Source organism: Triturus cristatus, chromosome 2_2, assembly GCF_964204655.1.
Source record: "Triturus cristatus chromosome 2_2, aTriCri1.1, whole genome shotgun sequence".
In the NCBI taxonomy this organism is placed as follows: Eukaryota; Metazoa; Chordata; class Amphibia; order Caudata; family Salamandridae; genus Triturus; species Triturus cristatus.
This window is the reverse complement of record NC_140582.1, coordinates 327,572,148-327,716,326: the sequence shown is the minus strand read 5'-3', so window position 1 is coordinate 327,716,326 and position 144,179 is coordinate 327,572,148.

Below are 144,179 nucleotides of genomic sequence, written 5' to 3'. Positions count from 1 at the left end.
ATGAGCATGCTCCAAGTGCTGACCCCATGGAACCCTGCATAGCTGGCCACTCTGCAAGAGCTTTTTGGCTGGCTGCATTACAAGGAATTATTGAAGCCGCTGTATGAGCTGCCTTCTAAGCATGAGAAGGTTCTCCTGTTAAGACCCCTAGGATGGATACAACTAATGAGCCAGTGGGTGGCCCTGACAACAAAGAGGTCAGAGATCGGTTAGTTTCAGGGCCCTGAATTAACAGAGCTTCGACAACATTTAAGAGGTAATCTGGGGTTTGCTCCTCTGGCTTCTCATGTGGGGGGAATGAGGATTTTTTCTGCCAGTACCAACATGTGGAGTCAGAGTCAGTACCACTTCTTGGTGTGATATGTTATAACATCATGGACGAATGGAAAGAGGAATATAAGCAAGTCTTTCTTAGATTCCTGATAAAACATTAGCCATTGGAAAATTTCTCCAAGGAGTTTACATAATTTGTAAAAGTGGACAATTTGAAAACGGGATTGTCTACTCAGGATGGAGTCATTTTAGAAGGTGCTCTACCAGCGCATTCTGCAGACAGGGGGCTGTAAAGAAAGCCCCCAGAGCAACAAACTTTGCAATACATGCAAATGCATACACTACGTATGCCATTCAGTGCCTTCTGAATGACTTTCAGACCCTGCCTAGCCTATGCAAGACAGGACTGATGTTTCAGCGCCCTTGGCTAACATAGAGCAGCTTCTTGTCGTCTGTCTTCTTTGATGTCCTCTGTGCTTAGGAAGTGGCATCAAGGGCCTCACTTGCTTCATACAGACATATGGATGTGTTTGTAGAAAGCTGAAATCAGTTTTAATGTAACAACCTTTTACTGGTTATAAAGTATTCAGTCAACAGCTTTAAGACATGGCTAAGAAATCAGTAAAGAATAAAAAGCTAATAGCCCCAGTTTGCACATTCACCAGAGGAAGAGGTTTTGTCTATAAGCAAGCTTTTGGTTCTGGAACAGCGAATACCAATAGCCAGCCCTTCGAGGCAGGGGGTCTCGGCTGAGAGGATCCCTGTTGCATTGAAGTACCAGTTTCAGCCCTCCTCCTCTCCCCCTCCTCCTTCACCCCCAAAGCATAGCTATGCTATAGATCTTCCAGTTGGAGAACATCCCCTGCATTTCCAGCAAGAGTAGTGTTAGCCTGTTTTGGATTCCTGGCCTCTAGAGGTAGTCTCTCAAGGCTACAGAGTATGTTTCAAGGACTTCTCTCAACAACATTTTTGTCGGACTCCTCCACCACTGAATTCTGTTCGTCTAAAAACCCTTCTTGAAGGTATTCAGCTTTTGCTAGCTAGGGCAGCAGTAATCCCTGTACCCCAGCAGGAGAGGTTACAGCGGTTATATTTCATACTATTCTTGGTACAGAAGGCATCCAAAGAGTTCTGCCTTTGCTTGGATCTCAAAGGGGGGCATCTCTTCATACCAAACATAACATTCTCTAAAAGTCATTCTTCCACTAATCAGAATGGGGGACTATTTGACTTCCTTAGACATGATGGATGAATACTTCCACACCCTAATGCATCCCTCTTACCACAAGTATCTTCACAATTCCCCATTTTCCCTTTGGACTTCTTTCCTCCCCAAGAGTTTTCCCAAAAGTCTTGCCACCTTGCATGCTAGAGGTTTTCAGGTGTATTCCTACCTGGACAATTGGCTAATAACATCCTCTTTGTTTTTTAAGGAAGAGCAAGATGTCCTTCAAGTATGCAGTCTACTTCAAAACCACCAATTTCTTCTAAACCTTCCCAACACCTTTGTGCAGACCTTGGCCAAGTTTCTCTATTAGAAGAGAGGAGAGTAAAGTTGCAGTCTCATCCATCATTGTTCCCACAAATAACTCAAGCCTCTGTTGGAATATGGCTCATAAGTCAAGGAGAGATGGCATCAACTCTGGCTGCTCTTCCATGGGGTTGTCTTCATCTTTACCCTTTGGTTTAACACCTCCTGAATTACTACAGTCCAACATCTCAGTATTATGAAGCTCATATTCCTGTGACATCGGAGGTGTGCCAGTATCTACAATTGTGACTATTTCCAGCTCATTTAGACGGGGGGTTTTCTTTGACCTCCCTATCTCTGCAAATCTTCCCAACAGATACAAGTAAGTTGGGGAGGGGAGCAACACTCCCCCCCTTCAGCTCAGAGCAGGTGAAACAGGCATGAGAATCTCAATTTTTCAAACTGGAAAGAATTACCTGCAGTCCTTTTCTTTTGCCCTGTACAACAAAATCAGGCGGTTTGTGTCCAGACCAACAAATAGATAGTCAGGTCTTACATTAACCACCAGCGGAGGAATGCACTCCTTCTCATTTCTCCGTTCTCAGAAGATATGCCTTTGAGCGAAGGAGAGTTTCCTTTCTCTTTTGGCACTGTATCTTCCAGGGAAGGAGAATGGGCCTGCAGAGCTACTGAGCTGGAAGTTTCTCCCCTCACTAGCCCTGTGTCTCGGTCCTCTGCTCTTCAAAGAGATCAGAAGGAGGTTCAGTTTTTTTTGGCTTCACCTGCTTGCCACATGGAGCACTCTTCTTCCCCAGGTTTACAGCCTGGACTCTTGGAGTGAGGCATAAGCAATAGATGCCCTATCATTCAGCATTAATCCAGGGCTTCTCTATTTTTTCCCACCATTCCAGCTAAATCCCAAAGTCTTGCAGAAGATCCAGCAGGATCAAGAAGAGGCTCTTCTAATAGCCCTGGGGTAGTCAAGGAGACCTTGGTATGGTGAGGATGTGTTCAAGGTGGCTGCAGAGCCAGTCTCACACTAACTGTGCTCTGCACTGCCCGCCAAACCTGACAAATATCTGGCACATTCATATAGCCTAGATGATCCCTCAGGTCCCCCTTCATCTCTAGATCGCGACTGGAGGCTATACACAACTTCTCTCCAGATGGAGCTGCTCAGCCTGTCACCACATGGTAAGGAGCGGTTTGGAGTCTGCTTGTGTGACCCAAGCAGGAACGATAGGGAGAGCAACTGAGCCGCTCCAAACACTCACGGAGCTGCCAGAATTGATACGATTGCACATATCAGGGGCCCATGGGAGTGAGGAAAGAAGTAAACCCTCTTGAGAGCCCATCAAGGATTGGGGAGAGGCTGCCGCTTGACAACACGATGTTCCACCATGCACAGTGAGAGGCCTGAGAGAAAGCCAGGGCTGACCCAACAAAGAGATAGAAGCTGGACACAGGGTGGCCCCGGGCCACAACAGGGGGAACCCAGAGAGTGCACACTGAGACCTGGGATTTGACTAGACATTAAGAGCAGGTCATTATTAAGAGACCTAGTGCTACACTTTTGATCACAATATTTTCATACTACGCAATGAAGGGACAACATCTTCATAGCTCCTATGACGCAGTCAAGAAGCAATTAAGGCAAAAATCGACAAAGATGGACCCAGGGTGGACCTACAAAAGAAAAACCCGCAGCTGGAAGGGCGCAACCTGTGGCACAGTCTGTGGCCCTGAACTAGCACTCACTCGAGACTGAAGAGTCAGAGCAGGGCAGCACAGCTCAGACTGACACGGCCAACACTGACAAGTAGGGCACTTAAGGGGACGGCCAACTGGCCTGGACTGCCAGATCAGCAGACATGATAATATGACACCTTCTTTGAAGGTGTAAGACGCCCCTTTCTTGACGACAGCTCCTTTTGCACGCACAAACTGGGGCGGAGGCCTCCTACAACAGGTAAACGGGTTCCTAGAGGGGCACAGCAGACCTTGAGACGATGCATATTGGTGCATTGGACAACACCTCCCCCCCTTCCTCTGAACTTATGCAGTTTCACTGGCTGGTAGCCAGTTGCTATCGAGCCTGGGAGGAGAGTTTTGGGAGTATTATGGTTCCACATGTGGTTCCCTGGTATGGATGTTTTCCTTTCTCTTCCTGCTTTATTTTGTTTTGAATATTGTGCAGGCCAGTGGGCCAGTCACACAAAATCATGCTTATTGTTACCTCTCTCCCTCCCAACCAAGCCTCCCCACAACCCCTCAAGGGGTTCCAAATGTGAGAAGGGTGTCTTTTCAAGTTCCCTTTATGCTTAGACTATCACTGGATGCTACTTTCAGATGGGAATGAGACAAACATGGCAGTAGACAGCTGATAATGTCTTAACATGGAATGTCTGGGCCATGGCTATCCCCTCCAAGCAACAAAAAATGTATAGCTATCTGTGACGCGCCACACATATATACCATGTATTCAAGAGACACTAATGAACGCTAATGAACTAGCAAAGTTGCGCAGGAGATGGAAGGGGCATGTAGTGGGCACCTCATACGCTAAAAGAGTATTACTATGGATATCTACAGATGTCCCATTTCTTATCCACACACACACCATGTGAACCCAGAAAGCAGGTACACTGTAGTGGAGGGCCTACTGGATAGGGAGTTGCTGGCCCTAGTGGCTGTTTATGCCCTTAATAGTATTCAGACCTTTGACGCTCACACCTGCCCTGCTTAACAAATTAGATGCTCCATGTCTCCAGGGTGGGGACTTTGACTGCATGCTGGACACAGACAAGGACAGATCTTTCGCCCCCCACTGCCCAGTGCACAGGGCTCCGGAACATTTTTGGAGTTGGGTGGCAAACTAGGGTCTCTATGAGGCCTTGAGGGACAGGCACCTGCAAGACGGGGGTATTCCTATTACATGTCACCACACCAATTGCCCACACATTTAGATTACTTTTTTCACATCACCATCATGGGTGGCAGGATACTAGATACTGACTTTTTAGCACAGATGTGGTCGAATCATGACACCCTCAAACTGTTCCTGGGTTGGGGCAGGCCTAGATATCCCACACCCAGTTGGAAGCTTGGCACCAATGTTCTGATGGGCCTGCCATTTTGGGATACACTGAGAAATACCATAGCAGTATACTTTAAAGTCAATGAAGGTACTGCTAGCAATTCCATAACTGAATGTGAGGCATTCAAGGTGGTTATGAGGCAGGTATGTCTCAAAACCACATATGGTGTTAAGACCGAACCTTCCTATAATATTTTAATAACCAAAAACACAATACAAGATGAAGAAAGTGGCTCTAACAAGGGATGAAGGATAGACCCCTACATCCTACATAAACTCAGCCGAAAACATAGGGAGCTGGTATCAAGACTGGGCATCATAGACTACTGAACATGAGTACCGCAGCAACACGCAGAAGGCAACAGATCTGGGCGACTACCTTTCTGGTTACTGAAAGCGGACCATGACAGATGACCAATAGGAGCCATTAGGCTACCAGAGAGCATGACTGTTAATACGCAAATCGAAATAAACTTGACAATTGCAAATTACTACTATGAGTTATACATGCCACCAATGAATTCAGACCCAGATATAATCACGAGGTATGTGGGCACCATATCTAACTAGATGGAACTCACTCCAGAGATCGCCACTAGAAAAGTCCCTGACCCTAGACGAGATACAGATGGTGATTGATCAAAGGGCTGGGAACAAGACTCCGGGCTTGACATACGATCTTATTGTCCACAAGCTATGCTGAATCTAGACTACAAGATTCTGGGGAAAGTATTGTCAAATAGACTCCTAACCATAATTAACATGTTGGTGCATCCCAACCAAAATGGATTTATACCTGGTAGGAACACTTTCCTAAACCGCTGCCGCCTGTTCAGCCTAATAAGCAATACCTGAGACTCCAACAATCAATAGACATAGAAAAAGACTTTGACACCCTTGGGTGGCCTTACATGATGGTGGTACTCAGAGAACTCTGTATGGGTGCTGACTTCTGCCAGTAGTTCCGACTGCTACAGGTCAGGTGATATCAGTGCAATACCCTATAGGAAAAGGCACTAGACAGGGTTGCCCCTTGTCTCCCGTTATTTTTGCTTTATCCATGGAACCTCTGGTCTACTTCTTGCGTGATAGGTAGGGGTGGGCGGAATTTTCGAAATTCACTTTCGCAAATTATTGCGAAGATGTTAAAAATCTCCGCAAACACACGGAAATATCGTGAAGATGCGGAAGTTTTTTCCCGCCCGTTCGCGGTATTTTCTGCGTGGTCGCGGCTTGCCAACTTACCCATGCGGTTGCTCGCAGCCGCGGCCATCTTGTTTTCACTTGTCTCGCGGTGCATGATCGCGAGAAGAAAGACGTAATCGCGCGACGAATGACGTTACTGCGGCCGCGAACTGTCGCGAGACAGCGCAAATGGCTACCAACAATCCAACATCTCGTGGAGAACGCGACCGGATCGGGAAAACTTGTCGTGAACGCGGGGATTTAGGTAAGGCGATCGCGCGCGCGCGAGAATGTATTATTTTAAAGCGCGAGCAAGCAAACAATTTCCGGTAAAATGCGGATTGCGGAAATTTTGACATTTTCGCGCTCTCCGCGGAATGCGAAAATGTCAAATTATCGCAATTTCCGCGAGCGGAACGGAATTTTAGCCCAGGCCTAGTGATAAGGCGATTGACTGGGGAATTTCAATGGGAGACCAATGGCAGGTAATCTCACTATACGTTGACTGATTTATCTCAAGATTGGACTGTCAACTCAATTGGAACATGTCCTGGTTGTAAATTAACTGGGAGTCTTGTTTCTTCCCACTATAACCACTCTTAGATGAGAAGCGCACTGGACTTCCACAGACGTGTATACTGTTAAAGTTTCAGATGTTTAAATATTTAGGAATGAATGTCTGTCTCTCCTGATCTCCTAAACTGGTCTGTTTGGCAGTAATCTGGGTAGCCTATTAGCATCCTCATGCCAATAAGTAGATTTGTAGGTGCCTCTACCGCTGTCTCCAATGGGCAGGATAGCTATACCTTCCTTGGTTATTGTACTACTTCAACGCTACCTGTCCAGCGTTCCAAGAATGTATTCACTGACTTCCAATGGCTTTCTCGACGATCTCATTTTGGGGTTGGGCAAGAAATGAGCAGGAAATGGGTCCACCTTCACAAAATATAATGCCCACTGGTAGATGGGGGCTTGGGGACGCCCAATTATTAACTACATTATGCCTCAGCTCAACTGGAGTGGATCAATTGAGGACTGGCACCTGACCCAGACCTGCAATGGAAAGATGTGTTTGGTGATATGCACATCCCTGAAATATTGTACTGATAATGACACCAGGAACATGACAGCCACAGACACAGAAGCTAGGGAAGAGGGTGAAACACTATTGGAATAGATAAGTGACTCCTAAATGTATGGATGTTCATACATACCAAACCTCCTGCTGTGGTCCACTTCGCTTCTTCACTTCCTCGCAGCCACTCATGATTCAAAGGTATGGACAGAGGCTGGTACCACAAAACTGGGTGACCTTTACATATAGTGGACTCTGCGGACGTACCGGGAACTACAGGACAAATTCACTCTAGGACCAGGACATTTCATTACATATAATGCAATAGCTAACATCCTATGGCGAACGTGGGAGCAAGAAGGTCTGGAACCCCCATTACACATGCCCTCCAGATGCTGTTCACTCATGGGAGGGCCAGGAGAACGATAACAGTGTTATTTAATACCCTATTAACCCTACATGTTGCCCCACCAACACAATGTAAAAATAGCTAGGAGCAAAACATAGGGGAGTTCATAGCCAATAACCAATGGACCAAAACCTTGGTGTTTGTTCGTAGGGTATCCCGGAACACTCGATTAAAATATGCCCAGTTCACTTACCTGACCTCACCCCTGTGCAGTACGATAGAGAAGACTCCCGATGCCCTCATTTTCAATTCCAACAGGCAGGATTTTTTTCACATGGTATGGCAGTGCTCTTTTATTTTGTGGTATTGGGAGGGAGTACAGGAGATCGCCAGTATACTGGTCATTCGGACATTTCTACTGAGCCCCTTACTATGCCTGCTGACTGAAGAAATTCAAATGCCAGTTGAGATTTAAAGATCTGGACTTTGATTTAGTGACAAGGAACATAGTGATGGCCTGCATGTCCCACAGAGTGCTAGTACTAAAAGATTGGTTGGGAGGCCTACTGAGATGGGCAAGAGTGAAAGCCACTGTGCTAACAAGTTGCATTCTCAGCCAACCTACCCAAAGCCTTGATGCAGAAAAAGAAATTATAATACACTGCCATATGCAAGTGCTTGCGCACGTTCACACACTGGCAGAGGGGCTGAGATATGAGCAAGTGTAGGCAGGCTAGTAGCCACTGACCTGAGTGAACAAGGGGGACAAGGAACAGAGACCCATTGACAACCAAACTGGTTTGAGTTATTGATTGTTTGGTTGGTTACACGCTTGAATAGGAAACACCAGTGGCCAGATGAAGGACCCCCATTAGTGGTAACCAAGCATATTGTTTTTTTCAGTTGCATAATCTTTGACTGTGTCACTGCCATTACGGCACGTATATTGTGATGGTCCTCTGTGATAATCTATAGTTTGGAGCCAGACACTATAGGGGCATTCCATCCCTGCTGGTTGAGTTATGTATCCGTGTCAAAGTGTATTCTCTTTCATATGTATAGGTTTCACATTGTTTGTTCTTTTTTGAAAACTGATTAAAGAGTAAATTCAATCTAAAGAAAAGGAGCCATTGGGATCCCCATTGGCTGTTTCTGATCAATCCTTTCCCCTCTAAGGCTGCCTCCTTTCCCTGTAGGCTCTATCTGGAGGTCGAACCTGGGAGCTTGGTACTTAAAAGGAGCAGCCTGATTCCTCAGGCTTGTTCTCTTGAGGTTTTGAGGTTACAGATTGTATTCAACAATCAAGAAGGCCTTCTACCTTTAAAATGTTTTGTCACCATTGGCTCAATGTCAATTCTTTGTGTGAGGGAAAAGGGGCTTTCTCCAGCTTCCTGTGACCCCATGAGAGTCCTTTATTTATTCAGGCATGGTTTCCTTCTGGGCCTTACAGTGTGAACTATTAGATATAAATGGGCAGCTATTCAAGCTTTTAGGGGTCCAGTCAGTTTGTTCTTTAGCCCCCTGCTAGCAAAGAAGTTATTTCCTTAGGAGACCTGTCATTCTCCTATTTCAACCTGGGATCTTCCTTTGGTCCTTCAGGCTTTACTAACTACTCCATTCGAACGTTTGAAGTCAGTTGACCTTACATATCTTTTAGCCAAGGTTGTTTTATTGGTGATAATTAGTCCTTGGGAGAGAGGTTGGTGAGATTTTACTTTTTCCCACCCCTCCATTTTTGTAATTCTTTCCAGACAAGGTGGTGCTTAGATAGGACCATCGTTTCTACCCCAGGTCCCATCTGTTTTCCATTGCTCAGATTATATTGTGCTACCTGTCTTTTTTCCTAATTTCCTTTATGATGAAGAGGACAAATTGTGCCGTGCTCTAACAATCAACCTGCAGAGGATGGCATCCTTTTGCCAGGTGGATCCCCTCTTTGTAACTCACAGTCTTTTGGGTAAATGCCTCTGTTTTTCTTCCTTGATTGTCAAGGTGAATCAAATGTACTATTTCCAAGGACTATGAGATCTCAGGGTTGGAGCATCCATCTCAGACTTTGAGAAGATCTACTAAAGGTATCGCTGCTTCTTGGACAGCTTTCAAGGGAGGCATCCATTGGATATTTGTTGTGCTGTGACTTGCGCGTTCAACACACATTTATGTTACACTATCATCTGCAGCTGAGGGGACATGTGTCTGCAGAGTTTGGTTCAAATATTTCGGCTTCTGTTTAGCTTTCTTTGTTTTTGTTGAACCTAAATAACTTCACTGGTGTAGTATCAAGATGGCGGTAATCCTTTTTTCTGTGTAAGTGTCAAGCCTATCAATTGCTGGGTGAGTATTTCATCACATGTAAGGAATGTGCGAGGGGCACTGATGACAAGGTAATGATCCGGGTCTTTACCTGTAATCTCCATCACTCTGAGCCCATGTCTTACTCGTCGCAGTCCTGAATCCCTCCGACCCTCACAATTTGATTGATTAATTTGTTTTCCCATAGTTTAATTTGTACAGGAAGTGCCCAGGAGGAAAGAGCATATATTTAAATAATTCTGGGTAATCGGCAGCCAGGTTGGAATAGAAATATTGAATAGTGGGTTTAGTAAAGTGTCTGCGGGGTAGAAAGAGTAACATGTGCGGACTGTGATGAGGAAGATATGTACTCTCAGTAACGAAGATTACTGGTAATTAACTGATAGTAACCTTGGCACCAAAGCAGTCTCAATTGCCGTTCCAGGCGCCAGGGGCGAACCGCTGCAGATTTCAATGGAGTGGTCCTGATGCAAGGGATGCAGAATGCTTCAGATGCTGTAACATGCTAAAGGTGCGGTGCTGTTGATCGGGGTCTTTCGAGGACTACTGTGTAGTTCACAGTGGACTGATGTCCCTCAAAATCCTCTTTGGTCCAACAAAAGTCCAGTAGCCACAGGACTACTGGTCTCTGGTCACAGTGAAAACAGCTGTTCCCTAGTGTTGGTCTTGGGTAACTAAACTGCACTCCAATTACTTTCCCAGACTCTGGTGCACCTTTTGAGCTTTGGGACTTGATCCTTGGGACAGTGGTGATTACGTGATTGTGGCTACTGACTGGGCTACTTTTGTGGCTGTTATGTTGTAACAGAAAGTCAGCCAACTCTCTCTTAGAGTTTAACTATTCTGTCTGGGGCTCAGAAGCAGCTTTTCCAGGAGCCAGGCACCAAAGCTACACTCCTTTCTTTGCTAGCCCATGGATAGGCAGATGCAGTCCAGCAGGTGGTGCAGCCTCTATGGCCAAATCCAGGAAACATCAGGACAGTCCTTCGTCGGTTCTCTATCCAGTTTAGATGTGATCTGAGGTCTAGGTGTGCCACACATATGTCCTGAAAATGCCCTCAGGCAATGGTATAGCAATGTTAAAACGTAGTGATGAAATCTGATTATAAGATCCATATGCATATTATGGATTAAAAGAAACAAGTGATTAATTATTTTCTTTTTGGCAAGATACTAAATGCTTAACTGTTAAAGCAATAAATGAAACAAAAGTGTAGTCTAATCTTTTGAGAATCTTTGCAGAAAAATTATTAATTCCTTGCTGTTGCAGCAGAAGCCATTTACAATTACATCCTAGGATGTATTTCTGTGGCCATTTGTATTTCACTCCAGTGGATGAAGTAGAAGGATGCACTGAAAAAACTGAGCATAAAAGATCTTATCAGTCAAGAAATCACCCAAAACTGGGTCCTGTACCTTTCAAACAGATTAAGCTGTCTCATATCACTGACTCTTTAGATGTCAACTCCATTTTAACTGGTTCTGGGATGCTACAAGGCTGCATATCCTCTCTGCTCCATTTAACATCTACCTTAGACCACTTCCAATACTTACTAAGTCATTCAATTAAAAGTGCTTTCACATGCAGAAAGCATGCAAATCATAACGAGGATGGAGAACACTTGACACCTCAGCTCATCTGACAAGCTGTGTACAGTCTATTAGGATCTGGTCCCTTGACCGTGTCCTGCCCCAATGACATCAACTGAAGTAACAAACTTAGGAATGATGATAGACTTAGACATTTTACTTCTCTATGTGGCCAAACAAGATACCAGAAGCACCTTGTTTACCTTGTGAAATCTCTATTGTATTTTACCGCCCTTGGGTTTTCTTTAGGACTCCAGGTCTCCTTTGCCCTTCTGTTGTGTCTGGACTATGCTAGCTTGGAGCACCACTCTACCTACTTGAAAGTAACCAGAATACAGACCGAATTTGGCAGTCAGGCAATGACTGCACCCACACGACTCTGGCACTTCAGTCACCTTATTGCCTAATGTGACTTGGTGCGCCTCCCTCAAGTCCCATCACATTGTGGACAGGGCCATTCATGCTAGATACATCTTTCATTGAGGCAACACTTGGGTCATATACACAGAATCAAATGCTGTGCTCAGGACTGGAAATCATACTGATGCTACCACCCTTCAAAAAGACACACATCAAATGAATTTCCTTCTCCCGGGAGGAAATCTCTGGAACTAAAAAGATGAGAAACTTCTGTGAACACCTGGAATTCAGGGAGGCAATGGACAACTGGTGTACCAATGACACTCTTACTACAAAGTAGCACCAGTGGTACATAGTAGTATCAGGCACCCTCAGAAATGGGTTATGTTTGAACATATGCAAATGTACGTCCCACATATGTGCAGTATCAAGTTTGCTGCAGTACGTTGAGCGCAACCCTGTCTTTGGTTTTGCCATTGTTATTAACTAAGGCTCTGCCCACTTTGTCCACACTTTAAACCACCACTCTTCCATCCAAACACCGGGGTATATTATCAAGAAACGGCGTTAAAATTATCGCCGCTTTAGCGGCAGAAAACTGCCGCTAAAGCGGCGATAATGGGTTTGATAATATGCCCTTGAGAATTCCCATAGAAGCCCATGTTCTGGTGTCAACATGGGCTTCTATTGGAATTATCTGCGGCATATTATCAAGCCCATTATCGCCGCTTTAGCTGCAGTTTTCTGTCGCTAAAGCGGCGATAATTTTAACACCGTGCTTGATAATATGCCCCATCATTGGTAGTATGTATACGTAGTTAGGGGCATATCAGCAATTAGGCAATAGAAAATTATCGCCGCTTTTGCGGACGTTTTCGGCCGAAAAGCGGCGATAATTCTATCGCCTAATTAGCAAGGTCACGCTAATGCGTGAAACCTTGCTTTAGCACACGAAATCTTAGTTCCTGACCTAACATGACAGGAGAAATGTCGCTAAGCGACATTTCTCCTATCATCAAGCCCCACGCTATGAAGCATAGCGGCAAGAAAAGTAGCGATAACCCCTGTTATCGCTACTTTCCTTATGCCTGCTTCAGGACTGACTTAGCCATGATATTCTATGGAGGGTGGATATCATGGCTAAGTTTGTGAGGCCCTATCAACAAGCTAACGCCACATTTCGTGAGATTATCGCTGGGTTTCCAGCAATAATCTCACGTTAGGCAGTTAGCGCTAGGATTTTTATCGCTGTTGAGATAAGTGTTGCTAATAGCATGCTATCTCAGCGATAAAAATCCACGCTAGCCAGCGATAATTATCCTAGCGCTAAGTGCGCTTAGCGATAATTATCGCCGTTTGTTGTTGATATGCCCCTTATTTCTCTCACTCTGACATGTTAAGAGCACCGCTCTGGTTATCAAAACACATCCCACATAAACCACACAAAAAAACACTCACACTCTTCCAGCCATGCAGAAGCAATGGTGTGGTGACTATCTGCCCATCAGGGCCTTAGCAGGCGGTGGGGTGCAATAAAATTATGACTACCACACCGTACTAATATTGAATCAGTCACCCCCATTACCCTAGAGAGGTCGGGTTTAAAGCAAGTGCCTTGTTGTAGATCGCAATATGCTTGCAGACATAAGGTCAGCGATTCTAAATTTAAAGAGAAACTCTCTGCTGTTCTTTCCATTAATGCAGGCTGTTATTCTGTCCAGTTAACACCGAGTGACCTTTTCAGCTCACAAAAAAAAACAATCATGAAATTACTTTTTGTTTTTATAGTAATTGACCTGATTTGGTTTAGCTTTGCTAGAAAGGGAAGACTCTTTTAGTATCCGTTGTAGTACCTGTTGTTAACAAGAAGATTGCACTTCATATGTTTCTGGTCCAACATTTTGCTGATATAAAGGAAACGTGGCATGCTGACCTCACAACTACGAAAATGGAAGATCTGTCCAGTACAGGCCAACAAATGATTTTATTTAAATCCGTGAAGGGTTTCTCTATGCCTCAAGAGAGGATGTCGAAACTGAATCGGTTAAAGTATGCTGCATAGGGTTCCAGGTGCAAGTAGCAAAAAAACAGGCCACCATCCATCTATTTTGGACATTTCACGTGTTCTGCATATTTTGGAGACCAGTCATTCTTGCTGTAGAAGGGTTTAAAAGTTGTGATTGCTTCTATCGCCTGAATGAACAGGAAATAAATTACAAAACGCGAAAAGCTCTTCTAAGCTTCATGTAAACGGGCACTAAAATGGTATAAAGAACTTTAAAGACGCTCCCTAATCTTGCGTTAAGGACAAGTGCGATGGGTCACAGGAAATGGACAGAGGGGTGCCAATGTAGGTGCAGATTTTCAGGATATGAACATACGATGCATTTACATGCAATTTCAATGACACTCATAGACGTCAGCAGTGGTTGTCCTCAAAATCTGACATGGATGCGACTCTCCTGGATACGTGTGGAACATCCCATGTTTATTAGATTTAAATTAAGCAGAGACAAAGATTATGAAGGAAAAAAAGATTTTGTATATGAAAAAAACCAACTTTATTTATTAATACTTTGACCTCTCTTTCTCTAAAGCGCTCTGTTTGTGATTGGCAATGATGGCTTACATTGAAAAAGAGCACGTGAAATGCAGGAACCTAAAAGGGATGCATGAATGTTTCTTGTAGGGGTGTTTTTTTCTCTTGGTGAACCTGGTCATTCCCCAATATCACATCTATATATACCTGCTGTGTATGGTAGCTGAATACTTGTTTTGTGATATCAATTTCTAATATAGCTTTATCACTGCCCTATTTATGCATGGTAGACCCTGGCATGGAAAATAAACAATGGCCCTAACTCGCAGGGAGAAAGGTTCCTGCGCATTAGATACATTGTTCCTATGTTTCTTAGAAACAATCCTCTGCTTTGCTTTTTTCTCTTGAGAAACAAAACTTAGGACCCAACTGGACATAGATCCTCTGCATTCGTGGCGGAGTCTCGTGGTGGACTGTCCGCACTGCAGTTTCTCATTGCGGAGATTCCACCACAACTGCTGAGGCGCGTTGTGAATCTGCCCCATAATGCTGAGCAGGTCACCATCAGACAGCGCCCTGCGTGGCACTTATTTCTGGCAAAAGTGCCCCCTCCCAGTTGGCAGAAACACTTTCATCAGAACAAATGCCGCTGCAATGGTTCTTTTTAAACATGGCAGGCGGTGGGACACAGAGTTGGTGGAGATAGGGCCTCTAACACCCTGGCGGCCTTGGCGTACTGCCCGCCAGAGTCTAATTGACCACATTACCATCAAAAATACTAATCTATAGGTTCCTTGACCTTTCTAAAATTTGGGGAATGGAGAATTCCTGTTTTTTCCTAAGTAGACTAAAGTCATTGGTCCTGATTCATTGATTTCACTGTAGCTAGCAAGAGGCCACAATGAGTTAACACTCACTGCTGACATCTGCAGTAAAGCAGAGTATTATTTCGGATGCCTCATCCACTATAGCAAATTTAGCCTCTTCTTGGGTCCACACCCCTTGCTGGGGGTGCTAGTCCCGAGGGTTACCACAGTCAGCGTCTTATTCTGAGTCCACCACGCTGTGAGGAGTCCGCATCCATCACCAAGTATGCCATGTTGTGAAGGCTCATCAGTCATCATCCCTCACCTCATTTTCCTTTTTCTGGGGGAGCTTGCACTCACTGCCTGTTTATGGGAGTGTGCGCCATGGTCTACCAGTGCATCCTCCTATCATTAATGAGGGTTCTGCAAGACTGTATAGGTGAGGGGGACGTATAAACCTCCCATTCTTTTCTAGAGGCTCAGTGAAGTCAATATGATGCATGTGCTATGGGGGAGCACCAATAGTGCTTTCAGCTCTCCCCCATCATGCCTTTAGCCAAACAATGTAGGAGGACATAGCAGTTGATCTGGGGAAATTGATCCTCCCCACCATCCAGAACTTAGCCAGGCAACATATACGTCTTTGGGAAACTGAGGCACCCGTGGCATACTGTCTTACCCCACCAGCCATCACTTTGCCAGATAACGTAGGGTATTAGGATGAAACCTCTGACCCATAAAAGAAGTAATGAACTCGTTTTTTGGAGGGGTGTCCAGAGTTTTCCCAAGCCTAAGATTCAATGGTTGAATCTTGTCTCTTAAAAAGTAGTGTGATGTTCCTTTTCGAAAGTACCAGAACAAAGTGTGCCACAGAATTCTGTTCAGAGAGGCCTATTTCCTCAAGCAATTTTGAGTAGTTAGTAGATACGGCCAAATAAGTCTTCACACTGAAAGCACACCCCAATATGGTAGTTGAATATTTTTCTGATCTGAGAGAGCAGCTGTGTCAACAGAGCTAGTAGCCAAAGTTCAAAGGAACCTGCTGCAACGACCTGCAGCCATGAAACTCATCAGCTCCCGTTTGAACCGGGATGCACACCGTGCCAATTCCACTCAAGCTACTTCCACAGCAGTTTGGAAGGATCATACATTATGTGCTTTGTGTCTCAAAAAAGCAGACAAAGTTAAACTATTCAAACAATCCTCATCCTCAAACCGTTGAAAGCTGTGTTTTTCCTCAAGCTTATAAATGAAGTTTGGCCAAAAATGTGTTTTTCAAAAGGCACTTCCAGTTATGCCAGTAAAAACACAGGCTAATGGTCAAAGGTTGTTTAAACCCCTTCTGCACCTATGTTATGATTGGAAGGTTTTGGCTGAAAAATTCTGATTTGCGTGTTTATACAATAGCCTATATGCCACATTATTTTACGTTATTAGCATTTATGTAGGGCATGATATAACATCGGTATACCCTCACAGAACTAGCACTCCAGATACAATACAACTGGTCCCAATGTTACCATTGCATACTGGATGGAATGATGTGCTGCGGGTAATGTTATGAGGTCCTTTTCTGGTATTTGGTGACTACATTGCATTCATTAGGCAGTGAGTGAATGATTTGAGTTTTTAACATTAAACACTGGTTGGCTTTGCTACCCACTTCAGGCTCAATGGACGTGCCCATTGCCCGGCCGAGGCTTATGTGTGTGTTCGTTTGTGGATTTCCATTGATGTAAGTGATGTTGAGTATCACGATCACCGCCTATGAGACATTTCTAGAGTTGTTGGATGTATTTCAAGAATTCTATCTAATGTTTTCTTCTGGGGCGCATCGTTGCAATTGTGGGCACTGTGGTAGCCAATTAAATTATGAGAAGTGTGTACTTTGTTCTGTTGGAGTTTTTGTGTGTATGGTTTCTTAGCATTAAGTGCTGTTGTGAGCCATGTGGTAGGCTTCTCTATGGAATACCTCAGTGACATTGAGCAGAGAGTTCTCCTGTCAAATATTTGATATGATAATGTTGATGTCTTAATATACGGAATTTTAGCTCACACTCCACAACCTATCACAGTTACCCACGGAAATGGTATTAACATGTTCAAAATATTTTGCTAATTTGTGTTCTTATATAAAGGGATACTTCATTTTATTCTGTGTGCAGAACTGAGAAAGCATAATAATCACACTGGTGGTTGTGTTTGGTAGATGCATTACAGTCTCTTCTTTTAAAATGTATAGAATGGGGGCGTGTCCAAGATGGCGCCCGTGTAGGAGCCGTATCTCGGAGCTCTGCCGCACGAACTGGGCCACAGGCAGTTTGGGGGCTGCCATTGCTACTCTGGAGCTACAGGATGGCCTAGCGAAATCTGTGGGAGCTGGTATGCGGCTATTGTGCTCTGTGTGGGGCCTGAGTGACAGACGGAGAGCCCCGGACGGAGCCCCACCTTGCAACGGCGGCTGTTTCGTCCTGCCTGTTGGCAGGCGTGGACCCTGCTTACTCGGGGAGGGGGGGGGGGGCAGAGCGCATCGAACGAGGATGCCATGGACTTGAGTCTCGGTCGGCAGGAGTGTCGGCTAACTCCTCCCCCCCCCTATGCGAAAGAGATAACCTGCACAGCTATCCTGCGGATCTTGGTGGCAGCGCTGAGCGCACAAGGCCGGCCTTTTTGGATGCGGTGAGAACGGCTTAAACAGTGTAGCGTTTTACTTTATGCTAATTAGCATATCTGCGCGCTCGCGCTAAATAACCACAGGAGCCGGTGACTTGGATTACACACGCGGCTCCGACTGCCCGCCGAGGCCACGCCTCTTTATTTTATATCCGCTAGCGTCTGACGTCACGCGTCAGCGCTAGCGCACTCCGGCGGCGCGGAAGGCTAGAACGCCTCGTCGTGCGCCGGACATTACATTCCTTCTAAACTTTATCAAAACAACAAACAATTAACACAATGTGCACATGAACGATGGGTCTGTTACCAGTCTGCCAGTCCTTGCGGGTTACACCAGGTAGTCAGCCAGCTGGGACGATGGTGCGGGATTCCTCCGCAGGCCATAGCGGGATTGGCCGCCTCTGGACAGGGCCACCTCTGGGGTCCTGCGCTTAGGGGTGTTGCGCTCCTCCCAGGACGGGGAGCAGCTGGGCAGGTTACCCCCAGGAGTGGCTGGCAGGGACTGGGAGTCATGATCTCTGGGACCACAATCTTCATCCGGACCTTCCTCCCCCCCCGGGTCTCCGCTCAGTTGGCTTGGGCTTCGTCCCTCTGGCTCGAGCCCGGGACATGAAGGATGGACTTTCTTGAAAAAGGACACATCCCGGGTGACAGTTTCAGCTCCTCTCTGGGCGGTCACCATGGTGCCTGTCCAGCGGGCGACAGTCCATGGTCGTGGTTCGAAAGGGAGTCTGAACTTGCTTCCAGGGTATCGGTCCTTGACATACACTTGATCTTGCATTTGGATCGTTGACTCCTTGGCTCCCCTCCGCCAGCTGGCTTGATCATTCGAGCGAGTCCGATTGGCCAGAGTCTTCTTGTTACTGGCCTGTACCGGAACCCAGGTCGGGTGGTGGGGAAGCGTGTCACTCACTATTCTTCCCATGGTGGCCGTTCCCGGCGCTGCCTCCGTTGTGACGTGGGGGGTCATCCGGTATTCCCTCAGAAAACTATAAATCGCCCTTTCCAAAGGAGATCCGTCTGCCACGGCTATGCGTATTGTCTTATTGAGGGTGCGCATAAATCTTTCCACCTCTCCTTTGGCTTGGGTCCAGCGTGGTGTCACCTTGCAATGATGGATCCCCCAACTCCTGAGGTACTCTGCAAACTCTTGCCCCTGGAAGGGAGGTCCGTTGTCAGTCATGACCACTTCAAATATGCCATGAGTGGCAATGGTTTTCTCAAACTTCGCAATCACCTCTGTGACTGTCTGGCTCCCCACTATTTCGACCTCTGGGTACTTGGTGAAATCATCGATGATGACTAGTGCGTAACGTCCATCTGGGAGGTGTCCGAAGTCGGCACTCACACACTCCCACGGCCTCTGGGGGTTTGCTTCTGTCACCACTGGGTGAGGGCGGTCCGCCTGTCCTGCCGCCTGACACCAGTTGTAGGTTCTCACGGTCTGCTCTACCATAGCGTCCATGCCAGGGAACCATACCTTGGCTCTGAGCCTGCCCTTGGTCTTCACCATTCCTTGGTGTCCTCTGTGGGCTAGGTCTGCTGCCTGCTGGGTGAGGCTGGCCGGCATGACCAGTTTGGGGCATCGTAAAAGACATCCTTGGCCGTCAATGGACAGTTCTCCCTTTATCCTCAGGATGGATTCCAGTGTCATTTTTGCTTGGGGTGTCCTCCTATTCAGCGATTCTTGGACGGCTTTCCACTCCCCTGACTTGACGGCATCCGCCACTGCTTGCAGACAGTCGTCTCTTCTTGACGCTTCGATGATTGCGGCTAGACTCATCGGAAGGGGTCGTGATCGCTCCGTCACTAACCGGACATATTCTTCTGGGTCTTCCGCCTCTTCCCTTTCTTCCCTGGTGGCTTTCCGCGGGTGCCTCGACAGGTAGTCCGCCGGGTTTGCGGCTCCCGGTTCGTACTCCACCCGGTAATCATATCCTTGTAGCTGGAGTATCCATTTTTCCATTCTGGGTGGTGGTTTCGATGCTGACCCTCGGAAGAGAGGTATGAGGGGCTTATGATCAGTCGCCACTGTGAAGTGGTGGCCATACACATATACGTGAAAATGTCTACAGGCCCAGTGGATGGGGATGGCCTCTCGCTCGTTGTTCTGTCTCGGTCAGAGACCGGCTTGTGTAGGCGATGGGGGCCCACTCTCCATTGCTCTGAAGTTGAGCCAACACCGCTCCCAGACCATAGGGGCTTGCGTCCACCGCCACATTGGTGGGCTTCGCAGGGTCGAAGTACGACAAGGTGGTGTCGGCTGAAAGGGCTGCTTTCGTTGCTTGAAAAGCGTGCTCTTGTTTGGGGCCCCATTGCCACGTGGTCGTAGATTTTGTCAATTCCCTGAGAGGTTTGGTGAGGTTGGAGAGGTCGGGGATGAAGCGTCCGCAGAAATTTACCATGCCCAGGAAACACCTTGCTTCCGAGATGTTTGTTGGGGCTGGGGCTTCCTGAACGTCCTTCACCTTGTCCGGGTCTGGGGCCACTCCTTGATCCGAGAACGTGTACCCGAAGAAACTGATCTTGTTCTGCAAAAATTGGCATTTCTCCTGGTGCAGAGTCAGGCCTGACTCCTTGATTCTCTTGAGGACTCCCCTCAATCTCTGGTGGTGTTCCTCTATGGTTGACGCATAGATCAGCAGGTCATCGCTTACATTCAGCACTCCAGGGAGCCCGCCGAGGACTTCTCTAATGGTATTTTGGAATACCTCGGCGGTACTCGAGATGCCGAAGTTTAGACGCCGATACCGTCTGAGTCCCACATGTGTGGAGAAGGTGGTTATGTACCTTGAGTCTGGATGGAGTGGCAGCTGGTGGTAGCCTGATCGGAGGTCCATTTTTGAGAACCACCTGGCCCCATTCAACTCCCCCAAGATGTCATCAATGGTGGGCGTCAGGTGTCGTTCCCTTTTTACGGCGGCGTTGGGGAGGCGCATATCCACGCAGAAGCGGACCTGTCCGGGCTGTTTTGGCTTTCTGGCGATGACGATCGGGGACACCCATGGGGTTGGTCCACTGACCTTCTCTATGATGCCTTGTTTTTCCAGAGCCTCCAGCTCCTCTTCGACCTTTTGCCTCAGATGGAATGCAATTCGCCTGTGCCTCAGCGCCACCGGTTGGACAGATGGATCAATATGTAAGGACACTTCCTTCTTTTTCAGGCACCCGATTCCTTTGAACACTTCCCCGAACTCCTCCATGATGGTATCCAGCTCCTCCTTTAGGACCGCCATGGCAAACGATATCAGTCTCAGCTCTTCGGCCGATTGCCCACTCAACAGCATACCACTGCCCTCTTCTGTGACATAGATGGTGGTACCTATTTTCCTCTCCCCGTGTTGCAGTTCCGTCTTGAAACACCCGATGAGAGGGATGGGCGTCTTCTGGCCGTATGCAAATACTCGGATCTTTGCTTCTCGCAGCGGGGGTTTGGTGCGTAGCTGGTGATAGACGTTGGCGGCCATCAGCTCTATGGACGCCCCTGTATCAATGGTCGCTTTTATTTCCTGTTGGTGGATCAAGATGCGGCATTTTGGAAGTCTGCGCTTCTTTCTTTGTGGCTGGTTAATCGCAAACACGTAGTGGACTGGGTACTCCTCGGTGTCATCGTCCATGTCTTTGCTATCCGCCTCTGCTCGCACCGCATGTGCAGCTTCTTTCTTGACTCTGGTGGACCTGCACACCGCTGGGAAGTGGTTCATCCATCCGCATGCGCTGCATTTTTTCCCTCTTGCCGGACAATCTTGTATGCGGTGGGGCTGGCCTCCGCAATACCCGCATTCTTTCTTTTTTGTGTCTGGTTGTCTTTTCCCTCCGGCAGGTCTCACCTTGGGCCGTACCACATTCACCTCTTCTGCCACCTGGACTTGTTCAGTCTTAACGGGACAATGCAGGGCTGCTTCCATGTGCGAGGCCCTCGCCTGCGACAGCTCCTTTGACCGGCCTAGTGTGAGGATGTCCGCCAGGGGCTTACCGTCTTCCTGGAGGATGGTGACTCGGAGCTTGGATGAGTAACACCCTTGTATGATCTGTCCTCGGATCTCCTCCTGCTCATCTCGGAACCCACACGTGCTGGCTAGCTCCTTCAGTCTGCCATGGAACGCATCTAGAGACTCTTCCGCCTCCTGCCGGGCTTGACGAAAGATAAATCTTTCATAGTCTCTGTTCGCCATGGGTTCGAAATGGGCATTTAGGGCGTTCAGCAGCGTGAGGTAAGTCTTCGGCGTTGCCTCCACGATGGTCTTGTAGATGCGGTGGATGTCCTTGCCTCCCAGGTGGAGTAGCAATGCTCTGCGTCTTTCCCTCGATATGCCTGCCCCCTCAAAATATATTTGTAGGCGGTCTGTCCAATCCCTCCAGCGCGGGGCAAGGGACGACGGGGCACCATCGACGACAAACGGCTCCAGGGCGGGAATTGACGCCATCTTGGCACGTGCTCAGCGTGCTGCGGAAACTGGCTGCTTCACTTCCCCTGGACGGACGCAAATGGGGTGACGCCCTACGCGCTTCTGGTGTGGCCCACCTTTACCCCTCCACCATGCGGGGACACGTCACTCGTGGATCCAGGTGCAGGGTCCTAGGAGCCTGGACGCATCAACAGGGCGTGGGCCTGCTCCAGGGTACTGGATAGGCATCCTCTGGCAAGCACCGAGCTCACTCTCAGCCACCAGGTGGTCGTGGGGTAAGGCTCCAGGGGGGCACATGGAAGGGGCTCTCACCTCCCAGCCTACGTGCAGCACCAGCAGCCTCTGCAGGGCCTCCAGGGGGAGATCATCACCTCAGATCACCAGCATGGAGCAGACACTCAGCCCTGTGGGGACATGGGCACTTTCAGCAGGGTCCACAACACTCCCTCGTCGCCAGTGTAGCGTTTTACTTTATGCTAATTAGCATATCGGCGCGCTAAATAACCACAGGAGCCGGTGACTTGGATTACACACGCGGCTCCGACTGCCCGCCGAGGCCACGCCTCTTTATTTTATATCCGCTAGCGTCTAACGTCACGCGTCAGCGCTAGCGCACTCCGGCAGCTCGGAAGGCTAGAACGTCTCGTCGCGCGCCGGACATTACAAACAGCAGCACGACTGGGTAGAGGTGGTGACACAGATCGTTTACCTGAGGTGCCTGGCAGATTCCATCATTGATGGTTGGTGGAGGCTGGGGGCCATGGGGTGGTTGCCGAATCACCTGATTTGCAGTTGATCGGGCACATTACTGAACTGGCGCAGGTTTGCAGATTACTATGGATCCCAATCCAGCAGAGGGCACCGACTTCCAGGACCTGCCCTGATCGGAACCCAGATGCAGTGACACGGTGAGCAGCGATGAGGTGATGGTCGAGTTATCTCTCCCAGTCCGTGGGCCTTGGGTGTAGAAGAACCATCTAGTGGTGGGCCCAGGCCTGTGGCGCACGCACCTCAGGAGCAGGAGCAGGAGACCTAGCTGGGAAGAAACCTATCTACAGGGTAATCTTGGCTCAAAGGACTGAGACCTATCATACAGATTGGGCCACGGAAGGGGTCGGGAGTGGCCTAAGCTACTGGAGGTCCCAGAGAAGTTTCCTGTTGTACTAACTCTTATTTGGAGGGCTCAGGTGGTGGCAGCCAGCATTCAATCATCGCTGACTCAGACTGGAGTGGGCATCGCTGGACACTGCAGCTGGAAGAGAGCCACGGGACGAGGTCTGAAACAGAGGGCCCCCCTAGTCTGCACGCCCCCAGAGTGGCCAAGTAGTGAGGGGTGCAATCCTGTAAAGGTGACGATGCCGTGTGGGAAGAGGAACACATTCATTAAGGACCTGCTTTCCAAGACTATAACAAAGCAGGGAGATCGGTGAAAATTCTGACCCCGACACACACTCTACACAAGATGATCCTCAAAAGAAGCCTGCAGAAGAAGATTCTCCAGTAACTCGAGGCTTTATGGAGTCCCTCTTCCTAACACTATGGGAAGACATAGTGACAGGAAGTGTCCGGCAACATCAAAGAAATTCGCCGGGAAGTGGGGGAACTGAGCCAGCGAATTGACACAATGGAGCAGGATAACGATGCCTGAATAAAAGAACAGGAAGCCTTCCGTCGCCAAATTATGGAGCTTCATGATCACAACTCCGATCTTAAATACCATCTTGAAGATTTAGAAAACAGGTCCTGAAGATCTAACATTTGTATAAAAGAGGTCCAGCTGCATACGGACACTGGCCTGGAGGGGTACGTCACGCGCCTCTTCTGCCATATCATCCCAAAACTGACGGAGAAAGACCTAATTTAAGACTGGACCCATAGAGCCAGCCACCCCTCTGGGTCCCCAGGGACCGCTCAAAATATACTTACTTGCCTTCACAATTACCACTATAAGAAAATGATAATGAATGCTGTATGAGACCTAGGAGCCATTATGTTCGAAGGGATGCAATTGTGGATTTGTCAGAATCTGTCCCTCATTATGCTCTAAAGAAGCAGGGCCATGACACCAGCGACCTCATTCCTTCGGTAAAAAGGAGTCTGTTTTAAGTCTGGCCATCTGTTCCACCTGATGTTTGTTTGGAATGGGGAAACGCATGCAGTTCACACCCTAAGGGAAGCCTGCATCATTCTGGGCTTGGATCAGGAGACGCCCGAAGTGCAGCAATAGCGTTCTCACTCACCAGCACCTCCGACCACAGGAAGATCCCCTCAACGCACCAGGAAGGCAACTGCTAAACCATTGGCTGTTGAGAGTCAGAGAGAACGTTCAGCCCTGCTTCAGCCCCTTATGCCCAGTCTGATCGACCCCGATCAGACTGGTTTTATCCTGGGGCGCAGTTGCAGTGATGATACTAAACGCATCCTCCATCTTATCGATCGAAAGCCCCGGCCCTGCTAATATCAATCAACGCTAAGAAGGTGTTTGATCGGGTCCACTGGCCCTTTTTAGGACTCGACCTTGAGAAGATACGCCTGGGTCATCTCTTTCGAAATTGGATTTGGGCTGGCTATGCGGGCCCCACATCATCCATTCAGGTTAACGGCTGCAATCTTGTTCCTTCCAAATTTCTCGAGGGACACGGCAGGGGTGCCCACTGTCTGTATATGGAGCCTCTCGCTGAGCGGATCCGGTGACACCCTGACATTGATGGCATAGCTATGGGGGGACAAGTTTACACCTTAGACCTCTATGCAGATGATGTCTTGCTGATGGTTTCCCGTCCCTATCAGTTGCTCCCGGCTCTACTAGTAGAGCTTCAGTTGTCTAGCAGAGCATCTGGGTTTAAAATGAATCCTAGTAAATCACAGATCCTCAACCTCACAATTCCACTACCTGACAGGGAACATCTTGAGGCTCTCTGCCAATTCTCATGGGCCACCCAAGGCATCTCATACCTGGGATTGTAGCTCCTTCCAACGCTTGATAAAAATTGCTTGAAACAATTATGCTTACTTGTTAGATACAGCCCGTACCACGAGCCATTTCATGGCTTGGAAGGATAGCGGTTATCAAGATTTCCCTTCTCCCCAAGATATTATTTATAATGCAGACACTTCCCCTCCAACCACCACCCCATGTTCTTCAGACGCTTTAGAGGCCGATTGAAAAATACATTTGGGATGGGAAGCGAACGCGAATAGCTAGTAAACGGACATATTTGCCACTGGCATAGGAAAGAATGGGCATACCCCATCTAGTCCACTATTATCATGCAGCACAATTGCGATACTTTAAAAAAAGAAATTAATTTATTTTTCTTGATTTTATCAACAAACATAAAAAAAAAATTACCTTTACCATAAAACATGTATACATCGTAGGAAGGTGCATCAGTACAATGAATCACATCAGTACATCAAGTCGGTGAGTCACAATCAGTGTAAAGTAGGCATTTAGGGAGTGTCAGCTATGTAAGTCTACCAATGAAGATTACGGTATCTCACATGATACTATTAAATCCATACTCAAACCACCAACCCATGGAATTGCATCGCCCTGTTCCGTCGATCATGCTAGAGTAGTTCCACCCCGGCTCATCGCTCCCTTGTCATACTAACTGCTGATAGGACCGGATTCTTGCCTACCTGGTTATCTCCAAGAATCCTCACAGGTCGCCAGGATCTTTTTATCTGCTAAATAGTGTGGAGGGGAGAAAATCCAAATCTCAATACATAATCAACCAAATTAAACTTCTATTTCAAAGGACCACTGACTCCGGATCTAAAATTTTAAGATTTTATTACAACCAGGAATAAATGCACATACAAACACCTCAATACAAAGTGAAGAAAATAAATGTGCACTAATACAAATGAAAGTCTGCGCAAGAGTCTCATATGACTCAGAATAAAAAGGATAATCAATTCTAAAAGCATCAATCGAACAATAGTTAGTCCAATCTCTATATCTGAAACCATTCGCCTAAAAGAAAACAGTTACAGGCACATGCATCATCATAGGGTTTTGCGATTCCTTAATTGCGATTATTAAGGAATCGCAATTAAGGAATAGCAAAACCCTATGCATGTAGGAATCGCTAAAGAAATAGCGATTCCCACAAATTCCTTAATTGCGACTAGCAAATTGTGAGTCGCAATTAAGGAATGTCTTCCCATTCATTCCTATGGGCCTCCAGGCCCATAGGAATGAATTAGAGATTGCGGGAGCAATTTGCGAGTACCAGTAGGTACTCGCAAATTGCTCCCGCAATTTCGATGGTGCAAGGGTGTCAAAATGACACCCTATTGCACCCATGTATGTTAACTCTGCACATATGTTGCATACACACATGCTCTAAGGGCATGTGTGTGCGCAACATGAAACTTAGAAAAATGCAAATAAGTGCATTTTTCCAAGTTTTCGCAAATTACCATGAAGTCCAGCTTCATGGTAATTTGCTCACGCTAATAGCGAAATCGCTATTTTTAAAACTGTAATGCATTGCATTTAAGGAATCTCAATTAAGGATTCCTTAAATGCTATCGCTATTTAAGGAATCGCTATTTTGAGATTCCTTGAATAGCGATTTGTGCATTTGGGATGATGCATCCCAAATGCAAAAATACCGGTCGCAAAGGGGCAGATTCTGAGAATCTGCCCGTTTGCGACCGGTTTTGTGCTTGATGCATGTGCCTGTAGGCCTTTCCCTACTCTATCTCTAAGGTGACATCCCTATTTAGCATTTCCTTTCCCAGGCAAGAGAATAAAAGGTTTCAGAAGTGAAGACTTCCTTAGAAGTACATTCACTTGGTCAGAGCTGGTTCTAAGATACTCCTTCTAGCTTCCCATCTAAACCTCAACTACTCAACCCTCAGGGCACTGTCCCTAATACAAAATCCCAAAATCATAGAACACGCCCTTCAGCACACCTCTTCAGCCAGGTCTTCTTCCAGTACTTTTCCAGTGAAACTTGTACTTCATCCAACGAAGGTTAGCTTGACCTTGGGTCACAGGCACCTTCTCCGCTGAAAGTATCATCCGAACATTCCAGAGTACTCCCCTGTTGGCTTCTCGTACCATCCTAACTCCTAAAACAAAGACCTACAGGCACATGCATCAAGCACAAAACCGGTCGCAAACGGGCAGATTCTCAGAATCTGCCCCTTTGCGACCGGTATTTTTGCATTTGGGATGCATCATCCCAAATGCACAAATCGCTATTCAAGGAATCTCAAAATAGCGATTCCTTAAATAGCGATAGCATTTAAGGAATCCTTAATTGAGATTACTTAAATGCAATGCATTACAGTTTTAAAAATAGCGATTTCGCTATTAGCGTGAGCAAATTACCATGAAGCTGGACTTCATGGTAATTTGCGAAAACTTGGAAAAATGCACTTATTTGCATTTTTCTAAGTTTCATGTTGCGCACACACATGCCCTTAGAGCATGTGTGTATGCAACATATGTGCAGAGTTAACATACATGGGTGCAATAGGGTGTCATTTTGACACCCTTGCACCATCGAAATTGCGGGAGCAATTTGCGAGTACCTACTGGTACTCGCAAATTGCTCCCGCAATCTCTAATTCATTCCTATGGGCCTGGAGGCCCATAGGAATGAATGGGAAGACATTCCTTAATTGCGACTCGCAATTTGCTAGTCGCAATTAAGGAATTTGTGGGAATCGCTATTTCTTTAGCGATTCCTACATGCATAGGGTTTTGCTATTCCTTAATTGCGATTCCTTAATAATCGCAATTAAGGAATCGCAAAACCCTATGATGATGCATGTGCCTGCTAGTCTCTCTAACGAGCTAAATGTCCTTGCACCTGCAACAGAAACATGGGAACGAAAAACTTTTCTCTTCTCTAAGATTTTCCATCCTCTTGAAACCCAAAGCCTTTACCAAGGGAAATCATTTTCGGCCTACAGCATTTAGCTAACATAAGAAAATGAACAGGCCTTTCTCTTTACGTATATGCGATCAGACCTTTACACTGTTAAACACACTCCTAAATCACACTTTAAGCATTAACTTCATCACTCTTATATACGTGAATAAGCAAACTGCACGTGCAACTTTCATATAACGTACATTTAAACTAACACATTGCATTACGTGAAAATCAAACATTATGCATCAACTAAAATTACAATTGCAATGAACTACGACATTATTTTTCATGGAAAGCATGGTTACATTTCTAATCACACCTATGTTAAACAATTCTAGTGATACACTTCTATGGCACACCTAAACTACTTCGATTAATATGTGGGTGCGGACTAACAGTGAATATGATGCACCCCTACAAATTTCAGAATAACGTGACGCTCTATCACTGCCTGTTCCCTGGGACGAGGTCCCATCAACCGCAGTGTGTGATTCTGCATTAGAATCCCCAGTTCTACTTAAAAAGGTACGTTTTATACGGTTCCCAAAGATTCCTGGGGTGGCTCCTAGGAGGGAGCAGCTCACTATATGTATCTGACTGTGTGTTACAGGACACCATGTCTGCATCCCAATCTTTGAGACATGGTGGAGGGCCTCTCATCCAATGGATTGCTACCCGGCGCTTAGCTAAAAGACCAATAGCCACCAGTGGACGTAATTGCTTTACTATGGGAAGATCCCATCCAATTAGTGCCATCTTGGGGTCCTGCTCCAAGTCTGCGCTTATGATAGTTCCCAACAACTGGAACACTTTACCCCAGTATTGACGAACCATCGGGCATTGCCAGGATTAATGCCAAAACCCTGCGTCTTCCTCCCCACATCTCGGGCAACGGGAATTTTCCACCAATCCATGACAAAATTGCCGCTCAGGGGTGCAGAATGCTCTGTGTAAAAACTTAAAATGGATCAGCCTGTGCCGTCCGTTAAGCGAAACTGAACGGGTGCGGGCGCACTAATACTGCCACTCCTTATCACTTAGTGGAGCACCCAGGTCTAGCTGCCACTCCAATCGGACTGGTAGGACTTCGGACTTGCGTGTGTCCTGAAGAGTAGTGTAAAATTTAGTAATCAGTTTAGAAGGCTCTTCAGTCTTGATAAGTGAAGTGAGCGCCCCCTACCGACTGCGGCTCCAGCAAGTCATTGCCCAGATGCGTGCGCCAGGCTTGCCTAGCTCTAAAAAATGGAACAACGCTGTACCCACTGGCTGTCTGTCTTGCCGTTGTAGATCTTCCCAAGTTGCCATCGCACCGTCTTTGAAGAAATCGCCCATCACCGTTATAACTATAGTTTGCAGTGCTTGTTGCGCCCCAGCCTCCTGAGCCATCGGGAACCATAGACACCACTGTAGGGGCATTTCTGGAGCATATAAAAAGGCTCCTGCCTGTGCGTAGACTAACTTCTGCCAAGCTTGTGTAGTAACGGCTATCGAATCAAAGACTTGCAATCTCAGAGGGGGCAGGCTGAGTGAGCTTTTGGGGTAATGACAGAGGCGCCGCTGCGTTCCTTTACAAATATAAAAAGGGTATGTCTTGTGGACCATGCACCCAGTAGGGACCAAACGTACTGCTAGCCGCCCTGTAATATTTCTCCAAGTCCGGCGCTCCCAGTCCACCTAACTCATGGGGCAGCGTCAGCAATTCCCATCTAACGTGGGGCAGCTTGCCAGCTCAGGCTAGTCGTATCAGCTGCGTACGCCAGCTTTTAAAGAGAAGTTTCGGTAGAGGGATAGGTATGTTTTGGATCAGGAATAGAAATCACGGCAATACCACCAATTTCGTAAGGGAGACTCTGCCCATCAGTGAAAGAGGGAGTTTAATCCATTTATCAATGTTGTCATTCAGCTGCTGGGTGGCTTTCCCATAGTTCTCCTGCATCACTACCTCTGGGTCTGTGTGAAATTCTATACCCAAGTATCGCACCGCGTCTGTGGTCGAGTGTAGTGGGAACTCCATGATTGGCTTCGTGGTGATAGGTGTGAGAGGAGAATGATGGACTTATCCCAATTTATCCACAGCCCAGAGTAACCTCCGAATTGTACCACCTCTCGCAATATAGGGGAAAGGTTCACCTCTGGATTGTAAACATAAAGTAGGGTTTCATCCGCGTACGCAGATATGTTTAACGTGTACTCTGGGAACCGCAGCCCCCTATAGGCGTGATATTCGCGAATGGCACAAGCCAGTGGTTTGGCAACCACAGCATATAATAAGGGAGATAATGGGCAACCCTGACGTGTTCCCCAGGTGATGGCAAATTATTTGGACACTACATCGCCTATCCTTACTCTAGCTGTAGGTAATGTGTATAGTGCTGCCACTAGGCGGAGAAATATATCCCGACTCCCAATTTTTGTAGCACCGCGAACATGAAACTCCACTCCACGGAGTCAAATGCCCTTTCGGCATCAAGAAAAACTGCAGCTGCCTGTACGTCAGGATTCAAATTTTGTATAGTACCAAACAACGTTCTGAGATTTTGAGACAGGTTACGGCTTGGGACGAATCCCGCCTGTTCTGGCCGAACGATGCCCGGCAGCAGGAGCGCTGACCTATTAGCTAGTATCTTTGCGTAATGCTTGGCGTCCACATTAAGTAAAGATAAGGGTCTATAGGAAGAACAAATATTAGGTGATTTGCCCGGTGTCAATAGAGTGACAATTATCGCTTCCCGCATAGAGGGCGGCATAACGCCAGATTTGGCCATTTCTTCGTATAACATTTTACGATGGGGGATCAGCAGATTTTGGAATTCTTTAAAAAATGCTACCGAAAGACCATTCGCCCCCGAGCTTTCCCATTTGCCATTCCCTGCAGCGAGCTGCGTATCTCTTCAGATGTCAGAGGAGCCATTAAGTGTTCCCTATGTTCCGTCATCATCCATGTCATTTTAATATATGAGAGGTACTCGTCTATTGCAGATTTGTCAGCAGGGATTCGGGAAGTGTATAATGTTTTGTAGTAGGAGGGAAAATGGGCCGCTATATCTTCAGGAGTGCTTATCAGATCTCCACTGTCGTTCGTCATGTCCACCATTTTATTGAGATCCCTCTGAGGTCGCAACAGGCCTGTCAAAGTGACGCCAGGACGATCACGTTTCCCATTGCTACGGGCCGTAGCATACTTCCCCATGTGCTTGATCTCGTCATTGACTTCAGTAGTGAACTCCACTAATTTATGTTTGTGGGCGATAGGGACTTGTGCGGATTCAGGTACCGTCATTCTCTGTTCTAAGTGGCCTATTTCCCTTTCCAGTGTTCATAGCCGTCTACGGATAGAGCGCAGTACACCCGCATGTGTGGAAATTGCCACTCCACGGATGCAGACTTTAAACGCTTCCCACACCGTGACAAATGTTGACAGTCCCTACACTGTCTAAGAAGAAATTTTCTATTGCTGTCGCCATTCCCTCTCTAAACACAGGGTCCAAGAGTGAATAAGGTGGGAAAAGCCACATGAACGGCGGGATGCATGGGGCCTTGTATTGTAGGAGCAGACGGACTGGGGAATGATCGGAGTAGGTGTGCGGAAGGTGTGTGCATTCCATTACTCTGGAGTTAAGCCCCCCTGATATGAGCCAGTAATCAATTTGAGTGTGAGTGTCATGAACAGATGAATAATGTGTGGCACCCCTCTGATCAGGTGAACTATGTCTCCAAATATCTAGAAGCCCGTCTGAGTGCATGATGTCTTGTATGGCCACTGCAGCAGCCGCTGGCCGCCGGGGTGGACCCCGAGATCTATCCACGGTAGGATCTAAAATGCAGTTAAAGTCACCCCCCCCAAATCTGTGAGAACCCTTTCCACTGAACAAGTCTGGCCGATAAAGAAGTATAAAACTGTGGGTCATCATAGTTGGGGCTGTATATACCCACTAGCAGGAACTTCAAATCTCCCTTCCTACAAAGGGCCCCCACAAATCTACCCTGTGGATCTTGTAATAGGCCTGTCATCTCCACTCCGGCTTTCCTTTCAACCCAAATCAAAACCCCTCTGGCGTGGGATGTGTAAGTCTCAGAATAACAGATCCCCTGTAACTTGCGATGCACTTCTACACTGCGCTCAGTAGTAAAATGTGTCTCCTGTAGAATTGCAAGATGCACAGAGTGACGCTTAAAATAGGTGCACACTCATCTGACTTTCCTGTTATCGTTCAATCCTCAAACATTCCAGGTCATGAGTTGAAGGACTTGTGTTGGTTCACCTACCATAGCCATTGATAATACTCGAACAGTTCAATGTATAAACTCCCATCACATGTGATATGTACTGTGTGTGACCACTGTTGTGTCGTTACCTCAATGTGCACCTTCCCTATTCTGCAGGTGTCGTTCCCTCCCACGCCACGAGAACTCCCAACTATCACAGCCATCAATTCTGCCCCTCCCTATCCCCTGAAACAAGACAGAACCCGAACAAAAACAATACAAATAGTGTGATACACTTGAGGGCAGATGTTGCCATCCTATCTTTTTCCCTCCAGCACCCTTACACTACTTGTCATCACATTTTAAATTTGACGAAATGTCCCTGTGCCAGGTTGCATCCCGTGTGACCTATGAAATATCCCGTGTGACCTATGAAACCCAGGAATGTCTCTAGCAGTCCAAACAATTGCTTAAGGCCATTTTACAGGGCATCCTCAGCTTGTGTGTACAAATTATAGTGGCATTCCCATGGGCTCCTTCTCATCGCAATGTTGTGTACCTGTGATGTCATCTCGGTCCCTTTCTAAGCAAACTGTATGCCATCAAGGATCTGTCCCGATAGTCACTCTTCGGAGTCATGGTCATCCACAGCCCTCGGGGAGCTCTCTGTATGGATTTGTGATCAGCCTGGTGAACCTTGACGATTCAGGCGCTGTTCCTTATCTTTAATGAACTTGATCTGTACAGTACTGCATCTTGCCATCGATTTTGACTCTCAGTTTAGCCGGGTATAGCATACTGAAGTCCAGATTTAGGTCCCAAAGCCTCTTTTTCGCGGGAATGAAGAGCTGTCGCGCTTCTTGTACCTGCATGGTGAAGTCAGGAAACGGGGACAAGTCCATACCCTCATAGCAAACTGTGCCCAGCTCATAGGCTTTAAGCAAGCTTGCATCTGGGTCTCTATAATTCAGCAGCCGTGCTATTATAGGTCGGGGGCAGCCCCTGGTATTGGTCTGGGTGCCAAAGAAAGATGCACTTGCTCCACCACCAGTATGTCCGAGAAAGTATTTCGGCCCAGCAGGTATACAAGCAGCTTTTCGACGAACTGCTCCATGTTTCCAACGTTGGAAGACTCCGCCACCCCAAGAATTCGTATGTTGTTACGTCGGGATCTCGCTTCAAGATCTTCTGCCTTAGACTGCAGAGCCCGCAAGATCTTGTCACTCTCTTTGTCAGTTCCTGCGTCTGCTCGAATGACATCTGCAACGTCAGAGATGCGTTGCTCCGCAGCATCTAGTCTGCCACCATGGTTATCCAGTCTCTCTGACATCCTATCCTTACGGAATGAGAGTGCGTCTATTTTGCTGTCGGTCTTGGATAGACTTTGCTGGATGGTATGGAACGCCTGCTTCATGTCAATGTCTGCGCCAGCTTCTGTGTCATCCGAGACAGGTTCTTGCTCGGCAGGCATGGACTCTGTAGTTCTAGGGGTTTTACGTAGATCAAACTGTAGCTTAGGTTGGAGTTTATCTGTTTTGCCCATGATGGTGTTGCAAGTATGGCACAGCAATATCTACCAGGGTGTGACGTGGGACCAGAGCGAAGTACGTTCAAATGACTAGCACTACCTGCGATTAAGGCGGAAAGTAAATATCAAGGATGGTCACCTGAGCACTTTTACGCTACCCTCTGGATTGTTTTGCATGAGTGATATCCGAGGTGGTGATAAGTAAGATCCGGCTAACGCTCCAGGTGCCTCGCACCCCGTTTAGGCTGACAGGCCAATTTGATCACTGATGCTTATGTAGGGCTCCCTCAATCATTCACCACTAGAATATGCCCTGAGTAGTCCAGAATAGAGAGGATCTCCTGCCTCAATGCGTACAATTAATGAAGCCCACTCACTTCACGCATCGTCTCTGCTCCGTATAGTTAATAGGGCCACAGTAGCTTCAAGAACAACAGTCCGTGCCGTGATCAGCCTCCCACAGGTTTTTGCTCAAATTCCTGCCCTCTGCAGCCATGCTCTGGTCGGTAGTGGGCTGCCGCTTACCGCGGCTTCCGGTGATTCAGCGGCAGTCCCCGGCCCAGGTCCACATACGGTAGCTGCACTCTGCGAGTGCGGTCGCAACCTCTGGGATCGCGTGGAGTCTGGCCCATCGTCTCCAGCCTTCAGAGTCACTCCACGCCACAGGTGATCAGTACCCAGCCGATGGGGCCACAGCGAGTCATCACGCAGCCGGGGGACCTCCCTCACTCAGTCGTCCGTAATGCGTCACGGGCTGTAACTTGGGATTGACTGCATTAAATCGATCAGCACTTAGTTCCCCAGATAGCACTACTCCTCCGCTTCAATATTCCGCTACACAACGACAGTTTGTAAAGGATTATTCAAAGGATAATGTCGGATATTTGATGGCGATCGGGAGAGCTCTCCTAGATTGCGGCCATTTTGACTCTAGGCAAGCTTCCCCCCCACACAATTGCAATACTTGTTGATAGACAATGCCCGAGCTTGGAAAAACACTGGTGCTTTATAGACTAGGCTATAGCAGGTATTCACATTTGGAAAATCCCTTGGCTTTACAACAAGCATCGCCCATCTGGGGTATACATCTCCCTAGTGACCTGCCCCACCATGACAGCATGGGACAAATTGTATCATATCAAGCAGCTATCTACACCAATTTCCCCACCCCCACCCATCATAGGGAACCCGACTTCCCATAGGCTCTACTTGGCCACACTTACACACTCTGGCAAGACACGGGCTGCAATGGAATAGGAGACTTATACGTCATACAAGGCTTAGTAGACTTTCCATGATTATTGGCAGGCTTTGGTTTGCCGAGCAATGAGCAATGGTGATATGTAGCTGTTAAGCACTGGGTAACCCACTGTACTGTACACCCGAGCACAAGAAGGCCCCTTACATCCTTTAAGAAGTGGCTCATCTCTAGGCTGATGATAAAGGCATCCTATCAGTCATCTACATATTCCTCAACACTAGCTCTGATGCAATTGTCTCCCCAGCGCGCGCCTGTTGGGAACAAGAATGCGGGAGGTCATTCACCGATAGGGAGTGGTTGGACATCCTCCGGAGGGCCCACACTTCAACCTGCAGTGCATCAGGACAGGAAACCATACTGAAGGTCGTACATTATTGGTATAACACACTGGCACGTATGGCTGGGTGGAAGGAATGTGAGATCATTGATGCTGGAGCCATTGTGGTAATACAGGGACCCTGACACATCTACTATGGCACTGCCCCAAATTACATCGATTCTGGGCAGATGTTCTTGTGGGTATTGACCTGATGTTTAACACCGATATTCCCCGTTTTCTGAGTTATATACTTTTATGTCTACCTAATGCACTGATATACCCGTTGATTTCCTCTAAGGGGAGGGCCATTATTCTGTTCCTACGTGCAGCTAAACAGGTGCTACTTACTAGATGGGATACGAATATGGTCACAACACATATCGATTGGCTTCACAAACTTTGGGATCTCCTGGCAATGGAGAAATTAACGGCTGATGTGACCCACACCCTCCCTCGTTTTGAAAATACCTGAGGACCATGTTTGAAGCTATTAGCACAAAGCTTTAGGGAACCTACATGTCCACTTTATTTGAGAGTGCTTTGTCTCATGGCTGATATCTTTAACACCCCATAATATTTAATTGAACGTGGGACAAATTTGTGTAACATGAAAGGCGACTATTTTAATCATGGGAGCACCTTTTGTATACGCTATCTTTTGTATTTTCCGTTTGTTGATCTAGCCTGAAGAGTGTATTTTGGCTTCACTCTAATGTGTATTTTGTGTTATTTACTTTCTCCTGTTCTCCCTTTATCTTTCTCGTAGTCCTTGCCGGAGCTTGGATGTAGCTGAGTAGTTATGGTCTGTTATATTCCTTTCTTTTATGGTTTACAGAGAATCAATAAAATCGATTTAATCCTAAAATGTATAGAATACACATTGGCAATTTTTTGTTTGCTAGACCCTCCAATACTGATTTATCAGTGTGAGGTCAACACCAAAGAAGAGTACAAGGAACTCAGAGAATTTCTCAGGAAAGGTAATTGTGAGGTTAAGCACATTTTAGCACAAAACACACAGGGGCATATTATCAAGAACGGCGTTAAAATTATTGCCGCTCTAGCGGCAGTTTCCTGCCGCTAAAGCGGCGATAATGGGCTTGATAATATGCCCTTGAGAATTCCAATAGAAGCCCATGTTCTGGTGTGAACCTGAGCTTCTATTGGAATTCTCTAGGGCATATTATCAAGCCCATTATCGCCGCTTTAGCGGCAGTTTCCTGCCGCTAAAACGGTGATAATTTTAACACCGTTCTTGATAATATGCCCAACAGAACTGCAAAGTTCCTCAGGGTGGTGTTTGTAAGGCCCATCAGGATTTGATTTATAAAAGGAGCAAAGGTGATTATTAAATTCACATGGAGAAAATTTGTAAGGTTCGCCCACATTCGATTTATAAAAGGAACATAGAACATTACGTTTACACAATGCACTTACAAAGACCATTTAATATACTCAGTTCCCAGAGAGGTTATTTGTGAGGTTTTCTTAGATGAGGCGTACACTAAAGGAAGATAATTGTTCATATGCCATAGCAATGTATTTGTTACGCACCCCCATCCCCAGAATAATTTGATTTAATGAGAAACATAGGGAGATATTCTATTCTCAATTTCTCATTGAATTTAAATGAGAAAACCAGGTTGGAAGTTTAGTTGCAGTTTGAGCATTATTTGGTGGCTAGAGACGACAGACTGCTAGTAATGTAGATAAAGTAGGCTCCCTCAAACTTGAGCTGGTTGTATGAAAATTGTTCTTTCTAATGTGTTTGTTTGGATAAGTGTAAGTGGCTTATAATGGGAAAAATTGCTGTTGTTGCCAGTCACATGATAGCTGGTATTATGTGGTACCTGGGCTGAATTAGGTGTATGAAAGGTGCTCTGTTTGAGTTTTATTAGTAATATGTTTGTGTGTTGAGTATTATTGGGAGTAGCATTAGACCCAGCAATGAGGGAATATATATGCTGTGTTTTATATAGGAACTCTTTGATGTAATGTGCTGAATGTTGGATGTTTGAACTGGCAATGAGATTGAAGGCGGAAATGCTACGTAGGTTGAGATTGGAACCACATTTACAGTGCATTTGGGGGGGGGGGGGTCTGCATTACTTTTGTAACACAAACCTGATGCAAAGTGTTATGTTGGGATTTGCTATCCAACACTTAACATCATTCACATTGGATAGTACCCCAAAGTGACACAAAGTTGCCCTTTGCTCTGCTTCAAATTACTTCTAAATCTGATCAATTTTCTCCCTATCTCCTCTATCTCTGCCAGCATAGAGGATACTCAAGAATTTTGTAATAGGCTGGCAAGCTTTTTTCAAACCAAAATTTTAAATATCTATAGAGAACTGAATTCACTTAATGCAGACTCCTGTATTTCAGTGAGTGAGAATGTACAGGGGGTTGTTACCTCTTTAGAGTCCGAAGGATCAGTTGTTAACCAGATGAGGGAACTTTCAAGTTTCTCTTTCCTGTCCCTGGAGCAAGTTGAGGCTTATCTCCTCGGTCTGAAGGCGGGCTCTTCCTTTTAACCATGCCCTCCTAAAGTCCTGCAGTTAGCTGCCAAGACAGTTGCTCCTTAGTTGGCAACTACTATCAATAAATCTATCAGCTCTGGTTTCTACACTGAATTGTGGAAAAGAGCAGCCATTAAAACTCTCTTAAAAAACCTAACCTGGATCCTACCGATCTGAAGAACTACAGGCCCATCTATCTTCTGCTTACGCCATCTAAAATCTTGGCAAATCACCACAGTTCTCAACTGATGTTTTATCTGGAAGAGTATGAACTGCTTGATTCCTCTCAATTTGGTTTCAGAACCAGTCATGGGACAGGAACTGCTCTGATCGCGACTATCGATAATATTTGCGTGTTGGTTGATGCAGGGCAGGCTGCCACATTGATCCTATTGGATCTATCCACAGCCTTTAATATGAATTCTCGTGTTTTGCTGGCAGACCGGCAGCAGAACCTGGGGGTCTCTGTGTCAGCACTAGATCTGTTTGCCTCTTTTCTGAAGGCGGTTTTCATGACCCAATTCAGTTCTGATCCCATCCTTATGCCATGCGGGGTACCTCATGGCTCTTCCCTGAGCCCGATTTTGTTTAATCTTTACGTATCACCACTGGGTACGTTGATACAGTCTTTTGGATTGCAGGCCCTAACCTACAGAGATGACATGCAAATTATTGTGTCCGTCACCAAGGACATTGAGGCCATGACTGCCAATTTTTTTTATTTTTTTTAAAACATTTTTATTGTTTTTGCAACAAAGACAAACAACAGAAATAGAATCAGGCCGCATTTACAGTACATTAGAAAATCACCGTGCACAGTCACAATTATTCCAAATAGGCCCAGATTGGATATCCGACAATCGCCCATACCGCCCACCCTCCCCTCCACCCCCACGGCCTCTCTAGCCATCCGAATCAGAGGAGTCCTCATCAGAAAGAGGTGGTGGATCACATATGTTACCTCTATACTTGTTCCATGCTCCCCACACTCTGGCCCACTTACGAGGACAACCCCGCCTGACAAAGACGGATCGCTCAGCAAACATAGCCCTATCCATCTCGCCCTTCCATGTTGATAGCAACGGTGTCTCCACCGCTCCCCATTTTTGGGCTATGTTACGTTTGGCCGTCATGTTCCCAAGCGTCACCCAGCCCTGCGCCTGACGGTTGAGATCTGTGGGCTCCCACACATTCAAGAGGCAGCGCCTGGGTTCTGGCAGCAATGACACCCCGCACACCTGTGACATCGTGCGAAGCACTCGCCTCCAGAATAACTGGAGAACGGGACAGTCCCAGATCAGGTGATAGAAGGTGCCCTCCTCCCCGCAACCCCGCTGGCAGAAGGAGTGCGGCGCTCTTCCCAGTTTGTGTAGCAAGCTCCTGGTGTAATATGAGCGATGCAAAATACGAAGTTGCACCAACCGCAGCCTCGAGGGTATACCTGCCTCACGCGGCGAGGCCAGCGCCTCCCGCCAGTCTGGGTCATCAAATTCGCCGACCTCGCCTGCCCACCTCTCCCTCAATAGTCCCATAGAGTCAGGCAAATTGTTGACCAATTTACGGTATGTAAAGGATGTGGCTTTCTTAGGCATGTAGTCGGTCAATAACCTGTCCTCCAGCGGGGAGGCCTCCGGAATGGGCACACCTGGGGTTAGTTGCGTCGTCAGGGCATGTTTCATCTGTAAATAGCGGAACCATTCCGAGGGAGCTAGCTCGTATTGCTGCTGTAGGCGAGTGAATGGAACCACCTCCCCATTCTGTACCACATCGCCTACCACCGAGATCCCGATGGCATCCCAGGCACCGAAGCCCTTGCTGTCCCTCAACCGCCCCAGTCGTTTTGTATCCCAGAGAGGCGTTAGTTTCGTCAGAACACCTCGCCACCCCAGCTTGGCTTGCGCCGCATGCCAGAGAGACACAGTCTGTCGCAGGGGACCGATCAGCTTCGGGGCCAACCGGGCGTCATATAGTGGAGTCAGCAGACCCTTTTCACCCAGTATGTCCCTATCTGCCTTAAACGCGGGATCCGACTGGGGCGCATGGAGCCAGTGGTTGATCACCTTGAGCTGCGCCGCCCAGTAATAGAGCTGGATATCTGGGAGCGCAATGCCCCCGTCGTACCACCCACAGACTAGTTTTGCCTGCGCGATGCGTGCCGGTTTGTTGCCCCAGAGAAGGTTGGAGACTTGTGCCGCCACCGCACGGAAATAGGCTGGGGGCACCGGGTATGGAGTATTTTCCAGCACATAGAGAAACCGCGGCAAGGCCATCATTTTAAAGAGCGCCGCTCTCCCCACCAGGGTCAAGGGCAACGTTCCCCAGTGCTGCACATCTTGCCTGAGGCGGTCCAATTGAGGGCCCAAGTTGAGCCTATAAAATTCCTGGTGCTCCCGTGTAATGTGTACCCCTAGGTATTTAAATGACCCCTCCGCCACCTGTATCCGGCAGCCCTCCGGCAGTCGAGGGGGGGGGCCCCGCAACACCAGGAGGACCGACTTCGACCAGTTTATCGTGTAGCCGGATGCCCGGCCAAACACCTCGCAGATGTTAAGCAACGTCAGGATAGAGTGCCGAGGGGAAGCTAAGTAGAGCAGTATGTCATCCGCGTATAGGGAGACACGGTCTTCCCAGCTCGGCGACCAGCGGAGGCCCCGTATCATAGGCTCCCACCGTATCCAAGTCGCGAGGGGCTCGAGTACGAGGGCGAAAAGCAGCGGCGAGAGTGGGCATCCCTGACGCGTACCCCGTCCCAGAGGGAAATCCTCCGACATATGCCCATTGGCCACGACATGAGCCAGCGGCTTGGTGTAGAGGAGTCGGATCCAGGCACAAAATTTCGGCCCAAACCCCAGATGTGCTAGTACCGCGAAGAGAAAGGGCCACTCCACCAAATCAAACGCCATGCGGGCATCAAGAGAGAGAATGACAGCCGGTTCCTGCAACCGGTCCACTCGGGCCAGCACACTGTGTAAGCGTCGTAGATTGTGTGAGGTACTTCTCCCTGGCATGAAGCCCGCCTGGTCCGGGTGCACTATGTCAGTCAAATGAGGCGTGAGTCGGAGGGCCAGCAGTTTCGCCAGAATCTTGGCCTCGGCATTGAGCAGCGATATGGGGCGATAGGAGGCACATTGGTCCGCCTGCTTACCCGGCTTCGGTATCACCACGATGGTGGCCGTTCGTTGATCTACGGGGAGCTCCCCCACCTCCAGGCTGTGGTTGTACATATTCAGTAGGTGTGGGGCCAACATCTCGGGCAGTCGTTGATATAGCTCAATCGGGACACCGTTGGGACCCAGTGCTTTACCGGTCTGCAGCGCGGCAATGGCCACCTGCAGCTCCTCAACCGTGAGGCCGGCCTCCAGGGACTCGCTGGCCTCCTGGGAGAGCCTGGGCATCCGTAAATCTTTGATATACGTCAGTGCCACCTCCATCGACATGGAAGAGGTGGAGGAATATATGTCGCGAAAATGCCCCGCCAGGGCGCGCACTATGTCTCGCGGGTCTGACGTTTTCGACCCCTCGGCCGTGACTAGCTGCGCGATCCATCGGGCGCCGCTGTCGCGCCTTTCCAGCCACGCTAATAGTCTGCCGGTTTTATCGCCCACATCATAGACCGTGTGTCGCGAGGCCTCAAGTCGTTGTCTAACCCGGTCTGTAAGGTGCTCCCTGTGCTGCATCTGAGCCAAGCGCAGGTCGTGTGAAGCTTCGCGGGAGGGGGTTTCGGCCTGGCGGGCCTCCGCAGTCCGGAGCGCATGCTCCAGCGATTGCAGCTCCGTCGTCTGCGTTCTCTTATAACCTGTGATGGCAGCCATTGCCTGGCCCCGTAGCACCGTCTTGTACGCCTCCCAAAGAGTCGTAGGGGAGTCGACCGACGCAGCGTTTTCGTGAAAGAAGAGTTTAGACGCCCGTGCGATGGTTTTACCAATCTTCGGGAGTCGCAGGTAGCTGGGCCGTATCGGGTATACGCGTCGGCGCATTAGGTGAGGACTATTGTAGTGCAAGAGGATCGGGGAGTGATCAGAGATGCCCCTGGGTCTAATGTCAATACTGGCAATGTTGTGAAGGCAACCGGGGGAGCCCAGAAAGTGGTCGATACGGGTGAGAGTGTCGTGGACCCCGGAGTGGAACGTGTACGAGCGCGTCTCCGGGTGGTACCATCGCCAGAGATCCGTGAACCCTAGCGCCGCCGTGAAGCCCGCAAGTCGTGTCGCGCCACTGCCGTGCGGTCGAGGCGGAGTCCGGTCAACATGGTCATTCATCACTGCATTAAAGTCACCCCCAAGTAATACCTCCCCCTTTGGCAGGGTGAGGAGAAATTCGCTAAGCGCCGGGAGCGCCGCAGCATGCAACCCGGGAGGGATATAAACCGACACTACGTTGTAGAGATGACCTTCCCATTGTATGTGGGCAGCGGCGAAGCGCCCGGCCCCATCCGCATGTGTACCCAGCACGATTAGGCGGGACTGTTTGCGCATCAGGATGCCAACCCCCCGGGACCCAGAGGGGAACTCAGAGTGCACCACCATCTTAAACCCCCAGCGGTCCAGTGCTTTAGTAGCAGTGCCTGTGAGATGGGTTTCCTGAAGTAAGACCAGTGCCGGGGCACATCGTTTGATACTATGCAAGACCAGGCCTCGCTTGATTTCATCTCCTAAACCCCGAACATTCCAGGTAAGCAATGAGAGGGGCTGCACCGGGATCCTGTCAGTGCCCGGGGCTATCCCACTAAACGAGTTCAGATTCACGGTGGGTGGGTGAAGCGACAAAGCAGGAGTCGGATAGTGTAAAAGGCAACCCGGGTCGTGTATAGAGCAGGTGCGTGGTGTAAGGTTGAAGGCCATGTCCTATAGAACCAGAACAAAAGAACAAAACTAAAGAAACGAACCCGAAAGAATACCCCCATTCCCCTCGCCCCCCTCCCTGCCCCCCTGCCATGCGGACTCCAAACTGCCCGCCACCCCAACTAAGCAGAATGCTTGCATCCCCTACCCCAATACCTAACTTTCGTGTAGGGAGCGGGAGGTCCGAGGAAGACCAGAGACATCCCCATGTTGGACGTGTAAGTGTTCCGAGCCACATCAGGAGTGTGCAGGCACCCTGCCACCCCGGAGACATCCCCCCTACCCCGCACCACCCATCAAAGAGTCAAAGTTTATCGCCAGTGGATTACGCCTCCTGCTGCAGACGGGCCGCAGCTTCCAGAGCATCATTTCGGCCAGTAGGGTCCGCCGCCTCTCCGGGCGGGCGGTGTCGCCTGTCTGAACGGCTTGATTGTTTCACCTGACGCCATCCCTCAAGCCAGTCATGCGCTTCCTCAGGTGATTCGAAAAACCAGGTCTTTCCATCCGCCACCACTCGCAGCCTGGCCGGGAATAGCATGGAATAAGGAAGTTCACGGGCCCTGAGCTGCTTTTTGACTTCCAGGAAGCTCCTCCGGCGCGCCGACACGGCCGCCGTATAGTCCGGAAAGAAGGACACTTGTGAGTTCTGGATACGCAAGGGGGGAGCCACTCGGGCCGTTTGCAAAATGACATCGCGATCGCGAAAATTGAAAATGCGAGCCAGGACCGGTCGGGGGGGGGCCCCAATCTTGGGCCTGCCCCCTGGCACCCTATGCGCTCGCTCCACCGAAAAGAAGGCAGAGAGTCCCCTGGGCTGCAGTTCATTTTTGATGAGATTCTCCACGTAGAGATCCATGGCTGGGCTCCCTTCGCTCTCCGGAATGCCCGTAATGCGTACATTGTTTCGGCGGGAGCGCCCTTCCTGGTCCTCAAGCCTCTCAACCATGCGTTTGTTTTCGGCCTCTAGTTGCGACACTCTGGAGAGCAGCAAGCTGGAGTCTCTTGACAGAGTAGCAGTCACCTGTTCAACCTCCGTGACTCTGGCGGACATTTTCTGGAAGTCAGCCCGGAGGAGCGTCACGTCCGTGGATATCGACCCCACCGTCGTTTGTACACTGGTCAGGGCGGCCATGATATCCTCCAATGTCACTTTAGGCTGGTCGGTGGTAACGGGGGCCATCTCTGCGCGAACTGCTGGGTCCGCCACCTTAGGAGAGTCTTTAGTGTAGGCATATTTATCCAGTTTCCCGTGCTGGTGCGCCCTACTCCCTTTACCACTCATGATGGGGCCGGGGACCAGGCCCTTCAGAGGGCTATCAGCACCACAGCTCAAGGGGTTACAATCAGACGTCTAAGCTCTGCACGTGGAGCCCGGGGCCACACCGCCACCTCTCAGGCACTGGTACGTCTCAGGGGCCAGACTGCCCCCGGAAGGCACAATAGCAGGCCACTCACCAGCAGTCCAGGGCTCCAACAGCCGTGCGCACCCTTAAGCCACCATCCGCCGGTCTCCTCCGGATCGCACGGGCTGGACACACGCTGAAGCCTGTTCAGACAGGGCGCGTCAGAGAGCCAGTCAGATCGTCGCTGCAGTCCCCGGAACCTCCAGGCGAGCAGTCCGGTCACTCCAGGCGCCGCAGATGCCCCGCGGCCATTGCTCCGTAGCGCCGATCCGCCCCCTTCTCAACTGTCTCACCAGTCCGGCGGTGCCTCCGGTGCGCTGTGAGTCCGCTCGGCAAGCCGAGCGATCGCCAGGGCAGTCAGGCTCAAAGCAGTTCAGCCCGGACGCCCGATGGCAGGGCGAGGGGGGGCCGCCGCACGGCGATCACGCGCAGCACTCGGGCCGCGTCCCACCACCCGAGGCCCCGGCTTCGGCCGAGGAGACAGGCCAGAACTTCCTTCCGATCGCCGGTAGCGCCAACGGCCACGGGGAGACTCCGGAGCGGTGTCGCTGGGTGCCGCTTCGTTGCCTCGTGATATGCGCCGACGGAGGGCTCGCAACAAGGCGCGGATCAGTAGGCGGATGGCGGGGAGAACGGTCTCACCCCCGGAGCTCCTTCAGGCAGCGGCCATTACAGTCGGCAGCTAGCCACGCCCCCATGACTGCCAATTTTAAGAATTACATGCAAGCAGTAGCGACTTGAATGGGTATCAATTACCTCAGGCTGAATGGGGACAAGATCGGGGTCTTGATTTTTGGCAACCAGTTTATGTTATGTTTATGTTAGTGAGATTTATAAAGCGCACAAATACCCATGGGTGTCTCGGCGCTAAGGACAACAGCATGCCACCTAATCCAAGGACTATTGTGCAAATAGCCACGTTTTGGTCATTTTTCTGAATGAAAGTAGTGACTGAGAGGTTCTGATATTAAGGGGAAGCGAGTTCCAAAGTCTGGCAGCTGCGACAATGAAACGTTTGTCTCCCCAGGCGGCCGTTTTGGTCCGAGGCACTGTGAACACGGATGACGTGGAGAAACGAAGCGCCCGGATCGGGGTATAGGCTGCCAGGTCTTTGATCAGGAAGTGAGGTCCAGTGTTGCGTGATGTTTTATACGCAATACACAAGGCCTTAAATTTGATCCGATTCCTCACTGGGAGCCAGTGGTATTTTCGGATCACCTGTGATATTGAATTATATTTTGGGGTTCCTGAAAGCAGCCTTGCGGCTGCGTTCTGGGTAGTTTGCAATTTGTGAATGACCTTATTTTGGGCATTTAAAAAAAGCCTGTTACAATAGTCAATGGTTGACATGATTAAGGTGCTGATGAGAGTTTTGCCTGATGTTAGGGGAAGAAAAGGAAGAATCTTCTTTATCATCCGTAACTTGTAAAAGGCGGCTGAGACTACTGAATTGGCATGAGGGAAAAAAGTTAGTCTGTCATCAAATATGACTCCTAAGTTTCATACCTTGGTGACTGGGAGAGGTGGGGGGCCTAGAGACGACGGCCACCAGGTGGAAGACCAGGCTGGGGCTAGTTTGCCAAAGATCATGATTTCTGTTTTATCAGAATTCAGTTTGAGGCAATTGTTGGTCATCCAGTCACTAATGGCCAATAGGCCACATTGACATTTTTTGGCAGCTTTATTGCCGTCTTTATGTATGGCCAGCACCAGCTGCGTATCATCGGCATATGTGGTGAGATTCAATCCATGGCTCCTGATGATTCTAGCTAGATCAGCGACGTATATATTAAACAGGGTCGGGCTCAGTGACGAGCCCTGCGGAACTCCACAGGGAAGACTCAGTTGGGAGGACTGAAAGGTACCAAGGTTAACCGTCTGAGTACGGTTGGCAAGGAAGGAGGCCAGCAGATCCCGGGCTTTGCCCCCAATGCCTAGATCTGCGACACGGTCAATGAGTATGGTATGATTGACCGTGTCGAAGGCTGCTGAGAGATCAAGCAATACAAGGACTGCTGTGCCCCCCTGGTCCAAAATAACTCTGATATCCTCGGTAGCCTTTATAAGTGCGGTTTCGGTCCCGTGACCCTTCCGAAATCCAAACTGAGTGGTATCTAAAAGTTGGTGAAGTTCAATATATTTTGAAATTTGGACATTCATAATTTTTTCAACAATCTTTGCCGGAAATGGCAGGCTGGCTATGGGTCTGTAATTTTTGGTGTCACTGGAATCAAGATTGGCTTTTTTTAGTAGAGGTTTTATTATGGTTTTTTTCCATATTGTGGGGTATATGCCAGACTTGAACATAGTATTGTAAATGGTGGATAGGACTGGAGCCACTTGCTCCAGTACAGGCATGAGTGCGGCCGGCGGACAGGGATCAGCAGCAGAACCTGATTTGATTGTTATCATAGTGTTCGCAATCTGCTCAGAGGTGGTATTTTCAAAAAACATAAGAGACTGCTCAAGGGGGTCTTTTTTAGCCAGTTGTACCGTAACATTAGAAGTTGGTGCAAACTTGGTGTAGATGTTATTCACTTTATCGACAAAAAAGTTGGCTAAGGAGTCACAAAGTGGCTGAGTGGGGGAGATACTATTGGTGGTAGCTTGTCCAGAGAGTTTTACAACTACTTGGAATAAGCGTTTAATCGAGTCTTGAGCACCTTCAATTTGAGAGGTATAGTATCTGCCTTTTTCCTGGATGATAAGTAATTTGTATTTAGTGAGCTCATTTTTGTAAACTAGTTTGTCCTGCATGTTGTGGGATCTACGCCATTTTCTTTCGTAGTTCCTGCATAGTTTTTTCTTTTCTCTGAGCGTTTCCGAGAACTAAGGGGCTGATGGGGCATTTCGATTTCGAGCCCTCCATCTGGAATAATTCCTGGTGGCCAGAAAGACTGGGGATTTTGGCTACCCTGGCAGGCTCCACCAAAAATCTTGTTGTACTAGTGGAAACCAAGTTATTATTCGACTTCCAGGTTAACCATACGATATCCAGTTGTATCTGGACTTTTAGGACCTTGAGGAAGGTGTTTTGAAAGCCGGCAAGCAGGTTCTTCTGGCCTTGATTTTTTCTAGGCTAGCCTACTGCAATGCACTTTATTTGGGGGATCAACAAATCAGTAACCGCTACACTTCAGTGAGTTCAAAATCTGTCCGCGAGACTGATACTTGAAATTCCCAAATACCAATCAGTCTCAGCAGGGATCACCAAATTGCACTTGGTACCACGCTAACAAGCATATTACCTTTAAGGCCTTATGCATTGTTCACAGGGCAGTGCTAAATATCGGTCCCAGAGGACTAAGAGGTTCGAGGGATACACTCCTACCAGACATCTTTGCTCAGCTCGCTACAATCTTTTAGTTTTGCTTAAATTTAGGAAGACCAGGTGGGGTGGTAGGGCTTTTTCCATGGCAGCAGCAAAACTCTGGAATTTGCTCCCACATGACATCAATGACCGGCAGTTTGGAAAGCATTGAAGACTTGGCTCTTCACTCTTTAATTCCTGGGCAGCAATCTTCATACGGTTCTGTGCCTTTTGGTCTTTCTTTCTCTCTTGAGCTCATCCTGCTTTAGCACCTTGATGCCTCTTTTAGTATTTGTGCGCTATATAAATTTCCATCATTTAATTTCACTTTGTGTCAAGGAGTGTTCTTGGAGTGGTACATGGGTGTTCCCATGCAACCACCCAATGTTTTTCACCCAAAAGTCCAATCTATTTACAGACACCAATTTGTGCCAAAAACGTACACCTCTTGAGGCAGTGTAATGAGGAGAAATGTTTTCATTTCTCCATGATTTTCCTACTACACATACATGCATGCTGCATTGTACATTACACATACAGAGCAGGAAATGTATTAAAGTAGTAGGATCCCCTTCCAGTACAAAAACGATTCCTTACAGAATGCACACAATCTTACACTATGGCGCAATAGTGTGCGCATTGACGCCTGGCAGCCCAAAGTGTGACAACTGAGGGCGAGAGAAAACAGTGCTATCTCTTAGTAGATATGGTGCTGTTGTGCTCTCTCCCTTTCACGCAATGCAGCAATTTTGTAGATGTGCTGCATTCTTTGACTTTTTCATAAATCTGGGCTATGCAGTTTTCAACTATGAGACAAAGAGATGGCACCATGGGGACCACATGGCATATAGAGGGGATGAGGATAGACAGGGGTATATTTGAGTATCCTTCAGAGAAAAAAAAGCAAGGGGAAGCACCAAAAGGCTGGTGGAAGTCTACAGGAGCACTTTCAAGTGCCTGCAAAATCCTAAGATAAAAACAAGGGGGCAAAGAATCACTTGGGTTAGGGTTGTTTTCGTCATCACCGATAAGGTTCTCGCATGGCAGCTAGGGACAGCCTCCCACTAGAAGCTGAAGAACCCGAATTGGGAAAAGTACTGGGCCTTCGAAGGGTTGATATGAGAGGGAAGGACAAAATATGGTTAGGAAAATACAAATTAGGAGTACGACGGGGGAAGGCCCCTAGACACAAGCAGTATCTCTTTTGTAAGGTAAGGCAAAGTGCATGACCACAATAGATAGCAACCCCCTCTCTTATCAATGTGCTAGCACCAAAGTATCATCTCTCAATGTGTGAAAAACATGCCTGTGAATTACAACCTGTAAGAAAGTGCCTCATTTTGAATGATCACCCCCAAATTTGTGGGCTGATGCTGCTGATTTTTCAACTCTGAAGTGCACTGGGCCTTGCTGACCAGGCCACAGTGCATGTGCTCTGACCCCTCAAAGTATATGTGTGTTGGGATGGAAAAGTCCCTTGCATGGCAATGGACGTGTACCTCTGCCTTTAGTGCTCAAACTGTAATTATGTCTGGATCTCTTGTGCTGAGTCTAGTTGTCATGGGCAACACGGATCATGTGTGTGTTCCTTGACATGGGCCAGTTTCATGAATTGCGGGCTTTTTGGACCTGGAGAATCACCCAAAGTGCTACTCACCTCAAGGATATGCCCATAGGTCTCCACATTTTGGATCTGGGAAGAGAAATGCATTGTGGGATTGTTTAGTGCCTACCCCACAGGAAATTATGCAAGAGTGGGTAGGTTTATCCCATGGGAATTGTATCCCCATTGGCTAGGGAGTACTTCCCACCCACACACTTGAAATGGGCATAAAAGTGGTACCCCTGGCGTTCAGCATCAGAACACTGAGGACTCAGAAAGAAGAGACCAAGGACTGCACCTGCTGTTGATCCCATGGTGAGAGACCCCAAGGGTTGGACCTGCTCCCACGTTTGCCAAGAACCAATGAGTGGACTCCAAGGCCTAGTTGACTAGCCTCATGTTAAGCTTTAGGGACACAAAAGCTAAAGAAGCCTGCACCTGCAAAGTACCCAGCTGACCAGTATCCACTGCTGTAGCTCGTGAGATTGAGTCCTAGCTTCCAAGAGGTGCATCCCAGGTCCCGGTTCCTTGGCTGCTACTACAGTGTACTCTTATTCCACCAGAACTGTAACTTGAAAGCCAATGGCCAAAGATAATGTTTTTTGGGCACAGATTTTCAGGCTCATAGACGATCTCTACATGCTGGTTCCTCGTTAGCCTCGAATGGTGTCAAAAACAAAGGCTCTTCACCGAATGTTGCCTCTCCATCGAGCCCAATGCTGGCCTCAAGCTGCAGATGACCCCATCAACCTCACAATCAATGAGAAAAATAACAAGAAAAGTTTTTAAGTGCGAAGGTAAAATCTTAACCAGGACACATCTGTCTCGCATCTGACCCAGACAGACTTCCATTTCGGTAGGCCTAACACTTTGCCCCAAACCCTCACATTCAAGTCACATAGACTACCACTAAGAGTGAAAAGCAGTGATTTACAAACCTTTTGGAGTGAAAAGCAATGATTTATGAAAACAATACAAAAATCATAACTCCAGTTCTCTGCATCTGATTTTGTCATTTTGTTCTTTATTTAAAGATAAAAAAAATGTGCTATTGTTATAATCTGGAGTGAGATTTCTATTGTATCGTGTTTCTTATTTATTTACTATTTTGGTACTGATAAATGGTTTACACTTGCTTCTCTTTAGGTTAAGCCTGACTGTTCTGTGCCACAACCACCCAGGACTGAGCTAAGGTTTGATTTAAAAAACCCTAACTGCACCTAACAAGGCATAGTTACATCATTACTTAGTGAGGTCTCAAGACCACCCAAACTAATAATCCACTTTTCTCACACAATCCATAAATGTTCTTTAGATGTTCTTTTCACATTTGTGTGTGAGGTGTTATCCAGTTTAATTTGTAGTACTCAGTCAAGAGATTGATAAACATCATTATTAGAACAGCAAAATATGATCAAACAAAACTTCGTTAAACCATGGTACATAATAAGAGTATGATACGATTGATATTATATTCATGAGGATTTGCCATCATTGCACATTGCCTTTGCTAATTAATCTTGAACATATTTGTTAGGTCATTTGACACTATATTTAATTAAGGAACAAGTGGTTTATGTATGGTTCAATGCCCTTAGGTTGTGCAGTCAATTCTGGGTCTTTGCCTAAGTGTTTGTGGGTCAGAACAATACGGTATAAAGATAGAATATCGACGGGAAAATATCGACTAGCATTAATATCGTGGTAAGAATATCGACTGTGAAAAATATCGTAATAGAAAATATCTTTTTAAAAAATATCGTTTCGTGAGAATGACAAAAATATCGTCATAAAAAAATATCGATGAACAGAATATCGTTGAACAAAATGTCGTTTCATATAATATCGACAGAAAAATATAAGTTGTTATAAAATTTATAAAAAAATATGTATTATGTTTTTAAAAAACTTACAAAACTCCTACTAGTAATAATATGTGTTAAAAAATATTTTCTACAAAAGAATTGTTAAAATTTTAGTAGCGGGTTATTGGTATTATAGGGGATAAGGGTGGGTAGTAATTTAAAATTTTGTTTTTAAAAATTTTATAAAATATAAACAAATTAGAAAATATTTAAGAAATCCAAATTTTAATTTGAAATTTCGAATTCTTCACGAAATTAAATTTGTAATTAAATTTTATAATTTCAAATAAAAATGTTAGGAGCGGGTTTTTGGTATTATAGGGGATTAGGGTGGGTAGTAATTTAAAAATGTAGTGTTTAAAAATTGTATAAAATATTAATAAATTAGAAATTTATAATGAAATCAAATTTTAACCTCGAAATTTAAAATTTTACACGAAATTTATTTTTTAATATTAATAAAAAATATTACATTAATATTGAAGAAGCGTTATTTTGGTATTATAGGGGAATAGGGTCTAAAAAATAATTTAGATAGAAAAATTTATATTGTTTACTACCTGCACATTTCCTGACTTATGTTGGATTGGAGTTAGAATAGTAAATTATTATAAAATATAAATAAATTAGAAAATAATTAAGAAATTTAAAATTTAATTTTAAATTTCTAATTGTTTATGAATTTAAATTTGTAATTAAATTTAAAAATTTCAAATAAAAATTTTAGGAGCGGGTTTTTGGTATTATAGGGGATTAGGGTGGGTAGTAATTTAAAAATGTAGTCTTTAAAAATTGTATAAAATATTAATAAATTAGAAATGTATCATGAAATCAAAATTTAACATCGAAATTAAAATTTTTACACGAAATGTATTTTTTAATATTAATAAAAAATATTAAATTAATATTGAAGAAGCGTTATTTTGGTATTATAGGGGAATAGGGTCTAAAAAATAATTTAGATAGAAAAATTTATTTTGTTTACTAACCTGCACATTTCCTGACTTATGTTGGATTGGAGTTAGAATAGTAATTTATTATAGTTTACTATCCAGCACTTTCCCTGAGTTATGTTATGTTTGGAGTTAGAATAGTAATTTATTATGGTTTACTATCCAGCACTTTCCCTGACTTATGTTGGATTGGAGTTAGAATAGTAATTTATTATGGTTTACTATCCAGCACTTTCCCTGACTTATGTTGGATTGGAGTTAGAATAGTAATTTGTTATGGTTTACTATCCAGCACTTTCCCTGAGTTATGTTATGTTTGGAGTTAGAATAGTAATTTATTATGGTTTACTATCCAGCAGTTTCCATGACTTATGTTGGATTGGAGTTAGAATAGTCATTTATTATGGTTTACTATCCAGCACTCTCCCTGACTTATGTTATGGTTTACTATCCAGCACTTTCCCTGACTTATGTTATGTTTGGAGTTAGAATAGTAATTTATTATGGTTTACTATCCAGCACTTTCCCTGACTTATGTTGGATTGGAGTTAGAATAGTAATTTGTTATGGTTTACTATCCAGCACTTTCCCTGAGTTATGTTATGTTTGGAGTTAGAATAGTAATTTATTATGGTTTACTATCCAGCACTTTCCCTGACTTATGTTGGATTGGAGTTAGAATAGTAATTTATTATGGTTTACTATCCAGCACTTTCCCTGACTTATGTTGGATTGTAGTTAGAATAGTAATTTGTTATGGTTTACTATCCAGCACTTTCCCTGAGTTATGTTATGTTTGGAGTTAGAATAGTAATTTATTATGGTTTACTATCCAGCACTTTCCCTGACTTATGTAAATGTAAATGTAAATGTAAAGATATTTATATAGCGCAAATCACCAACCGGTCTCTAAGCGCTTGCTTAGGGAACCCGTCCTGGTATTCCCCTGTGAGATAACCCAGCAGGGCATCCACAAGGTGAAAGCCAGGCATCCCGCCGCGAGGGGCCATTGTGGAGATTAAGCAAGCTATTGCCCAGAGTCACAGAGTGTGAACCCATGAATCAAGTATGCACTGGAGTGAGAATTATCGAGTCCATGGACAATTTATGGACTCAAGACCCAGCCGAGCCGGGAATTGAACCCTGGTCCTGGGCTGACCTCTGCTTCCAGGTCTGCCTACTCTAACCAGTGAGCCACACTTCTCCAACTTATGTTGGATTGGAGTTAGAATAGTAATTTATTATGGTTTACTATCCAGCACTTTCCCTGACTTATGTTGGATTGGAGTTAGAATAGTAATTTATTATGGTTTACTATCCAGCACTTTCCCTGACTTATGTTATGTTTGGAGTTAGAATAGTAATTTATTATGGTTTACTATCCAGCACTTTCCCTGACTTATGTTGGATTGGAGTTAGAATAGTAATTTATTATGGTTTACTATCCAGAACTTTCCCTGATTTATGTTGGATTGGAGTTAGATTAGTAATTTATTATGGTTTACTATCCAGCACTTTCCCTGAGTTATGTTATGTTTGGAGTTAGAATAGTAATTTATTATGGTTTACTATCCAGCACTTTCTCTGACTTATGTTGGATTGGAGTTAGAATAGTAATTTATTATGGTTTACTATCCAGAACTTTCCCTGAGTTTACAATTTATTTTTGATCAAAAGGGTATTTAGTCCTCTGGAACGCGTAGACCCTCGGTTTGAGTCGTCACATACTGTAACTACATATTCTGTGGGAAAGTTATGTCAATCCTGGCTGCGACATTCCACCTTAGCATCTGTCAAAGTTAATTTATCGAAGTTACATGACAAAATAGATTTGAATTATTTTGTTAAAGGTCCTGTGGGTGGCAGAACCAAAAGGTGGGCGTATGCTATTTACAACGAAGTGTGGAAATTTTCGCAAATTGAGGCGGCTTCAAGATTGAGAGCTATTGACCAAGCAAACATGGAAAAGGTTTTAGCCGTTATAGATAACAGCATTAGCACTCTCTCTTCCAGAATTTATACATTAGATAATATTGTTTCGTCAGTTGTTGATATTGTGCATGATGATATGTCTGTGTTATATAATGGTCAAAACCAGTTGCGTTCTGTTATGCAGTTTGCATGGACATTGCAGACGTTAAAGGCAGGGAGGGTCCCTTGGGACTATTTGAGCACTACATCGTTATTCATTCCTTTTAACATTTCTGATAAGCAGATATTTATGTCCATGAAAGATGCTACATATTCATTATTACATATTGAAAAATTAGAACCGTTACCTTTCTCTGTGGCAGAAATCAATTCAGTCACGTGGCTTATATACGGGTTGATAACTCTACCGTTCGCACTTCTTAAGTTTACGTCTTGTATGAAACATTATGCTCTGGGTAGATATGAACAGCTGGGCACCGCTTTCATACATGAGGTTTGGTCCCTCCCCTTTACGTATAGATGTACTAGGGACGGAACTGAGGTTTATCTGAAGGGTGAGGAATGTACCACGACACCAGATCATTCCTTGGTATGTAGGCACATTCAATTACACGGTGCGTGCAATGTACAAGCCCCGATTTTGGCCTGCGTCCTACGAGGTGTCCCAGTGCCTGTGATTACGCCTTCTTTGACGCTGCTTGCAAACAGTAGTTATTTAATTTTGAATAATGAAGCTTGCTGCGGGATGTTAGTGGGAATCCCATATATAGTAACTGTATCGGAGAGGGTTGTCTGCTGCAATAATGTTCTCTTTTCACCCCCGCACGGGCGGGTGGATGTTTCCATCTGGCCTTCGATTCCAACCTTGAAAGCAGAGTTCAACAAGTTGAGCAGAATAAGAGCTGTATTGTCCCAAAAAGAGGTGTCATTGACTTCCTCTCGTGAAACATTTGTCCTTCACGTTGCTAATACGCGCACTGAGGTACAGGTGGTTTTGAATACTGACCTCCCCCTACATTTCGGAGCTTTGATCCTATTTTCAATGCCTCGTCCACGACCGGCCTGGCTCATTTTTTTAAACTTGTAGGCTCAGGCCTCGTGACCTCTTTCCAAACTATTTTTGGTGTGATTCCGGCATTTTTTCATTCGATTTTCTCGAGCATCTTTGGAGGTGTTCCGCTGCTTCTGGCGCTGGTGGGAGGTGTGCTGCTTTTACTTTTCATACTACGGAATGGCTGCTGTTTCTGTGCCACACGAGCACCTGTCCCGTCTGCATCTTCTTCGTGATAGGATGCTTGACTTTTATGGTACTCTGCCATTGGCGACTTTAAGCCTGGCATATGGATTATCCTTCAGGTATTCTGTTGTAATCAATGAAAGGATGGTCCGATCTTCTTAAGTAGATTGGTTATGATCTTTATTCAAGTTGTTAAGTAATCAAGAGAAACCCCACCAGGAGCAGCTGTCCTGCTGCTCAGCCCATACCCAACTGACATTCACAGACATCCAACATTCCATCCATCCAACATTCCACACCACAGTCATTCTAGCTGAGCAGCAGGGAAACATAAGTTACAACATATCTCCCTTCTTTATGGGGAACAAGTGCATTGTAAAGTAAATTAGATGAAACAATAAAACAATGACAACCTCGCAAATAACATAAAGTCACGAAATTGAATACAATGCACTAATGCAATACAATATAAACTACTCACATCATACCCTACCACGTCTCATCAAACTCACATGAAAGAAACGTCATATCACATCATACTACATCTAAAAGAACATACATTCACACCATACTACATCTCAACTTACACGCAAACCATACTAAAGATTTCACACCACATCACATTCTGACCAAAGAATCACAACGCTTCCTGAATTAAACCACCATCCTACATCACACACCAAAACCCACATGCCGTAGATCACACCAGTTGGCCAGACCAGTACAACGAGCAACATACGGGGAACAAACCTTAAAACCATACATATGTCAGGATACAACGTGCGCACCGCAGGTCAGAAAACAATCACCCTCATAACACTTCAACACACACATCCAATAAATCTACCACTCACGCTTACCCAAAACCTAAACACCAATACAAAAGGTGTTACATTCCCACACATAATACAACCAACCATACCTAATAATGAGTGACTTAACAAAACACAGCCATCTCATGCACGACTCAAACCGATGAGTGGCCCAACCATTAACCACCACCCCATACACAACATCAACAGTGTTTCAAAATTCTGGGACCAATGTCCCTTCCCCATTCCTATCATGGGACATGGCTCTCCGTCGTGGTTCACATTCATTCACTAAATCCATAGGTGACTCATTCACATACAATAAATAAGTATTAATGAGTGACTCTACATAACACAGTCATCTCATACACGACTCAGACCAATGAGTGGCTTAACACTTAACAACCACTTCATACACTACATTAACAGTGTTTCAAAATTCTGGGACACTTGTCCCCTCCCAACTCCAATTATGGGACTTGGCACTCTGTCGTGGTTCAAATTCTGAGACCCTTTGTCCCCTTCTAATTTTGGTTCCATGACCAGCTACTGGAATCACTATCCCGGTCCTAAGCTCACTCTAAACACTAACTACTACTATGACTACCTTAGTTCTGGACTCACTCTGAATTCCATCTCTTATGATCATTGTCCCGGCTTTGTACTTGTGCCCCTTATCACACTCTTAGTAAGGGTTCCGTAACTACAGTAAATACCTTTGAATATTTGAAATTCCGATACAAAGAGTGCAGACTCTCGAAGTAGTGTTCGTTTGTTAACCTCCGAACATGCAATTAATTATAAAATGCACCTAACACGCACCAATAAAGATTTGCTGAAAATGGAAAAATAACTATTAACCAAAAAAAAAAACGGAGGACGCATACATATGCAGAACTTCCTACACTACGACGAATCACAAGATGGCAGCACGTTTTCTGACGTTAAGCCGGGTGGCTCTCGGCATATTCTCGAAGTACAGCGCATGAAGATCACAGGACAAGGCGTGGAAAGAATACAAGTCGCGTGCCAATTCAAAGTTCAGTAAGAACGAGCAAAAACCGTTGGGGTGAATGTTAAACTGTCATTAGTTTTTTCATTTTAAGATGGTGTAATTTTACCATCAAACAATACAATCTTGGTGTTAAATGATCTATTCCGCCGATCCTCCATTCCATTCTCACCAACTTCGTAATTTGACCATACTGCATAGTCGACCGTTATGAAGTAGAACCAATTAAAGGTATAAATCATTCTCCTCAAACACCATCAGCAAACACCGGAGCCCGATTCCTGCCCCCGAACAACACTCCCCGTGGTCACCTCACATTGGAACTTGAAACTGATCCAAGACGTGGTTAAACATCACCACACACTGCATTGCTAACTCTCGACGCCGAGGCCCGATCTTTGCCCCCGATCATCATATTACACAGTGTGTATTTCTACAGTGCCCTAGATTCACATCCGAGACTTTTTTCAAGCAGTAGATTTCAAAAATTAAACTGGAGCTCGATCACTGCCCCCGAACATCACTCCCTGTGGTCACCTCACACTGGAGAACATCACTACACACTGCATTGCTAACACTTGACTCCGGGGCCCGAACTTTGCCCCCGATCATCATACTACACAGTGTGTAATTCCACAGTGCCCTTGACCATTGCGTGGTCAGAACTTCACCTCCGAGACTTTTTCTTTTTTTTTTCCGAGCAGTAGATTTCAAAAATCACACTGGAGCTCGATTACCGCTCCCGAAACACACTTCAAAACTTTGTCTTTTAACACAATAAGGTCTGGCACACTTGGGTTTTCAGGACGACCGATGGCATGGTCACTGGTGGGGTTTCCAACATTCCACACCACAGTCATTCTAGCTGAGCAGCAGGGAAACATAAGTTACAACATACAAGTGCATTGTAAAGTAAATTAGATGAAACAATAAAACAATGACAACCTCGCAAATAACATAAAGTCACGAAATTGAATACAATGCACTAATGCAATACAATATAAACTACTCACATCATACCCTACCACGTCTCATCAAACTCACATGAAAGAAACATCATATCCCATGCAATACAATATAAACTACTCACATCATACCCTACCACGTCTCATCAAACTCACATGAAAGAAACGTCATATCACATCATACTACATCTAAAAGAACATACATTCACACCATACTACATCTCAACTTACACGCAAACCATACTAAAGATTTCACACCACATCACATTCTGACCAAAGAATCACAACGCTTCCTGAATTAAACCACCATCCTACATCACACACCAAAACCCACATGCCGTAGATCACACCAGTTGGCCAGACCAGTACAACGAGCAACATACGGGGAACAAACCTTAAAACCATACATATGTCAGGATACAACGTGCGCACCGCAGGTCAGAAAACAATCACCCTCATAACACTTCAACACACACATCCAATAAATCTACCACTCACGCTTACCCAAAACCTAAACACCAATACAAAAGGTGTTACATTCCCACACATAATACAACCAACCATACCTAATAATGAGTGACTTAACAAAACACAGCCATCTCATGCACGACTCAAACCGATGAGTGGCCCAACCATTAACCACCACCCCATACACAACATCAACAGTGTTTCAAAATTCTGGGACCAATGTCCCTTCCCCATTCCTATCATGGGACATGGCTCTCCGTCGTGGTTCACATTCATTCACTAAATCCATAGGTGACTCATTCACATACAATAAATAAGTATTAATGAGTGACTCTACATAACACAGTCATCTCATACACGACTCAGACCAATGAGTGGCTTAACACTTAACAACCACTTCATACACTACATTAACAGTGTTTCAAAATTCTGGGACACTTGTCCCCTCCCAACTCCAATTATGGGACTTGGCACTCTGTCGTGGTTCAAATTCTGAGACCCTTTGTCCCCTTCTAATTTTGGTTCCATGACCAGCTACTGGAATCACTATCCCGGTCCTAAGCTCACTCTAAACACTAACTACTACTATGACTACCTTAGTTCTGGACTCACTCTGAATTCCATCTCTTATGATCATTGTCCCGGCTTTGTACTTGTGCCCCTTATCACACTCTTAGTAAGGGTTCCGTAACTACAGTAAATACCTTTGAATATTTGAAATTCCGATACAAAGAGTGCAGACTCTCGAAGTAGTGTTCGTTTGTTAACCTCCGAACATGCAATTAATTATAAAATGCACCTAACACGCACCAATAAAGATTTGCTGAAAATGGAAAAATAACTATTAACCAAAAAAAAAAACGGAGGACGCATACATATGCAGAACTTCCTACACTACGACGAATCACAAGATGGCAGCACGTTTTCTGACGTTAAGCCGGGTGGCTCTCGGCATATTCTCGAAGTACAGCGCATGAAGATCACAGGACAAGGCGTGGAAAGAATACAAGTCGCGTGCCAATTCAAAGTTCAGTAAGAACGAGCAAAAACCGTTGGGGTGAATGTTAAACTGTCATTAGTTTTTTCATTTTAAGATGGTGTAATTTTACCATCAAACAATACAATCTTGGTGTTAAATGATCTATTCCGCCGATCCTCCATTCCATTCTCACCAACTTCGTAATTTGACCATACTGCATAGTCGACCGTTATGAAGTAGAACCAATTAAAGGTATAAATCATTCTCCTCAAACACCATCAGCAAACACCGGAGCCCGATTCCTGCCCCCGAACAACACTCCCCGTGGTCACCTCACATTGGAACTTGAAACTGATCCAAGACGTGGTTAAACATCACCACACACTGCATTGCTAACTCTCGACGCCGAGGCCCGATCTTTGCCCCCGATCATCATATTACACAGTGTGTATTTCTACAGTGCCCTAGATTCACATCCGAGACTTTTTTCAAGCAGTAGATTTCAAAAATTAAACTGGAGCTCGATCACTGCCCCCGAACATCACTCCCTGTGGTCACCTCACACTGGAGAACATCACTACACACTGCATTGCTAACACTTGACTCCGGGGCCCGAACTTTGCCCCCGATCATCATACTACACAGTGTGTAATTCCACAGTGCCCTTGACCATTGCGTGGTCAGAACTTCACCTCCGAGACTTTTTCTTTTTTTTTTCCGAGCAGTAGATTTCAAAAATCACACTGGAGCTCGATTACCGCTCCCGAAACACACTTCAAAACTTTGTCTTTTAACACAACAAGGTCTGGCACACTTGGGTTTTCAGGGCGACCGATGGCATGGTCACTGGTGGGGTTTGGGTGCCAGACAGTGTTACACGCATACTTATGATTTCCTTAAAAAGACATTTACCTTGTAGCTTCCATTTTTCGTGCCTGTCAGGTTTCAGTTTTCCAACAAGCATGGACATCTCACCTCTCTTTTCTGTTTTCTGTTCCAGTCAAATTCCATTTTTTTTTAAAGTTCCTTTAGGTGGCACACTTGGATTCTTCTTCTAAATCGTCGCCAAAATGTTGTAATCAATGAAATGATGGTCCGATCTTCTTAAGTAGATTGGTTATGATCTTTATTCAAGTTGTTAAGTAATCAAGAGAAACCCCACCAGGAGCAGCTGTCCTGCTGCTCAGCCCATACCCAACTGACATTCACAGACATCCAACATTCCATCCATCCAACATTCCACACCACAGTCATTCTAGCTGAGCAGCAGGGAAACATAAGTTAATGTCAGTTGGCTATCCTCCTTTGCGCCTGTGCTACTGGACAGCAACCTAGCGCAGCATTCATTTTTTTTTTCTAATCATTGTGTTACTTATAGTATTTGGATGATAGTAGTTGTTAATATATGAAGTAAATTGTACATTTACTTAGCAAGTTTAAATAATTTTTGTCAGCTATCTAAGTAGACATGGATAAGGTAGTTAATAAATGTTTTTACATGTAAGTTTCTGGTCGTTGTTGATAAGTTCAACATGTTCTTTTTTCACTCTAAAGAAGAACACTTTTTAATTTAGGGAGTTTATCTACTTTATGCTAAGTTCGAATCAAAAAAGCAATGGGATTTTACTTACTTCAAGTGTAGTATGACGTTTTGTAGTTGTAGTCGTAGGTTTGTATTTTCTTCTCTCAGCAAGGTAACCGTTTTTCTCCAAGTTTGGCCCAAAAATGGTAAATTACGTTAAGTGTATAATTGTTTTTATATTAGTGAGTTAATTAATGGTGGCTTTCGATTGGTTCAATTAGTGAAATTTCAAAATCATTGGTCGAGAACGTTATTTTGAATTAGAAAACCGTTAAATAATTATATGTGTGAATAGTTTTGTAAAGTAAAATAGTTAAAAAAAGTGTGTAAAATAAAAGAATAGTGCATATCGAGTTGGTAATAAAAAGACGATATTTTTTGTATATTTCTATAAGCAGATAGGTCGTCGATGTTAGTGTAGTCGATATATATGTCTAAGGTCATGTTATTTAAAATAAAGTCGATCATGTAGTAGTCGATATTTATGTTGTCGATATTATTGTGAACGATATTAGGGTTGTCGATAAAAAAAAATCGATATTTGTGTGAATCCTTGTTTAAGTATAGGATGACGATATTAATGTAAGCGATATTTTAGTGACGATATTTATTTCTGACGATATTTATGTTAACGATATTCCATCATGGAACCAACAATACATCAGCCAAATACAGCAGTTGATCCTTATGCGCTTTTCTTCCCCCAAAGCAAGTACCTCTCTGCATCCCAGTTACAGCAATGAGCCATCACAAATTAATGTAGCACTGTAATACAAACATTAGAGGAACCAGCTAATCTGCACGATCGCCCACAGCAACAACTCGACTGGCTGTGAACCAATAGCAGCAGGGCACCACACGTGTCAAAGAAAATGGAGAATTATGAGATTAGGGGAGACAAGCCATGTAGGGTAGCCAAATATCCTAAAATGGTACCACCAAGAAGGAAAGAGATAGGTAAAGAAAGAGAATCAAAATCCACAGATAAACCAGAATTGCTGGAAAGGGGAGCCTGCGCTGATAGATCCTGCCTGTAACTTCCCATATGCTACATGGGTCTCATCCGTGTCTTCTTTAACACCACAGTGGGTAGCTTGGGTATCCAGTGGCTCCAGTAGGTTCCATAGCACTGGACTCTTAATGCTGTTTGCACCAGACTCCTAGTAATTCGCTGCAAGGTCATACAGTAAGCACAAGACAGTGCTCTGATCCCAAGGCACCCACACAGAGCAGAGCGAGAGATCACATCCACAGGACCAAGTAGCCCAGCTCTTTCTTATCTAGCAGTGTGAGTGAGTAATGGCCACTGGATGCCCTGGCACAAAGTGGATGATGTCTGGGCATGGTAAGAGTTGGAAGTAGGGAACCACACTTTATACTCCCTCCATGAAGCAGCAATGGAAAGTGTGAGCAGGGAAGGAATTTTAGGAGAGAGAACTGGAGCACAGGAAGAGCACCAGGCAAGCGGCAACATACCCTGCAATGTTTCAGAATGCATGACGAATTAAAAGAAGGATCAAGAAGGATGGACAGAGTACAGAAGGCTGGGAAGAAAGGCTGGTAATATAATCACTAGTATCGAGGGAGTTCATACCACAAGCCACCATTCACAGGAACAGCACAAATCTGTACTTTGTAATAAATGACAATACATTTTTAAAATGTGCATTGATACCTGTAGGGTGCCCTGATGCTGAGGACTCTACTAATAAAAGAAAACAGCTTGGTAAAGGAAGTTGAAACAGTCAGGTTTTAAGGTTTTTCCTTAATACAGTATGTTCTGTAATTCCTGAGGAAGACTAGTTCAGGCATTTGGCTGCAAAGTAAGAGAAGGATCTGCCTCTCTGCTTGAAGTGTTTGAATTTAGGCTCGGCTAGTAAAAGACGTGAAGGAGTTCTAATAAGTTTGTAGAGGATGAATTTATTTTTGAGATATTCCATACCAGTGTTCAATACAGCTTTGTTAGTGAAAACTGGCACTTTAAAAATTATAAACTCTCGCACTACGAGAGCCACAACAAAGCGGTCAGATGAGATTTCCCAGATTCTGTTTCAGGTACCTTGAGAATAAGGTGGGTAGCTGCATTGTGCACCACTTGAAGAGGATGTAGGATATATGTTGAAGTGTGACCAAATATAAGGAGTTTCCATAATCCAATCTAGCCACTATAAGGATCTGGCTTACTGTTTTTTGCAAAGTGACAAGCAAGAGGAAGGGTTTGTATAGAGTGCAGACAATGTGAAAGCAAATAGCTGCCACCCACATAACCTGAGTGGCAAATATCATTTTGTTGTCAAACAAGATTCCTAAATTCCTTACGGTGTTAACTAGAGCTGAGGAGAGCCCAGTGTTTCGTGTCACCACTGCAAGGACCCAACTGAGATTAGATTTCCAAACAGTAGGATCTGTTTTCCTCCGTTGAGTCTTAAACAAGCTTTAAGTCATCCAATTAGCTATTGTAGGCATACACTGGAGAACACTTTCTATCATGAAGGAGTTGTTTTCATAATTAGACACTAGAATTGTCAAGTTTGTTCAAAGACCAATCTCTTTTTTAACTTATTGAACAGTGTGGGTTAAGGTAATGGATCCAAAGATGACAAAGCCTTACTGTAGTGTAAACAGGTTATGGGACAAATGCTTGCAAATAGTCTAACCACTATCAATTGCTCGGAGTAGCATTCCAACCAATTGTTTTTCACCTCTGATGCCGCTCTAGACAGAGGGCGTGATTGAGGACTTGGAGGACGGCGTAAAGGCGGACAGGTTGGCAGAGGTCTTTGTGTCTACCACCCCGTCTTTACCCTGCCTGGCACATTTAAAGATGTTTGCCGACCCCGCGGGTATCTGTACACATTGGCAGGAACTGCTGTCATGGTTGTTCTTGTTAATATAGGAAAAGTTTGATGGATGGCTTAAACAAAGATGAAGGCACACCGTCAAACTTTTGGTGAGTTTTTTATTTTTCAAAAGCAAACTCCTTAAGCGAGAGTTTGCTTTTGAAAAATGCTACTAATGACCCCCACACCATGGGGGGGGTCGCTCCCCCACCTCCGCAGCGCCACCAGTGCCGGTCTGCCTCCTCTCACCACCTCTCAGCTCCGCTCCAGCTGCCGTCTTGCCCGCTGGTGTCCTCCTTCGCCCGAGTGCTTGGCCCCGTGCGACTGGCTTGAGTGATTGATCTCTCCCCGTTTTCTTCCGTGTAACCCGAGTGCTTGGCCCCGTGTGACTGGCTCGAGTCATTGATCTCTCCCCGTTTTCTCCCGCGTAACCCGAGTGCCTGACACCCCGTGTGTGCCCGGTCCCCCTGCCACGTTTCTCTCTCCCCCGTTGTTTCTCTCCGGCCCCCTCGCCGTGCTCTGGCCCTTGCCTCGCTTTTTGCCTCTTTTCTCCACAGCTTCTGTCCACTTTTGGCCCCCTCGCCGTTCTCCGGCCTCGCCGATTTTTCCTGGCGTTTTTCGCTTTTCCCTGCCAAACCCTCCCGCCGCCCACCTCCCAGCTGACCCCTCCTCCCCCAGCTACCCCATATATGGCGGCCGCTGCGAGGCGGAGGTAGCGACCCTTGACCCCAGGGTAGGTCGCTCCCCCACCTCCGCAGCGCCACCAGTGCCGGTCTGCCTCCTCTCACCACCTCTCAGCTCCGCTCCAGCTGCCGTCTTGCCCGCTGGTGTCCTCCTTCGCCCGAGTGCTTGGCCCCGTGCTACTGGCTTGAGTGATTGATCTCTCCCCGTTTTCTTCCGTGTAACCCGAGTGCTTGGCCCCGTGTGACTGGCTCGAGTCATTGATCTCTCCCCGTTTTCTCCCGTGTAACCCGAGTGCCTGACCCCCCGTGTGTGCCCGGTCCCCCTGCCACGTTTCTCTCTCCCCCGTTGTTTCTCTCCGGCCCCCTCGCCGTTCTCTGGCCCTCGCCTCGCTTTTTGCCTCTTTTCTCCACAGCTTCTGTCCACTTTTGGCCCCCTCGCCGTTCTCCGGCCTCGCCGATTTTTCCCGCCGTTTTTCGCTTTTCCCCGCCAAACCCTCCCGCCGCCCACCTCCCAGCTGACCTCTCCTCCCCCAGCTACCCCATATATGGCGGCCGCTGCGAGGCCGCGCAGCGTGCGCGCCGCTGGCGCGCCGAAGGCGCGCCTAAGGCAAGCCCGTCTGCGCCCGTCCGCGCCCGGACCGCGCCCAGCGCCCGAACCCCTGGCCCCCGCAACCCCTGCCTGACCTACGACTCCGCCACCCTCGCCAACCTCAACCCCGGCCGCACGCTGGGCTGCCACCGCGCCACCCCAAAACGAACCCATGGACCCTTCACCTGCAGCAACTGCCGCTTCACCTGCCAACGGACTCACACCGCTCCCGTCAAGAACGACTCCCCCGGAAGCAATCTCCACTGCATCCTGGTCAACACCCGATCCGTCCACAGGCACGCCATCGAACTGTGGAACCTCATCAACTCAACGAACCCTGACATCGCCTTCCTCACCGAGACCTGGATGAACCCCTCCTCGGCACCCGACATCGCCATAGCCATCCCCGACGGCTACAAAATCATCCGGAAAGACCGCACCAACCGCACCGGAGGAGGGATCGCCATCGCACACAAAAGCTCCATCCGCATCTCGACCCACACCGACGACTCACTCCCCGACGCCGAACATCTCCACTTCACGATCCACAGCGACCCCAAGACCACCCTCAGAGGCACCCTCATGTACAGACCACCAGGACCTCGCACCAAGTTCAGCGAAGACATCGCAGACCTCGTCAACCCTCACGCACTCTCATCCACCGACTACATCCTCCTAGGAGACCTCAACTTTCACCTGGAGAAACTCACCGACAACAACTCCACCGCCCTACTGGACAACCTCGCCAACCTGGGACTGAAATAGCTAGTCAACACCCCCACCCACTACGCCGGACACACGCTCGACCCCATCTTCTCCTCCAGCAAACACATCACCTTCAGCCACACCACCGAACTCACCTGGTCGGACCACAGCTGTGTCCACTTCAGCTTCAAGAAGACCACCATGCACCACCACACCCAGCAACCACCAAGAAGACACTGGAATCGTATCACCACTGAACAGCTCGCATCAACCCTCTCCCAGAACCAACCCACCAACACCACCGACCCCAACGAAGCCGCCAACAACCTCACAAGCTGGATCTCCGACTGCGCCAACCTCCTGGCCCCCCTGAAGACTCAAGCCAACACCAACAACCACAAGAAAAACTCCTGGTTCACCCCCGACCTCAAGGACTCCAAGAAAGAATGCCGCACCCGCGAGAAGATGTGGCGCCTCAACCAGACCGAGGAGAACATGTCAGCTCTCAAGGACGCCACCCGCCAACACCACCAACTCCTCCGCGCCGCACGAAAAACAGCCTACCGGAACAGACTTGACAACAACGCCCACAACAGCAAGGAACTATTTGGCATCGTCAAAGAGCTCTCCAACCCGGACTCAGAAAACAACCCCATCCCTCCCTCACAAGACCTCTGCGACTCCCTCGCAACCTTCTTCCACCACAAGATCACCGATATATACAACAGCTTCACGACCACCAACGCGAACCTCCCCCCCGGAACCCGCCACCGACATCACCTCCATCCTCACCTGGAGCCCAACCACCACCGAGGAGACCACCCGCGTCATGAACTCGATCCACTCCGGATCCCCATCGGACCCCTGCCCGCACCACATCTACAACAAGGCCGACAACATCATCGCACCGCACCTCCGAGACGTCATCAACGCCTCCCTCACCACCGCCACCTTCCCGGAGAGCTGGAAACACGCAGAGCTCAACGCCCTCTTGAAGAAACCCACAGCAGACCCCACCGAACTCAAAAACTTCCGTCCCATCTCTCTCCTACCGTTCCCCACCAAAGTGATTGAGAAAATCGTCAACGCTCAACTCACCAGCGCCCTGGACACCAACGACTCCCTCGACCCCACACAGTTCGGTTTCAGGGCCAACCACAGCACCGAAACCGCCCTCATCGCAGCCACGGACGACATCAGAGCCCTGACCGACAAGGGAGAAACCGTGGCCCTCATACTCCTGGACCTCTCTGCAGCCTTCGACACGGTCTGCCACCGCACCCTGATACGCCGCCTCAGCAACGCCGGCATCAGAGGCAAGGCCCTGAAATGGATCGTCTCCTTCCTCTCCGGAAGGACTCAGAGAGTCCGCCTGCCCCCCTTCAGATCCACAGCCACGGAGATCATCTGCGGCGTACCTCAAGGATCCTCCCTCAGCCCCACTCTCTTCAACGTCTACATGACCCCCCTGGCGAACATCGCACGCAAACACGGACTCGACCTCATATCCTACGCCGACGACACCCAGCTCATCTTATCCCTCACCGACAACCCCACCTCAGCAAGGACCAGACTACATGACGGCATGAAGGAAGTAACGAACTGGATGACAGACAGCCGGCTGAAACTAAACACAGATAAGATGGAGGTCCTCATCCTCGGCCCTACTCCCATGGCATGGGACGGCTCCTGGTGGCCCCCCACCCTAGGCAGCACTCCCCAACCCACCGACCACGCACGCAACCTCGGCTTCATCCTGGACTCATCCCTCTCCATGACCAGACAGGTTAACTCGGTGACCTCGGCATGCTTCAACACCCTCCGCATGCTCCGCAAAATCTTCCGCTGGATCCCCACCGACACCAGGAAGACCGTCACCCACGCCCTCGTCACCAGCCGCTTGGACTACGGGAACACTCTGTACGCCGGCATCACCACCAAGCTGCAGAGGAAACTTCAGCGGATCCAGAACGCTGCCGCACGACTCATCCTGGACATACCCTGCCACCACCACATCTCCGGACACCTGAAGAGACTCCATTGGCTCCCAGTCAACAAGAGGATCACCTTCAGACTCCTCACCCACGCACACAAAGCCCTCCACAACCTCGGACCCAAACTCATCAACAACCGCGTCTCCTTCTACACTCCTCCGCGCACTCTACGCTCTACCGGACAGGCCCTGGCAGCCGTACCCCGCATCCGCAAAGCCACCGCCGGAGGAAGATCCTTCTCTTTCCTGGCAGCGAAGACCTGGAACTCTCTGCCCAGCCACCTTCGCGCCATACCTGATCACCTCTCCTTCAGAAGACAGCTCAAGACCTGGCTCTTCGAGCACTGACCCCCCCCCACCAGCGCCTTGAGACCCTTTATGGGTGAGTTGCGCGCTTTATAAATGCGAATGATTGATTGATTGATTGATTGGGTGATTTGTCCCATGGTGTGAAATATCAATTTATTTTTTTTGGTTTTTTTCTGGTCCCTCACCGACCAAATATACCTGGCAATGATGGACAGAAATAAAAGTAATCCAACCGTCCACTATAAATAGGGGGATGGTCAAATATTTTACCTCTGATGGACCCTACTTCGTTGGGCCATCAAAGGAAGTTTTACACTAACATAGTAAATTTGACTCTGTCGCTGTAAAACCTGTGTTCTTGCCCAACTCAAAATTAGGAAAGCAGAACAGAATTTTGACAACCTGGGTACTCAGTTCCTTTTGCCACAGAGTACCCTGTCCGCCATACTAAATCGGACACAGAGGCCCACCTAATGCAACTAATGAGTACCGACTCTACTTTTCATGGTAACAGTCCATCACAAACCTTGGTCATTTCACCCATTCACCTTGCACCTCACTGCTTTTTTAGTTGGGAAATTTGACATTGACTCCCCCAAATTTCATTGACTAAGCAATGTCTCAGAGAAGTGTCTGGACACCTTCACACAGCCTATTTCCATTTTTTTATAAAGTGATTACTGGTGAAATACCATTGAGAGCATATCAAGACAACATCACAGACGTGCTCACAGATGAACCCAGAAAAAAGAAGGCACAAGAAAGTTTGTTCTGCCCTAAAATACATTATTATCTTGTCTCTTATCATGATACTAATCAGGGTTCTGTATGAATGTTCACATGCTTAGGTATGGTACGCTTCCATTCTTGTCATTGTAAGTTTGATTCAGCATGACCTGTACATATCATTTGGTTTTCACCTTCCATGCATCAGACTTTTGATTTCACACATCATGTGTCTTTACATATGGCATGATATAACTGTTTACATTGGATTCTAGATTTCATTGTCTAATTATGTAGTCATTTACACATGTTCAAACTGTTATTTATTGTCAATAATATAGAATCCATCTTCAACAGTTTTGTCACAAATCTCAGCAGTTTATTGTATATATGTATTGGTGCTCTCTCATTTTTTTACTTTTGTTTTTCCATTTATGTATACTTTCCACATTTACTGGGTTCTTAACAGATTTAAATAGTGAATCATTTGTTAATTCAAGATCATAAGGTATGATTCGGACAGCTATATGATCTCATGAGCTTTATTGATTTATCAATGTTCAATGTACTTTCAAAACCCTTTCCTTTTTTTGTTTAAATATCTTTATTGCATTTTTGAATTTTATAACTGTATACAGTCATCCAGAGAAATGTACATACGTGCATGTATCAACATTGTTACAGAATATCTAAAGCAGAGGTGTGTAACATAAGCAGGAGTACAAAGTATATTTGTTTATATATGTCTCTGCTGACGTACTATGCCAGTAAACAATTGCGTGCTGCTCTCACCTCGTATTGTGTCATACCATTCTCTGAGTTGCAGCTGGTAACGTCCGTATGATATGTGGGCTCTCCTCACATGATATTGTTCAATTAACACATGTAATGCACAGTAGCAGGTCATGTGGGGATTGCAAAGATGTGGTCGCCTCAGTGTAATGCGTTATCTAATTTACTAAACTAATAACTGACTAAACAAATTACCATAAAAAAAAATAAAAAGGGGGGAGGGGAAATAAACCTTACGCGACTGGATATAGGTGCATATTCAACACCCTTTCCTTAGTCTATAATTTTAACTTATATTTTCTATTAGAGTTTTATTCTAATGCACTAATTATTCCAGTGCAACTATGAGGAAAATATTGGTCACAACACAATATACACACCTTTCTTTTTAACTTCTCATCTCTGCATTTATTTGTCCGATTTGGCTTTCATTAAAAACACTCAAATGCATAGTTTCTCTAGGTTTACACGCATGCATGTACACAAGCCAACTCTTTAATGATAAGACATTTTTTTGGCTTTCTACTCAATTTGACCGCCATTATCAACACTCAAGAATTTAAAGTTTCTTTAGATTTACACCACATGATTTCATTCAAGCCGACACTTCTATGATAGGCCTTTTTTAGAACTATTCCCATTTTTAAGGGAGATTGTTTGCATCAGCAATCGTATGAGTACTTTCCTAAATTCACTCCCCTTCCAATATCACTGCCAACTCCGCCGGTCTAGTATTTTTCAACATTTCTTTATGCGAACGGTAGGCTTATTTCTCAATTAACAATGCACTGTATCTCTCGACAAACACCCAGGTCTCTGACTACATGAGAGCCACTTTGTGATTCACTCCATACTGGTGTGTGCTCTCAACAACTGTTTCAGGCCTTTTCTTTTCTTTTCTTTAAGTGTATTATGGCGTATTCTTGTGATCGCTTCTTTATATATGTTTTATATTTTTTTTTTCCCAGTCAGGATTTTGTACTCATACTCTGGATTACTAAGACACTCACTATATATTGAATATTGAGAGGTAAGTGGTTTTCCCAAGCAAATATGGGTATTGTCCTGTTCCTGCGATCTAGTATTACAATTGCTTTTTTCTTCACAGTTTTCCCTGCATTAATTGATTGACATATTTATCCATGCAAGTCCTACCATACAGCTCGATATTTGTTCACCTCAGCGTGCCTATTTTAGATGTTTTATCTCTTGCCACTGATGTAAGGGATCCTGGTTGTGCCATCATAATCCATATAGGACCGATCACACTGCCTGATGGGAGATCACCTAGGCTTGATTCCTTTGCAATTTGTGTCTTTGGTGCAAGGTTTGGGCATACAACTCACTAATTTTTCTTTAAAAATCCTGAGGTATTTACCTATTTCTCCTCAATTAATCCTTCCTTTTACTGTCATCTATGGTCACCTTTCCGCACAATATGTGTGATTTTTATGAGTGCCACTATAAGGGTATTTGTTTAATATACAGGCGTAGAATTATTAAGCTTTTGACATATATGTTTTTGGTATTTGTATTAGTTCATGTGGGATCATTTGTTGCATTTCATCCCATATCATTTTGATCCTGAGGATGGTCTAGTGGATTTATAACATTTGAGACTGAAACGTCGACGTCAGGTCCACCCCTCTATTTCACAATAATATTTTCTTCACCTGTGGACTGTTCTTTCTTCAGTGAAGATGGAAATTACACAACTATGACAGTGGACTCTACTTACTTTGACAAATGTAATTGTGAAGTTCTTCGCTTTACTAGACTGCGAAGATACATTGTTTATGTATGTTTGGATATTGTGTGTTTTCTACCCCTTGCTTTCATGTATTTGAGAATAGATTTTATTCATACAACCCAATCATTATATATGCCTGCTTCTTCAGATTTGATTAATTTCTAAGGGCCTGATTATGATGTCGGGAATCGCTGGCGGTCTGTCCGACATCTGTGGCTGTTGTACGACCGCAGCATAATGATGCAGTCAGTCAAAGAGCAGCGGGCAGCAGGCGGCGAGACAGACCAATGCCTCCGACAGGGTCAAGGAACTGGTCAGAGTGTAATCCCTACAATGGGGGTGGTGCCTGCGGAGGCACTGCTGTAGGGATTACGATGACGCTTTTCCCTCTGCCTTTAAATGGTGGTCCGACCGCCATGTAAAGGCAGACAGGATGGGACTTTGGGGGCCCCTAGCAGGGCTATGGGCCCAGGGGGGGGGCACATGTGCTGCACCCTAAAAAATTCGTGCACCCATGTGCTAGGCACCACATTGTGCCAGGCACAAGGGGCATGGATGTTTTAGAACTGCCCTTTTCTACTGCAGCTTGTGCTGTGACCTTTTTCTAGAGCCGCAGCTCAAGCTGCAATGGAAAAGAGCTGTTGTCCCGACCGCCTGCACACCGGTCACATTGTAATCGGGCCGGTGGAACCACTAACATATAGTCGGTCAGACACCTGCCAGAGTCGATGGCTGTCGAACGCTTTTCTGACCGCCTGTTGGACTTGGCCCTTTTTCCCGAAATTTTTCGCTTTTCGGGGAAACTAAATGATATATGAATGCTGTATGAATGTGTGCAGACTGAGTTTCCCCATTTTAAAAATATAACTTAAAATGGATGCCAAAGCTGTGTGGTTGCGCCGGTTGACTGAGCTGGGTTGACAGTCTAGGCGTTATTTCCCAGCAGCCCCAGCTTTTGGAGGGAAGCCTGGCACCCAGGGTGCTCTACCCCTCCCCCTAGGCCAGTTAGAGCCAGTTTCCCCAGACGCTTCTAGAAGCTTCTGGCACTGTCTGGAAGGTGGGGTGAGGGGCGTCTAAAGGGAGGAGCTGGGTTGCCATGCAGTCAGTCAGAGGGTGGACCAGGGAGAGAGGGGACCTGCTGCCAGGGCTCACCGCCACATAGGCCTGTGTGCTGGGCCCGGAGCCTACCTACCCCCCCTACTGTCCACAGGGCGAGGGAAAGATATAGTGGTGGCAATTCAGACCTGGAAAAGCCTTCGCAGGAGTTTAGGCGGTAGGATTAGTCAGGGACCTATGCCTCTGAAAGTGACAGGGCTTAGGTGCTGCCTTTCAAGTGAGTGAGGGATCCTGAACTACCCACTGATCTGGCCCGGCGAGAGGAAAGCCCAGGGACGACAGGCAGAGACTACTTAGTCCGCCTTCAACCACCAACGCAATTTCCCCCCCTCAAGAAACCCCCAAACAAGGGGCAGGAACCAAAGAGCGCTATTTCCAAGCTGCCCCTGGAAGGAGAGCACTATTTACAAAGGAGAGCGCTATTTCCAAGCTGCCCCTGGAAGGAGAGCGCTATTTACAAAGGAGAGCGCTATTTCCAAGCTGCCCCTGGAAGGAGAGCGCTATTTACAAAGGAGAGCGCTATTTCCAAGCTGCCCCTGGAAGGAGAGCGCTATTTACAAAGGAGAGCGCTATTTCCAAGCTGCCCCTGGAAGGAGAGCGCTATTTACAAAGGAGAGCGCTATTTCCAAGCTGCCCCTGGAAGGAGAGCGCTATTTACAAAGGAGAGCGCTATTTCCAAGCTGCCCCTGGAAGGAGAGCGCTGGATTTGGTGAGCGCTATCTTTGAAGTGGCTGTGCCTGCAGCCGGAGAGAGTGACAGCCTGCTGCTGGGAGGCCGCCGAGATGCCTGCAGCCGAGAGCCCGGTGAGTGGGGCATTGGGGGAGCCAGTGGCGTGGAGGGGGCAACGGGGCACATTATCGGTGCCCGCCCCGGGGACCCTTCACATTTTTGGGACCTGGTGGGGGCGCACTTGGAGGGTGTGTCGGGGCACATTGTCGGTGCCCGCCCCCGGCGTCGTGTGGGACTGGTAGTGGAGGAGGGGGGGCAATGGGGTACATTGCCGGTGCCCGCCCCTGGTGCCAGGAGCCTGCACAGCTGCCCCACAGGACAGTGGGCAGCTGCATCGGCCTAGAGGGATGCTGGAGGGGGTGGACACCTCGGAGGGCCCACGGACCTGCCCGGACTAAATGCAATGCCTAGCGCTGCAGTGGCTGGCCATGGTTGATGCTCCCAGAGCTTGCCAAGTCTACTGCCCCAAGAGCTTGCTATGCTGAATGCTCCCAGTGAGGGCCCTATCTGAAGCGCCATTGATCTGCCAGGTGTAGCACTATGCTATAATGCCATATTTAAAGCGCTATGGTCAATGCTAGTTGTGCAGCGCTATATTCAAATGTCATGCTCTTAAGCGCTATGTCAATGGCTATGTTTTGAAGCGCTTTCGCCGTGATATGTGCAGCGCTATATTCAAATGTCATGCTCTTAAAAGCTATGTCAATGGCTATGTTTTGAAGCGCTTTCGCCGTGATATGTGCAGCGCTATATTCAAATGTCATGCTCTTAAGCGCTATGTCAATGGCTATGTTTTGAAGCGCTTTCGCCGTGATATGTGCAGCGCTATATTCAAATGTCATGCTCTTAAGCGCTATGTCAATGGCTATGATTTAAAGTGCTAGTCATGTGTTGTATGCAGCGCTATGTCTAGATGCCAGGTTTTAAGGTGAATGAACTGCCTATTTTGATTCCTGCCTCAGGGGACCTCCAGGTTGTTAAGGGATATGGTCAGGTCATGATGTGTTTTATTACAGGTGGTCCGGACTAACGCCTAAGGTTATGCCCTGAGTTGAGTTTATTGCAGGTTGCAGCTAAGGGACTTACTTTTACTATCTTCTAAATCGCAATGATTCCGGCAGGGGTCCGATTGGCCCTGCCCTGTACATAATTCCCCCCTTGTAAATGTTAACCGAGCGCCAGTTGGCGCAGTACAGAGATTGCCTATTGACACCTTGTGATTTTGGACAATACAAAAGTTCTTTTTACCTAAACTGGTGTGGTGTCTCTTTTTGTAGTGTGCCTTGTGTGTCGCCTGTGTGTACTGCGTGGATGCTTTGCACATTTCCTCCTGAGTTTGGCCCGCCTGCTCTGCACCACGCTACCCGTTTCCAACACCGCCATAGTCAGTGTTTATATCAATGTCAATAATCAGTTTGATTCTATTTGTCACTCATTGAAAAAACAACTAACTCTATAGGTTTACTATAACCAATACCCAAGCTCACAAGAGGTTCCTGGGTTGCCCATTTTTTGTATTCTATTGCAGAGTAACTCAAGGCAGCGATTTGTGCTGCCTTGTGTTACTCTAGATATATCAACTAATGCAGGTCCACACAAGGTGGCCTTGCGTGACTTCATAAATCTCACTTAAGTTTGGTGTTACCCTTGCATGGTGCAAAGGCGGCTCAAAACCTTGATAACTATGGACCTATGTTTTTCACATGGTGATAGCATCATAACATTTACCACAGCTTGTAAAATTAGTATGGTGTCACCAATAAAAAAGGTTTAAACTGTATCTAAAATCTGTTACCATACTTTTTAAATTTTCCTTTTTGTGACTGTCACACCAGGCATTAAATGGACTGCATTGTAATACAAAAAAGTGGGGCGTCTTCTTGGGAAAACAATGCAACAATTATGCTTCACATAAACCACCACATAAACAGGCCAAACAAATATATAACAAACAATTTAGTCAGTTCAGTTCATATGCTTTTATTCGGTATGTAAAAAATACAACCATATAAGCAAACAATTATGACAGCATAAAACATACATAAAATAAAAATAAGATCCAAGGGCCCGATTCACAGAATTAACTTAAGACAAAATCCTAAACTTACTACTTTTGGTATTCACAAAAGTTAGGATTTTGTCTTAAGTTTGTCTTAAGACAAACTTAAGACAAACTTAAGACAGACTTAAGACAGACTTAAGACAAACTTAAGACAGACTTAAGACAGACTTAAGACAGACTTAAGTTAGGATTTTGTCTTAAGTTTGTCTTAAGTCTGTCTTAAGTCTGTCTTAAGTCTGTCTTAAGTTTGTCTTAAGTTTGTCTTAAGACTGACTTAAGTCTGTCTTAAGACTGTCTTAAGTCTGTCTTAAGTTTGTCTTAAGACAAACTTAAGACAAAATCCTAACTTCTGTGAATACCAAAAGTAGTAAGTTTGGGATTTTGTCTTAAGTTAGTTCTGTGAATCGGCCCCCCAGTGTAGAATGTAGAATACATGAATCCTTAACGACGTCAGTAGTTACCATCGTAAACATTGCAATAATGGACAATTTATAAGTAGATTTACAGTACAATATCTCTAAATTCCATCAATCCTAGGGTGCAAGTTACGCAGAATATACAGTACCAAGATATTTAGTGCATAAACATTTAAAGTGCATGTACCCGCTTAAAGTGTCATGTGCAACGTAAGCCTAAAATATATAAAAAGCCTAACAAATCTATATAATACAGCTTACTTGTAAATAACATAAGGCATAGCCAACTTTAGATTCCAGCAACTATTTAGTGCAATCTTTGCGGTATGTATGGTACCAAGATATACTAGTGCATGGGCTGCTGCCCTCTACAAAGTGTCATGTGCAAAAAGCTTTCCAAAGTGCAAAAAGCATGTAAAAATACCCTGAATATAATCAGAGGACTATTGATTTCCTGATACTAATACATTTTAAAATGTAAGATGCTGTAAAAAAACAAATATCAGGACTGTTTAAAGATAAAATTAGTTTCATAGCGGTTCTAGTAGTGCGCACTTGATATTTTAAAAAGACAGGTTTTAAATAAAATTTCCTAAAATACATATAAAATTTGCAGAACATTAAGAAATGACAACAACTCGGTGTGGACACCCCATCACAAGGGCACGCAGATTTGGAACCCTTTTTCATATCAGGGAATGCCACCAAATGGTGGGCTATTCCTAACTTCATCCGTGTTAAGGCAAAGCGGTGTGAATTTCTTGTTACTTCAGTTAGATATGGCTGAAAACCCCTGGTATAATTCTGTTTCCGATAAAATCTGAATGTGGGTTGTTTTGAAATGGCACCTTCTCTGGCAGTTTTGACAAAGGTAAGAAAGGTAAATTTGAGCTCTTTTTTTGGAAGGGAAGCTACGCGTTCAGGATCCAACAAAATATCATAGTGGAACAGTAGGTTATACCAGTGACGAATATAGCAAAGCCAGGGGATGTAAAGGGAGTGGTCCAAATTCATACAATCTCTGAAAATGGTTTGAGTAAATAGTGTTTCGCTTTTTATCCATATCGAACGCCAAAGTAACAATGGACGTAAGGCTGATAAGTCTGTGATATACTCCATACCTACTTCTAGGTGAATTAGCTGTGTGGAGGCCGAAGTGGGTACACATAGCAGGCGTGTGAGGAAACTATTCTCATCTTTTTGTAGTAGATTCCCACTGTCGTGTCCCCACACGCCAGCCCCATATAGCGCAGAGGACACACACCTCGCGTTATAAATTGCAACCATATCTTTAATTCTTCGCTCACCTAGTTTAGTCGAAAACCTAAAAATACTATTTATACTTCTGGTCATTTTAAAATGTATATTTCCATACTCATTAGTCCATTTACCGTCATCAGAAAAAGTTATACCCAGGTAACAAAACATTTTAACTGACTGTATTTTAAAATCATCTATAAAAAAAGTCCTTGCAGGTTTAACTTTCTTACCACAGGTCATGGTAAAAGTTTTGGTTTTATTTATTAAAAGTTTCCTCTCTTTAATGAACACTGTAAAGCTATCTATTAAGCGTTGAAGTCCTAGTTGTGTGCGGGATAACAAGACAGCATCATCTGCATAAAGCAGAATTGGGATAGCCTCATGGTTTACTTGTGGTGCATCTGCCGGGATCTTTTTTAAAATGTTGTCAATTTCATTTATAAAAAGCGAAAATAATAATGGTGCTAAAAAACAGCCTTGGCGAATGCCTCTTTTCACCTGAATATTGGAGGTGCACTCGCCGCTGGTGCCGTAACGTACTTTACATGATAAGGTTTGATAAAGTCGGGCTAAAAAGTATATTATTTCCTTGGTGGCGCCGGCATCAAGTAAAATGGGCCATAAAATTGAATGATCTACGAGGTCAAAAGCGCTGCTTAGATCCGCAAAGCATAAAAACAGGTTCCCCTTTTTTATCTTAGTATATTTATTAATAAGCAAATCTAAGTTAATACACTGTTCTAAGGTCCCCATGCCCTTTCTGAACCCATATTGGACTTTAGTCAAAATATTATTTTCTATAGCCCAGGTTTCTAACCGGCTCAGCAATATCCTACTGATAATTTTGATGGATGAATCCAAAAGAGAAATCGGGCGATAATTGCATGCCTCGGATCTTGAACCTTTCTTAAAAAGGGGAATAATTAAAGATTGACCCCAAGTTAGTGGGAGATCAGTTTCAGTAGCAGCATTAAAAAACCGTAGTAAAATAGGTGCCCATAGATCCATTTCCTTTTTGTAAAAATCTCTGGGTACACCATCAGGGCCCGGTGCCTTGCCCCTTTGCTATTTTTTAGCCCTTCGTATACCTCATCTAATGTTATTGATAAAGATAAAATTGGCCACATCAAAGCACTACAGGAAAAGTCTAAAAGAAACCTGTCTAGGTTAAAAATGGCGGAATAGTGTTCAATCCAAGCATTGCATTCCACGTGGGAAGTTATATCAGGGATGTAGTTGTCAGTTTTTAAAAACGGACAGTTGATGGTCTCCCAAAAAAGTTTGCTGTCCTTTGTATCTGCTGCCTGGTTGAGCTTGGCCCATGCCTCTGTCTGTAATTCTTTTTTTCGCATTTTAAGGGATAAATTATACTTGTGGCGGAGGCCCTGAATATTTGTAGTGTCTCTTGGTTTAAAGCCAAGTGCTTGTTTCAGATTATACAAGGCTTCAGCACAGTGTTTATCAAACCAGCCATTCGTTGACGTCTTGTTAAGGCCCTCTATAGTTTCGTTAATTATTACCATATTCGTGAGCACTATACTCTGTTGGGCCTCATCACACAGGCAATAATCAATTTCTTGGGGACATTTCTTAACAACTTCCCTTTGTATCTTTTGAGGGTCTACACCAGCCCATTTAATACGCATACTATTAGGCCTTGCCGCTGAAATGTTAGCGATGCAGGTAGTTGTTATTGAAGTTTTATTCCCCAACAAAGCAATGTTATCGAAATGCTATTGTGATCACTTAAGGGTTCTTCACGTATCCATAGATTAGAGAATGTAGCATCATTAGAAATCAAAACGTGATCAATATTGGTACTAGCATTCCTGCCCTTAAAAGTCGGACATTTAATATTACCCCTCTTCAATGTACAGTTCAAGAGCTCCAAATTGAATTCGGCCATTAAGTTGTTTAGTGCTGTCCCATAGGTGTTGTGGGGGAAGTGAATGTTTACTGTATCATCTGAAATGTTGCAATCCCTCATATAACCACAGGTGTTACTTAACGCTTGGGGGCACATTTGAAGATTAAAATCACCCACCCATAGAATAGTAGCAGGGTTACTTAGGGATACCAGATTTTCTTCAATTACCTTTCCCACAGCTGGTAGTATAGAACTCTTGGTAGTGTCAAAAATGCTATTGTAATGATTGATTAAAATAAGATCGTTCCCCTTACCCATACTAAGCCGCATTATCTGGGTGTGGTTAGCAATTGATGTACAATTCAGAATTTTACACATAGGTAACATTGTTGACACAAGAATCAGCAATCCTCCCTTGGCCCTCCCTGAATTAGATTGGATGGCGTCCGCCCAATAAGACACATATCCTTCTATAAAAACACTCCCTATGTGCCAAGTTTCTTGCAAACATATCATGTCGTAACCCCGAGCGATGAATTTTCCCCAGAATAGTGTGTCCAGTTTCTTACTTAGACCGGCAATATTCCAGGTCATGATGTTGTATCCTTCATCCGTGTTGGAAAGTACGGGATTATTTCCAAGATTATTACTAGCTACAGATACCCCCGTGGTTTCATCATTTTGATCAGATGTAAGAAAATCAACACTTTCCTTAATTACAGATTGATGACTATCAAAAGTGGGGGTATCAACATGATTATTACATTGTGGGGATCGCAGAACCTTAACCTTAAGTGGCACCTTAGATTGTATTTGAACCCCAACAAATGCATCTTTCCCAACGTCACTTCCAGTGTGGTTGGATGTTAGCTCAGAAGTTACCAAGATATGGCTTAACTGGGGAGGCAGAATTCTCTCTGTTGGGGCAGGGACAATTTGCAGCGTATGATCGAGAGGGTTATAGGGGATATCCGCAACATCCTCTTTTCCAAGTCAATCATTCTCCTCCAATGAATCTAGGATCTGATATCTATTGTTAGTCTGGATATGGAAAACATTCCTAGGTTTAGGGGGGTTAATAAACTGTTTGTGGTAGTGAAGAGGGTTGCTGGTATAACCTAGATTTGCTGGGGGGATAGTATCCATTAGGTTCCTATAAAAGTAACCTAGAGGTAGAAGGGTTGTATTGTACTCCCAGCTGGAGGGGGGAGGAGCATTGACCAATGTTTTACGTACCCAGTCTGTAGATCTAAAATGTATGATTATGCAATCTCCCCTAAAGCTCTTCTTCAGGGGGCCCACCCAACCCACCCTTTGTGTCATGATAATCTGATTTGCCCCTTCCATAGGGTAACCGCAGTTTTTAGTCAGCCAGTTTAAAGTTTTGTTTTTTAGTGCTGTATGATTTTCATATTGGGCCGGCCTTAGACTTGGAACATTTGCAAGGATCGCCACGTAGGCCCCGCACTCCGGTGGCAAATTTATAAAGGGGGAGGCTTATTTTTGACAATGACCGTACTATCTAAATTAGCTGTGTTCTTGGTAGTGGTGTTGATAGTGGGTTTATTATTACCATCAGTAGTAGGCATAGGCGAGGTAATAGGTAGCTCTCTGGGGGTAGTGTTTATCATGGGCGGATCATTATAAGTGGATTCAGTTCTCTCAATCTGGTCCAGGGTAGGTGCATTTGATCTAGGTACTAAATTTGAACTCCTGTTGCCCTTGCTGCCATTGCTCATGTCCTCCCCATTTCCCCCGATGTTCAGGGTTTGCCAGGGATTATTATGCTGTGGGTTTTTACTCAGTTTTTCTAGGCTACCACTTAATTTATGTACCTCTCTTGCCAAGTTATCCACCTTTTCATGCAAAGGTCTTAGTAGATCAATTAATTTAGTATGTAAGGCTTCCATATTTATAGGCGTGGTAGTCACTTCGGTGTGTTGCTTAGAGCTGGTTAGAACTGAGCTACCTTTGGTACCTGTTTTTTTATCCCTTTTCGTGGGCGATCTTCCTTGCCCCCGAGTTTTCTTTTTTGCCCCCCGGGCCTCATTGTGGTGGCCGGGGGGGGAAATCGGGGTTATAACTGTGGCTGGGAGTATGGGGGTACTTGACAGGCAAGTTGTATCGGGATTAGCAGGGACCTTGGGTGATCCTACGGCTGCCGTATCTTCTGTGTGTTGTCCTAGTACGGAGCTACTTTCTCCCTGTTCACTCATAATAAGGCTTGTACCCATTGAGAGACGTCTCTCAGTTCGCCCAATTTCATCGTTAAGTGCACTAACTGCTTTAAACAGATAAGTGTCCTAAGTGTTACAAGTAGTTTCTGACAATGGTTTAGGCCGTCTCCTGGGCATTGTATGCCTAGTACTCAATGGCTAGTTCATTTCGAATGGGGTTGTATACAAACTTACAACGGCTGTACGAGTTACGTAAAGTATCTAGCAGTAGTCTTGCCCTCAACGTACCAATTGTTTGCAAATGTAAAGGGGGGGCCCAGCCCAGCCTCCTCCGGCCTCGGACGGCCGCAGACGGCCCCGCCCTTGTCCCGGGCTTCTCCCACGCACGTCCCGCGACACGGGAGGATGATGGTCCTTTTATGCGCCGCCAGGCGCTGAGATGACGTGCGCGGCAACCTTGCCGCAAAGGACGCTAGGAGATGTGGTCTTCCCGCTCTGCGGCCGCTGCCTCCAGTGTTCTGGCTGCGGCGGCGGTGGAGACACCAAATGGACAACAGCAGCCCCCACGGACTGCAATAGAAAGAAGGCAGGGACGTTCAGGCAGGAAATCAGCAATAGAGATGTCCCACGTCGCAAAAGTAAGCAGGTAAACAATTTAGTCAATTACACCCCATATTTTCATTGTCTGATTTAGAACAGCACTATTATCCAAAGAGAACACTCCCAAATAGTAATTGACTGGGATGGAGTAGGATCATCAGCTTCACCCACTAACTCCACCATAGTCAGTAATTTTCTGGCAGGGCCCTCACCCTTGAGTAATATTGCTTATCAATTAACCTACTTATCTGACCTCCAGATGCCTCTCATTTTTTGGGTAAGTTTGCCTTTTGTAATGCCCTCCAGGTGGACAGAACCTCTTGTGATCCTTTGCTTGGTTAGTTGTTGCTTATGTTTTCAGAGATGATAGGGCTTTCACCTAACTTTCTGCTCTGTGCTCCATTACTGTACCTGGTGGGAGGAACCAGGGCACACTGGCTGTAGGCTGTAAAGAATAATTGCTTCAAACAATACCAGCCATATTGAAAATCGCAGTGTGGTTTTCGTAAGGGAAGTTGAGGTGAGTGGGGGGTGGTAGGCTGTGCAGGAGTGCCCAGTGCAGCACATGGAGCTAGAGTGGGTGCCCATGCAGCCGGACAGAACTCCAATAGGTGATTAACACCTCTTACTTCCTGTACTGGCAGGCAATATAGCCTTATAGCGCACCATAGTGGGTTATACCAGCCATTAAAGGCCCGCTCCATCGTTTAACAAGGGAGCAGAACTTTAATGGCCGGTATAGCCCAGCTACAAAGGGCTATAAGTCTACTAGAACATTCTGCCACTAGAGGGCAGAATGTTCTAGCAAATAGAACAAAGGCCTCTTGGAGCCTGAGGAAGTTTAAATCCCCTTGGGCTCTGAGAGGCCTTTGTTCACAGCAACAGCTGTGAACAAAAGCAACATTAGAATGTTGCTTTGTGGGCTTTTACCTCCCCATAGAAGCACAGAGCACTTCATTGTATTCAATGGAGTCCCCACATTCCAATGTTCGAATAATGCTTAATTTCCCACATTGGAATGTTGAGTACTCTTTGGAAGACAATGGAGTGGTTCCGGGCAAATATTTTAGTCTTATAGCCCACTGCTGAGGGTTGTGAGGCGACGGTTAAAACAAGATCTTTAACAAGATGTATATCCCGAGGCAGCAGGGCTATAAGGCTATTAGAACAATCCATCCACTAAGGGTAGAATGTTCTAAATTAATAAGGGAGAAACAGAAAGACAAACATTGGAATGTTGGAGCAGAAGGCTTATACCAGTGGTTATAAGACCAGAGCCGTTCCATTGTCTTCAATTAAGCTATTAACATTCCAATGCCATTGCCATGATGGGGTCTCCTTTGCAGACAATGGCGTGACGGAGTATAAACTTTCTAATGTTTTTTCTCTGCGTTTTAATGTAGAACATTCTGCCCTGAATAGGTAAAGTTCTGGTAGCACTATAGCCCATTTAACAAGCCGGCATTAAACACGTTCGTTGTTATTATGGGGAAAGGGGCATTTAATATCCTGTACATCTGTTAGCAACTGGTTGCTATGCTATATTTCACCTATATCTACATTTAGATGATCCACTGAAAACATCTTTGTGAATGCTATTTCTAATTAATCGCATCCTAAAATTTTAAGTAGCCCAACATAACTCTCATGAAAACACAGCATTCCAGTGTTAGCTGAAGTCATTTGAAATCACAACACGACTTTGTTAAAGACTTTAACACGCCATAGAATGCTTATTTAACGGCCGTAGTTCTTTCTCTAAGGCCAGTGCCAAAACATACTCATTTTACTTCCAAACTCTTTTCTTAATACCCCATTAGCAGTTCCGCCATTCTGGAATGTTCATTAGCTGTGTTTTCGCACACGTAGAATAAAAGCGTTCATGGTGACGTCTCACAGGCGTTTAGAAGAGACAAAGCAGCACAGGCAGGAAAATACTCTGCTTTGTGTCATTTATTCACTTGTGAGTATTTACTTCTCAGCTGAAAAAAAGATTATACCCCAGAAGCATTGTTAAAGAACACGGAGGGTCTGAATTTGCTCAGTCCTTGCAGTACAGGGTTCATTGTGGCTTTTTATTTCTTTATTTTTATTTTTTTACCGCGAGTTCACTTTTCAGTATTCCTTGTCAATCGAAAAATTTACAAGGAATACTGAAGTCTTCAATACTCCATAATCAATCATCCCAGCAGTTTCGTTCCATAGTTTGTGTAGATTTTCGCATTTCCGGAAGAATTTAAAGTGTAGATCTGGCTTCAGGTTCACAAAGCTTTTCTCAGATAGTAAACACACCTTAGGAACGAATATAAAGTACGAGTTTGAAACAAAGACTCCGAAAATACTTTCTGAATTTGACTAGTGGCTTTTAATTATTTTGGAAGATTTCTACTGCCCCACTTTTGATGTGCGTGTGTACTCTCATGCATTTTGGGCTAGCTGTAGAAATGACTGCTGCACAGCTCTCAAGCACCACATGCCACGCACTTTCAGCCTGCACCTCTACTGCTAGGCACGACACTAAAATATGCACAGGATCCTAGCCGCCTTCCTTTGTTTGAGAAAACTAACCCTGTACATGGTTCACATTACCTTGGACCCGCAACGTCAGGATCCAAGGATTTAAACCAAGAAATTCTTTTGGAGTTCAATGGTCACAGTTTTTGTTTACAGCCCAAAATATGCCCCTTGCAGTGGAGACAATGAAGTATTACATCAGGAAAGGTACTCATGAAACCAAGAAACATGATTTATCATAAAAAAAGTAGTTACGTGATTAATTAAGTCAGTCGCGTAACGAAACTTGAGGGAGGCCCCCACGCTCCGGCCCCCGGAGCGCACCCCTTACCCCCGCACCACAGGCGCTGCTGGTGCTTTTGTTACGACACTGAATTGATTGGCTTTTGTCAGCAGTACTTCTTTTAAGGTGTTAAAGGCTCAAGGCTTCAAGCCTTGAGTCTCCAACTGCTAGTCTTGCTTTGCAAGCTATAACCATGCACGCGCTGCAAGCTGCACTACAGGGTGTCATTAGATCTTTTCCTCACACAGGCCCTGTCATTTGGTATCCCAAGTTTCACTGGATTTCCTCCCTTTTGTCAGACTGTAACACCTGGGCGTTAATATCAAGATCCTGATCATTATTCCATCCTCATTCCTGTCCAGCTGTGACTTTCATTGCAAATGGATGCTCCTGTGCACCCCTTCCTCACCTATGTTTAATTACATTGATGACATCAATTGGTTGATAGAGGTAGTGTTTTGATTAGTTCTTATGCCTAGTTTTTGTATTGAAGCTAGGGCTTAGGGTTTAAATTCAGATTTGCTAATAGGGTTAGGGCTGTGATTGGTTCCTAGGGCTAGGGCTCCTACTGGCTCTAGGCTTTAGGGATAGGGTTCTGATTGGCCCAAGGTCACCTCATCACTAGGGCTATATAACCTAGGGCTCAGGGGATCTAGATGGGTCAAACAGGTGAAGTGCAACTGGTTAAGGATGTTGCCTGTTTGGGCCTGTTTCACAATCCAAAACCACTCTCCAAGAAAGAGCCACAAACACAGCCGTACATAGAAACTCACAATAAACACACACCACTCTCTACAAACATAGATTGTCAATTCACTCTTCACTCACCAAACTCCTTTTAAGAGGATTGTCTGAGGTTTTTTAATAGTTTTTTTTTTAAATCATTTACATAATAACATCCACCTTCTCCAAAAGCATCCCTGCTGCTTCTACCATGTCCAAAAGGGATTGGCTTCTGGGCTTGACCTATAAACAGGCCCTGTGCCTTACTCTTCATGGGCACCTATCCACTCCTTTACCAGGCTTTTGGCAAAATGTTTGCGGGAAAAACACCTTACGTCCTGTAACTATCACATCAAGTGCTTAGGGCCTTATTACGAGCTTGGCAGTCTGTGGACCACCGTACCTGTGGTCACGGTCTGACCGCCGCAAGCTCGGCAGTCCAATCACTGTATTACGAGTTGTGCAGATTGCTACTGCAAAGACCGCGGCTGAACTGCCAAAACTGCCAACCCACCACAAACCGCCGGGGTCACGGTCGGGGAAAAGCAGCTGTCATAGGGGGTACAGGGGAGTTTCACCACAGTCTGTATTACGAGTTAGCTTTTCTGCGAGCTGAGCATGGCGGTGACACCGCCAGCTTTAAGCCACTGGAAACAAAAGATTTGGGATGAGTACTCACCCATTTCTTGTTTTTTCCATCAGAGTTACAAGTGGATCCCTTTCTCCAGGTCCACCCTTCACAGCAGCATCTTCACTCCGAGGATTACGACCCTGTTTGTGGAGATGTACAGGTGAGTCCTTTTTGTACCATATACTCATTGCCTGGACTACCCACATATGGGCCAGACTCCAGCAATGGGTGGGTGGTATTGTTCCACATGTATCATGCATATGTGTGTATTCCACACATATGCTGTCTAAATTCACACACAGGCATTGATACATATGGAAAGTAATCACCACCGCTGTAAAATCTCCGCAGCCACACTGTGGGCACTGCAGCAAACTGGTAATAAGGGGCTCAGAATTCTGCTGGTGCGGCAGACCGCAAAACTCATAATAAGACCCTTAATTCAAACATGATCGAAAGCACATAGTGAACTGATATGTAAAAAATGTTTTATATTTTATAAGACATGTAAACATATTCAAATCCCCTCCCACTTTGGGAATATTGCTAGCATTAACTAACAGGTATTTACCCATGAGGGATCACATCTGACAGTAAAAACTCACTGCCAGCGGATTCAAAATAAAAACCTCACATGCATTTTGTTCTTGGTGTCTTATATAATTCCAGTATAGAGAACACCACAAGAGATGTCTGGTAAGGAAATACTATAATACATGGAGGAACACATAAAAACTTCTTTCCACCACTGTATATTTCCCTTTGCAATATTGAGAAGATCTGCAAAAAAAAAAACACAGAACAAAGCAGACACATTCCTTTGGCTAAAAAAGAAACATAATAGAACTGAACTACACAGACACATTCTTCTAAAACATCGGAGAGTTGAGACAATCGCCTGGAGATTAGAACAATACATCTACCCTGTTATTTTCATAGGAGATCTGAAATATATCGTTAAGACTTCAGCAGCATTGGGCAAAGTAAAGTTGCAACTGGATGGTTCTGTCCATTGAGACAGCAGAAAAACGTAGTTTAAAAAAAAGAAGAACTACTTATGGAAAACAAAATCAGAGACAACAAAGCCATTACTGAGAGCAAAGCACTCCTTGAAAAGATTGAGAAAGTAATTAAAGAATGTAACAACTTCACTCTGAATCAAAACCGGAGGGAGAAAAAAATAATTTCAACATTGAAACTGTCTACAAATACCACAAAGCACATTTGTATCTACGCCTGAAGCCTGATAAGCACTTTCTGCATTCAAATCTTAATCTAAACAACAATTCATCACCTTCTCAGACACATCTTCTGAATCGTCAAGTGACCAGACCCCAGAGAAGGTACTTCAAATCAAAACTATCAGCAGAGGCGACATCAGTAACCTTTTTTAGGGAGAGACAAACAGCTAGAAAGAGGGAGATTCAAACAATTGGACCAACTGTCGGAAATGCGAACGAGGCACCAAGCTTACAAGAATCAGGACAACTTCGGTGCTTAATCTCTCATCCTCGAAAGAAAACAAATGATCAGCTCTGAAAAAAGGACTTTCATTTGGTTTCATTGTGCCTCACAGACTTTGTCAGGTTTAAAAAGGAGATGATCAAACTATTCAGAAAAATTAGTCTGGAAGTGAAGAAAACCTAGACCTAGTTTCTAGATTGGCTTAATAAACGGACAGGCATTTCACAGGTTCCCTTTATTCTTTGGACAGTTTCTATTATGTTTTCGAGATCCAGGAGTATGCATGTACCCCTAAGTACATTTGGCATGCTGAATTCAAGAATGCATATTTACTTGGCATGAATAGCAAATGTACCTTTTACTGAGCACAGTACCTATGTGCCCTGTATATATTTCAAGATAGCACTGGTTTGCTTTATTTATGCATTAGTCCTGTCTCTTTCACATTTTCTTTCTTACTTTAAATTGTTTGAGTGCACGTCTATGGTCATTCGATCAAGGCCATCTTACGTCTGAAACGTGTTGCTTTGTTTGCATGGGTCTCAGATAAAACTCTTTTACCCTGACTATTGGAGTCCTGTTTATTTGTTGATTTGTGCAGATTGGAATTTCGGTTGCTGGTGTGCTCCTCTGGCTGCATGCTTTACCCCCCCCCCCCATGGTTCGAGAGTTCACAGGAGCATTAATAACATCAAACCTACCGATAAAAACAGCACTCAACTATCACATTTTCCACACCAGAAGCCTACGGGATAATCTTCCATTTGGCCAATTTTTGAGAATCCACCACAGTTTTTTAAACAAAGATAACTATTTCCACCACACAAATGTGCTCTCTGAGAAACTACAAGAAAAGGAATACCCAAGGAAACATATAATGAACTCTCTCAAAATTGATCGGTTTTAGCCATGGGAAACTCTTTTAGAGAAAAAGAAACAATTGAACAAAGTACGATCATTTTCGTATCCATCTTTTGCTCAAGCACCAATCAATTGAAAAAGATTATGAATCAAAACTGACACATCCTTGAAAACTTAGATTGGAAACTTGAAAGACTACTTTTTGTTCTGAAAAAGAATTGCAGCCTGGGAACCCACCTGGTAAGAACTCATCTATTACAAGAAAACCTTGTAAAAAGGTGTCTACGAGAACACTTACAAGGCCACTACAAATGTGGCAATTGCTTGGTCTGTGAACTAACCATCCAGTGCATCATCTTTAGGCATAACTTGAAACTGACTCATACCCACTTTTCAAAAATGTGCTTTATGGGATTCTATGCCCCTGTGACAAATTATATATTGGTAAAAATAGGCAAGAAATCTGCTAGTGAATGCCAGCAATACATCATTTTGGCAAAAACATTTGTGACCAATAGACATTAATTTGACATGGGTGTCAGACACAATCTGCATTTTCTCATATTCAGTGCTATTCCAACAGTGTATTCAATGAGGTACTCTAAGCAGAAAGAACAACATTACCCACCACCTTATGCAAGGCATTCAGTCACATAGCATCCAGACATGAATAAGTATCATCAACCCAGAGGCGCATTGAAAGAATACACACCATCTCTAAGGAAACGCATACAATGTCCCCTCTCTATTTGACTTTCAGCCTCTAGGTAAAACATGGCACATTACCAACAGCTAGCGCAATGATTGCTTTTATCAATGCAAGCACTAAACCTGACGTAAGGCACTCGTTTTGTATAAGAGTACGAGACTCCCTTGAAAAACAAGTGAACAGCACAATACGTACTCCCACATCCAGCACCAGCCTGCAGAACAGAGGTACCAATAACATGGTTTCTAATGTACCCATAATTCATATAAACCTTTTCCGAATACCCTCCTTCTTTACCTACAGGTTCTCATATGTTAGGTATTCAGCATGCCATTCAATGCAAACTTTGATCATAAGGTACACACCTTTCTTTTGCCACACTTGGGGGGCTTCCCGATCGTACTGGTCATACACAATCACCGCTATTTTTTAAACAGATTTACCAGTTCGCAGTCCTGAGAAGACCCAGAAATTACCAAGGGTCGACACGCATTGACACCAAAAACCAGGGACATTGTAGAAAAACATCTACAGTGGAAGCTACTAAAAATGAACCCTTATAATCAAGTAGACCTTTCACTTTAAATCAGTGTCAAGATGCACTGCTCACCTTTAAAAATATTGTACGGACTAAATTCAATAACAACACTTACCGTGCTTTTATCATTGAAATAATGGAACAGTGACTGCATGCAGAGTAGCTACTGCCTTGAGTGAAATACTATTGTTGGATGTTGTTTTATTTATCCGCCATGACTGGTTGGTGATGGAACACAACCACTGATGCACTTTGTGACTGATGTATATTAATACATAAATACTTGACTTTAATGGGTATGATTGCAGAATTTGAATATGTTTTTATGTCTTTTCAAAAATAAGCTATGAATTGATATACAAATCAACCATTGACATGTCAATTGACTCCGATTTTGATTGTGTTTGCACTAAGCATATGAAGCGAAAGTCACAGGAGGTACAATTTGTTTCCTCATGTAATTAGTGGTCTAGCCCTGTGTCAAAATAAACCACCACCTCCCACTCTGGGATTGTTTTTGGTAGACTACAGCAAGGGTTAGTTGCCAGGCTTACTTTATGGATAGGTCCTCAAACGGCGCTGCCCTGCTAATTGAAGAAAATTGCTTTTTAAAACGCTTCCTATACCTACCCTGCTCTACATCAAACACTATTGTACACCATGATGTGGGACTAAAGTTTTTAGAGGATCTTTTATTGGTTAGACCGTTATTATTGTGGGCTTCACTATAGGACAAGGAAGAAACCGTTTTTACTAGATCAATTATTTTAGATTGTTTAACCCTGAACGATGTATTAAGAATTCCCTGGTTATTGTATATAAATTCCTCCCTCGTAAGGCTGTTTAAGATGTCCATCTGGTCTGATCCCACAAAAGTATTGTCCCTAACAAAGAAAGGTATTAAAGAAATCTTCTTCCAGCATAGACTGGATTGTAGATCGATGGTCGAGCAGTATAAATCAACTTATCAATTTAGTTGCATTTCCAACTATGAAGTCCCGCCAACTTGATATGGTTCTATGCCCTTGTGATAAACAAAGCAAACAAAGCACATTGCATTTTTTATTGTTTTCTACATTTTACCAGAATTTTAGGTGTTTTTATCTTAAACCATTGTTTGATGCCCAGAAATGAGGTCACACAAAGTAGCAATTAAATGTTCAGCAATATTAGATGATCCCTCTATATCTTATAATGTTGCTTTATTTATTTTGAAATCGATTAACGCGACGAAAAGCATCATGCTATAGTGCAATAAATAAAATTAATTTTATAATTGTCATTTTATGCCATATCACATGTTTTAATTGCTTTTAGAAGTACTATCTTGTCCGACTTTTATGGCTGGTTTTTGATAGCCGAATAAAGATTTTGGACTGGACTGGATAGGTCCTCTACCCAATCCTCCCTGGCTGACCACCTTCGACTGTGCACAGCCTTCATTAGTGGAGAATCGATACATGTGCTCCACTGTTCACAGGTCACTAACCAGACCTGCGTAGAGCCGTGCAATATGCCTAGTGGGAGATGGCCACATATTTTGTTTTGCATTAATTTGTTGTTTATTAGTTTAACTTTTTTCAGGCTTTGCAAAAAAAAAAAACTAATTATTACACAACTATTCAAACAAATGTCGGGATGTCCCCATGAATTTACAGATATTCTAATAAATGTGGGGCTGTACCCAAGAATTTACACATCTGCTGCCCGAAATTTAGATTTGCAAATCCACAAGAAAAATGGGGATGCTCTTTTTCTTCTTTTGGGGGCAGAATCTTCCCCTAGAAATAGCCACAGATTCAGATCACATGCTCTTCAAGCCACATTTTAGCTCTTGTCACTTTTTTCAGGACACAGGTTTTGGCGCCTCACAGCCGGCCATGATGGCTGGCACAAAATATTAGTTGCCGACAGTAAGTAATATTGGCTTTGATCCTTTAAAGATCTGCGAATCCTGGATTGGCTAAAGAGGAAAAAAAACTTCTATTGGGGTTTATTTGTTTTTCAAAGGAATTATCCTCAGCGGAGTCGAGGATCTGGATCAGAGAATCCATAAAGTAACATACAAGACAGACAAAAGATTCTTTGATTAACAGTATCACATGACACTTTTTTCGAATGCAAATATATCTAAAGCTACAAAGCAGATTTACACCAAACCATGTAAAGGCACTGCCCTGAGAAAGGTCTATAGGTTTTTTGCAACGTTAGGTGCAATTCAGCTCAGTGGGTTATGCTGCACTAAAGAGCAGACTTTCTGATGGGAGTCAAAATGCAAAAACGTTTTTTTACATCCGCTCCTGCCCCCGCAAACAGACAAATCTGCATGAACCTTAAGATGTCGAATTACTGGAATTTACACTGTTAGGTTTGAAAGGTTTGTACAGATTTGTCAACTGGCACCAAAGCTCTACATAACAGTAATTACATAACATGTTCCCAAATTATTGTAGAGGCGTTCCTGTGATGTCATAAACCTCAAGAATAAAGCCTGGGTGGCTGTTAAATGTCCAAGTTTACAAAATAGGGCTATGTTACAAGTTACCATTATTTTTATGTTACATGTATATTTTGGGGGCAGTTACCTTGAAATATGTGTTTATTTCAAGAAGAGAAATGTTGTTCAAGCACAGTAAGAAAAATACTGCCCATTGATTGGATTTAGAATGTTCAGGTTCCGTCTACCTTCCATGTAGAGAATGTTGATTAAACAATGGACAATTGTAAAACTGTGCAAAGTGGTTAAGGCTGATATTATGTCTTGAAGCTGTGAAGCATTTGGGCACATGAAATATTTTCCAAGGCTACTTTGGGTGGGATACCATTTTTGATGCACATAGAAATAAGTATGTTGATTTTCCAATGGCTGCTGCCAAAATAAATAAGTTAAACCAGCTAAGGGAAGATAAACTTTGACTGGCATTCGGCCTTGAGATAAATACAATCTAATGTTGAATTAAGTTCATAAATCATTATGAATTGGAGACCTCGCTATTACCAACCACAGTTCAGCACATTCACTCAGAAGTGCTGTCGTTTTTTTGATATAGCCATGTCGGCAACAAATAGAATGAGATAATTGCACCACTGTCATCAATTCAAATATTCTAAATTAGTTTGCATGAGTCTGACAGTATACCACTGTTGCAACGGCTAGTGCATGATTTTAGGATTTATAATTAAAAAATCTGCAAAGATACAGCTTAGCAGGGAGAGCTTTCTTATTTCATGAAAACTCAATTTGAAGTAAGGAAAAAAAGGTGGTTGAGAGACTCAGCAATATTAGTCATACCACCCAACTCACCCTGCAAAGATACACCCCAAAAAACCACACTTTCCTTTGTACACTGCCCAACCTACCTTCATTCTCACCTCAACTCACATAGAGTCCAAAAAATCTGAGTCCCAAACTCACTAAAGCATAGCCCAAGTCCTATCCTCAATCGCAACAAAGAAACCCTTTATAAAACATGTCCATAGCCCAATTCTCAGTCCGACATTCACCTTAGCACAGCCAAGAACGCATTCTTAATCCCACGCATTCCTAACTCCATCAAGCAATCACAAAAGGTGTATGTTTTTGACACACATCACCATCTACCAATGTTATTAGATAGGAATTTGCATCAAAACCCATTAGTGGTTGCATGGGAACACCCATGTATCGCACAGAGAATACCCCCTTGAAGCAAAGTAGCACAAAGTGCTACTTTGTGTTACTATGGCCAACTTTCCAAAGCAATTCCTGATTTGGAAAGTAAACACCATACCTCAGCACTTTGCTCTGGGGTTGTGTGACAAAAGTTGCGCTAATCCAGGGCAAAGTGTTAGTAAATATTGGCCCTAGTATCTAGGGGGCATTCTGCCACACCACCACCCCCAAGTGGAGATTCGTGGTAAATCCCCCATTCTAGCAGATTTGTTCTAATGCCCCCAGGGAAGCAAAGAGATGGTGTCTATTCTAGGGTGGAGGCACACCCAGACGCTTTGGTGGCTGCCTCTCCACCGCCTTTACTTGACCATTTTTCACTGGTATCTTGTAGGCTTTCTGCCCCCCAACCTAGGCCAGAATGGAGGCACATTCCTCCACTTTGACCCTAGGGAGCAGGAAGACTGTTGGACCCATTCTGGGATAGGGGCATAGCTAGGGCTTAATTTGAAAAATAATTATGATCAATGCCACTTGCCAGTACCAACCCAACTACTGATGATCCCAACAAACTCCAGCTCAAATTAAGCAGTGGGCATAGCCCCATATCTTGTTGGGCCACTTCACTCCTTCTTTGTTTTGGTTGTTTTTTCCCCCTGGTGTCTATTGGTCTATCTGTTTGTAGAAAGACTGTTGCATTCATTCTGGTATAGAGTCAGGGTTCAATGCCTAACCATGCAGCACTCTTTTTTTATTTAGGCCACACTTTCCCCTGGTATCTCGTTGGCTTTCTGATTGCTGTGCTAAAGATTGTAGGTAAACACCACCTATAAGCCCCCCTGGAGGAGGGGCAGAAGGACTGTTGCACCCATGGGGGCAGGGCATGCATCCCAATCAGACCACCCTAGCTTTGTTATGATCCCTGCTTGGTGATCGTCCTCTGAGAGTGATCCCCAAGCACGCATTCACTGGGGAGATCGCAGGAAATTGCATTTTTCCCTTCTAGTGCTGCCTCTCCCATGTTGATCGATGTTCAAGGATTGAGTAATGCCCCCTGGCATTATTCTAAATTGAATCCAGGCCACCCATTTAGCCCTTTGAGGGTGATTCATAAGCAGGGATTCACTGGGGCGAGAACTTGGGAAATGGGACATTTTCCCCATTCGAGCTCTGCCTCTCCCATGTTGATCTTTGCTTGAGGACTGAGATATGCCACCTGGCTCTGATCCAAAGTGAGAGCAGACCATGCCATTAGCATGTAGCACATCACAGCAAAACAAAAATAATCAGAGGCCAGGGAAACATTTGCCTTGTGTCCTGAATTAGATTTTGGAAAAGAAAATGCTTCTGTTATTTTCACAGAATCAGTTTCTTTTCTAGTAGGGTGCACAACTCATTGATGTCCACCACACTGTGATGGTAGTGCGGCGGACGTCAATGTGTCATCCACCGCGCTTAAGCGTTTAATCAGAGGTTATGGGATCCAAACTGTGTGAGCTTCTTAAACAACTGTCCTTCTTTCAGCAATTAACATGTCACTGTGTCAGCAAAGTAAATATGACAAAGTAAATACAACACGCACTGCTCTCGGAGCTACATGTTGCATATGCAGCTTAACAAAGGACTACTTATGACTTAATTACCAAAACATAATGGAAACAGGTGGGACTATGAGGCTACCCTCAAATGAACAAGAAAAGAAAGTCAGTAGATGAAGGGAGCTGACCTAAAGCCCACTGTCTCTCTTTTTTAACTTTTTTGAAGAGTTGATATGACGAGGTAAGGACCAATAACCTGTTCATGGCAGACCTAAAAAATATTAACTTGTATTTCGCACAGCCTTATCTTCCACCCCACCACTTTCACACGCCACACTTTTAATATTTTCATTTTCAACGTGATGGTTTGTCCATTTTCGTAAAGGTAAAAACAAGTGTTACAGAGGAAGACCATATTTCTGTACAGTACCTTTATAACTTCTAAATTCCTAATTATGGGAAAATGGTAACTGTGGGAAAAGTGATTGTTTCTTATGGACTTCTTTCTGAAACACCGGGATGCTAGGCTGTTTTCTAAAAACTTTGCATGTTTTTATCCCCCTTACCTTTTTATTAATGAAAGACATTTAGTTAGCTCCCCACACACGGCTGTTGCGTTCTTCGCCTTAGAAAGCGACTAAAAACAGTGAAATCGCGTTTTCCACCAGAAATGGGCGCCAATAAAAGTATTATAGATATTGCACTGATATGTTTTAACGTTTTATAAAACTGGGAGAACAGAGATGGAAGCTGTTTTCACATGTATACATAAATTTCTGAATGAAATGTGCATTATTTATTCCTAAGTAACACTCCCACCGCCCCCAAAATATGTTAAACTATAATTCACATAACTTTCAACACATTTTGGAAGTAAACGAACTCAAATAAATTGTAGAAGCTGCACCCACAACTTTACGACCTGGTTAGATTTCCAGATTTGCTTTAAAGCAACATAAATGTACACATGAAAGGCTTCTGCAAATATTAAGGAAACTGAGATGCTTAATTTATCTGATATACATTCTCTAACTGAAGACCACAATGGGATTAAGCTAGGCTTTCAAGTTTTATTGCCTCATCTTCATCCTTTAATCGACATTGGAAACATTTATAACCATTTTGTTTCTGAAGAAAGGCATGCATTGTTAAATGAAGACAGGGTTGTCACTGAGAGCTTTATGATACCTAATTTATCTCCTACCAAAAATCTGGAAACACCCACTTGGATGTATAAAAGTAGGTAGGGCAGTTTAAAACATTAGATTTTCTACATTTTTGATAGAAGAACTTTTCAATAATTCTTTGTTAAGCCACACGTGTGAGTTTACATGAGCCTGTGGAAAGAGTAAGTCAAGAAATACTGCAGTGTTAGGTATATATTTGTGAAACATTTTGAGATCTCTAAACTTATTGACTCAAAGCAAAACCGCTCATTTCAGAAAAATAGACCTAATCTGAAAACAAAGTGGGCTCAAATGTGTTATTTCTGTAAATATTCCCCATCACCAGTAATGCTGCAGGATCTGTGTCAGATACCAAAGAAATCCACACTTTCCTAAAGTTTACATCTGAAATATATTTTAGATCTGGCTTCACATCACAGCAGTTGTCAAACCTTATGCGATCAACAGAAAAAGAGCTTTCAGAAAAACTATTGAGAGATGGGCTTAAGCTCTGCCCACACGTTATTTTTAAAGTAGAGCATTTGGGCAGACGTTGTTTGCTTCCAATGAAAAGAGCTTGTTTTACATTATGGGCTTTGTGGGAAAGTGTATGCTTAATACAGCAGGACTGAAATGGCTATGTCAGCAAACCAATGACCAAGGTTTTAGGCCTGATTATTTTATTATTATGAAAGGCTACAGTAAAAGCAGTATGCCTGATGTATTTATAAAGAAAAGCAAGTCACTTGGTATTTAGGGGTGCACTGTTTTTACTCTGTATTAAGGCACCCAGAGAAATATTTTGTTAAGTGGATCCTTAAATTTTAAGGTAGTAGGCAAGGGTTTTTTGTGGATTACCTCCTCTCACAAACTGTGGGGACAGAAGACTTGTAGTATGATAATCCTGGCTAGGCTCTCTTAGGAGAGTATTTTGCTTTTTCAGCTGAAGTTTGGTATGCATTTGTACTTTATAACTTTATACCTGATGTAGGAAAGATTATTCTCAGAAAAGTAGACCTGAGTTGGTTATGCTGATGAGCTAATGATAAAGGCTGTAAGCCTGATTGGTTTACAAGGAAAATTTGTGTCTGAAGCACGGGTCTGATCTGTTTATTAAGAAAAGTTACGGGGAAGGTTATAGGCCTGGATACTTACTGTGGAAAGTATGTGTAAAAGGCAAGAGGCTTTTAAGTGGGAATTACTAATACACTGTGCTAAAGTCTGTAGCCAGGTATGTTGTTGCAAAGAATTTCACAGACCCCGATAGATGACAAGGGTTTTCATGTTGGTGACCCAATTGAACAAACAATAGGGATAGAATACTTGAACCATGATAATAACTGTCATGCCCTCTTAGGAATGAGTTTATATTATTTTTACAGCTGTCATTTTGTATATATTTGTAACTTTATTATAGCCCACTGTTGAGGGCTATACCAGTTGCTAAAGGCCCTAAACCATAGTTATAGGCCCAGACTGCAAGCAAGGGCCTATAACGATGGAGAGGGCCTTTAATAACTGGTGTAGCTCGAAGAAGAAGGGCTATAAGGCTATTAGAAAATTCCACCCACTAAGGGTAGAATGTTCTAAATTAAAATGGAGGAACAAAGGAAAGATTGGAATGGTGGTGCCAATGGTTTATAACAGCCATCATAAGTCCGAAGCTAATCCATTGTCTTCAGTGGAGCTCTAAACATTCCAGTGTTCTGATAGAGCCTTATAGCGGGTTATACTGGCCATTAACAAAGGACCAGGTCTTTAATGGCTGCTGGAGCCCGCTACGGTGAGCTATTAGAACAGTCCACACTTTGAGGGCAGAATGTCCTAATTATAAAAGCAAAGGCCTCTTAGAGCTCAAGGGGGTTGAAAACCCCAAGGCTCCAAATCTTCGATTCACAGCTGTTGCTATGACTGTTCAAGAGCTAACAGCTATGTGCAGGGCCACAAATGTTAGCTGTTGAACAATCACAGCAATAGCTGTGAAAGGGGGCCGAAGTTGGGATCTTAAAGTCAATATATAATTGACTGAATCTCTCAGGTGATAGATGACTATAAAGTCTAAGGGACCGATTGCGATCCAGTTCGGAAAGCATTCTGACCGAATCGGTTCCGAAATGCTTTCCGAACGACTCGGATCGGGGGAGTCCAACTGAGTGATTTGGATGCATCCGGATGCTTCCGAGTACGAGTCGATCAGACTCCCATTAATTTCAATGGGAGCCTGTGATCCGAGCGTGAAGACAGGCTCCAGTTGAAGAAAGAGGAAGCTGGGGAAAAACGTGCACCCTGTGGTGGGCATCCATGGTGTCTGCCACACAGCGCATGGTTGGGAAGAAGTGGCCCATGGGTACCCCCATGGGCCTGATTTGGAGGGCCCAGGGTGAAGGGGGGCATGCTGCAGGCCCCCAAAACTACTTCCAACAGCCTTTTCCTTCCAGGCAAACTGAATAGGAACAGCTGTCTGAATCGATCATCGTAATCGCTCGCTCGGAAACCGAGTCAATGGAGCCGGACGATTAAGCTCCGGAAAGACTCAACCTGTCTGAACGCCTTTTGGAACCGATTTGGACAGCCCTTACGGCTTCCAGGCATTGGAATCGGCCGTTCAGAACTGGGCACGATTCGGTTGGAAACAAGGCTTCCGAATCGGATTCAGCAAGCCTGAATCCGATTCAGAGCCCTTCTGAACGAGATTGTAATCTACCCCTAAGTGTTCCGTACCATGATACTAGTCTTTCCAATACCACGCAACATTGCATTAAGAGGGACAATAGCCATTGAAGAAGCAGGAACAGACACTGAGGAGGGATGTTCATAGTTGTCCTCTGCCACAGGAGGGTGGAAGGAAGAGAACTGACATAATAAATGTAAACAATTTATTTGCTAATTTTGTAACTCAGCTACAAATTAACATATCAAATGCACCTGTCAATGAAACAAATTAATATTCTAGACTCGTCCATTAGAAGCTTCTTTCACATCAATGCCATTGCAGTTTAGTTAAGTAGAATGAAAGTGATGTGCTTTCAACCCTCTGTTACTTGTGCCCAGAACAGCTTTGAATTTCAAACTGATAGATCCACGTTTAGTCCTATGAAGTTGCCATAACTCTATTCACAGTATGTGTCACAAATCAGTCAGGCAGTTGTTAGCCACTGCTTTCAGTAATCATCTTGCTGCAAACCAGGTCACATTCGAAAACATAGATGTCTACCATCAATACATATCCTCATTTTGCATCGAAAGGGTAAATATATATGATATTCAAGTCTTATGCATATGACATGTGCCCAACATATAAAAACGGGATGACATGCTTACGTATCCATGTTTGCTTTGACCTGCTGCTGTATCTTAGAATACCATGTCTACCTACAGGGATCACAATGTTACCCATCTCTTCTGAGCTGAACCATCAATTAGTCTTTATTAATGTTGATGTGGGCCTACATCAAATATGTGTCAAACACAACAAACATATAGTGATGATATATGCTGTCAATTGTTTTTATTCCTGTGTGACCAAAGGGGTTATCTACACCCATGCCCCTTATTCTACATTCAATAGAGTTAATAAAGAAAATAATACTATTACTCGTTGTGAAATAAGTTCCTGACATTGCATTGCTGAGTGGTGTGAAACATGGCACATATGCACATGAAAATAAACTTTGATCAGCATGGCCTTGTGTATACCATCGTAACCAAGGGATATAAATACATAAACTACATACTATGCCACGTTCTCTTCATGTAGTAAGGGTGAACATTGTCATTTTGTACCAGCGGCATGTGCACACAAGATGTGTGTTGCACCTGTTGTTAGCTCTAAATTGGCCATTAACATATCCTTTGCTTTTGAAAATGACAAGTAGCAAACAATATTAGGGCAGTTTTTATAAACGTTCAAAGGGATGGATGGTGTACCAGATTTCTACCAAATATCATGACCTACACCACACAAACCGATGTGGTAAGTATTCTGTGTATATTTCTGAACGCTATATAAAACTCAAGCCTAGTTGTCTGCTAATCTGCTCATATTTGTGTAAAAATGTATTGGCACAAGTACAGGGCCTAGAAAACAAATGTGTTCCTTTTTTAAAGACCTGTTTAGATTGTGCAGTTAATACAATATGAATATCATTGTTATGTTTTTGAGAGATTAATAGGCTGAAGAAGGAAAATGTAAATTCTCTGATGCACATTCCGAAGCATAACAGCTGAAGGCTAACCTTTGCAAGCGCCATCTGGTAGGATAGTGGAAAAATGTAGCAGTACGATTACGTGTACTTCCTACATTGATTAACAAGAACTATTGTTCACTGTCCTGTGTAACAAAACAGGAGCCAAGAAAGAGTTGGCCCCTTCTATCTCTCTCCATTGGATCACCATGTGCAAGAAAGGCATATATTATACAGGTGCAGCGGCCGAGTTAGACACATACTAGATTGCTAGAGGAATGCTATCATGCGATTTTCTGACTTCTGACATGATGGCACACTAAGGTAAGCAGAGAGGCTTAACTTGACTGGGCATATTACGCTAAACTAGTACAACCATGCTGTTAGGAAGTATTCTTGAATACCTGAAGATGAATATATGATATAATACGATTCTGACTCATCTAACCTCTGCCGTAATATGTATAATGATTGCTGAGTCGTTTAATCATTTCGTGTAAAATAACTATTGTGTCTACATACTGATTTTCGGCTTAGAGGTGGTCTCTATATACCACCTGCAGATGGTAAATTCTGACAGGTGTTGTTTGGCTTCTTATACTCTCACCTACATGAACATCTGTCAGTAGGAAGAGAGTGAGCGACATCTGCCAGTTTTCCTTTTCTCTGAAATATTTATAGGTTCCCTTTGGCCTTAGGAAATCTATGTAGGTGTGAACCCTATAATTTACAGATAACAAGTTAAACATTTGCATGCATATAAAGACTTGTAACACATGCCCAACATTTACAAGTTCAAAGGATAAGTACAAATAGTAACAACATATATATTTTAAATTCTTTATAAACCATTACCAACACCAATAATGAGAAAAACAAATAACCTGTCCCAATCATCCAATACCAACCCTAAAACCAACACAGAATCCTAAAAGGAGAATAAATCTTACAAAGAAAAAATAATTCTCATGACACACCCTCCACCATCATCCCAAATAGAACCCAAAAGCAAAATAATTACACAAATAGATTCCCAAAATGATGTCCTGTGTGCCAACACATGTAGTCATCCATTTAAGCTCGGCAGGGGCCACCTGATGCAATTGAGGACACACCATCTTTGTAGTGGCTTGCACAGTACTGTGCCCGCCCTACAGCATTGCCCCCATCTGCCAGTCTTGTCTCCAGTCTGTCCATGTTCTTGTGTTGCTTGTGGAGGAGGCAGTGGTGCTCCTGCATGTCTTTTTCATTCTCAATGAGAAGTGATATATGGTGCATCCTAAAGCAACTGCTTATATGTGCTGGTGTTTGGCCTATTGAAGTGCCTGAGATCACTTTTTAACAGGAGCTGAAAACATAATGTAGACATAAACATAATCTACCTATAAGAACATAGTCACCAGATCTGCACAGAATTATGATACAATCATGAGTAAGAATTGCCTTGATGCTCTTAGAAGCATGTCTTATGTAAGTCATATCTATGTGAGGCCGAGCAGGAATCGTAGGTTACTACTATTTCATTTCTTTGTGTGTTGAGCAAAACAAGGCTCATGATTGTGTAATTGCCGGCCAAACGTCTGACTGTAATATGGTTACACGCTTAGCTCTTTAAGAATATTTTGATTATAACATAATTGGGTATGTATTGTCTGACTTTGGGAACAGTAAATTTCCTCATGTATCTTGGGGCTAGATGTACGTACAACTGTTTACAAAATACTGGTTGCAATTTGCAATCAGTATTTTTGCTACCAGTGTGGTAATTTTCAAAGTGACTTATGTAATAAAAGATCTTTTTGCAAATACTGATTCGTAGTGAGTCGCAGTTCGACCTACCTCATTAATACTAATGAGCTAGGTTACAAATTGTGACAGACTAGGAACCCCTGTCCTCACAGGGATAGTGGTTTGCTGAGATCAGCAGGCCACCATCCCTGTGATTGCTTTTAAGTAAAGGGAATACAAAAAGGATGGACAGAAGAGGCCTTTTCCATTCACAAAGGAATGGGAGGTCCAGTAGGAATTTATTTTCTGTTAAATGCAGGTCTTTTTCTTAAAGGAAAATGGAATGCATTTAATAAAACGTTGGACTACTGCCTACTCTTAAAAATTATATATTTTTTAACATTCACAAGGGGGAAGGAGTCTTTGTGCATGCCTTGACGGCTTGCAAACGGGTTACCACCTCCTTTGAAGTGTCAGTAAAATATTAATACATACCACTACGATTCAGTATTTGGAAGCGATGCTCTAAACACACCCCTTCAAAACACCGATATTAGGTTGCAAATCCGAATTGGTATTCGGTAACAAGTTACAAATCACAATTTGGTGTTTGTGCATGTAACAAACCATTTTTGCATTCGCAAACGGCCTGATTCTGAGAAGCGGGTCATTTGCGACCTCAAAAATGCTTTGTACATCTGCCCATTAGATTGTTAACCTGCTCTAAGGAATAGGAGTGGGCAAAAATCCATTTTTGTTTTTGTTTAATAAAAGCTTTATTAAAGTGAAATACAAATGTACAGAATTATATATTACTTATAGTGGAAAACCAGGTTATGAAATAGAATTTTAACAATAAAGGCACAAATAAATAATACCTAAACACAAACGAGGAAATTGTACAATAAACTTATTAAGATAATATCATAAGTCTGCACTTATGATATCATATTTTGTTTTGTATTTTAAGAAAAAAGAAAGACGAAGGAAGAAAACAGAAGAAGATAGAGAAGAGAGGAAAAGAAAAGAAAGAAAAGGAATAATAAACAATATGTATTACATATCTGTACATGTATCACATAATAAATCTTGTATCATATAATAGCTTATTCCGTATAGTAACGTCATGTCATATAACAATGTATCTCATACAATAACAATGGCAAAATAACAATATATGATATTAAACAAGAGGGTAAAAAACAATCATGGTGGCTGAAAAACCATTATAGAATCCTTGGAGAGTTTAGGCTTTTTGTTTAAGTAACCAAAAAGCGGAGACCAAAAGAGGTCTTTATTTATCATTTGTAATGTAGATGTAGCTGATGCTGTATCAAGCCTATAATGGTAACAAAGAAAATCCCACCAACTAGTAACATTGATATTCTCGCCATTCTTCCAATTTGATATAATGATTTGAAAAGCAATAGCAGGTGACAGATCCAGAAATGTGCCTCATTAAGAGCGTACTGGCCAAGACCATGAGGAACTTCCCAGAAAAATAAGTTTGATATCACAGGGGAAATTAACAGAACAAAAAGTGGAAATAGTTTTACAAACCTGCAACCAAAAAGCAGTGGTTGGCAGGCAGTGAAAAAACATATGTAAATATGTGCAGGGAGGGTTTTACAAGACCAACACATATTTGAAAGATTTGGGTCATATTTATGCAAAGAAAGTGGGGTAATATATAGCCTATTAAAAAAATAATAAAGGGTTTGTGTAGTGCTGGCATTAGGCGAAGTGTGGTGTATTTTACTCCAAATTGAACCCCAAACCCTTAAAGATAAGGAATGTTGAAGATCAGATTCTCACAATGCCTCAATTTTAGAATTGGGACGGGAAGGGGTAATGCAATGCAAATATTTATATATATGATGCTATAAGTGATGACGAAAGTGCAAATGGAACAGGAGATGAGGAACTTATATGAGATTAAGACTGAGTGAGTGTGGAGATAGCTTGCAAAAGAGCATCTTTGAAAGACTCGTATTTAATGGCATAAGTAGAAGGAAGAGCAAATTTGGTTTGAATTGTGGAAAAAAGGAAGAAAAATATTATCACACAGCAAATGTTTTATGTGAATTATACCTTTCAGAACTCATTGTTTCCAAAAAATAGTTAGATTCGAAATTTTTAGAGAATTAGTATGCCATATAGAGGATTCCAGAAATTCTTGTACTGGGGATAAGGGCCTTGTGAGAATATGAGAAGATACCAGACTCGGATATTTAATAGGTGGGTGGAAAAGGCTCAAGGAGGTTTCGAAAAAAAATGGTAAAGACTAAAAAGGAAAAGGTGACACAAGTAAATCCTCCAGTCTGCACCAAATACTATTAGGTGGAGAATCAGTGGCCCCCATACATGGTAAAACCTGTTTAACAACAAAGGCATTATGGTATTGCTGAAAAGTTGGAAAACGTACGCCCTCTGACTCTTTGGGTTTACAGAGAGATGCTATAGAGATTCACCCTTTTATATCATTCCATAAAAACATAGCAATCGATTTATTCAATAACTTAAATTTTTTTTTAAAAAGGTAAGCAAAATTCCTTTTTGACAATTGATATAAAGTGGATGCAAAACTGTGGGAAATTCTGCTACTTCTGCCTATGTCTACCCTGCATTAAACAAAAGGGAGGCCAAAAATTCTCCATTTTGTGCAGCGAGGAATGCATAGAACAAGCGCCGTCCAGCACTGTGAGAGGCCAAACAATGTAATTGCCTTCATCTTAAGTCAAACTGGCTAGCCTCAGACAATGCTATTCAAAATAACTTTCACAACAGCAGAGTTTGAGTGGTGGCTGCAAGTATGCCAGGAGGCCCCTGCAGGTATAGCAGATATAGCACACAGAGTTCTCTGCTGGGAAGGTGCTTTGCAGCTAGCGGTCTGTGTAATATTTTTACTATATTTACTTTAATGCATTTAGCATTAAGTTAACTACACAGTGCTTTTTTGCTGCTGGTATAGCATCGGATGAGCCTGAATTCCTTTCAGCAGGTGAAAGAAATAAAAATAGGACAAACTTCCAGGGTTTTTCTTACCCCACTGGAAATTCACCAGACACATGAATCATAATGATGTGCTATAAGTAACATTTTATATGTAATTTGGCCTGCAGACAAAGTGAGAGTCTTATGATGCATATCTAGTATATTGCGAAAACAATATTAATTATTTCTGTTCAATTAGCAATGTTCTGAGGTATGACATTTGTTTGTTGACATGTTGAACTCACTAAGAGCATAAATGTCTCAAAAAAGATGTACATTTCCTAGACAGACCTCACTTATGCAAAGTGTTAACTTTCTGAACAACAGTAAAATGTACTTGAAATGCATAGAGGTGTTTATAAAACTTGTGGGAAGGAACGAATTGCATGGCCATTCCCGGAGGAATGATATTGAGCATTTGATTTGATTATTTTATTTAATAAAGTGCACACTCATCCCGAAGCGATATCCTGGTGCTGGACACAGTTCTGAAAAAGCCAGCATAAAGATGAGATCACAACAGGGAAAAAGGAACAAGAGCTGCTTAGGGAGAGAAAAAAACGCTAAGTAGAAAACCACCATGTTTTCAGTATTTTCCAGAATGCAGTTAGCCTAGGTGTCAAATGCAGTTTAGCAGGCAAACCATTCCAATGTGTGGCTGCCAGATAAGTAAATGATCAGCCTCACATTCTGGCCCTAAAAATGTGTCTCAGTATGATAGTGGCCCGATTATCCTACCCAAATACTCAGGAGTGGAAAACAGTCTTAACAACACGGGCTGAGCCATACGTGCCATTTGAACACAAGTGGAACAATGCTTGCCTTACCCACGCATATGCCTTTAACAACGCATATATACATGGTTAAAGCAGTGAGCAGTCTAGATGTGCGGGTGGGCGGGGAGAGGAACAGGAAGTATCATGAGAGTAAGCTCTGGGATGCAGTCTGGTAAGTGGAGCTGGGTTTGGGTGGGGTGCTGGGGGCCGGTTTTAGGGCTCTGGGTGTGTCAGGTAGTTATTAGAGTTATGCTATGTTATGTTATTCGGAATTTGTTGAGCGCACGGTCACCCAGGGGTTTCATGGCGCTAAGTGAGACAGATGGTAAACTGAAGAGATAGATGGTAACAATACTCTAACCGGGCGCTTGTTTGAATAACCAGGTCTTCAGAGCTCCCCTAAACACTGCCAGCTTAGTACAATTCCGAATAGACAGGGGGAAGGAATTCCAGATTTTTGGGGCAAGGTAGGCGAAACGGGATCCACCAAGTCGTTTCTTTTTGAACGTAGGCAGCGTGAGGAAGGACAGGTGGGCAGAGCGAAGGTCACAGTTCGGTTCGTATTTATTTATGAGTTGATTGACGAACCTGGGACTTTTTCCGTGAAGTGCTTTGAAGATTATGCAGCCTACCTTAAAGGTGATCCGTTGGGCTATAGGGAGCCAATGAAAGGAGGCTAACAGAGGTTTGGCCGACTTCCTGCGGTTGCTCTTAAATATTAATCTGGCCGCTTGATTTTGAACAATCTGCATGCGTTTAGCAAGGGCGAGGGGTAGGCCCAAGTAGATGGAGTTGGAAAAGTCTAGTCGCGAAAGGACCAAGGCGAGTACCACCTGAATGAGAGCAGAGTGAGTCAGCAGATGGGCAATTTTCTTGATCTTTCTTAACTGAAAGAAGCAGGAAGAGATCACTGTTCCGACCTGGGTTTTTAGTGAGAGGTCGGAGCAGAGGGTGACCCCGAGGCTCTTCACTGACTGAGAGGGAGATGGAGGGGTGCCCATCGAGGCCGGCCAGAAGTGGGGGCCCCAGCTTAATGCGCTGTTACCGGGGAATACAAGCTCAGTTTTTCCTGGATTGAGCTTGATATGGTTCTGATCCATCCAGCTCTGGATGTGCAGCATGGTAGTTTGGAATTCCTCAGTGGAGTCCGTGGAGTTGAGGGGGAATACCAGCTGCAAGTCATCCGCATAGTTGTAGATGGTGACTTTCCTGTTTTTCAGGGAGTGCAGTAGAGGTTTAAGATATAAGTTAAAAAGGAGGGGAGATAATGAGGAGCCCTGTGGGACACCGCAAGTGGTGGAAAGTTTGGGTGCCATAAAGTTCTCCAGCTTTACTGCCTGGGATCTGTCCGTCAGAAAGGACTTAATCCAGTCAAGAGCCGCGCCGCTAAGGCCGGCTTGTTCGACACGGTGTAATAAGATGGTGTGATCCACCGTGTCGAACGCGGCCGACAAGTCGAGGAGTACGAGGGCTTGGTGGATTCCATTATTGGCGTTGGTCCTTAGGGTATTCTGGACAGCGAGGATCACCGCCTCGGTGGAGTGTGCCTGGCGGAACCCGGCTTGGTTAGACTCCAGGTAGTCGGATGTTTCTATGAAGTTGGATATGCAGCTGGTTACATGGGCTTCAAGCAGCTTGGCGCCGTAAGGGAGAAGGGATATGGGGCGGTAATTGGAAAGATTGGAGAGATCGGCACCCGGTTTCTTAATTAAAGGGACTAGGGTGGCATTTTTAAATGAGTTGGGGACTGTTCCTCGTAATAGGGAGGTGTTCAGAAGGGAAAGTATGCCTTGAGGAAGTGCAGTGTAAACTTCCTTCAATATATGCGGAGGGCAGGGATCATTGGGGGAACCAGATTTTACACGGTTCATCAGTTCCAGCAATTTGGGTGGATCGATGGGAGGGATATCCTGAAGTATGTATGGATTTCTGCTAATGTCCGAATAGGCTGCCATGATATGGTTAGTATGAATACTATTTTTTATGATGTCGATCTTCTCTTTGAAGAAATCGTTGAGCCGGTTGCACATCATTTGGGATGATGGCTGAGAGGGAGAGGTTCTGGAATCGTTACACAAGTCGTTTACGACTCTGAAGATTTCCCTCGATTTGTTTTGAGCGTTAGAGATTTTTTCTGAGAAAAAAGCTGCTTTGGCATATAAGATAGCGCTCTTGTAGTTTTTACGAGCTCTCATATATGATGATCTATCTTTGTCATGGTAATCGTGCTTCTACTTCCTCTCTAGTTGGCGGAGTTCTATTTTTGTTTTTTTAAGTCACCAGAGAACCCCCTGTGGGCGTCCATGCGACGGGCGCGGGATAACCTGATTAAGGGAGCATGTTCGTTACATGCAGAAAGAAGCCACTCAGTGTGTGCTTTATCCATCGAGTTGATATCAGGGGCCGGGGTAGGGATGGAGTTAGTCAGGGTGGATAGGAAATCTTGGAAGTTTAGAGATCTCCATTTCCTGGCTAACCCTCCCGAGGGCACATTAATTTTGGGGTTGCCCTGAGAGGTGATGGAAAATTTCAATAGGTGGTGGTCAGACCATATGCATGGTGAGGCCATGGGGCTGGAGGTAGGGATATTATGAGACCAAATGTGGTCTAAGATATGTCCTTTTTCATGGGTGGGGATCAAGACGTGTTGACGGAAGTTTAGATTAGAGAGGAGCTCGAAAAGTTCTGTAGCATGAGGTCCGACTTCCAAATTATTGTACCAATAGTTGAGATCCCCTATTACCATGACCTTGTCATAATCAACGACTAAGCCGGCCAATTGCTCAGAAAGGGAGACAGGGAAGGAAGGCATGGATGTAGGTGGCCGGTAGATCAGTACTACACCATGGTTCCTATGTCAGTATCAGATTTGATGACTAAGTTTTCAGTGTCCGATAAGTCTAGAGGAGGTAGAGTGGTGAACGTATGGTCTTTATGAATGATGGCGGCGACGCCTCCTCCAGATTTTCCTGATTTTCTGTTTACTGACAGGATGTAGTAATCTGCTGGTAGAGCAGTGAGAATGTCTGGCAAGGAATCTGCAGTAAGCCATGTTTCGGAGACGAATAATATGTCTGGTCTGTCCGACTTAAGTAGTAGAAAAATATCTAGTTGATGTTTAACCAGGGATCTGGTATTTAGATAAAGACAGCGGAGGGTCAGAACATTGGGGCTAGGGGGGGGCTTAGTGGGTTTAGGGCTTTGAGGTGAGGTAGAAGATGGCTCTTGCGTGTAATGGTGAGGATAAATATTGTTGGCCTTTAGACGAGCATGTGTGATCGGATCAAGGGAAGGGAGACCAGAGTTCTGAAGAGAATGCAATTCAGGGGAGGTGTACCTGATGAATTCTCCATTCTGCCTGGTCCCTGGGCCCGTCCAGGCGCGGACGGGCGCAGATGGGCTCGCCTTAGGTGCGCCTTCGGCGCGCAAACGGCGCGCCCGCTGCGCTCGTCCGCTGCGCGTCCTTGGGAGGCACATGATTATGAGGAGACTGGAAGAAGAGAGGAGGCGTGGCCTCGCTAGAGTGGGCGTGGCTTGTGCGTGATGGGGAGATGGCGGCAAAGTTACCCTGAGCTTCGTGACAGCGCTAAAGTCCGCTGCGCGTCTGCTCCAGGGGGCGCCTAGTCCCAGGTAAAGGTGCTCAGGGGGAAGGAAGGAGTTTTAAAACGAGCAAATAAAACACAATTAAACAATAATAGCAGCACAAATCTCCCGGCTTTCCGCCTCAGGAGTAGAAAAGGTCTCTGGCGCGCTCGTAATCAGCGCAGTGTTTTATGCGTCAGAGAGGGGGCATGGCCTCGCTAGAGTGGGCGTGGCTTGTGCGTGATGGGGAGATGGCGGCAAAGTTACCCTGAGCTTCGTGACAGCGCTAAAGTCCGCTGCGCGTCTGCTCCAGGGGGCGCCTAGTCCCAGGTAAAGGTGCTCAGGGGGAAGGAAGGAGTTTTAAAACGAGCAAATAAAACACAATTAAACAATAATAGCAGCACAAATCTCCCGGCTTTCCGCCTCAGGAGTAGAAAAGATTTAGGGCGCAGAGCAGGGGGAAGTTGGGGTAGTTGTTAGAGCTCAGGGTGGGGGGAAGGGTTAATTGTTAGGGGTAGGGGTCAGTATTAGGGCTCAGGGCGGGGTTTCGGGGTCGTTTTTTGGCTGGGGCAGAGTTATAAGGCTCAGGGTGGTAGGGGGGTCACAGTGATCTTTTAGGCTGGGGCTGGGGCTGGGTTTAGGGCTCAGGACGGGGCAGTATTCAGGGCTTGGGGTCAGTTTTAGGGCACAGGGTGGGGGAGCTGAGGGTCAGGTTTGGTTGTGGCACAGGGGTCGGGTTTAAGGGTTGAGGGAGGGGAGTCGGGTCATTTTAAGGGCTGGGGTGGATTGCAAGGCTGGGGTATCGGGTGTAAGGGCACAGGGTGGTGGGCTTGGGTTAGCAAGAGGACCTCTATTGCAAAAATGGGTGATAAAATAAGTCACAAAAGGTGATGGAAGGAATGCTTGCAATTTGTATAACCACTGGCGATTTAGACCCAATCATATGCAAATAAGCCCTGCCCCTGCTCCTCATGGCAGCAGGAAAGCTACACAAGGTTGATGAGCCATTATCAGGATGAAACCAGTCCTTGGTTGCTTGTGTTTCAGTTCAGTGATGACCTGGCCTGGTAGTTTGGGTTCGATTGTTACCATGAGGAGCATGCCCAAGGCTGTTTTGCATACGGCTAAGTCCAAACTAAGGTGGCATGGCGAGCAAAAGAACGATGGGTTGGGATGAGATACCAAGCAGTTACCACTGGCTACACAAATTACAAGCATTCCTCCCATCACCTTTCGTGTGTATAATAAAATATTTAAGCCTGACTAACAAAACTCTAGTTATTATAATACTTGTGAATGGTAAACAATATAAATACATTGAAGTAAATCAAACTTGGTGAAAAATTGAGAATAATTAAACAAGGAACAAATTAAAAATAAGCTTATTAAAGTACAGCTATTATGGCTGGGTCTAAACTGGGGTGGCATGGTGAACAAAAGAACGATGGATTTAACCAAGATCTCTTGACTGGGGTGAATGTTTGATTTGCTCCGCATTCCGTCCATCATTTGTGTCTCTTTTGCTTTATCACTCTAAGGGCGCCAGGTATGCCCAGACAAGTGTCACTGGATTCAAGCTAGCCTGGCTGATGAGGGGTGATACGCTGAAACTGGTCCCAGGATGCTTGTTTCTGGTTCAGGGAGGACCTAGCTGGACTGTTCTCATGAGGAGCAGGGTAAAAACTGATTTGCATTTGGCTCGTTCTAAACTGGGGTGGCATGGTGACCAAAAGAATGATGGATTTAAACCAGATCTCAACTGGGGGTGAATGTTAGATTTGTTCTGCATTCCATCCATCATTTGTGTCTCTTTTGCTACACATACACGCAGCAGTGGACTGTTTGAAGGGTTCTGCTTCCTCTTGCTGACATGGTCAGTTTGACTAATGAGGATATTGGTGTGATATTAGTAAGTGTCAGAAGTGTGGTTTCAGCACAGAAACTAGTCTTGTAGTGAGTGCAGTGTGTAGCGGTTAAATGACTAGGACTTTAAGCAGTCTGTATCCCTCCAGGTCTCCGACCCAGTCGTATTTAAACATAGATTGAGACGGGGCCATCCCAGGCCCTATATTCAGGTCTTTAACTTTACAGACACAAACCCTGTGGATTGCTAGACAATGAATGTAAAAAACTTAAAGGTAATCTATGTCAGAAAATTAACTCCTGTATATATTTCACTTGTACTGAAACTTGCCTTCTCTAAGAGTGTTTGCTTTTTCCAAGATGTGTTTCTCTATTTTTCTCATGAAGCATATTACTCTTGTGTAGTGCATACTTTAAACTGAGTTGCCTCTAGGTGTTTATAGCAGGCCACGACTGAGAGGTCTGTAGTTCGAGGCTTAAGATAGTGCAAGTTTCACACAGTGATAGTGAGTGGGGTCATGAAGGTGTTCAGAGTACATGATCATCCAGTCCTTGGCCTCTCTATAGAACAAAAGGTATAGTATTCCAGTTGCAATTGTAATTCTGTTCAAATGAGCGAGTGAAGGAGGTAAACAGTTGTCAAAATATTGACAATGGGGTAGTCAAAGAAAATGCAGTGCTTACAGGTGAGATGGTGCGTAGTGTTTTGTGATGGGTTACGACATGAAGTGAAGGAGATAAGAAAAAGTGCATTCATGAGTGACTGAAAAGACTGAAGAAGAAGAGAATAGGTGTCAGATATTCAGATGAAAGATGTAGAGAGAAAGGGCATAGGTATCCATTCTAGAGTGAAAATAACAGGCGTGAATGAGACACTGAACACCACTGCCTCTTCATCAGGCTTCAGTAAGGTTTTACAGTCTGATATGTTCAGATTGTTGACATATTCAATATTATTTATAAAATCATTGTTCTTATACATTTATCTTAAACAGATTAACATAAATGGCAAAGCTATGTCTAATGTTCTGCACACAATGGAAAAAACTGAAATTTGGTTTAGGCATTTAATCCACACCCTTGAGTACAACGGACATGCCCCTTTTACAGTCACCCAAGCCCCCAACCCCCTCCCCCCTCCCCACCACACACCGCTTGTTTTCCTCCGACATAAAGCCCCTATGTTGAACCTTACTTCTAGGGAATGAAAAGTGAATTACAAAGTGTAGAATGCAAAAAGAAATGTTGCGTTAGACCGCGAATCCTAGTGTCACAACTAGCATGGGTAAATAGGCAGCTATCAATGGGTCAAAGCGAATGCGGTTTAACAGGATTGTATGCGATTGTGTATCTTTGAAAGGAGAAAAAAAACTGCCAGGTGTTTCAAGCAAGGTTTAAATCAAAAGTGTTCGTTCTGGATTTGATTGGTGCCAATTTTATGGTAAATAAAGCGTTAAAAGTTATTCTGTTTAAAACATATTTCTGAATCTACAGGGACACCCACCCAAACATCACAAAAATTTAAAAAAAGAGCAACATTTACGCAAAGGAGTCGTCAGTTTGACCGTTTTTGAGATTCACCCAGAAATATCTTGGCGCTCGTCATGATTTCATTTTTCACTTACATAAACCCAACGGCAATTCAAATTCGGTCAAAAGTAAAACAAAAAAAACCTCGACAGGTTGTCTTTTTTGTGGTGTCCTTAACTGGACAAAAAACACTTGGCCAAACAGTTGCTGTGATAACTTAGGATATCCACGAAAGAAAACAATCCTGAAGGAATCAAAAACAAAAAGCTAGAAGTGAAACCCCTCGAGGAGTTGCGTGAGCGCGCCGTTCAAGATGGCCGCCTTCCGCTGAGCAGCGGCAAAATATGCCCGTTATAGACTATTTTATGGCGATTTAAGGCTGGGATTTTTATTTTCAACTTGACAACAACGTTTTGAGAGGAAGTTCTCTCTACACATTACCTTTTGGAGCCTCTTCAAGTTTGACTGGAGTTACAGGAGGTGAGCTGCTCTCCGGTGTCTTGGGTGCTCGTGTTGTTGGAATTCCTGTCAGAAGGGTGAAGTGAAACTCAGGAAAGGGCTCAGCTGAGGCCTGGGCCACTCCCACTGTTGGTTATACCTGCTGCACTCTGCTTATTTCGGCAGCATTTCAATCCTGTATTCATATTGCTAATGCAATATTGCTCTAGCCTGCTCCTTTATTGTTGCTTGTATTTATTTTCTTTTAACTATGGATTGCAAACAGTCCCAAAATATGTCTACCAAACGACAACAAAACATTTCTCCTGCACCAGTTAAATCTAAATTAGTGGATATTAATGAGCCTTCGTTATCTACTTTGATGGAGGATTTACAAGCTGTACCTTCAAATACAGACTATATTGCGGCTGAGAAAAACAAAATTACGTAAAGATATGGCTGGTCTTTCCATGAAAGTCTCTGACAATGCTATTAAAATTCAAGATAGTAAAGCTAAAATTGACCATCTCATACCTATTGCAGCCAAAATTGCACCAATGAATAAATTACTGCTGGATTTGGAAAATCGCAATAGGCAATATACCCTGCAAATTTTTAATTTACCAGAGGATGTGGAGGGTAATTATTGCAGGGTTTATCTAGAAAACCTACTTCCTGGTCTTTTATGTATTAAGTGTCCTGAAAACTTTGAGATTGATAAGGCACACAGAATCCCTTCTCATCGCAACACAAAATAAGCCTCGTCAAATGATTTTCAAAGTTTTACGTCATCTAATTTTGATAAGAAAGGCTGCCAGAGATATTCCTTCATTGATTGGTCAATGGGAATAGGATTTTTATTTATCAAGTCTTTGCTAAAGATACAGTCAACATTCGTAAGGAATTCGCGAACCTTCGTCCCAGGCTGAGAAATGCTGGTTATAAATATGGTTTATTTGATCCGTCCACTATGCGAATTTGGAAATATGGGTCTTCCAAGTCTTTTCAACATACTGAGGATCTTCGCCGCTTTTTGGATCTGCTGTCAGTCAACAATGGAAACAAATGAGGCTACTACCTGACTTTATTGTTGCTTGAATTTTTATTGATAGCATGTTTAATTGATTAGAGTAACTTCTAGGGGTATGTTGAGTAGGTCATTCTTGGCATGCGTGTGTGCGAATCAGGAGTTTTATATATGTTTTTATGTTGTATAGTCATTATTTTTGTTGTTGGTTGGTGTCTTTTGTGTCTTCTATATATCAATATTCAAGTTACTATTCTTTTTTTATTCTATCTTTCTTATCTATCTTTTTCTATCATTTTTCTTTTTTTTAAATGTCAAGTGTTAATGGAATTAAAATTGTTTCATTTAATGTTAAGGGTTTACAGCACCCGGTTAAACGCACTAAGGTTTTAGATTATTTAGCTAGGCATAAAGCAGATATTTGTTTAATTCAAGAAACTCATGTAGATGATAAAGTTTTATCCTATATGAATAAAAAATGGGTACGGGCTGTTATTTCATCTCCGGCTCTCAATAGGAACAAGCATTTGCAATGCAATAGGTCTCGCATTTACGCGAGTTTGAGCTATTGGCATTGTAAATGACAATGCCTTTTATTTATGTTTTGGTTTTTAAAACATAAATAAAAGGCATTGTCTATTACAATGCCAATAGCTTAATCTTGCGTGAATGCAAGATCTATTGCATTGCAAATGCTTGGTCTCTATGACATGGGTTAAGTGTTGACCGCATAGGTTCTAAATGTAAATGAACAAAGAAAAGGTGTAATAAAGACACCAAAACCACTCTACTTGTCAAAGTGGCTTTTTTAATGCATTTATCTAAAACGCACGCCCAAACAAATTTTCTGTTCCACCGGATCATATGTACAAGCACTCTTACCAATGGTGTCTGTACATATGTTTATCATTTGCAGACGGCGCTTGCTCTAATTATATCATTTAGAATTAGTCATTCATTACATCTTGCTGGCGTGCTTTACTGACGTTGATGATGATTAGTTCCCCCTTGCAAACCAACACAGGGATTATCACGATTTCTAATCTCTCTTCGTCCTGATGATGTCGACCCTTATATAACTAATTTTATGGGGTTGAAATGTCGACAAGATACATGATTCAGTGTTGTTCAACAGCAATTGTGTCCATATCAGTCACAAGTTTTGTAGATATGTTTTTTGTATAGCACTTGCACACTTTAAATTCACCTATTTCACTTTCACTATGAAGTGGTATATTTGGGAGCACCAGATTACCATAAAGTGTATGGAAAGAAAACTTTAACTTTATTGTTTTTAAACTAACTGCATACATTTGATTTGATTATTGTTTAAACCAATCTATTGATGGTTATGTATGGTGGCCAATGAAGTTGAGGCTCACACTTCCTCCTAAGGGACCATTGATGTATTTATACACTGATCAATACAGCAATTACATCTCAAAATGAATGACGGGTCACAAACTAATCTCTGTAGAACAGTTTGTGACCTGTGCTAAGTGCATCAAGCCCACTGTTTTTGTCTAGGCAGGGGACAGTCGATTGGTTGCTTCCATATGTATATTCAAGATGGTATGACAGAATACAGACACCAAAAATATCATGCTACAAACATATCATAGCCAGAATATCGATTACCAAAATATCATGAAGGTAAAAAGATACAGGTAAGTATAGATTTACTGGTTTTAATTCCACATCAAAGTACCTTGAAGGTATATGTATATTGTCTAGGTATCGATGTGGAGCTAAGTAACTCTATATTTACAATGTAAACTTACTTTCTCAATGTTTTTGTAGTTTATATTCAACCCTAATATTTTTATAGCCCGATATTTGGGACTCAATATTCTGGTAATATACCTTAGAGGAAGGATGTCACACTCAGTTGGCCAGTCCGTTCACCACCCACTTCCCAGGGCACAGAAGACTTGAATGTTACTTCATGTCACATTATTTTGATTTGAAATGTACAGACCGAAAGTACATGGCACTTCCTTCCTTGTAGAAGCTGTTTGTAGTTCATGCTTGGCCTGTGGCTTGCTAGAAGGCGCACAGCTATTGGCACTAGTTAATTTCTTCTGTTTCAAGAGCCAGGGTACACTTACCGGACTGAAATGTAAGCAGTGGATGCATAAGTGCCACTGAGTTGGTAAGCATTTGCATGTGTGTTTATCACCGCAGCCTGTTCTCTATTACTACTCTGCAAAAGGATATGTTTTTGCCTTTTATGGGAGAATATCATAGATGTTTTCCCAGGTTTGGAAATAATTTGTGAATACCAGCAAGCAAGGATGTTTGTGAGTGCTCCTATATGTTCATGGCATTCCCACCTTAGAAAGTCTACATGAGCACCTCTTTTAAGACTCAGACCACTCAAAATCTGCGTGTAAATCTTTTATAGGTGTAAATCCATGTGTTGTGAATAGCAAAATAAAAATTGTAAAAAAACAATGTTTAAAAGAAAGGCTACATGTGGTGGTAAGATGAAATCACTAGTGCAAACACCTTTGAGGAAACGCTCGATGAGGGAAATGTTTTGGAGTTAAATGTACTATTCACTGTAAGTGCCATAGGGTAACAGACTCTGCCCAAAAGCTAATGTTTCGTATTTCAAAGCAGTATTACCTGGCAAGTAATTACAGCACAAAATCGGCATTTGTGCAATCCTTTGTCACAAAGAAATGTTTTGAGTTATTTTATTTAGAAACCTGTCGTTGCTCATGCCTACCCGGTATGACGGCAGACGATCGGTTTTTCGGTCTGTTGTGCTGTTTCAGAGCCGTGGAGTAGTCACACTGCAGTATATTGTGCTGAGTTAAAAGCTGCCATGACAAAACGCGTTAACACAAATACAGAACTCGATGCAAAAAACAAAGTGAAAGTAATCGCGGAAAAAGCACGGCGCGCGCCCGCGCACATGCACTGTGGCTCTAGGCTGGCCTGGTAGCATTTTTTGGAGCCCTCTCAATAAGTCTCGCCAGACCAGCGCAAGCGCTGGGTCAGGCGAGACCTAAAAATGGGGTAGCAATTCTTTTTGCAAAAAAATTACATGTTCAAATTTAGCATAAACGTTCTGATTCTGAAGGTCGTTTCATTATAGCTAATGTAAAATTGACAATAAGGTTTTCCACCTAATTAATATATATGGGCCTACTAATGATGACCCTGATTTTTGGTTCGGATTCATTTCAGAGGTTCTTAAATTGGGAAATATTCCTCCGATTATCATAGGGGATTTTAAACTTATATCTGACCCATTACTGGATAGAATATCCCAAGCCAAATTTCGTCCTCCAAAAGCATTTTTCTCTCTTAAACCTTTTTTTAATACTACCAAAATGGTTGATATTTGGCATCTGCATAATCCTACTGATAAGCAGTTTACTTTTTTTTCTAATCCTCATGGCTCTTGTTCTAGGTTGGATTATTTTTTAATTTCTCGTAATCCAATTTCCTCAATTTCTAATCCAAATATTCAAAATAGAGATATTTCTGACCATGCTTTAATTTCATGCATTTTATCTTGTGATTCCAGTCAACATGGTAAAGGTTGCTGGCATATGAATACCAATATTGTTCTTAATGACAAAAACAAACCTAAGCTTTTATCGGCTATTCAAGAGTATTTTTCATTCAACACTGGAGCTCCACGTCTATTACTAACCGATGGGATGCATTTAAAGCAACATATTAGAGGTGAAGCTATTTCCATGATGGCTCATGAAAATAAATTATTTAACACTAAAATTGAAGAATTGGGTAAACAGATAGCTAAATTTGAACATCTACATATTACCTCTAACAACCTCAAATATAAGGTGAAATTACAGAAAAATCTGGTAGGCTTTTAGCTAACTATCGCCGTATAAAAAATGACAAAAATCAAATTAATGCTCTTCACTCTCCAAATGGCTCAATTGCTTTATCCCGTAACGATATAATTAAGGAATTTATTAAATATTATTCAGACTTATATAATAATCCACCTTCTTCTGATGTAGCTCTTATTGATAATTTTTTGGAAGGCTGTGGTTCACCTAAAATCTAAAATCCAATAGAACTCAATTGGATCTCCCTATTACGGTAGAGGAAATACTTTCAGCTATCAAATCGCTGAAGTTAAAGAAATCTCTGGTTCCGGATGGTATTCCTGTGGAATTTTATAAGAAATTTTCATCTCACCTTTCATCATACCTACTTTCTTTGGTTGTTTTTGCATTTTAGCAATACAGGGTCTACTTCAGGATCGTTTACTGAAGCTCTGATTATTGTCCTCCCGAAACCCGATAAAGACCCTTCTCTGGTTACCAATTACCGTCCTATTTAGTTTAGCTTGTATACGTCCTTGTATTATTCAGGTGGATCAGTCTGGCTTTATGAAAAAGAGACAATCTTTGACTCTGAATTTTAAATTTACTTTGGAGTATAGCAAGGTTAAACTGCAAGCGTGGTCCTCCTTGTGTTTATCTTGGTGGGGAAGAATGGATGCAGTTAAAATGATTTTGGCTCCTAAGCTGTTTTATCTTTTTTTCAATTATATTGATTCAACTCCCTCTTAAATGTTATAAGACTATAGCTAAATACTTTTCAAAATGTATTTGGAATAATAAATCACCTCGGTTAAGTTACAAAAAATTGGAATTCTCTAAACTCGATGGAGAGTTTGGTTTAGCCGATTTTCTAAAGTATCATAAAACCTTTATTCTAAAACAAAGTATTTTATGGTTTCAGCAATTAGATCTTAATAATTCACCTACATGGCTTTGTATTGAACTGAATTTAGTATCACCTTTTCCTCTAGCAGCTTTACTTATAATGTCCAATTCTTCTGCTTTTTTAAAATCAGTAATGTTGAAATCTACTACATTGATTTTACATGATTAATATTCTATTTTCCAATGTTCTATTTCTAACACATTGAACTTCACGCTGTGGTATGACCCATCAGTAAAATTAGTCTGTCACACAAATTTTGGGAATTCATGGATAAGACGGACATTTTTTATTTTAAAGATATTTTTTATAATAATGCCTTTTTAAGTTTTGAAGACTTGAATCAAAAATTTCATTTACAACCATCAGATATTGTTAAATATGAATTGCTTTGTAACTCTATTCTTGACTCCTTTCCGAATGGCTTTCCTTCCATTGTTTCTGCTGATTTAGAAGTGTATCTCCTAACAATTGCGTCTTCTTCCCATGCAATGTCATTATTATATAAAAAATTAAATATTTCTGATGGAGATAATATAAATTTTCTTTCTTCCTTTTGGAATGCAGAATTAGAGTTGTCCTTATCTTTGGACACATGGAGGAAGATTTGGTTGAATTCTATTTCGGGTTGGGTGCCTGTATCATTATACCAAACTCATTCTTTTATACTTTTGAATTGTTTTTGGACCCCTTTAAAATGATATAATGCCAAACGTTCAACTTCTTCCACTTGTTGGAATTGTTCTATAGATATAGGATCATTAAGACATATGTTATATGATTGTCATTTTGTTAAGAGGTTTTAGGATGAAGTTCAGCAAAGGATTACTCATATATTGAATGTATTAGATACCTTATCATATAAAATAGTTATTTGTAAAGCCTCTTCGCTCACCACTAAAATGCGACTGCTGAATAACAAACTTTTTGATTTCTTAATGTCCGCAGCTGTAAAGGCAATTACTGCTAATTGGAAAGATTCACCTTCTTCTTCAGTTCAAGCATGGTGGGCTTGGATAATTTTCACAGGAAAGTGTGCTAATTTGACATCATCTGGTATTATTCATAATAATCCAAACTCTTTCATTTTTGGTAAACCAATTAATGAATGTTTAATGTTGAAACCTTAGTATGTACTAGTTTAAATATATGTATTTATGGTTAGGTTTTACTTTTAGCTTAGTAGCTCTGTAAACTATTATTATAAATTTACACTGTTGTCCTTTTTATTTTGTATTGCAGTGATATTAGTTTGTTTTGTAGGTACTTTATAATATAATCTTGAATCGCACCCCCTCCTGCTAAATCTAACTTATAATAACTAGAGGTCCATTTAAAGGGAAAACAGCCTCTGCCTATCATATCAGTCTTCCTTTTAAAGTCACAAGGGCCACTTTTTCATTTGATGCTATAAACCCAGTTCGGACTAACAAATAGCTGTTTTAATGTTTAGGTATGGGTATTTCCAATATGTTAATTCTCCTCCATCCAAGATGCCAGACCCGGTTAAAATATAGTCCAAAGGTTCCCAAACCCACCATGTAGGGGTTAAACGTAGGCTGCTCACACTAACACGGTTGTGGGGGGTACCTTTGACAAACTGGTGCATTCTGGGAGTAAAAGTATTTACTTGATTTGGAGCTTGCTAACAATGCCAATAGACCAGATTCACGCGGGAGACTCCCAATTTTTTACGCCAAAAAAAGCTTTATTTTGGCTATCTCACACCTGAAATTTCCTCTCCTTGATAGAAGTCAATGGGAGAAATACATTCTCCCATTTTTTTTTTAAAATCTCCCATTTTCCTCTTCTTAAATGTTGGCATGTGTGTAACAGTGATTAGTGAAAGCAAAGCCCACGGGTGGAATGAGGACATTTGATAGCAGGGGGAGAGAGGTGACAACCCTACATGATCACTGACATAGCTCCAGTTCTTCTACAAGTACGTTGCACCCTCCTGGTTTTATTATTGCATCATTGCACTTGTAGTTTTACTTTTCTTATTATAAATGCAAGACTACAAGTCCCAGACTGCAAAGAAAACAGGCAGAGATTAACTGCTTCCCTTGGACTGGAATGGAAGTTCATACAGAGCTCATGTTTCCTAGGCAGCCACTCCAGTCCAGATTTTCGCTTTACATTCTGAACTTGTAGTACTGATTTTTTTAATGGGATGAACATGACGACTACGAGTCACAAAAGGCAAACTGAAAAAACTGGACAGGATTTGCTACTCATTTGGGCATAGGGAAACGTAAGCGCTTGGGAACAACTTGAGAGCTTTTCATCTCCAGACAGTGTATTGGTAAGAAAGAGGCACACATGAGCAATGACTCCTTGCTGTACTTTTTTCAATAATTACCTCAGAACAATTTAGAGGAAGACATCAAAATGGCACATGTGACACATTCAACCAGTATTACTAACATCTTCACATTTTGGGACTTGTAATTTGCCTTTTTCCACCAAAGGCACCAGATGCACAGTGCTAAAAAGCCAGACAGGATGAATGTGTTGCACCTGAAAATGGGCACATTAGGAGCAGTGAGAGTTAGCTCTTTTTCGTTTGTAAAAGAGGGAATAATGGGGGGTGTAAATCGACCTCAAGAATCTAGGAACAAATAAACAGCTGATATCAAGCAGGGAATATCCACAATTTGGGTTTAACTGCGAGCTCTAATTCATTCTGTTCCACAATGTTAGATACTGGGTAAGGGAAGCAGGGAAACAAAGGTCCAGTTTGAAAAGGCACTTCAGTATCTTGGTGTTTTGTCAGTGCTGTGTAAGATGTTTATGTGTAGCCATCCAAGGAAGAAATGTACGTGTATGGGGGGCCTCCTATGGACATTGGATGGGCCAACATGAAGAGAGCCCACGTTTCTCTGGTTCCAATCGTGAGTAACTCACCTGGCTCAAATTTGTTTTCTTTGCTTTCTGAGATTTGTAGTTCTGATGTTATAATCAGGCATTAGCCTGACTGTAAGTTCCAGAATACAGAGAAAAAACCTGGACTGTCTGAAATACTGAAGCATGGACCTGGGAAACGTGAGAGGCCTGAGCATGGGCCTGCCAAACCCACATCTCTGTATTGGAATTTGTGTTCCTGGCTCTGCCTGTTGTTGCGGGGGCACTGGGTTTGCCGCCTCACATATGTAGCTGATTTCTGGATTTGTTAGCTCCAGTCAAGGCTTTGAAGAGTCATGGTGAGCCTACTACATGTTTTTGAGAAAAGACCTTGAGGTTCAGCACCATTCCTGGGCATGAATTTAGACTCAAAGAGCCTGTGCCTTTTGGGGTGCTCTTCAGTGGATAACCACCCAAAATTAGACCTTTCATCATGGAGACTCCATGTACTGCTAGGCCTCAGGAAGTGGCTCAACATGAATACTGAAGATGCACTGACTCTCTGCCTTTCATTGGTTCGTGAATCTGGTGGGCCAGTGAGGTCATCAAAGACTTGCCTGGTGACAGCATGATAAGGTTCTGGAGGTGGAGAAGCTCCACATCCTGGGAAAGAAACCCAGGTGAGGGGCACAGTCCAAGATTGGATGAGTGTTGCACATGATCTCAGAGATTACTTGGATGACTGCCAGTCAGCCTTGAAGTATAGAAGTGACAGAAAACAAAAGGCATGAATAGTTAATGTTCCTCAGTTACGGGCATGTGAGTAAAAGGACTTGCGAGGTACAGCAGCTGCATGAGACCACTGAGGCCAAGGATAGAGCTTCCACTGCATCAAAACTTACCCCCATGCTCTTCTGTAATACCTGAAAGTGGACTGAAGGAGAAGAGGCCTTTCAGGGCAGATCACTGTGATGTGCCAGTGGCCATTACTGATCAGTCCTCGAGATTCACTAAATTCCCCATCTGCTGGTGCAACCTTGCACAATGTAAACACTGTCTTTTGGCTGTCTACCCTTCACCATCATTATAGACCAACTAAGACTGATCTTAGACATCTCTGCTGCTAGATAGGGCTCAAAACTAGTCACTCGGCTCACATTACACACCACAAGATGGCGTGGATCTCAGAGCACTGCAAACGTCCTGCAAGCAAGATTTTCAGGAGTTCCTCACACAGAAGAGTGAACATCTGTAATTCCAGTTTTGCCTCCACAATTATTCAAACTTTCACAAGTTATGTTATGTTGATGTACTGGTGATTTAGCAGTGCTTAGCTTATCATATTTCTTTTGTGCTGTGATATTGTTAAATGGAGATTGCTGATGGATGTTTGATGAAACCCAGCATATGGCACATTCAAAGTATATTAAGTGCATGAGGTAATTGTTGTAAAATAAGGTAAACTTATTTTAGAAAGAACACACAGACTCGTTGTCTTCATAGGGATCCATGTTTAATGTAGACCGCAACGACATCCAAGCTCTACGGTCAAGTCTCCAATGACCCACCGTTACATCCCTCAACATATAAATCATTTTCCCCACGTTCAAACAAAAACATCCCGCTCCCGCATGAGCCCCGCTCAATGTCCCACACAAGGTGATTTATGAAGTGGGCATAAGCACACCACAGTAGAGTCCCGCTCGTGTCCACTTCACGAATACACATAAGAACAAAAACGTGCGAGCACAGTAACACATGCTCACACACACCCAACACACCTTCCCTCTTTTAAATAAAAAATAGTTTTAATAAAATAAATGGAACATAAATAATTAAATAGAAAGGAACAAAATAGATAAAACACTTCTTTTAACTCATAACATAATCCTGGAATCTCACAGGGGGCGGTGAAATCTCACACACTTGGGAACAACAGTATCACTCCCTGCCGGACACATATTGTCACTGCCAACACTGCCCTCTTCCTTGACATCTAGGAAAACATTGCTTCCAGAGTCATCAAAACTTGTTTTTGCCCCTTTATACAAAGATATTCTGTTAAGATTCCACACACTTCCACCATCAACCCGCACTGCGTTTCTAAAAACTTCAATAACTTTTTTGGGAGATGACCAAATTGGACAACCCTTACTGACGCCACCATTTTCTTGTGATGCGTACCAAATTCCCAATTCCTACTGCCTGTCTACTTACAATTTCCTTCCTCCTTCCCATATCCTGTTTCATCTTTCCCTTATACTCCACAACTCCAACCGCGGTCCGTGCAGGTAACAGGGGTGGGGGGGATTCTTACGGATGATGCAGAGAGAAAATTTATTATTTATTAATTATTTATTTATGCATCGTCCCTCGAAATCCCTCCCCACCCGGCCCCAATGCCCCACCGCTGTTACCTGCATGGGCCACGGCTGCTAAACTCTATGCTGCATTGCTTCATAATCCACATCAGTGAAGCCACTATTCTTACTCTGTTTCTTCTTTAGCCACCAGGGAACTAACCTAGTGTGGGTTTACGTCCCCTCAACAATTCAAATGGACTGACTAAAGTCACAGAATGAGGTGAAGTTCTATATGATAATAGCATGGAATGTAAGGCATTTCTCCAATTTAAACCACTCTTCACGGACAATTGAATTGCTTCCTTTATTACACGGTTGAATCTCTCGACCTGGCCATTAGCCTCAGGATAGAACACAGCAATCCTTGTGCGTAATACTACACTTCTCCAAAAAATACTCCATAAATTGGGGTCCATTGTCAGTAATCACCTCTTGGGGAATACCTTCACTACAGAAAACCTCATCCAAAAACTCAATTACATTCTCTGAAGTAACTCCCTTTACCATTTTGACCTCAGGCCACTTGGAATAATAATCAACCAATACAATGCCAAATGCTTCTTGCCTGGGTAAAACAGAGAATGGTCCAATGATATCCAAGCCTAATTTCCACCAAGGAGCTTCAGGAAATGGATGGAGATCAGGATGCAAAATTTCAATTGACTTGTCACTGGAAGCACACTCTGCACAAGAAGTTACATGTTGTTTCACCACAAGTCGATACCTGGCCACCAAAAAGATTCCATGACATGCCTCCTAGTGCTTGAAATGCCTAAATGTCCTTCATGAGCTATTTCCACTATGATTGTCCTCAATTTGTAGGTGGGAACAAATTTATAACCTGTTAATGTTCTTTCTTCAGGCCAACCTTGTAAAATGCATTGCATCACCCATCTCAACTCCCTATCCTTTGCTATTACTTCTGACCACATTTCCTCTTGCCCTATGGACTGTTCACCACACAAAAAATTGGTATTGTGGAGATTAAAAGCCACTTTACAATCATCATTCTCCACATCCATCAGATCAGAAACAGGAGCAGGAAGCCTAGACATGCAATCGACATGAACGTTGGCTCCTCCTTGCACATACTCCAGTTGGTATTGGAAACTCTGCAATCTGGAAGCTAATCTAGCTAACCTCCCAGCAATAGTATGTCCACTGCCTGGTACCATCACAGATACAAGGGGTTTATGGTCTGGCTTGATAGTGAACTTGGTGCCCCATATAAATGTTCTAAAGTGTTCCGCACTTCAAATGGAAGCAAACAGTTATTTCTCTATGACAGAGTAATGCTTCTCTGCAACCCTCAGAGCCCTGGATGCATACGCTACAATCCATTCCTTACCGTTGTCCTTCTGCATTAGTATGCCACCCAATCCACTATTGCTAGCATCAACCATGAAAATAAAAGATTTTCCACTCACAAACGGTTTTAAACCTGGTGCATTCACTACAAACCCCTTCAAAGTCTTGAATGCTGCAGACATCTCCTCAGTCCATTCAAATTTAGCATTTTTCTTTAGTAAACACCTAAATGGATCCACTTTGGATGCATAATTTGGGATGAACTTAGCATAGAATTCGGTTAAACCATGAAACGCTACCAGTTGTTCTTTGGAAATGGGACAGGGAGAGTTGATATTCTCCACATGGTTACGCTTGGGTTTATTACCAACACCACTAATGCAATGCCCCAAGTATTCCACCTCAGTTGCCTTGAATCTGCACTTGTCAAAGTGAAGAGTAAGGCCTCGACTTGATAACACAGTTAGTACTTTTTTTAGGTAATAATCATGTTCCTCAGCAGTCTTCCCGTACACAAGTATGTCACCTTGGAATGCTATTGCGCCCGTTAACCCCTCAAGAGTTTCCTTCATTAATCTTTGGAAGACTGAAGCAGCACTAGCAAGTCCAAATGACATACAACAATACCTAAGCAAGCTTTCAGGAGTTATGAATGCGTTGAGATTCTTGGACTCCTCATCCAGGGCCACCTGGTGTTAAGCGCTAGCGAAGTCAATGCATGAAAATACTTGTGCACCCGCTAAAGTACCACCCATATAGCGTTGTTTAGGCTGCGCAAGTCCATACACAGCCTAAGTTCCCCAGACAATTTAACTGAAATCACCACCGTCCCATGAAAAGGATGAGTACACATTTTTGCACATATTATCATTATATCACATTGTGTGCCTCATGTTTTGATACCAGATAGAGATTCTTAATTTATCACAAAATATTAGATGGTATTGTGTAAAGAATTGGTTATGGAGGTTTGCCTTTTCACTAGTATCATCCACAAATGGATGGACAGATAGAATGATTGACTAGTGTTTTGAATACTGTTCTGGGTGTCAGACATTATTACATGAAGAGGACTATAGTAAGACCTTCTGGTTAGAAGAACTAACCTATAACAATGCTATGCATTCTGCTATAGGTAGTACACTTCTTTATCTGTACGTATGGATATCAACCTAAAGTGCTGCCATTAGTACCACATTTTTCGACATCAATTCCTTCAAAAATTTGACTTGACTTCAGAGAATACAAAAGTCTGCACAAGAGTCTTCAGAGAAAGCCGAAGCTGCTTATAAGTTCTAAACTGATAAAAAGAGAAGCCGCACCTAAGTATACTAAGGGTGAAAAGGTCTGGTTATTCACTAAGAATTTGCATATTTTTAAACTTTTAAGCTACACCTCAACTGTGTTGGTCCATTTACCATTGAACAAATTCTGGATCCTTGATTGTTGCAGTTAAAGTTACCACAATTTAAAAAGATGTATTTAATGTTTCATGTATGTTCAGGAATACATTGTTCTGTGAAGACACACCTTGTTCCACATTATGTTTCTATTTAGTTGAATTCTGAAAAGGAATATGGGATACATAAGATGTTAGGAGCACAAATTGTTAAAAGGCATATTGGTGTAATATTTAGTGGCCCAGAGAAGCGGACATGGGATCCTGTCTCTAATTTTCATTCTCCGTGTTTATTAAGTGATTTTTATAGAGATCGTCCATATTAGCCTGTAGCCATGCTACCAGGAACATGGTCCTTTGGAAGGGCAGAAAGGTCTGTAGCCCAGGCTCCTGTGTAAACCGGGCATGCACAGAGACACGCTCCTCTGACCTTCAATAGTGGTTGACTGTTCTGCTGTAGACAAGGTCAGCAATACACCTGGAGTGTAGGCACATCTTGGTGTGAGGTTTTGCAGTTGTGGCACATGCACTTTATGAAGCACACATGTGGAATCATGACAAACTACATTTCCCAGAGCACCACAGGACTCAATCAAGAGTTGCAATGCTCCATGCCATTTTAGCTCGATTAAGTATAAGGTCCTTGTGCTTCAGTTGATTCCTCTTTAAGCAATCAGGATACTTAGTTTATGCAGCCCAAACCGTATTACCAGTAAATTGGAATTCTTTGCACTTTCACCAATAGTTGTCAAGGACCTTGTTCCTAGAGATGTATACTGAGAAAGTATAAGCCATCAAGGATTTGGACTTTGATGTGCGCTTTGAAAATGAAGTCAGCCTTTCAAGATTACAAACTCCATACACCGGATTCACCATTTCTAGGATTGCAAACCCCATTGCAGCTGTTTACGAGAGGAGCTACAGAATCCTCTATGTTGCACAGACTTTGTTTATATTGCTTGAATCAATTATGGTATTAAGTTATTATCAGTCATGGTGAAATTAATGTATATTTCCGGGGCTGAAAACACAATGCATATGAGCATTGATCATGTTATAGATGATGAATCATGTGTATTGAGAATCATTCAGATCACAGACTTGATTTCTCTCTTGTTTAGTTATAGATTGTTAAGAACTGTATTACAATTCAGGTTACTATGTATATAATTTGCAAAGGATAGTTATATCTTTCAGCTCTAGATATCATATAGGTGTCATCAACCACAGAAAATTGGATATGCAGAGATTGCCACAAGGTGCATCAGAAGTCATATTAGAAATAGTGAACTGTAATGTCATTGACCACATGATAAAAATGATTGTTTCTTGTTGCAGATATTTGATCTTCTGGGGTGCAGACTGAGTCTGGCATATTGAACATATGTGGTGAAGATATCCAGTGTCTCTGTAAGTCTGTCTGGACCCATTGCCTTCCTCTGATCTATTGCTGACCGTCATAGTTATTATTTGTATGGTCATCAGTGGGTTCAGAGATTCTGGATCATAGCACAGAGACTGGTGGATCTGGATTGTCACCTTAGTTCAGTTGTGACACTAGGAGTTAATTCCAGCACCTTCGGTTACCTAGGCAAATTATGCTGAGAAATAGCTGTACCTAAATGTGACAGCATACTGAACATGCATCTGCTGTGTCAACTGTGCTCTTCGCTTTTCACCAAGCAATTTTCTCTTTGCCTTTCTTAAATCAATGCTTTTAATCTCTTTCTCTCCCTGTACCTTATGAAACTTCTTAACAAGCCACTGAACCTCTCATGAACAGTGGATGCATTCTTCTTTCGGTGGTGAAACAGGCTCCCACAGTGCCCAGTTCTCTACTCTCTTTACCTATCCTCTCCTGTTCTTGAGTAAAGAGCTATCATGGAGCTGAGCACGGCATTAGAGGTTCAGTTCCCAGTTTTTGCATAGTTGAAATGGGATTGGATACGTTTTGATTGCAAAGATTGGGGGATCCTACTAGGAGTCATGGTGGCAATGGGGAGAGGAGTAGATCGAGGATCTGGGCAATATGAAAGAAGGGGCTGCATAATTCATTGGATTTATATAAGGGGAAAAGGGACTTGGGCTAGTGGAGATCATTTGTTTGGTCCTCTTGCTTGTAAGGCACTGTTTTTTTTCTTTTTGCTGTGCTGTCTTGCAGATCCCCTTTTATAAATTTGTTTGGGAGGTCCTGGATTTCCCCTCCCATTCCTGCTTACTTCTGAGCTCTCACCACATGGCCGTCATGCTGGTATCTTGTATCTGGAATAACACACTCATTTTGTGCCACAGAGGCATGAACGTCTCTAGAAGCATTTTTTGACATGCCCTAATTTCAGGTGACTTGCGAGAGTGACCGGATGTCATTTAGTAGTACTGTGGCGCCAGCATGGGCAAGGATGCAGAGTCATTTGGGTAGGGATTCCCCACTGGAATAGTAGTAGGAGGCAATGGAAACCTGTTTTCGGTTGTGTTATCAGGGTAGAGAAGATGGTAGTGGGTGTGTGGGTTGCTAGGCTGCAGGGGTCAATTTGGAGGGGTCAATGCTGGAGAGTGCATAGAGAAGGGGACAGGGACATGTGCTGCACCTTGCTTTGCAATACTCTTTGCTCTGAGTTGGAGAGCAATGGAGGAAGGTGTATTCAGTCTGAATTTTGTGCCGAGATCTGTTAGATGGATTACAGAGAGTGAAGGTTCTTATTCCACAATTCTTACTAGTTAACTAATTTTTTCTGGACTTTCCACTAGAGTATATGAACCCGATCAGGAGTCAAAGGAAAGGTAGGTGGAGGACGCAACATGGTGGGCTAAAGTCATGCTCCAGAGATCAAGTTGAGGGCCTTTCAAGGTTCTATGACCCTATAAGTACAGCTGAGGCATGGGAGGTGTGGTGAATTGCACAGCAAAATTTCAGATAAAAAATAACGGGTATGAGCGGATAGGGGTGGAGTTCCTTCACAGGTTCCAATTGGCAGATTCAGAGTTTGAAGAGAGGGATATGGAAGGACAGATCCACAGCTTAGGAGTCCATTGGGGGAAGCTCATTTGAATAGAGGAATTTTTTGAAGAATTAATGTGGAATAAGGGTTCTTTTAATTTTGAGCATTTTCATGTTGGATGTATGTCTATGTCTGCAGCAGATTGTGAGAGTGGGGAGTTCTTTAGTCATATAAGTGTCAGGCCTGATTTCAGGCACTAGGAAACCTCCTGGAGATAGTGTTTGTTGCCACCCATCTATTGACTATGTGGATCCTTGGCAGAGGCATTCCCTATGGCTATGTGGTACATGTGAAGTGGCTGGGAGACGTTTAGGAGTCCTAACCTTGATTGGGGGCCAGGCAACAAATCTAGGTGGTATAACACCCTCAAGATGGAGTCTTAAATACATTAAAAATCAAATCTGGATTTGAATGTATGTAAGTTTGTTTTGGTATTTTTAAAGGGCAAACCTAGCTGGCTAGCAAAGGAGTGCTGGTCAAGGGCAAGACCCAGTGGCGATGCATAGAGATGGGGGAATAACTCATTATGATCGTCTCTGGGGATACAGACAAGCGAGAAAGAGTACCACTCTGTGGGAGATATTTGAGATACGGTGTCTGGGTTCACCGTTGGCTTTGCTTGTTTTTAGCCCGTAATTATTCAAATCTGTTAATGATGGTGTCTGAGCTTCCCTAACTGCTAGAGTCAGGGTTTTTAGAGGGGAGCATGGAGGTCAGGGTAGCAATGAGGGACACAACAGGATATGGCCAACCCTCCCACAGTTGTCTCATTGAGGGCCCTCATCTGGAAGTTCCCTCAGACAGGAGCTGATGTGTGTGAAGGTTGTACTGTGGAACCCCTTTAAGATCTGCTTTTACCCTCATGCTAGTGCTTGAATTGCCTTTCCTTTTGCTTTTTACCCACACGAAAGGCCAACTATTAGCAAATTTTATTATACTGAGCATTCATGTCACTCCAGAAATACTCATTAGGCAATGGCATGTCCTCTCTGAATGCCTACCGATGCCTACAGATAGCTCCATCAATTTGAGCACAGTTCTTGATCTATAATTGTACATGTGCCATGATTACCGTTTCTCTCTCAGACATGGCTGAAGATAGCCCTTGAGGAGCTGTCTTCATACGAGTATGCATCAGTTGTAGTTTAGAGAATAGCTATAATGTTATTGGTGCATAGACTGTCCAAATCCAAGAGTTGAGATGCACCCTTGCAATCAGCACATTATACACAGTCATTACTGTTAGGTGCGTGCAAGCATGTGTTCCCATGCTCAAACGTTTTCGTTCTTATGTGTATTCTCGAAGAGGACACGAGCTGGACTCTACTGTGGTGCGCTCGTGCCCACTTCATACATCACCTTGTGTGGGATTTTGAGCTGGGCTCGTTCGGTAGCGGGGTGTTTATGTTTGAACTTGGGGAAAATGATTTATATGTAGAGGGATGTAACAGTGGGTCATTGGAGACTTGACCGTAGAGCTTGGATGTCATTGCGATCTACATTAAACATGGATCCCTATGAAGGCAACGAGTCTGTGTGTTCTTTCTAAAATAAGATTACCTTATTTTACAACACTGGCGATGAACGAGGATGGAGCTGCACACAGAGGATTTTAGTTTAAAGTGGATTACAGCAAGTTTCGTGGTTATCGGCAGAAAACTACGCTGGTGTGCAAGCGAGTAACACTAATAGAATAGGAATTTGCCTTTATTTTAGATATTATATCTCGACGGATTTAAGGATTGTCGTAAACCAATTGACTTGGTGTGTCAAGGAGCATACACATATCACGGCAATGTTGGGATCTGACAGCGCGGTGTTCACTTACCTCCGCTGATCGTCCTGTTTGCCTGCTATGCTTGCTTGATTGGGCGTGCACTTGGAGGTGGGTGGGGTCTCTACGGAGTATTTTAGCTCCTTCCAGGCACTCAATTAGTGCTTGGTTTCTTGCCCGGTCCTGTGACCTGGAAGGTCTCTGCCGATGCCTTGGATGTTCCGGAAATTCCTGTCTCGATCTTTGCCTGGCTTCCGGTTTGGTGGATTCAGGACGCTACATGCTTGTACTTTGAAGTGGAATACTTCTTGGATTTCTTAACTTCTACGGATGCTTCGTTTTGGATTCTTCTGCGGTAGGGAAAGTTATTTTGAGGGTGTTTTTTCATGCCCAGGTTCCGCTGCATACAAGTATAGTGAATGTAGCGGTGTTTAAGAGAATACGAAACGCGGCTGCGTTATCTCGTGCAAATCCTTGTTTTTTCCCTGTTGCTTGTTTTCCCTGGCCCAGAGTTTTTTCTTTCGTCCAGTAAAGGATCTGAGGGTCTACTGGAATATTTTGTGTCAGTAAGGGGTGCACCCATTTAGGGAATATCAATTGTGGTACCTTTCTCTGTTTGGATACCGGAAGGGGTTTTTTGCCGTGTTTTTGGCTTTCCCCCCGGTTCCTCTATTCTTGTTGAGGATTATCAAAGAAGGTGTTCTTTTCCTGGGAGTTTTCTTTTTAAGTTAATCATCTGGACTATGGACTATGGAATGGTAGTACCCCTGAAGTATGTTCGTGCAGTGTGCTTCAAAAAGCTGTGCTAATGACGTTAAATTGGGACAGTATCTGCAGCTTGAGGAAAAGCAGTTGGACTCTTCATGAGCGGTAAGACTGTTTGTCTGTCATCCAAGTGTAATGCCTAATCATGTGCATATGAGTATGGTTCTGTAATCTTAATCTGTCTTCTGTTGCTCTTGTAGGCCGTTCTGGGGTCCCAGTCCATACAGAGGAAGGTAGCATTACATCACGAGTGCTGGTCCAGATTATCTTAGCTTTGTTTGATTTATCTCCCCACCTTCTTCCGTGGTACTTGTCTGTCGCCCCCGATATTCATGATAGGAGGTGACGACAGGTGCTGAGGAGGAGGACTGCGATTTATCTTCGCTTCCGCAGTATCAGGTAGTTTCTGGTGGTTTCTGGTATTGGGTGCAGGACAGGCAAACACCTTGGGACTGCGTTGGTGTACAGGGGAGCTGATTGCATGTACTGTTTTGCATGGATCTCTCTTAGACGCTGTTTCTGGGGAATTAATTATGGTTGCACACGCACCGAGAGTTGTTTATTATAATTTGGATTTGGGTGCACATTTGACCATAACGAACACTGTTACCTGTGTGATCTGTTATACAGATCACATCATACCAACTGACGCTTGTGGATTGTTTTCATTGAAGTTTCACCTGATTCCATGATCGCGTTCCACCGCGCGGAGACAAAATTCTTGTTGTCACATCAAGCATTGAACCGGCTGCTGAGCATTGCTGCATCGCTACGTAGGCACGCAACGTCAATTACGTGACCTTACGCATCGCCATTTTTTTGTTCGCTTTATTCCATGTTTTCCAGTGCTGCTCCTTGATTTATAGGGAGATACGGAGAACCTTGAGGCAACAAGGAGCAACTTACACCCGCATACAAGCACAAAGTCAACAACACGCAACTAGACATCAGCAGGAGATGCAGCTGGTATTTGCATTCACAATCTTCTGTGATGTGCACACAGTGAACTTTCCACATTAAGGGGTCCATTACGATGGCGGGCGGACCGTAAGGGAGGCAGGGACTGACCGCCGAAGTCACGGTGGTCCCGCCATGTAAATTAGGATGCGCCCGCCACGGGTGCATCCTGGCCCCTTTACATTGCGGGTGGATCTGCTGGCTGCAGACCCACTCACAGTGTAAATTGACTGTGCACGTCATTGCCATGCACTACATGGCAGGCACCACGTGGTGCCTGCCACGTAGTGCATGGCAATGAGGGGGGTACCATAGGTACCCCCCATGTGCACCCCCCAAGACCCTGGGTGTCCGCTATGGGCTCCCTATAGCAAAGACCACGAGACTTTCGCATGGCGGCAACCCCGCCATGGAAAGGCTCATTACCACACCTATCATAACATGGATGGCGGTGTCTAACATACACTGCCTCCATGTTATGGCCTTTTTCCGCCCGGTCGACGAGTCGGCCAGCGGAAAACCGGGGGATGGTCTTTCCATCCACTGGGGTCCCCCCCGCCATTGTATTGTGGCGGGGGGCAGAAGGTAGGCAGGCGGTGGCGATCAGCCCGCTTTATAATCGGCCTCTAAGTGATTACGGGGACCACTTTCAATATTTTATTTCTTGCTTCATCTTATCTATTTCTCCTTGTCATTTCATTGTTACTGTGTGCAATTTTATGGTTGATGGAAATTATGTCTGGCATTATACCATGTCCCTCATTTCTTTCTACTCCAGATGAACAAGTAATGGATTGGAAAATTTGGGAACCTGTTTTTTAGCATATGTTAATGTATTAGAGGGGGAGGAGTGTGAACCGGAAAGAAAAGTGGTCTTTTTAAAACATTGTTCAGGTGGGATGGGGTTGAACGAGTCAAAAGTCTGCCAGCCTTAGGCAACCTTGGTGATATCAATGCTTATCAGTATGCATCCATGCAATTGAATTTAAGATTTGGCAAAAAGAAAAATATTGTCATGGAAAGGTTCATTTTCTATTCAAGGAAACAATTACCTGAGGAATCCATTGAGGATTTTGTGTCAGTGCTTAGGTCCCTTGCTGTGACGTGTGACTTTGAATATATTTCATATGAGCAAGTACTCGGACCAGATTTTAATGAGGGCAAATAACAAAAAGATACAAGAAAGGTTGTGGACAACATCTGACATGTCTTTAAATGCTGCTATTGATATAGCCAAGTCTATCAAACACTCTGAGAAGTTTGTTAAAGAAATAAGGGGTAATGAAAAAAATGAGGTATTTAGTGTTTCTAAAGATTCTGATAAACCAAAGAAAACACCGAAAACCTGATGAGAGGTTTAAAGGAATGAGGCTGGAGAGCAGAACGAGTTTTCTTTTGTGTTACAGATGTGGGAGTAGCAGACATTTAGGCAATTCTAAGGTATGTCTTGCTATTAATAAGATATGTTCAAAATGTGGCAAGGAGGACATTTCAGCATAGTATGCAGGTCAACGTCCAGGAGAGTAAATATGAATCAATATCATGATGATCGAGATAGTGTGTATGATGACTATGAACATAGGATTAATACTGTCCTTAACATATGTGGAAATGAAGGAATCCACAAATTTCCTTCCTGTATGATTTCCATTGATGGTGTAGGGTTGCAACTTTTAGTAGACTCTTGTGCGTGGTATACAATTATAGCACAACAAATTGTAAGGGACAAATGGCCAAATAGGAAATTGATTGCCCCTGAAGTAGCACCTGGGGGTTACACCGGGCAAAAAATGAATTTACTTGGTTATTTTTGGGCCAATATGGAATTAACAGGATGTCACACATTTGGCAAAGTGTATGTGGCTAAATGAGGTCAATGCAAGCAAAGCAACAAAATGTCTTACTTTAGTTAATAGTCAACAATCACAAGAATGACAGTACAATTTTGACTCATGGCTAATTAAACAAGGAAGTCCATGGATTTGGTGCATCTTGGTCTGGTAGGAACAGGTGTTGTTCTTAAAAGGACATTACGTTTGAATGAAATGAAGAGAGATCTCAGATTATTACCTTTAATCAATTTTAAGTCGGACTCTTTTGCCCTGCCATGTGGGGTGAATTAGGGATCTTTCCTGTGCACTACACACTATTAAATCTATATGTATCTCCACTAGCTAAACTGATTCGGTCATTTGGGCTACAGACACTCTCATACGCTGATGACACTCAAATAATTGTGTCCATCACAGAAGACAGTGAGTTCATGTCTGCCAACTTCAACAACTGCATGAAGGCAGTGGCTAATTGGATGAGAACTAATTGTCTGAAATTAAATGGAGACAAGACGGGAGTCATCATTTTTGGAAGTCATTTTTCCATATGGAATATCAACTGGTGGCCAGAGATGCTGGGATGCCTGTTCACACCCACCGCCTGGAAAAAAATCTGGGTATGATTGTAGACAAAAATCTTGCGTTTGACCTACAGGTTGAGTGCACAGTTTCCACATGCTTTTATATTATTAGGATTTTTTGCAAAGTCTTTCCCAACATCCAAGTATCTGCGTAAAAACAAGTGTTTCTGGCCCTAATATCTTCCCAACTTGATTATTGCAATGCGCTCTATCTGAACATCAATAAGTTGGCTCTGAATAAGCTGCAAACTGTTCAAAATGCAGCAGCGAAATTGATCAAACAATGTTGGTGGGTCTAAACAAGCTTCATTAGTTACCAGTAAAAAAGTGCATTATGTTTTCGGTCTTGTGGATTGCTCACAAGGCCTTACATAGCTCATGGCCTAGAGCAATTAGACCAATGTTTCATTGGTATCTATCAACCACACTGCTATGCTCTGCAACTCAAAATTGTTTGTGGTTTCCAAATTTCAGAAAGCACGATGGGAAGGTAGAGCCTTCTCGGTAGCCACCGCCAAGTTATGGAACTGCCTTCCCCGTCATGTTACCAGTCTGAAAAGCCATACAACTTTTAGGAAAGCCCTTGAAACGTGGCCCTTCATGCATTTAAAAAGGGGCCCGTTCACAGAGAGTCTGTTATTTTAATCTGATCTAGCAAGTCTTTAGCGCCTTGACACCCTCAGGTATTTGTGCGCTTTTAAAAGTTAATTTCATTTCATTTCAACATTAGGTTTCACGTGTACGGTCTTAATATGGGCAAAAAAACACATCTACACAAGCTTTTTAACATTTGTGGATATTGTGGACCACCAAATATATCATTTGACTGCTGACATTGTTTTAGGGTTTTTGAAGATGCCCAATGGTCTTAGAGTCATGAAGCCAAACTCTAACTTGTTGTCTTACTTGCTTTGAAAGTAAATGCAAGATATTCTTTTCAAATAAAAAACAATCTTTCTCACTTCTGCCTTCCTTTTTTATGAGCCATGCTTCTTTATAAACCTATTTTCATTCTGTGAGTTCTTTGATTAGAAAGGCATCCACATTAATCAAGGCTATAGATTTACTCTTGTGGGTTCCAACTTGCAATATTCAGTTCACTAGAAATATTATTCTCATTTTCGGGTTGATTCTGCCTAGATAAGTCATTTGCCCTTCTGATACAAGGACCGAGTTTTTAGTTACTCACAAAGCCATAATCAGAAACAACTATGTCCATTTGAACTGCCCAGATGTCCATGCTCTGACGGAGTTTGAAAACTGTAAATTTCTGTATTCAATGTAGACCTTTGTTTTATGTTTGGCTCCTAATAAATAATGCCTCGATTCTGCAAAAGATATCTTGATTGCAAATATTCTTTACCTGTAGCGGTGTAATTGAATTATGCTCGTGGAAATATCTGGGAAAAATTGGCCATTTGACATGCCTGCCCAGCGACTATACTTTGAGTCAGTACTCCTCCCATTGCATGATATGAAACATCTGTCAATAAATAGAAGTTCAACATTGGGATCTTGAAAAAAGGGGTGCAAGAGGATTTTTTTGCTTCAGAAAATAAGAGGCCTGACCCGCTTCTTTAGACCCTGTGAAAGTATCTCCCTTACAAATTAGTTTGCCAAGGGATCTGACTAACTCAGCACATTGATTAATGCATCTCCTGTAAAAGTGCCAATACTAACCAGTGCTAAAGTGCTTGTGCTCTCTCCTTAAAATGTGGTAAGGTTGGACTATACTTAATTAGAACATTAAATTAGCTTGCAAGTCCCTAGTAAATAGTACTACATGTACCCAGGGCCTGTAAATTAAATGGTACTAGTGAACCTTCAGCACTAAATGTACTACCCACTAAAGTAGCACTTTAAAACGTGTCACAGGCCTGCCATTGCAGACTGCAGCGGAGTTTTAAACTGCTATTTTAAACTGGCAAAATAAACATTTGCCAGGCCTAAACCTTCTTTTTTTTGTTCTGGTAGTATTTTATTTATTATAATTTACTCTATTTGTATAAATTGGTTTGGAATTTTTCTTGAGTTGTCTTTTCACTTTATTACTGTTTGTGTGCTGAATAAATACTTCAGACATTGCCTCTAAGTTAAGCCTCATAGTTCTGTGCCAAGCTACCAGAGATTTAAGCACAGGTTAATTTAGTGACTTTTGTGGATCACCCTGACAAGAATTGAGGTTGTTGCCTGAGTAGGGCTTCTGCCCCTAACTAATAGCTCAATTTCCTACAGATACCCTAAGATTAAAGTTGGTAAAAATGCTTGCTTATTCGATGTGATCCCAAAGAACAGATATAAGCAACAGATATCTGTTTTTGACTGTAATCCTAATTGAGTGCTCTATAATCAGTAGCTCTTTCCCCTTTTCAGGTACATAAAATAGGGAGAGGAAGATGATCTAATAAAGCCATTAGCTAAGTTATCGTCTTAGTATTGCCTAAAATACTCTGTTACAAATATGTAAGGGCATATACATGACTATATTGTATAGATACCTCAGGCTACTATCAATCTTGGAACCATAACTTTGTAGAGGATACACTTTCATATTAAATACATTGTGAGAACATGCATAATAAAATGGCAAGATAACAGCAAGCAATATATGGAGTTGTAAAGTCTTTGAAGGCTGACTGTGAACGTGTTCTTTAGTTATTTACCAATAATTCATACAATAATCAGATTTAACTTGAATTGCTCATGTGGCCAAATCAATATGAAAGTTAACCAAGGCATAACTAAAAAATCCTTTACTTGGGGGCATAGATCAGATCCAAAAAATGTTTTCCATAATGACTTCCAAAGAATACCAGATAAATCATGTATATGCATACTCACTAACCCTGATGATAATGCTGAACCATCTAGAGCACTAACCTCTCCTGGAACGTTCTTCTTGATTACAGGTATCTGTAAAGATTGCACAGACTTAATAGACACATAGTTCCCTGAGGAGAGGAGTCCTCTGTAAGTGAGTAGGCCTCTTTTCCTCTGGCCAACCAATCATCACTACCAGATGATTGCATGTGGTAATATAACTTATCAAATCTCGATGGCCTTGTTTTAAATTTAGTAATTCACTAAAGTAAGAGCATGTGAGTTCCTATCAAATAGCTTTCACATTTGTTCCCAAAAAGCCAAAATATTAAACCGCAGTGGATCTTTGTACTCAACTAATGGAATACTCCAATTGGCAGCATTCCTACTCAAATGGGATAGAATAAAGGCTACTGTAGTTTGATTATCAGGAAATGTCATGGTTTTATATAAACACAGCAAATTACACTGATTAGGAAATAAAGCAAATTTTTAGGATTACCAGCGAGCCTCTCTAAGAGTGCTAAGTGTATTACAGGTTGTACCTTTTGGGCATGAATCCAAATAAGACTCCAAGCTCTCACTGGGGGGTGGAATGCCTATGAACAAAAGGCCTTAGTTTCTGGAGGCAAGGAATATGACCCTGACTTCAATGAAGTGTCTATTTGTTTAACATTTACTTGCAGTAACTCAGATAGAATGCTAGTTCCTGATTTCATTCCACTGACTTCCTGATGTAATTTGGTCATGCGGGAAGGAGGGTCGCATGGGGGTTTATTTCAGTTTCAGTTTTTAACGTCTTTATTTCGAATATTCTTCATAAAAGACAAAATATTTACAAACATACAATTAATAGCAATATTACATAATCAATGACATTATATACAATATAAAAACACATAAAACCTCAATTAAATTAGGTGTGTGCATAAAGACGATAAAGAGAAATTGTTGTTATACAAATACAATTAAAAGATACAACATCAATACTGGTCAGAGACACAATCTAGCAAAGTAACAAACTATATAAAATGTTCATGACAGAGTGTTACAAACTATCTTAGATCTTAGTAACCAAGCCCATCCAAGAAATTTAGCCATTCCAATTGAGAGACATTCAGAAGTATTAGTTCTTAAGATGAATAGGGCTTCTCTGCTCGACCTGGTCTTTAGTCTATGGCAAATAGGTTTTAACCACTTATGTCGTGGTTCACGGTAAGCATTGCAAACGAACAAGAAGTGACCTATTGTTTCTTTATGGATTGTACAACATGGACAAAATGGAGTCACCGGCTTCTGCCAACCACTGGTAAAGGACCGTAATGGCAATGTACCAAGACGGAACTGAAAGTAAAGTTTCCTATCAGTGGTTTTAATAATTATATCCCAGAAACACTCTGTATGGGGGACTATTTTATGTAGCAGAAACAAACCAGTCAAGTTTGGTTTCTCCGAAAGAGCAACGTATTCATCCTTGACCATGGACCAAAAGAGAGATTTAAAATCTTTCTTAGAAGGAAAGATATGGGAGCCCGGCTCAGACCACAACAGTGGGAGGCCCATTCCAAAAAGAATGTTTCTAATAGACTTAAACCAAGGGATGTCACCAGCCCCCTGTTGTGATCTAACATCCTGAAGTTCTTGGGCGAACATGGCAAGTTCCGGTGTGGACCATATTCGTCTCCATAACGCCACCAACCTGTACTGGGCTTGATGTTTAAATGAGTGGAGCCCCATGTCCATCAATAGTGGCAGAGTTGGTGTTGATGGCGGAAGACTAACTAAATTTCGGAGAAATTTGTTTTGTATCCTGTCAAGGACAGCCAGGTCTACACAGCCCCATATATCCGCTCCATATAATATGGCAGAGCTAATTTTTGCACTATATATTTTGAGGGCGGGCAACACCCTTTTGGTCAAAGAGCTCCGCTGCTCCTTCACCAAACAACCGGACAGGCGCATTAGTTTCAAGCTAAGCGCTGTTATTTGCTCTTTCCAACGTAATCTATAATCCATTGTGACACCAAGATAGGTCATAACTTCAACCTGTTCCAGTGTTGACCCGTTCATCGTGACATTGCCCCTCTGTGCTTTTTTCTTCGTAAAGACCATAAATTTGGTTTTATTAATGTTAATTTCTAAATCGTTCTCTTTGCAGAAATCCACAAATTTATCTATAGCAACCTGCAAACCCTTCTGAGTTTTGGCCAGTATGAGTGTATCATCCGCAAATATTAAAAGGGGGAATTTACTCCCCCCCAACGATGGGGCGTCTGTAGGGGTTTCTGAGAGAAACTTAACCACTTGATTAATAAAAAGTATAAAAAGGGTAGGGGCCAGGACGCAGCCCTGTCTCACTCCACGAGTCACCGGGAAGGTTTCAGTAACCTGGCCCTGACGACCCCACCTTACTCTAGCAAATTTTCCCTCATGCATCCTGATGGTAAGTTCTAGGAGCGCAGGAGGAACACCCATCTTTCTCAATGCAGCCCACATCTTTCCTCTGGGGACTAAATCAAACGCTGATTTGAGGTCCACAAATGCAGCGTAAATCCTGCCACCTCTCAAAAACACAGTTTTCCAATAGATCATAACAAATCTTAAGATCTGGTCAACTGTGCTAATGTAAGCCCTAAAACCAGCTTGTAGTGGGGAAAGAATGTCACCTTCGACCATCCAAGTGTCAATTTTTCCTAGAAGCATTCTAGCCACAATCTTTTGAAGGGCATCGATAAGACTAATTGGACGGTAGTTTCCTGCATTAGTTTTATCCCCTTTTTTATACACGGGAAGGATCTCTGCCCCTTTCCATGAATTTGGAATCTCCATCCCTCTAGCTATCGCATTTGCTAGGGTGGTTATATACGGAACCCAATGCACCTGATCATACTTAAAAAGGTCCGCAGGGACACAGTCCATACCAGGAGCCTTACCGTTCTGAACTTGTTTAAGCGCAGCTACCGTATCTAATTCTGTAAAAACAACGTGGTCAAATAAGGGCGCCGCAGTCTGAACACTGGCATCTTCCCAATTTTGGGAGATCCGTACCGTGTCACTAAACTGCGTAGCATAATGTTTGACCCATTGTTCTGCAGACACGTGGTTAACAGGTGTTTTCGAGTCCCCAGTCCCACCCCACCTCACAACCTCCCAGAATTTTTGTTGGTTAGATGAGGTGCTTGCTTGATATAAATCTAACCAACGCTGTTCATCCCACTTGGTTTTTGCCTCTTTAAGAGTTTTCTTGTAGTTAACCCTAGCTAGCCTAATATCAATGGCTGACTTCAATTTAATAGCATCTATTAAGGTGCTATGTGCTAAACGACAAGATTTATCGTACCATTTAGACCTAGTTGGTACTAGACTATTGTTCCCTCCTTTTATAGGTTCGTTAAAAAAAGTTTTTATCTTATTAAACAAAGACTCATGGATCATCCCTATTTCTTCCGGGGAGGTACCTTCATTAAGTATCGGTACCATCAGATTAGTGGCTACTGAGACCTCCACCGCAATCCTTTCTAACACAGTAGGGTTGTCTATAAGCCTAGTCCAGCGTACTCTTCTACAGTCATTCGTGAGAACAGCCTCAGCTGTAACAGTAGTAGACGCAGAATCCAATCTGTAACCCTCATTCAGTAATAATGTAATTGCCAGAGGGTTATGGTCGCTTTCAGGTCTTTGGACTACTTCCATATCCTCTAGGATTTTCCAGAATTTTATCTTTATTAAGAAGTAGTCAATACGACTCGAATACTTGGAATTGTCAAAAGTGACCTTTCCCATTGAATCTGATTTAGTTCTACCGTTAGCTGCACGCAAGTCCCATTCAAGACAAAGGCCTAGCCACTGCATTGCTGCCTCCGTAACCCTTTTAATGGGGGGGATTGATAATGGTGGAATATTCCAGATTTGATCAGATTCCCCATAACCTTCATTATCAAGATTAGGAAAGGGTTCAAATGAACAATTAAAATCACCAGCCACCATTATACAATTATCGCTAGAAATAGTGTTTAATAAGCAGTCTAGATCACTGACTGCTCTCGCAGGCTTCCCACCAGGTAGCCCTCTTGCATATATATTAATCAGAGAAAAAACCTCTTTATTTTTACCAGACAATTTCAAGGCAAGAATATCACTACTTAAAGTAGGAATATCTTCAATTATAAGGGCTAGAGATTGCCTGATCCAAATAACCAAACCACCAGAGGGACGGCCTTTTGGTCCTTTACAGGCTGGTTTATAATAATTAAGATAGCCAACCCGAAAGATGGCAACAGTTGACCAACTTTCCTGAAACATAATGATATCGAAAGAATCCACAAAAGAGCCCCAGTCATCTTCGGACATTTTCCCCGACAATCCCGCTATGTTCCATGACAGGACTGTAAGAATATTACTTGTGTCTTTCAGTTGGTTGTTGGGAGGGTTAATAGTCTCCTCCAGTGCTAGGGGACTATATATTAGATTCAAAGGTTTTACCCCATCTTCCTCCCCTTGGGAATTACCACTCAACCCTGTTACAATCTCAGCCCTAAGAGATGGAACAGGGTTAGGGGAACTCGGTACGACTTCACTCCGCCCAGGAATCAACATTGGATCATCAAGTCAATCCACACCTTCCAAGCCGGTCAGCGGAGCAAACCGGTTTGTGAGTTGCGGGTAAAACAAAGGATAAGCTGGAGTGTCTAAGTGAAATCTCCCTCTTGGCCTGTCTCTTCTAGAATATTGAGGTGGGGTGTGGGGATCGCTTGTGCAAAAAGCAGGATAAAAATAATTCAACAATAAGGTTTGCACATCCCCGACTCTTCCAAATCTAGGTTCTCTGCCAATAAAATTAGCCACCCATGATTCTCTAAAATTAATCACCACACAGTCCCCTTCAAGATCTTTCTTACCATAACCTATCCAGTCCACCCTTCTTACATTAAGAATTTCGGAGTACGTATTGGGTGGGAGCGGGCGATTTTTGTTAAGCCAAAATGTAACCTTATTGTGGAGGTCCATGTGTGTTTCTCTTTTACCTTCAACTAATGGAGCCACGCCAGTTAAAATGATGGTATAAGGCTGTGACTCAGGGGGGAGATTAACACATTGTTTCCTCGGGATAGGTTTAGAAAATGGCCGAGGATTATGTTCATGACTGCTAGGTGTTTTCTTGGGCTGGGGTTGTTTTATGGCCTTCTGTCTAAGTGTAACACCAGAGCTAACTGTCATCTTAGTGGCCGATACTGATGTTGGCTGCGGGGATTTTAACATCTGAGATCCCGCCTTTAAGCTTGACGTCCCAGCTTTTTTTTTGTTTATCGGTTTGGATTTCGGTGGTGGCGGAACAATGGGGATCACACCTTTAGGGATAGGACTGTCTAGCTTTTTATTTGATGGTGCTATATTCTCTTTAAACAACCTATCCAGTGAGTCCATTTTTTCATTCAGTAATCTTGTCCTTTCTAATAGCGGTATAAGCAAGGACTTCATTAATAACTCTATCTTTGCCAGGAGTATGCCTTCTACAATACTAACAGTGGTATTATGATCTTCGGGTTGACCCGCCACGTTAGTGTTACACAGCCGAGTCGAAGAATCAATAGTGCTTCCCACCCCCTCATTATGTTCATCTATGTGGGGAAGATCTAGCCTTTTGCGTTTCCCAGGGTACTGTGAGGGAAAAAGATGTAAAATGGGGGGGAGATCTCTTGCTCCTTACTAAGATTTAGATTAGGTGAGTCCGAGAGACCTGAATTCCCTCTAGACTGATCTAGCAAGATGGTAGTCCCACCGTTTAGCATGTTATCGTGAGCAATGATAGATGAGCTATCTTGACCCACCTCCGCCATCTCCCCTATTTGGGTCTCAGGGACAGTTATAGGCACAAGATCAGTATTAGCAACATTGCTATCAGAATCTATAAGGGAAAGCGAAATAGGGGAAACTGCCTCATTAATTTTCCCAAGAGAAGATCGCTTGCCTGTAATTATATCTAATGAAAGACGTTTTTCAACTATAGCAATTTCTTTCTCCAGTATAGCAGTGGAGCGTTTAAAAAATTGGTCAATTGTACCCGTATAAATGCCATTAGAAGTAGAGACCTGGATTTGCCTCTTTTTTCCAGATCTTAGGGTCATCTTTAAATCGACAAATAACCAAATTAATAACTCAAAAAACGTGTAT